Genomic DNA, 121,896 nt, shown 5'->3' on the forward strand with positions numbered 1-121,896 from the left:
GCCATCATTCTCAGCAGTAAATTCATAATACGGCACGGTGCTCAGATCCAGGCCTTGGGGTTTGGTAACTGCAGCAGAGTGAATGCAGAGCTCTGGGTTAAATGCAGTTGATCATTGGCAAGTTCTGGAATACATTTTTACAATGGAAGGACTCCTGGTGCATGCTTCCTGAGTCAGCACATCTGCGTTCCTCTCTGTGACTCTTCTGTTACCCTGTGCGCAGCACAGGCATAGAAGGGAAAGGTGTTCAAGGCTGTCTCACCGATGTGTTAGTAAGTGCTAGCATGTAAACCACACATTTTCAGAACAAACTCTACTACTTACTTCACAGAGCAGCATTGTATAAATTTGTCCTTATTTTCCTTAAAGACTTCTTTAAGTATATTAATTGTTAATGTGCATATGTGGACACATTGTACAAAATATTCTTACTTTCATCTTTCTGGTCAGCATCACAGCAAAACCAAGTGATGTTTCCCTTTGCAGCTCTAGTTATGATTCACAACTCAGCAGAGTCCTCACAGATCCCTCGGCAGGTTTGTTGGTAACCCCCCAAGGCAGTACCTGAGCAGAGGGCCAAACCAGGGAAAGAAGTAACTAAGAAAATTGGTATTTTTTAACTTCTGCTGGAAGTACTTCAGAAATGTCTTTGTAAACATGTGTGGAATCTGGAATTACATGCTCTGCAAAAATAATCTGAAGCTTTATTTTCTTTTTTGTTTTTGTTTTGTTTTGGGGTTTTTTTTTGTTTGTTTGTTCTTTAAGACAGTGATTAAATTGGCCAGATAAAAGCAAAGGATGAGAGACAGCTGACATTGTTTGGCCAGTTGTTCCAGAAGACTCATTTGATGAGTCAGAACATGTTGCCTTTAAAGCAAAGTACCATAGAGGTATGAGCACCTCAACATTAGATAATTCCTTTCTCCATGATCAAAACAGATATTCACAAAATCATGGCTAATGTGTGGAGGAGTCAACTCTCTGCTCCCTGTACTTCTCTCCTGTGTTACCCTCCAATGCTTATATCTGCTTTCCTTGGAGAGAGGTCACCTTGGAGAGAAAAGATGCTTGTACTCTCACTAAGCCTCTTGACTTTCCAAAAGCTTTTATTGCAAATGCATTTCTTTCTGCAGGCACCTTTGTTACAGCCAGTCTACAGTTTTCTTTCTTCAGCATGATTTCCTTATTCTTATCCAAAGGAGCACAATTCCTTGTCTTCTTGGACTCCCAGAATAATGGTGTGTTCTCTCCCCTTATTTTCTGTGCTTTTTCATAAATCCCAGCCTCTTGCTGCTGTTCAGATTTTTTCAGGACACTTGGAACTCCTTATAATCAATGTGCAACAAGGTCTGTCAAACGTTGGTATTGATCTCAGTCAATGAATAGCTGTAAATTGAGCATACTGTCTTTCTTAGCTGAGCTATCTGTATCCCTAACACTGTGGAATCACAATAGCTCTTTGGGTATCATATAGACTTCTGGTCTGGGCTACTGGAAATTTGAAATTAATAGATTTTATAGTGTCTTCTAGAGACTTTGCAGTGGAAAGCATTGACAGCAATTTCACGCATTACTGCAATAGGCAAACATAGAGAAATGTAAGATGAGATAAGATTAATCATCCCCATAACTCCTTCATGCCCGCTGCGTCTGGGCTCTCAGGGTTCATCATCTATCAATATTTTTTGAAAACACTGTGGGTACCCTCACACTCTAGGACCCTAAATCACCAGTTTTGCTTTCTAATGGTTTCTAAAGAGCCTTAGTAGTAAAGCTATATTTTCCAAAGGAAAACTAAACCTATTCTTACTCTCAGCTTGCTGTCTTTGTTACTCAAGATTTCTAAAGGTACACTATGATCAGAAGTGGAGTGTCTTCAGACCTTAAAAGGAAAAAAACCTGGAGCAATTGCTCTTTGAAGCCCTGCTACAAGTTCTGCTGAGGCAGGTACTGGAATATTCATGATGCAAAAAGTTGCTTGACTCCTCATTGCTAAAAATCAAACAGAATTTTGCTATTCACAAACAGCTCATCCTGTGAAGATAATGGCAAAAAAAATCTAGTTTGGAGCATGAGGAAGCGACATTTTCTGACATTTCCTGAATTCTTTTAAGAGGGTTACTGCTGCTTTGTCAGAAAGGAAAATATTGTATAGCTGCTGCTCTCCAGCATGATTCTCTCTGGATTTCAAAGGCAAGATTTCTTTGTTTATTAAGAATTTGTTTTGATTGGCATACAAGAGTCTCAGAGCATCCAAGGTCTCTGCTAGCTGTGAAAAAACAAGAGAAGCCAAGTGAATCGGCCTATAAACTTAAGCAGCTGTGGGATAGCCTCTGAATGAACAGGGGTATCTCTCTCCCTTTTTTTTTTTTTTTTTTGGGGTGTGTGTGTGTGAGGAGGGGGGTGTGTGTCTCTGATTCATTGGAATAACTTTCCAAGCACTGCAATAATAATCTGTGTGGGTTGGGATTTTTGGCTTCTGATAGTTACATGTTATAAAAGGGCCCAGAGGTATTACGCAAAGAGCCAGAATGATAGAATATTCTCCTTGCAAGGTTTGTGTGTGTGCACCAAAAAGAAAACAACCCTTGATTTAGATTCCAGATGGGTTGGTTTGTTTTCTGTTGTTTCCCCTTATTTTTCAAAAATTCCAGAAGAGTCATTGTCTGCCTATCTTGCAGATACTTATGTGACCCTTGTGACTTTGCAGCTAACACGCAGATTGCTTAGATTCATCACCATAGGAGAGCAAGAAAAATGTAGCACAGCTGTGTGGCATAGTGGGTAGCGTATACTGCTCAGGAGCAAGGCAAGGTCAGATTCAAATTTCTGAGCTGCGGCTGAGGCTTTGATTTGGAATTTAAAGCTAGTGACTCTTTAATGAAAACACAGGAATGTTTTTGTGAACAGGAGGGTGAAAGACATTCTTGCTGAGATATTTACTGCAGGTGCTTCATAAAGCGATTTCTGTGAATTTTATCTTTGACACAGTAGTATGTATAAATAAATGATGATATTTGTGTTTACTGTGCTAGGAAAATTATTATATATTAATGTATCCATTTCAAGTAGTATATTATAATGTAAGATTTGGTATGTGATAAACCGATTATTCACAAAGTGGTGAGTGAAAGTTGAACAAGCTACTTCAATTTTGACACCTGTGGCTTCTTGAGTGCCTCAGTATTCAGCACCAGCATTGTCTTAATGTGATATTTTAGTTACACAAAGGAATCAGGCTATGAAGTCACAAACAAAACTAAAGGGTTCTACAGCAGAACTGATGTCCATTTAATATTCCTAGACTTACAAAGTGTAGGGGTTTTTGTGTGTGTGATCAGAACTATGGCTTTCCATTTCATTTCAAAGAGGTTATTTCAGGTGCTGCCTCCAGGGCAACTCATTAAGATTTTACTCTAGAAATCATGATGTGTCAGGTCATCAATATTATTTTCCGTATTACCGCAGTTTTCTGAGAGAGCTGTCCTAATCACATAAATGATCAGGCCAAACCCTAATAGAGTGTGATTCTAGTGGAGCTGTAGTACTCACAGATATGCTAGAATATTTTGGAAAAGTAGGACAAGTTTTATTAGTCTCAAGAAGGCACTATTATTAAATGTAGCTTTAGCAAAATGCAAATAATGATCATATCATCCACTTTTCTTCTCTGTCACATCCTTCTTATCCTTGATCTATTTGTTTTCTATTCTCAATCTCCTCAAATAATAATAATTACAAAAAAAGACTAAATTTATGCATGTGTTTGAACAGCTTTTCATACATTGTACTATGGACAAATAGAAGCCAGAATAAGAGCATTTATGATGTTTTAAAATTTGCCCTTTAAAACACATTCATCCTCTAAGATGTATCAAATTTAAGTCAGTATTTTGGGGGGACAGAATGAGGAATTCAGGCCTCACTGAATTTTGGTCCAAGGTGTTATGTTTTCCTCAGCTTGTCAAGACAAGGAGATATGGGTCACAGCTGAATGGCACTGGTTTCTGTCAAAGAAAATCTGAAGTCAAATGTCATTGTCATCCTATATAAATATTCAGCATGTGTGCAGTTCTCCTGGGCAAGTTTTCTCTCTGCTTCAGAGCAATGGCTTGAGTTAAATATCTCAACAGGAAAACAAAAATTAAAAAAAAAAAAAAAAAGTAGAAATTATATCATTGCCTCCAAAAATGGACATTCCCACACTTTCCCAGCTGAAGACTTAACAGGGTTCACATAGCAGTTATGCACTGAGGACAGGTTAAATTCATAATACTTCTGCTGTCACATGACAAGATTTGCCTGAAATTCTAAAGATGGTAGTTTAATGTAGGAACTTTCACTGCATTTTAAGAAAAAAATCAGACATGAAGGAACAGAACCCAACACCAACACTAAAAAAAAAAAAACAACAATAGTGAAACCACAGCCCACCATGTGTAAGGATGCTTCCCCACTGGCAGCTGCCACGACTCCCGTGATCTGCTCTTGTTGGAATTCCAGCTTCTTATCTCCAAGAGCACTGACACCACAGCTGTACCAGGGTTAAGCCCACGTTCTGTTAGCCACACATTCACATACATGCCCCTAGGCTGCCTTCACACTAAGGAAAGCAACCTCACCTGTGCTATATATCTTGCAGTTTGAAAACCAATAAGTTTCTATTAGATTAGTAACAATTCCCTTTGTTTTGTCTCAGTATCCCTCCAGGACTGTTTCAGGAACTAGTTATTATGGTCATAACTCCAGTGTAATGACAGTCCAATTATAAAAATCCATGTCATTCCCATAGAAATTTGCAGGGTCTATCCACAGATTTTCTCTCCAATATGGACTCATTTTATAGCATTTAGCGCTCCTTGGTGCCCTGCTGTTTTGGACAGTAAAATCTTCTGGACCTTTGAGCATCTAACAGCCCCCGTCCTACCTGCTGGATACCCCAAGTTCCAGGACAAAGTGCTGCTTCCCATATGTGTGGAGATGCTTTGTGCATGGTGAGGAAGTCCAGCACTGAAGTAGCCTGTACTTCTTCCTTTTAGTCTTGTTTGTAATGGCCAGTTTGTATCTAACAATGATATAACTGTTGGTCTGAGTTTGCTGCTTAAGATAAGTTGGTGAGGACGTTGGTATATTGACCATGTCATGCTTGTTCAGTGGGTTCTATTTCCATGCTAAGGGAGCTAAGAAAGTTGGAAGAGAAAATGAAAGCAAGTCAGTGAGTAAAGAATGTAAGAGCATTTCTCTCTTCCTTTCCCTTGTACTCTTCTCTATTCACTTGTCATCACAAACAGAGTCTTCAGCTTTGGCATATATATTAATCCAGTTGTTGTTAAGCACTTAAAGAAAGGCTAGAGATTAATAATTATTCATACACCCACACCCAGCTGCATCCTTAAGCACTCGATGTACTTGCTTTACCTAGCCGAGAAACAGCCATTTTTGTACTTCCACAGGCTGCATTTGCAGTTTGTATTTCCACCATGAGATGGCATTCTGAGTTCCCATTTGTTCCGCTGTCCCCCTGCGGTCGGGAGCCAACGCTGTAGCTGCACTTCCAGTGGAAAAGTCAGCGGCGTGTCAGCGCTGACCCCACCGGGGCGGGAGCAGCTGCCAGCATCACTACAGAAGGAAGTACAGTGTAACCATGGAAAGAGACAATTTTTGTAAACCTTCTCCAAGCAAGTGTCAGGAATAAAAATATGTTCTTTAGCGATAAATGTAAAGGTCAAAAGAAAAATCTCTGTTCCCAGAGAGACTGATCCTCTGAAAATGATACCAAGGGTGATCTTAGTTTAAAGTGCTTAAGAATATGTGAAAAACAAAGTGAGAATCTGACATTTTAAAAAGGGCACTGGCAAGGTATTTTTCACGTTGCTCGAAATGATGCCTTGATCCTCAGTTAGAGCTGAGAAATGGTTGGGGCAGCTGAGAGATGGTTGTTGATGTTTGCGGTAGCCTGTTCTGAGTTGGCTATTCCAAAACCAGATTAGAACAACCATGTTCACTTCTTAAATGGGCCGTTCTGAGGCACAGACCATTGTGACAACCCAAACTCATGATGTATTTCCCAGCTGTGTCACCTGCTCTCTCTGCCAGTTGCAAGAGGGTGGTTGGGCATAAGGACCTAGACTACCAAAGAACTCCTAAACTCATCTCTTGATCTGGAGTGCGAATTACTTACAGGAAAAGGTTCTAAGCATAAACTTATCATCCTTCCTGTTTATTAAAAGAACACTTTGTTTTCAGATCAATCAATGGCCGTAGAATAAAGGAACAGGAATTATATGTCCTGGCTATTGTGCAGACTACTGGAATTTTAATGCTCAAGTCTCTGTACCCTGTGCTGTCTGCCCTGACTTGTCAAGTATGTTCACATCTGTGCCATCTTGCATTATTCAAAAGCACTGTTTTGAATGTCTGTAAAATGTTGAGAGTCTCTATTAACAGATTGCTATTATTTTTCATTTTTCTTCTTTTATTTTCATGTCTGTAGCTTAATCATGAATTTCTTCAGTTATGTTGGGCTCTCTGTAGTATCACCTTCTGTTTTTCAGTAAGGATATTTATTCTCGTATGTTTTGTGGCAATACCACAGGCCAGCTTATTGATCCCAATGGGAACATTCACATGATTAAGGTCATTCATTTGCTCAAGTTTGGCTGAATTGATGTTTCTCAGCATTACGTTCATCTTGAACATTTGCATAAAGTTGAGCACACTGTCCTGGTTTTATTAGTTTGACCAACAAGCTGATCAGTGTGTTTTCTGTGTTGTGTGATGTATAAGGGGTAGAAACCTTTGGTAGGAGAGAGGGAACAAACAGCTCAGAGTCTCCTAGCATGGCACTGCCCCAACAGCGACATTTTCTATTTGGTTAGCTACTGCTGCTTCCTTCCTGCCCACCTACATTTTGCTCTTCTCCTCTCCAAAGCCACTACTTGCCTTCTCCATAGAAGGTCCTCCTCCTCATTTATACAAGTACCAATTAATTGCTGTACACAAAGTAACAGGGGTAAAGAAGGCAATGGGGTATGGGGACTTCTTAAAATGGTTACAAGGAGAGTAAGGCATTTGGCACTCATGAAAAATGAACAGTATAATCTAAAATAGTGTCGTTGCAGATAAAAAGACAAATGTGTGCACATCTTTGGTGTTTGTGAAATGTAATCAGCATGTTGATGTATTTCTTACCAATCAAAGATTTTATTATTGATTTTGACAATCACTTGTACCTTTGGAAGCCAATAAAAAGTTTCAGTATAATGGTACCTCACGTGCTCAGATAGAATATCTTTTTAGCCTACTGTTATTTCAGATAACACAGCACTACCTAATACCTACTTTCCTGTGATAAATCTTCAGTTACCAGAGGGAGCTCTGGGATGCAATTTCAGTGTTTTATGCAAGAATTTTAGGTCTGAAAGTAATTTATTATAATACCGGAATATAGTACAGTGAGTTTCAGAGTGGATCTTTCTAGCTACTTTTCCTTCTGTTACATCATCTCTGATGAGTGTGGTGCAGATTTCTCATTCAGGATGTCATCTATAAGTCAAACCCTACAGATGATAGGTGCACACTAAAAGAATTAATCTGTTATTGTTTTTGTCAAATTTGGATGGATCAATCTAGGAGCATATCAGTTAAAAGCATTTTTCCCCCTTAATTATATGTTTATGTTCATTAGACTTCATTGCACGTTACAAAATGCAACTACAAGCTTATTCTAGCTTTTCTGAGTCCAATTTATTTTTGAAGAGACAGAAAAATTTTCTACTTCAAGATTTTTTCTCCTGTGATAGCATAATAGACCAGCTGTGTATGATATTCTGCATCCCACCACCCCCCCCCGCCCCCCCCCCCCCCCCCCCCCAGTTTTCTGAAGAGATACTATAGATACTATTACCTTGGGAAAATAATTCAATTATTCTGTATCTGAACTATTTTATCCACAGAATGGGATATTTCATACTATAGAGAAGTGCTCAGAAGATGCAGTGTTTAAACATTTTTATGGTGGCAGCATGAGAATCAAGATCTAGGCAGACCATTCTTCCTTCAATTTTTATTTTAGTGGCCTGACAGGAGAGTTCAAGAATACAATTGATCGGCAAATCTTCAGCAGCATTTTGTTGAAATCTTTATTGGATATAAAATGTTTCAAATAAAACATTTTGACTAATGTCTTTAGCATGGAAACACACTCTGATTCCTAGCAGGCTGCTGAGATCCTGTTGCACACAAACCATATGCACTGGGACTCAGCTTCCAAATTCCCATCAAAGATATGACACTTGAAGCCTGAAGGAGTGTTGGAAGAATGTTCCAGGGTCTGCAGCTCCGGGGCATACAAGCCGGTTGGAGGCAGAAATATTCCAAGATACCCAATTTATGAGCAATCAACAAAATCCAAAGTGCAGAGTTAAAAAGATATGGGGTCCGATTCCAACTAAGTCCTGGGTGAAAATCCTTCCAACAGGCAAGCAATGGCCTGAGAGTTGGTTGGCTTAGAGCTATAGAGGCTGGGGGGCTCCAGCCATCATTTTACCCATGTGGATGAGAAAAAAAGGACATCTTAAGTTGGAAACACTCTATTTCAGCATTTTTTTAAATGCATCCACCTTCCAAGCCCCTGTTTCTGTTGTAAGACATACAGAATATTAATTTAAGTTTAATTTATTAAAAGAAACAGGAATAAGAATGCAGTTTTTTAGTAAAACTTTAATCCAAATTGGGTACCAAATCTGTAATTTATGTCTAATATTTTAAGGTTCTTTAAAATGGATATTATTTTTAACTGTTGATGTCTTGTAATTTATAATCTTTGTGATCCAAGGTGAATTTCTGTTTATGAGTTCATAAAGGTACAACCATCTCAATTGCTCATGTGATCTTCAGTGAGTATTCCGGCACTGCTTTCTGATAGCGCATCAGAGGATTGCCATAGCTTTATCCAACAAGCAGCCCTGTCACTCAAATGTGTTATTAGCATTGTATTATGTTTTTATGACTGTTTTCCTTACAGTGCAAGGGTTAGATTGACCTGCTTCTCTTAAGTCAATCACAGAGACAGAGAAGGACGAGTAGGGCAGAACCTCTTAGGACCATTAGTTGTTTCTTTAGCACTGACGTTCAGTCTTCATCTGCAGAAATTGACTGGTACTACAGCAAAACTCCTGTAATAGTGTTTATATGCATTGCTCCTTGGCTGAGGTCAGAGAAAATGGCACTCAGGGTCAAGTTGTTCATTTTGTGTTTATCCATATATAATCACTTGTGCTGTTATAGCCTGTCCTTGTGCTGTTTTCAGTGAACACCCAAAGCAGGGTCAAAGAAAACATGGGCAGAACAGTTTTTAGCGTGAACCATGTTCTTAGCTTGTACTGAACTAAAGGGCTTTTCTTTTGAGCTAGAACAAGACAGAGAAATGTGGCATTTCATGTGGAATATCTAAGATATTTTCCAGTTCTTGCACAGTTTAAGATATTTAATCCTAAATTTAACTACTGCTGTTTCTTTTACAATGGTTTGGTAACTTCAGTCACTCTTTCCCCAAACACCCCGTGTGTAACCTTTGTATGCTAGCACAGGCTGGTTACAAACACTATGTATACCACTTCGTATCACTGTCATTGTGAGTTGATGTATCTTGTGCAGAGAGCTCAGCCATGAGAGCGCTGTGAACATTTTAGCATGGTGATCTTAAGCATCAACTATCAATATATAAATGTAACTCAGCTTTATCTAAATTAGTATTTACAAGGAAAAGGAGAGAACTAGATAAATATCTCTTCAAAGAGCCTTTCACTTTCTTACAAGACCTAGGAAATTAAAAGAATCACTGAGGCACTTTACTACCCACCCTCTCCCTGTCCCATCCTTGTTACTCACAGAATTATTCAGTAGGATTCCCACCCACATTTCCATAGCTGTATTGGCTTTATTATTTCCATAATTTAACTGTATAAAGTACTCAATCATAGATAAAGCACTATATAACACAAGAGCTATCCAGTAGAGTGAGAGACACCACAAATTTAAATCAAATACTATACAGCAAACATACAAATAATTCTAATTTGAAGCTTGAACTTTGCTTACTGCTCCCACCTTACACTCAGAACCTGTAGACAGGCTTTTTATTTCTGCTTGCCTGGATTCAACAAGATCTCTCAGCTTCTGAGCCAACTTATAAAAGTCTCTCCACACCAGAACGTCTCAAACCGTTTATCACTTTAGCCAAAACTCAAGGGGAAAGAGGAGCCTAACCATAACTTCCCTGACAAAACCAAGCCCATTCTACCCCTTTTTAGATAGGGGAAGGTACTTGACACTCAGCAGGGCCCAGAGGTATAGCAGTACTGGCTTCCCCAGTGCCGGCTCATGCCTCCTCACAGCTAGGAATGGGGACTACCCAATAACTTCCATCCCAGAACAACACCACTGTCAATCACAACACCAGCAAGACGAGTGCTCTTGAGCTTTTTCATGTTCACATGTTGGACTGACCCTATTACATGCAGATGTAAAACAAGAAAAGAATTTAAGAGTTACATACTTGCCTCAAGTTTACATACCTCTCCAGGAGGCATCTGTCAATAGCCCACTAACCGATATCCCCTTGGGGTAACCTAATCCTAAACCATTCGTTTGGTTTTTGTCCTGTTTATGCTAATAAGAGATAATGAAAGCAATTGTTTCTGTTTACCTGGCAGTGTCAAAAGCTAAGAGAAGACTTCTTTCATATGTTTATTTGTTTTTTCAGTTATTTACCTAAGAAACTCTTGCCTTAACTGGTTAAATATAGAAAAGTATATTCATTATTATTACGAAGCCCAGAAGTTTTTAATGTTTTTTTTTTTTTTTTAAATCTAGTTCATGGCATCCCAGAACTAAGAAATCTATATTTCCTATAGCTTAATACCCTGTGGTGAATTAAGTTTGATCTCTAAGAGGTTGTGAGCAGTCACTACTGGGGCTGTTAATGAAGCTTCTCTCCTACATGGATTGCCTGGTGTTTAACAAGAGGTCACTTTGCAGCTCTTCTGTCAGCCAGAGCACTAAAGCTTTCATGACATTTTTAGGATCCTAATCACATTTTTGCCATCTAATCTTCTTTTGAATTTGGTTGAAATCAGCCAGGTGGTTCCAAAGTCATTGGAAGAAGGCCCCTCACAGGTGGATCATATAAGCTTTGTTTACAAGGGGAAAAAAAAAAAAAAAAGACTAAAAACCTAATCTGTGGCTATATGCTGCTATCTGGGGGTGCAGCATGTTGCCTCATCAGCCTGTCAGTGAGGTATTTACAACTGAAAAGGAGTACCTCATGGTGACACACTGGACTGCAAATCTAAGCAGTCTCAGCCCCCAGGGCTGAGACCAGTCAGAGCCCAGTTGTTCTGAAGCCTAGGTCCAGCTCAGTGCGGTTGAACAGTATTGTGCGGTGGTCAGCTATACAGAGGTTAAAAGTGCAAAGTGGGCCAGCAGGTGTTGCCTGACTCTCCTAGCAACAGCCAAGGGGGCAGGTGATGCTGCAGCAGTAGAGATGGGCACATGTGTAGTGTACTACCTAATCAGCTTTGGCCACAAAGAAGAAACAGGTTTTGCTCTGAGCTTCTAGGGCGTTTACAGAAGTAAACTTTTCAGTTTAGAGCAGGAAAGAATATTGCTAAGGTCTTTTTTTTTTTTTTGGTTGATTATACACCACACACACCCTTTTTTGAGCAGCAGATGAAGAAAGCCTATGTGAGCCAGTTCTGGAGCCTAAAACTGTGAGTCATTTCTTCATTATCTTCTTTTGCTCACCTAGTATGACTGAGCAGTAATCCAATTTAGCATATGCAGCCTGTGGATAATTCAGAGTGGGTTTGTACTGAGACTTGCTTGTTGCCTCTCGTGTTGTCCTGGCAATGGCTCTGAAATAGTATAGATTCAATCAGAAAACTGTTTCATAAAATGTTGTCCAACTGGATTGTTATAACATCTCCAACCAGATGTTATAAATTGTAGCATATTCAAAACACACCACGATTGCCTCAATACAGGATATACCTGGTGGTTGCACTGTATATGAAATGATTAGACATTAGCTAAAAATGTCCACATTTTTCCTCTGAAAAAAGGTGTGTGTGGCTAGTCTAATGGGAGTCTAAATGTGCTTGTATTGCAGTAATACCTAAAAGCTTCAATAAAATTTATTCCACTAATCACTGATCAGCTCTAAAATAAGGAATGTACCCTCCCTGAAAGAATTGTGGTCTGTGATAAGAGAATGAATGGTTTTAAATAAAAAAGAAAGTGGGGTGAGGGCAAGAATTTGCTCAGGTATGCAAGGTACAAATACAAATTATTAGCTCTCTTTCGAAAAACAAAACTATGCCTGCAACCATCTCCACCTAAGATGATGACTTTTTATATATACATATCTATTAATCAGTTAAATTATATAAATTTATGTGTTACTCCAAGACCACAGTTGTCCACCAAAGACTGTATTTTTCATTTTGCTGTTTTTATGTATTTGTTTTTAAATTATTCTATATTGGGGTAGATAAAGTCCCCAGTGAGTAGTGGTGATGACCCGGTTACTCGAGGTCTTCTGAGCAGAAGCTGTTTTGAGGTCAACAGCAAAAGACTGTGATTCCACAGGAAGGTGAATGTACAGATAAAGTTGAAAAGCAATTTATCTAAGGAGGAACCTCATTGAAAGATTTAGTATGGTGGTGGCTTTCCTGGCAGTTATTTTTGACACCTTGTTGTGGACCCTTCCCCCAAGTCTGTTCCAGGCCTAGGAAAGTCTAGTAGAGGCAACAGTAGGAACAGTTTTTAAAATGATCAGTGTTTGTGCTTAGAACTTCTGAACTATATTTAGAAGTGGATAGAAAGGATGAAGTAGTGAGCAATATATGATGCTCTCCAATTTTCAAAAGATCAAGGAAATATCCTCTTATGTACTGTAAATTATTTTCTTTGCACAGTGCTTTTTATGTGACAGATATGGGATTTATCCTGTCCTATTTCTGGAATTGTTTAAGGTCAGTTTGTACATCTTGGGTGGGTGGTTGTTAAGAAATTAGGCTGGAACACTATATGGCCATATATCAGTCTGTGAACTCTACTCGTGGTTGTGAATGCTGATTTGATTTATATATGACGCTGTATCCTGGATTCTGTCTGGGTATTTATTCCTGCTGAATTGTATGATGCTAGCTTGAAATGCAGAGTCTGCTTTCCTGTTCTTGACCAGCAGGATAGCTGCAGCCTACAGAGAACAGTAAGGAATTTAGGTGGGCTGCAGCCAAACAAAAATACTGACTGACTTGTGCTGGGGGTGGCAGAAAAGGTCACTAAGTGGGGCTGAAACTTTACAGAGGGGCCACTTCGGTAACAGGCATTTAAGAGAAATGAAGAGGCTTGCACAGGAAAATGAGGGAGGATTTAAAGGAATGAAAGGACTGACTAAATTGAACATGTTGAAAGGCAGTTATGTCTGGCTGTTTATTTTGGTAGCTCTGATCATATTGTGTGTGGTGTCCATGTGTGAAGCATAATTTATTTTAAGGAGTCCCACAGAAAATATTCTCCCAGTCTCGCTTCAGCTGTTACATCAGTTTTAATCGGTGAGAATCCAGAATTTGGGGGAGTGTGCAGTTGCTCTTGAAGAGGGTCTGGAAAATTGCAATATTAGGTGGTCATGGGCTGTCAGACTGTAGTCCTCGTTTTCAGGAAAGAGCAAAAGTGAGACCATCTGAACCCCAAAGAGCACGATTAGAAGTGCTAATTGTGAAATACCATTGGAATCTGGTTTACTTCTTGCAGTTTATGAACACGAGATATCCAGAGAATGGAGATTCTTGCTGAAGTCTGGGAAGCATTCCAGTAGGGTGCCCACCAGGGCTGTAGAAATAGTGCTCCTGAGTTTTGTTTGTGCAATGCTGCCTTCTAGTTTTGACCTCCATAAAGCAAAGATTTTGTTCTTCCTGATAATAAGAAAATGTCCTGTCTGCGTGGGTGCACAGAATGTTTTTTTTGCATTTCTGCTAATAGGCAGATGCTTTAAAAGTAGCTTTCTGTGGCATATTTAATATATATATATATATATATAAAGGAATGGATTATAAAATATGTCTTGAGAAGTCCACAGTTATAGATCCTGAGATATACTGTGCGTTTTCTAATCTCAGCAGAGATTTCCACTTTGTAGAAAAGGGGTGCTGATAGCAGCCTGCTGCTGCAGCTCTTGTGCAAAGTGACTGGCAGGAATCACAGGAGCATTTAAGAGATCTCAAGTGATACTGAGGCATTGTTTTTCTGTGGTTTGTTACAGTTATTATCGAACAGCCCCTAGTTACACTTCATTTAGTAACTAACGTTATTAAAAATTATGGTCTTATGCTTTCTTTTTCCTACTATTTTTGTCAGCTGTAAGTAAAAGGATAAAAGAGATGAAAAGCCAAAGCATAAGGCTAAGTTTCTAGAATTTCCAAGTTCTCCCTCTCCTTCTGGGTCTTGCAAATAATTTACAACAAACCCCTCAAAAATATACAATATTTTGGGTTTAGTTTTTTAAAAATTATTATTTTAAATATATTTCTGGTTTGCCAAGTTCTCTGAACTTAGACAGTTCTTACTTTCAGGTATATTTGAAGTTCTTTTTACAGAGGATTGGCATTTTGTATACAGAATGTGAAGACCACATTTGTTTGTGAACCTGATTGCCTATTACAACATAAGCAGAAGATTAACTGCTTATGTTATACGCTGTGTATGAAACATGTAAAAATTTGATACTGTTTTGATGAAAGGCACACTGGAGGGAAGAGATTGAGCTTGTACTTTTGTTTCTGTGCCTCTGCTTGATTACTTGGGAAGGCTTTCTCTAAATCTCTGACATTGATGACAGCCATTTGAGAAGTTCCCCTTAGCCAGGCCAAGTCTGGGCTCACAAGCACAATTCCATTATTTCAGCTGGATTTTATTACTGCAAGCAGCTTACCCAGCTGCATAGCAGGAATGTTTAACCAGGAACAAGACAAACTTCCATAAGCTGCTTAATTCTGACTTGGGACTGTTCCTTCAAATCAATTGATACTGAAATAATTGCTTCTCAGAATCTGTAGAGGAAAAGGGTGTAAAAATAAAATTAAAATCTAATTAAATGGAGGTATAAAGCAGTGTCTGAGTAGACAAATCTTAAGCCTTAGCAAATTTTCAAAGGTTATGTTATCCTTTTTGTCCCTGGAAATCTTTCTTTTTACTTTTCTCCTTTCCTCTTGTACTTCTGTAGTTAAGTAACAGGAAAATATTTTTTTAAAGTGGTTTTATATATTCATATATATATAATATTTACACATATACATTCTTTTTTTATATGTATAGAAAAAATGTGAACCAACACAATTGACTGAGCTCCCCGGCATTGTCAATGTCTTAAACAGGAGAAGAACGTTATTGCTGTTTTCCCAAGAGCAAGGGTCTTTATTTGTAGTAGTTGCAGCCAAATTTCAGCTTAGGCAATTGTTCTGCTTCTAATTCCTTCTTTATAAACTGTGTAGTTGTTCTCCTCTTCACTATTAAACTGCCGGGCTGCATTATAAATTAAATGTGGTGCATGAAGTAATTTGTGTATAGTATGGACTAAGCTTTCTTTTCCATTTCATTGATTTTATACTAGTTTAACTACTCACCTCGATGCAATTATAGTGTTGGAGAGCAGAACTCCTGATACTTCAGGGGTGGGGGGAAGGCAGAGAAGAAAAAAGCCCCCATTGAGAGTGCATACTTGTAATATAAAGGTGATAATACTTACAAAAATAGTTTTGCTTTGTCTTGGGGATGGGGAGCTATATTTAATGTAGGGCTGGTGTTCATCTTAAAGGAAATGACACTGAAAGTATGGAAACTCTTTTGGTTTCAGTGGAAGTCTAGATTGAAAGTACAGATACTGAAGTGCATGGGGTAGAAAATTAGGCTTTAACTTCTCCTGGGGGAGGTAGCACAAGACAGGGGGAGAGGAGGGGTTTATTTTGGTGTCAGGGTGTTTAAAGGTTTTCTGAAGTGAAACAGTTAATCCCTAAATCAACGAAAATTAACCATGCTCATAAACAAATACATAAGGAAGAGTAAAAATGGGGCAAGTATGTATAAGGTTGAACATACATGTGTGCATTCTCTCCAAATCTCCTCCTTTTTTCAGTTCAGGGGATTTTCCAGTTCTGTTGTGGTTTGTCTGTCTGGTAAAGCCCAATGAATCTCACCTCAAAGTATCTGTCCCTTCTTTCTTTGGGCCCATGTAAATGTTTTTGCATTCAAAACTTCCTTCAGCAAGGTATTCCAGGATCGTGCTGCCCTGGGGCCTCCTGGTTATTTTGAGCATGGCTCCCTCTAGTTTAATTTGCCAGACTTCCTTGAGAAGACTGTCTATCCCTCTCCAGTCTTTCCGTGTCATTCATTATTTTGTACACCTGTCATAACACACTTTAATCCCTGCCAATGTTTTTTCTACCTTTTGCCCTCATACAGAAGCTGTTTCATGCTTTTGACTATCCCTGTTGCCCTCTTCTGAATGTTTCTGGTTTTCTAATAATGGATGATTTTCAAGCCAAGGTGTTCAGCAATGCACACAATGTCTATACATATATATATATATATATAATGTTCAGTAAGGTGAACTGTAGATTTAAACAGTGGCATGGTGACCTCTTCTGTTCTTCATTCTTTTCCTAATTCTAAATGTTTCCTTAGTATTTACACTGCTATTGAATACTGGCTTGTTTGTTGTTTTTTTTTTTTTTTTTTTGTACAACCGAGTACTGTGACCTCCAATTCTTGCTCCGGTAATGACCAGCTCAGAGACATCATTTAAAGTATAAAGCTAGGATTCTTTTTCCTTCTATGCATCACTTTACACTTATTCTTATTGGGTTTCACCTGCTGCTTTATTGAATGGTCTTGTTAGGTCCTTCAGGTTTCACAGCCCGATCTCATCCTTACTCCTTTGAATGTACTTGTATCACTGGCATGTTTCCTTGCCTTACCACTCACACCGTTTTCAAGGTTATGAATAAATAAAATGAACAGCACAGACCTAGTAATTTTCACTAATTGCTTCCCTCTACTGTACTTGGTGGTACTCACCAATTATCTGTATCCCACCTCCTCTGCCTTCTGTCTTAGCCAATTGCTTACTCATTCCTGGACATGCCCACTTACTCTACTTCTGCTTAGTTTTCTTAAAAGCCTGTGGTGAGTTTGTAAAAAAATCCAAACCTTTTGGTTATATCAACTGTTTTTCTGTGCTTGGTGATTTCTTCAAAAACTTCAAGTAATTTGAAAGACAAGATTTCCCTCTACAGAGCCTGTGCTTGTATCCATGTCTGGTACAGAGGTCTAAAGGAGGTTGTATTTTTGTAGGTGCCCACCCTTTCCACCTAGTGGAAACTGCTTTCTTCTTCTGATCTGATTTTCATCCTCTGATCTATCATTTAGATAAGGTAAAGAATGTTCATATTTGCATACTAAGAAACGCTATTTCAAAGTATGTGGAGTTTCGCACTTGCTTAGCTTCTTCTCACTCATCAGAGTTCACTCGCAGTCTCTGTTTAAAGTACTAGCAGCTTGGTCCCATTACAATTCCGACGGAGTCCATCCCTCTCGTGTAAGCTTTTTCCCGATGTGTGCCTAGGTATTTTTATAAATTGATGAAAACAGCCTTTCTGAGTTTCGTGCTCCAGATAAATTTGTACTGGCTTCACACTCCATCTATATCAAATAGATATGTCCTAGGAAAAAGACACATTTTAATCACAAAAGATTGACTTCTGCTCTAACATTAGGAAGAGACAAGTTTTCACAGTTGAAAACATTTGCAGTTGGGTTTTTTGTGTAATGTTTTGCTAAAGAGTCTCACAGAGCAAAAATATTCTGAATTCTATGTTGATTTATCTGTGGAAATGTGTGTTGTTCCACCCCCCCCCCCCACCCCTCACCCCCCCCCCCCAAAAAAAAAAAAAAAAACCAAACCAAACTGGTGGATCAACAGATTTATCCAACTTCTGCTTCTGAATATTCAAAATATTAATGAATATATTGAGCTGATGATGGGGGTTAGTGATGCATTGTTGAAATGTTAAAACTTTCATGAAGTCCTACTCTGTTCACATAGCTATAATGAAGAAGGCTGTATTATGGATAATTTAGATAATCTGTAGGGGACCTAAAGCAGTGACTGTGAAGGAGAATGTGGCACGTCATTCCCCTAGGCCATGGAGCACTCCATTTGCTGGAATAGCTCCTAACTGCTATTTAGTGGGCAGCTAGTGGAAAATAAAATTGCTTCAGGCAATTGAGAATCTTATTAATATTTGCAGTCTGGGTAAAGAGTAGGGTAAACTAACCCCATTTTTACTAAGGGGAGAAAACTTGAGACAAAAGAGGGGGAAGGATGAGTATCTTCTTTTAACAAGGTTTCTTTTGGAGGTGGGGGATTGTTTGTGTTGAGCTGGGTTTTTGTTGAGAGAGTGGTATTGGTGGTGGGTAGAAGTAGTAGCCAGGACACCTATTACTGCTTCTGGTGACTTCTGTCTAATGCTCACCCACAAAGTTCTTGTTAATAAAGATGATAATCCCTGGTTTGCAGGAACTCAGATGTTTTTTGGAAAAACTGAAGGTGACAGGAAACCATTTTGTAAGAGGACATTTCACACCCTGGAAGCGGGCTGTGCTGAAATCCTCTGGGGAAATGAGAACATAGATTGTGTATGCTAGCAAGTGATGGGATTAACAGGGTAGGTTTCCACTAAGGAAATCTGAAAGCTTGCAAATTCTCTGGTGTTTTGGGGTTTTTTTGGTGGTTGTTGTTGGCTTATTATATTTTTTTAATTAAGCTAAAATAAAGCCAGCTTTACAGTGCTGAGATGATGAAATGTTATTGATCTATATAAATTGGATACAGAGGAATTTGTTGATCTGGGAATCGATGTGTACATTTATGCCTAAACCTTTTGCAGGCACATGTACTGTTGTTAAATATGATAGGGAAAGGAAAAACATAATAGTGGTGTATAAAAGATACTGGAGTCTAGAGGGGCTGTGGAAGGAGCCCAGCAGGAAACCTTTTCTTCCAAAGTCCCCACATACTTGTGCTGAAGGAGTCTTTCATCTCTAATAAAGATTTCCCCAAACGGTGTCATCTGTGAAGTGGCTGCCCTTAGGATACAGAGGAAAATGCTCTCGAGACTATACACGGTTTTCAGCAGGATGGTATGATGATCTTTCCTCAGGCAAGTTTTTCTTTTCCTTCCCACTCAAACTCACCCTCAGCTCTTTTTTCAGCGTGTCACTTGCTCTCCTTCAGACTGGATACTACACATCTGCAGTGCATGTGGTGTATCTCTTCTTGGAAATATCTTCTAAATAGTGCATGGCTTTCCCTCCTGATGCCTCCTTGTTCTTGACCAGATTAAGTAAAAGTCTGCGCGACTTCATCAAGAAAACAGCGTGTTTTAGAATGTGTGAATGAGACTGAGTGCACTGGTCAGTCCTCCAGTCTAACAAGTGGATACCCTTATCCAGTGTTTATGTTTCTTTCCCAGTGAAAGCACTGGGCTGGGGTGGGCGTGGTGTCTGTTTGCTTGTAAAAAAGCACATCTCTTGCAGGGCAGACATGCTGCCCTAGACAGCCCTCAAAGTTTTGCAGAATCAATACAAATCTTTGGAGATCTTGTTGATCACTGTGTCTGGAATGAATCCATAATTACCAACTTAGTGTTTAATTCTAAATTCTATGTGATTAATTTATTTTTTTTTTAATAAAGCTGATTGAGTGGGCATGTGCAAATGTCAAAATTCCTATTAGTAGATGAGAGCTGGAAAACATACCAAATAAAGGTTAGTAGTAAATTAAAGCCAGAAGTATGTATGTTGGGATTGCTGAGAAGCAACAAGCAGCAGACTGCAACTTCTGTTAGCATCCGGAGTGGTTTAGGATTTGTCTGTGAGAATGTGGAAGGGGGGAAGATGAGAACCTTACATCCAAAGGCTATCAAGAAAAAATAATAGGGTGACAAGTGAGATAACAACTACATGATCATGATGAATGCTTTTCCTTGGTTTCTAACTGGTTCAGTTTTGAAGCATCATGTGTCCATAGGCAACGGATATCAAACAAATGTCCAACTATGAAGCAAACAACTGGCACGATTTTCTCGCTTGAAACCCTTGTCACAGAAGACATAAGGCTGTACTGTCTAATTATTGCTTTGCCACATTGTTTTCTATTTGAGCAATTTCCTTTGGTACATTGTGCTATTCTACAATGCCTGATCTGTTGTTAAGTTTGAATGTATTATCTACGTTATTGGAGTGGGAAGGGCTAACTTGACAATATAATTCCATTCATCCCTGATTTTCAGTACTCCCTTCTACCTTCACGCCTTTGATATTAGTAATGTGGTGGTGGTGGGTGTTGCGGGGTTTTTTTTGCCTTTTTTTTTTTTTTTTTCCCCCTACTTCTCATCATGAAGCTTTGATTTTTCTGTTTGGAGAGGACTGTTTCTGAACTTATTGTAGGATTCATTCCTGAAGCCTGCACTGATTCCTCCCCCCTCCCCTCTTCAAGTTACATGGCTTTACTTTTAGAGTGTACTTTGGGGTTTTTTTGAGGACATAAATGTCTTTAGTAGAATTCTGCAGCATAATTCCACTTTCTAGCCAGTGTTGCCTTTGAAGGCTGATCTTAGCCTTTGGAGAGGCCCCACAAAACCAGCTTTTCTCCCCTCCATCTCCTAAACACTGGCCCATGGTGTGCTGTGTGACCAGTTGGATAAAGGCCAGCTGAGAATTCTCAGGACTGTAACAAAAGGAGCAGACACAGCTAATAGTGATTCAATAAGAAATTAATCCACTGTCTGCTGATAAGGTTTACCTCATCCTTTTTCTTCAGGGAAAAATTGATCCCTGATGTTCTTGATGCCACTATATTGCAAAGTATCAGATTGCTGTGAATGCATAGTATTCAATGCTAATGAACACAGCGGTTGTACATACATTGACTGTTCCATGTCTCTAATTTGCTACGAGAGCAAGGAGGGCATTGCTGCTTCTTGGTAAATGCAGGAGCTGTTTCAAAGATTAATGCTGAACTTCGTGTTGGGAATAGGTCTCCATGTCTCTTGAGGTAGGCTATGCAGCCTGTAACATAGCTGAAATCATAGCTAAAAGCCAGCTGCAGAAGCAAGACTTACTCAGTTGATATTGATGGAGGAAAGTCAGTTGATCCTCTCCTTCTAGCAACAAATCTATTTGGGGCCCTCCTGACAAGAGAGGCTTCTGCCTGTCCCCAGAAGCAGCCTTGGGAACCTGCAATAGGCATTAACTACAATGAGGTGAAGAACGGGAAACCAACCTGGCTATTGGCTTTCCTTAATTTCCATTTTATAGGTTAAGGTTACAAAGAACTGCTGGGTTTGTGGGGTTGTTTGTTTTTTGGTTCATTTTAAATTGAAAGCTGAGGTTTTCCTTTAAACTTCTAAATCCCCAATTCAGTGTTAATGGGCATATCTCTGATGGCCAAAGACCAGATTTTCTCACCTTGGGTATTCATTAACCATTCTCTCTTTTCACAGAATAGTTGAGGTTTGAACAAAGCTCTTAATACTGTCTACTCCAACCTCCCACTCGAGCAGAATCAGCTGGAGCAGGTTGCCCAGGACAGTGTGCAGTCAGGTCATAAATATCTCCAAGGATGGAGACTTTACAACCTCTCTGGGCAATCTGCTTCAGTGTTTGACCACCTCTGCAGTAAAGAAATTGTTCTGTGTTCACGTGGAATCACCTGTGCTTCAGTTTTGGTGCCCATTGCCTCCTGTCTTCTCACATGGCATCGCTGAGACAAGTCCAGCTCTATCTTTTTTAAGCCCTCCCATTAGGCATTTATAGACTTCCCCCTCCTGCCCCAAACCTTCTCAAAGCTGAAGAGTCCCAGCTCTCTCAGCTTTTCCTTGTATGAGCTGCCCCAGTCCCTTTAACATCTTCGTTGCCCCTTTGCTGGACCTTGCCCAAGAAGTCCATGTCTTGTGTTGGAGCACTCGGAACTAGAGGCAGCACTCCTCCTGATAAGGCTTCACCTGTACTGAGCAGAGAGGGGACCACCTTCCTTAACCCCCTGGCAATGTTCTTCCTAATGTAGCCCAGGATACTGTCTTCTTACTCTGTGGCAGCTGAACAAATTTAATTTCTAATCTCATAAAAAGGGAATACTTGAATGTTAAATATAAAAGATTTTCAACACTGAATAGCACTTCCTCTTATGAATTAAGGGGAGAATATTTAAGCTGCTGTGTAATCACTCTGTCAGTAATGCCTAACAAGACATGACTTTTGTAATGTTTTATGTCCTATTCTGTGCTGAAATCATTGGGTAAAGAAAAATTTTGACAGAGGAAGCTAAAATGCTATTTCTCTCACCTTGCTGCCCCCCTCCTTTTTTTTTTTTTAAGCCAAAGTGAAAAAATAATAATTTGTGGGAGGAAGCCTTAGGGATTTACACCTAAAAATACTTGATTTCAGTAAAACCAGAACTTTGATTTCATCAGAATATTCCTCTTCAGATTGATAGGGAAAACACTAGGTGAGATCTTCAGTATTCATTATTTAGAAACCAAGAGCCAGATTTATCAGCATCAAGACCTGGCTCACTAGCTGAGGAGATACGCACTTGCTACGTCCTTTTAAAATTTGGTGTGACAATGGCCTGATTTTTGGGTGCTCTGTGAAAATGCGTAGTAGTTGAGCATTGTTGTGTTAGAACTGGAGGTGTGGATCTGGGGGGAGGGCAGGGGGCAATATGCAGTTCTGAGACAATTGTCTGGCCCAGAACTGAGCTTATACTGGGCGTTCATAACCTCGGATAGACAGTACTTCTCAGGATCTCACAAAGGGAGCTCAGGTGAGACAGGACTGTTTTTGTCAGTCAGAATTTAAAAATCTTTTCTAGAGAAGCTGGTAAATTTGGCAGTCTACAAGGTTTTTGTTATCTCAGAAGTACAAATCCTCCTTGGATTCCCTGTGAGATACTGCAAAATGAATGTTACCCCAACTTCCCTTGATTGTAGCCTACATTAAGATTTATGCTGAGGACAGGAGCGTTGTTGGGCTAGTACTACCCTATTGTTTGCTAGTCATAGCAAAGATTCAGGAGGTAGATACTGATGTACAAAATGCAAGTACAGAGAAGCAAGGGATATAGCCTTTTTATTGAAATGTGGTACTTAAGGTCTAAGTGCATGCTTTTTTTGTTGTTGTTTAAATAATATCTAAGAACCATTGTCCTGAGGTATAGCTTCCTTCCTTGGTAGGGTTACCAACTCTTTTACTCTGTCTGCAGTATGGGATGTGCAGTCCCATTGTTAGCGAGAGCAGTGCTGTCATTACGGGATGATCATACAGGAAAATTATGCAGGAACAGTTCCAAGCAGGCAGTGTCCTGGTATAGTGCGGCGCTACTACTGAAGTCTCTTAAGCTCTTACATACAAAATATTATCGCTGTATCAACAAAACATCAGAGAAAAATTCTTTAAAATGTTATCCTCCAGAAGAGCCTTGCTGAGGGCAGGCAATAGCCAAGAGACTTTGGCTAGATGATCTGTTACTTTTAGGCAGCATGCAGGGACTAATCCGCTGGGGTTTGTGGGTCTATTTAAATTAGATATATGCCGGCAGTGCATTATTTATAACCAAAAGCATGAATAATTTAATATGCCCACTCTAGCAGGTATCCAGCTTGTGCCAGAAGCCTGCATTAGATGCTGGCTTTCAGAACGATGAAGAGACTATCAAATAACAGTCTGTTTTGCATGTATGCTCCACTTTGCGCTTTCTTTTGTATCTTTCTAGTTTGGCTCTGTCTTTTGTCTGGGGAAGAAGAACAGATGATGTATTCTTTACATGATTCCCTTCATATGGAGATGACATACTATGTCTAAAACAAATTACATAAACCAATTTAGGATCAATGCATTAATTTCATTTCTGTTTCATTGTGATGGAGACAGAGGCATGTTCAAGACAAGGGACTTACAGGCAGCGTGGCAAAGGGACAGTACATCGCTCTTGGCCTAACCAATCTAGTCTGCTGTGCTCCACTGCACAGCCTGGGCTCAGCTGTGTCTTGAGGTTAGTTTATGGCCACCCAGCCTCGTTGGAAAGTGTGTGCCACAGCACCCTTATGCTCAAATACTCAGTCTGTGTGGCTTAGCCTAAACATACTCATTAGGGATGGTAGACTTGGACACCTGATGCAGAAACAGGCTGTGTGAGCAATGGATGCAGACTACAGTCTGAATGCTGCTGACAAAAAAATGGGGCATTCAGACCACTGCATTGCATAGTCACACAAGAGAGATCTCAAACACTGTCAGCTCAAAGTCAGATGCAGCGGGATACTGAAACACAGGTACTTTCAACACAAGTTATTTCCCTGCCAAACTTCTATTTTCTTTCTTTTGGTTCCACCTCAGTGATATCTAATATCCAAAGGTGGGAGAAAACTCAGCCAGCCTACTCTCTGGCTCTCTCATCTCTTTATAATCAGTGACCTGAGTTAGGGCCTTCTAGCAGGAGGTTTGCTGTTGCTTGTTGTTCTTTGAAATTTGGACGTCAAGTCCAGTGCAAACAATACAGTATGCTAAATTTACCTGCCCATTCTGTTTCTAAACTTCTCTGAGTGAGCTTACAATACTATTGCTTGTTTCTGCCCAGTCTCAAGAGTAATTGCAGGTATATTTGCAAACACTAGGCAACTTGGACAATTTTGGAAAGAAGTAACAATTCTTCAGAACACTTGATGTGCTGCTTTGTTTCACACAGAAATAAATGCAACACCAGGTTCCCTGCAGTTGAAACAGAATGCAAGTGTTTTAGTTGTCAACATTGTTATAAAATCTTTACTTGACTGTTACTGAATCACTGAAGAATTTTGAGGTGCTTTGCTGGAAACTAAAAATGTTGATTCAAGCTCCCTGTCTGTGTGGCTACAGGTAATTAATTATTTTCTGTATGTTGGGGCCCAATCTGTATGCCTGCATAATAATAGCTCCTTAATCGAAACAGTAATATGAAGGGGAAAATGCACCAAAGGTAGAGAGGCATCTGAGTATGACAGTTTGGAAGGCAGGTAGTTAGCTAAATATGATAAATACAGTACTTCTCCTGCAAGAGCTCCAGAGAGATCACTTCTGTAGCCACTGAAATACAGCAGTTAGAGAGTACAGCCAATTTATAATAGTCTATAGAAACATTATACAAGTTTAGGTACAAATCAGGATTAAAACATCCTGCAAAGATGCTGCACAGAATTGCTAAACCAGGTGATTATAACGCCTCTGTGTGGAAAACTGCAAGTGTTCAAGATCATGAGGTGTACCACATGTGTCTTTAACAATGTAAGTTCTTTAAGTGTTGTTGCTCCAGGACTACGGAAAAGAGAAAACATGCTGTGATCAGTCATTGCTATGTACCTAGTCTCCTGACCATCACCCCCAAGACCTCTTATCAAGGCACTGCCCTTAGCTGATGCGGCTTAACAGAAAAAAAAAAAGTAACAGAATTATAGAAATGGTAGAAAGTCCACACAGGAATACAAGGTATTCTGTGGCAGTATGGTGGTAACCTTATCTGGGAATAAGCAACAAGATCTATTTAAAATCCTATGTGAAAATATCCAGATAAACTAGTGTGAATTCTTCATGATGCATTTTTCCTGTTTTAGCATCTTAATGACTGCTTATAATTCCCCTGTGCATGTGCAGTCAGTCAATTACAGAATCATTTCATAACCTCCCATTGTTTTTCTTCGTCAGAAAAGACAGGTTTTGTGCTCCAACATGAGATTAAGCTCATTGTGGCAAAAAACCCCCAGGAAGATAAAAGCCTCACAAAATTGCAGTACGATCTGCAGGTAAAGTTTCGGCCCTTCTTGATGGTGGAATTGGGCTGAGAAGGGAAAAATCCTCCCAGGTACAGCAAATAATCAAAGAACTAAGTTCACTTCATAGTGTGTGATCTGAGCTTGAGGTGGGACATGGGCATAAAAGGTTTATAATAGGATGAGAAGTACATGGTTTAACATGTAACTTTGGTCACTGTGTAACTTCAGTGGTTCTACTGTTGGTTCTGCTGCAAGATCTTCTTCTGTCCTACAAGGTGAACCAACAAGGGGGAGAAATTTAGTCCAATGATGGCCTGCATGTGAAATTTATGATCTGAAAAGCAGAATCTGAAAGTCTTTTCAGGGAAGGAGGGCATGAGCTTTCATTAAACCTTGTTACCAGTTCAGGATGTCCGGTCATAGTTGAAACATTGGTGTGAGATTCTCTGCCTGTATAGAGCTGTGCTGACTGATGAGCTCAGGAAATCAGAGCTCGGGTAACTTCCAAAATGAATTTCCATCCACTGCTTGTTTTCTTTTAAGGCACTTCTAGAAAACAGAAAATACAAGTCATGCAAGTGATGAAGGAATCTGGGACCTAAAAGCTACTTTGTTGCTCTTCACAAACTTTGCTCTCCACATCATAGCCAGTGCCTGTCACTTACCTGCTTGCAGAGGGAGAGAGTGTGAACTTCTATCAAAGCTGTATTGGCAAGATATTTACTGCTCAAACTCCTACTTCTTATAGGTGCTTGGACCTTGGTAGCATGCCATGATGGATTGGTATGTCAATGTTGCCATCATAAATCCAGAATAAACTTTTGTAAAGAAGTGACAAGGAAAAAAATAGGAAGTTAGATGTATGTGTGCATTGGTTTGGTTTAGGCTATGTACATTTAGCATTCTCTGAATGCTAAAGAATCAAAATAGTTTTTAAGTAATGTGATATTTATTCCCATAAAACCCTATCTGTAAAAGTGAGATAGTGCTCCTCTGCTTATCTGGGGACCCAAGGCACAGCAAGATTAAAGCTGAATTTCTTTGGATGAAGTCTGGTTTTAGCATGTCTTTCCAGGGTAGGCTTCTCGAAACACAAAGTATCTACAAGGCATTGCAGGGAGAGATCTCTACAAGGCCTGGTAACAGTCAGGCCCGATTTCTGCAATTTCTGCCATGTATGACAGGTCAGGTTACACATGGAAGCTAACAAGTTGGAAGCTATGTATGCAAATGAAAAAGGAAGTGTATCTAGATGACTAAGAACTTTAAATGAATAAATGTTTCATGATGAAAATGCTGCCAATGTGAGAGAGACTGGCTCAAACTGAGGAGTGGAAAACAGAAGAAAACTCTCAAAAGGGTTTAGATGTGAGTAGCACCCAGTGCAGCATTAATTGTTCATCCAGAAACCATGCGTATCTTTCACAAGCAGAGGGGACATGCACAAACCTATTCTGTCTGTGCCCATTAGTGACCCTTGTCTTGCCACAGGGTCTGTAAGAGCTTTGCTGGTCTCATTGCATACAACGTCATGCCCGCATGTTTCTACCTCAAAACAAAAAGGGCATCTAACATAATTTCTTCAGTACTGGTGAGTATGGGTGTCACCAAGAACTCCCTTGAGGGCTCAGAAAATAGAGCAAGAAGACAGAGGAAGGATTTCTGTTCATTGAATGTGATATGTCTGATGATCTGCGCTTTGCATATTCCCTTACCAGTTTGCATCTGGATTGACTAGCACTTAATTAAGCTTATTCCTGTCTAATGGGTCTCTGGAGGATTTGCTAAAATAATTCTGTTCAGTTTCTAGTGGAGAAGAATCTCCATGAAAACAAAAAGCAGGCTCGCTAGGCATTTGATGACAGATGCTTCAGACAGAGACCTTGGTCTGGAATTTCTTCTTCAGCCCTGGATATCCTCCATCGAGATGACCAAAGCAATGTAGGAAGTCTGCGATTACACCTTCTCTGGCATATCTTCTGGGATAACTAAAGGCTTCATTTCTCAGGGCTGTCAGTTTGGCTGCCTTTTACCCAGCACTAAATTTACTGAAGGTTGAAGGAAATTGCTAAGAATAGTATTTGGATTTATGGATGCTTTCTTGTGAGATGTGCTCCTTTTGAATATTGTTCAGACTAGGAAATACGTTAAATGAAGATGTTGTAATCCTGCGTCATGTCAAGCATGATCCTGTGGTGTAAGGTCTTCCTTTCTCAAACAGCACATGGACAGGAGCAGCTCTTACTTCGGGCAATGACACAGAGCTTCAGCTTAAACTTTCTTTCACGTGCTCCTCTCACCTACCCTTACTCCAATATATAATTGCTTCTTTTGATCCTTTCACCTACCACTACTTTTCAATCCTTATGACACTTTAAGCCTCAACTTTCAAGTTGTCTCTGTTGAAGCAGGGTAACAATGGTGTTGGAACCTCTCTTACACTTGCTGTGCTCTCGCTTCGGTGTGAATGTGAGAGCCTGGATCCTTCCACAGAGCACAAGTGATTCAGCAAAGTTTCTGCATCTGATTTCTTTGCTGACAAGCAGAACTGGGTTGGATATTACAGGTTGAGAAAGCCAGGGATTTGAGATATTACTGTATTAGATATTCCTGTATCAAACTTTAGACCCATTTGAATTTTTTGAATAAAAATGTTGATAAGCAAAGTATCAGCTGAAGGCAAATATTTTATTTAGACTTTAACTGCTTCAATTTTAAAGCAATCACTCTGAACCAAAGCAAGACAATTCTTCATTTTTAAAAAATGTCAAAACAAAGTGTTTAGATGACTTTGAAATGCTTTCAAGACGTAAATTTTAAAAATGTTGAAACTCAGCCTTCCTCACCAAAAAAACCCTCTGCAAATCAGTGAATTCCCATGAAGTGTATTATAGAAACACTTTCTGACGGGTGTTATCAGATCTTAACCATCCTCACTTTCTCCTGTGATGCCGGTCCTGGACCAGTATAACCATCTGAGCTTCACTTACGCCTGGTTAATTCCATTATGCATCAAACTTTGTGACTGAAGCATGTTAGGTATAGCACAGTGAGGGGTCAAGCAGAGCTACCTGTGCTGGTACCAGCAGCATAGCTGTGCTAGTGCTGTGCTGTGCTCTGCCTGCTAAGCAGAGTACAATGGTCTGTGTAGAGTGCTGAGCTAACAGATGTAAGCTGCTTCTGATACCCCAGCTGGGTTATTTAAGACCAGGTGATGTGCAGATATTGAATACTCAGTTGTTCTGTGTCAGTAAATCCTTTCTTCGCACAGTGGGATACAGCTGAATTGCAGCATTGTGCAGCTGCAGGTATGAGGAAAAGCTGAACTGAAATCAAGTACAGCTCTGTCTTCCCTTGTTTCAACAGGTATTCTGTTTAGCACACTTTGAGTTTTTTGATATATGCCAGACAGGACAGACAATTCTTTTCCCCTAGTCTGCAAAGTATTATGTATGCTCACAGTACAGTAACAACCACACTTAAAAAAACTGAGACAAACATAATTTAAAATGAGGAATTACTGTCTTATGCTTTGAGAGAAGTGCTGGAGAGCCACCACCTAGTGAGACAGCAGGGACCGAGGAGAACAGCACAGACTAATTTTGCTATTTAGCAAAAGACTAACTTCCCACTAGCTACAGAACAAAAGCCACGCAGGTGTGAACTGGAGTACACCAGGAGGACAGTGGCCTGTTCTAGGAGGGTCTGTGGTACCAGAATGAACTGCAGTAGACTGCAGTGAAATACGTTTTTGCTGTGAGTTGAATTCAGACTGGACTCCTAAAACATAGTGTTCTTTTCCTGTGTTTACCCAAGACAGGCTGTAGCTTACTTCTCAAATTGCCTTCTTGTCTGCTGGCAGCATCTATTGAGAACTAAAATGGCCAAAGACAGAGATGATGAGTAAAAATTGTTCAGTTGCCCCATTGCTCAGTGGATCAGCAGCCTCCTTGCTCATGTCTCGCCAAATGACCAAAAATGAAGAAGGCAGGAGACCAAAGATGCTGCTGGGGGCAAAGTGTTGCACAATGGGGACCATGCTTGTTGCAAGCCACAAAGGCATTACTCAAAGCTAGTAATAATATGTATTTCTTTGCAGTAAGAGCGCTTCTCTACTCCAGTCACCTTAGTTGACTGCTGTTTGTTGGGCTGCAGGGATTTTTTTATTTATTGGTGTGGCTGTGCACAGTGAGCTGTCAGGCAGAACCTCTGTGTTCTGGTGTTGTATGTTTCTCTGTGTGAAGTAAGGTGGGACAATAAGGGTAGAGGAAAAAGGAATAAACTTAAAACCATTTCAGAGTCAATGTTAAAAAAAAATAAATTAGGTCGTGTTTTGGTAAGTTTTCCATCTCTTCCTTCCATTTCTCTATGTTCTGTCCTACTAGTGGAGGCACATTGGCATAAACCCAAACTGGGTCAAACTGATACAAACTGCCTATTTGTCTACAAAGCTGCTTTACTTTAAAGGGAGATTTTGGCACAAGGAGGCTGACTGTTGCTCATAGAGCCCTTAAGGTAACCTGAATACCTGCAGCACATTGATATCTCCCATTGCTCTGAAGTCACACTGAAGTGAACTTCCTTTTATGTTAGACCTGATACAACAGCTTGTGCTCAATGGGATACCCATAGGATGTTGTACCAGGTTCTCAGTGTCTAGTAAGTTAGTATTAGACACTGGATTGAAATGGTGGGATAGGGTTATTAATCCAGAAATATATGTTTCTTTCTCTGTTACCATAGCTCTACTTGGACCAAGATATGTACAGAAGTAGGTGGTGGAGGGGGTGGGAAGAAGGCAAGCAGGCATGAAAATGGTGAAAATGACTGGGTTTCTTTTTTTGTTTCCTGGTATCCATTTCCCAGGCTTTATTCCTGCTGCCAGCCCTGTGCTGGGAGAAGACACAGAGCCCCATATAAAGGTTTATGTAACAAATGCAATTTCTTTTTAAAGCTTCCTTGAGTCATTTTAACCCACGGCTCTCAGAGAGTCAAAGTGACGCCTCACTGCTATGACCTGGCAATTTTCTTATGGCTTTATGTACTGATGCTGCATGCTGTTTAGATCAGCGGTAGGCTTGTCCTTAAGCTTAAGCCCTGGCAACAGTGATGATGGAAATGCCAGTGCTTGCCTCAATATGTCACTTCATATTGGTCTCCTGAGACAAGAAGTCCACTTGTTTCCAGAAAGGCACAATAATTTGTGTCAGCTCGTTAAGCTGGCATACTGCTGATTCAGGCACTGAACTCTAATGGAGCACTTTGTCCCAGCTCTGTAATGGCCTGTCCCTTGTATTCCCTAGGAGATAACTAGGATAAGTTCCTGGAGGGGAAAGGTCAAAGAACTCAGGAAAGATTGTTATTGTCAATCCGAATTAAAACTGAAGCTGGAAATACAAGATTTGAATACAGCTTTGAATAACTGGAAGGGGAAAAAAGAATTTATCTCAGGGGGTATATGTAAGTTTTAAGCTCAGGATGGACTAGTTTCTGCTTGTATCCAAGTCCCCTAGAAGAAGAGAAGGAAGGATTTAATAGATTAGGAATGAAACTCGGTCACAACTTTATTAATTCATTTTCAAGACAGAGAGGAAATCCTTATCAAAAATACCATAAGGACAAAATGCTAAGTGACCGGTTCAAAAGCTTAGGTCAAATAATTTAGCAAGAGGCAGCAGATAATATGAGAGGAACTGATTCAAGGAGGTCAAGCAGAACAAGTTTTTGAGTGATTTCTCTGTGGCTTTGGATGACGGGTAGTACTAAGTGGCTTCTGAAAAAATATGTAGGGCAGGTGTTTGGGATGGTGGATCCTGGCATGTACTACTTTGTAGGATGAAGGAGGAGTGGGTGCCATGTTTTGTTTGCACTTTGTATCTGTTCATTTAATCTAGTTGCTTTTCAGAAGTTTGAATAGCTGAGACTAGGAGAGTGTCAGAAGGGAGAGAGCAAACTCATTCCTTCTGAGCTGAAATGACAGCTAAGAAAATTGTACAAGACTGCTCAGTTTTGCAGAGAAATAGTCATGTTTTGGGGTGGTGGTGGGGAGAGTTACTTCACAATAACATTCTTTTTGATCTCTTGATATTAAACAAACTTTTGCAGGTAAAACCTGCAACACCAGTTTATATGCTTAATTGGACAAAGGACTTTAATACAGCTGTAACTTTTATAACCTCTCTCCCATGCATTCTTCACCTGCTTTTCCTTTCTAAATAGTTGCAAATATTGCTAGACAAGCTGAAAATGGTCTCACCAGCTGCTCTTCCTATTAATTGACAACTTAAAAAACCCTTCAGCTGAGTGCTGTATTTTGCTGCTTTCTTCAGTTTTGTAGTTTTAAAGCATCTATATAAAATCCTCTTATTAATTCTATAGGATATAACTATTGAGTCACACTTTTATTTTTCTGTATCAAACAAAAAGCTGAGGCAGTTGAGCAACATCTGTTTGTGGGCTTAGACACCTCTTCCTTTGGTAATCATGAACCAGTTAGAAAAACAGGCTATTCTTGGGAAATTAAATTTATATTGCAGAATCTTGCAAAAGTTAAAGTTAAAACTGAGTAACCACTGAAGACATACAATGCTGTTTAAACCTCTCTTTGATCCCTGCCACAGTCTCTTTCTCTTCCCACCTCTCAGCATAAGAATCAACTCGGAGGACTCCCATGCATTTTGTCTTTAAAAGCTGTCGGTGACATTTCTTTTGCAGTGTTTAATTTAGATGACATTTTATACAGAAACTTCTGACTTGACAAAAGGAAAATGATTCTTCTGCAACAGTGAACATTCAGTGAGAGTAAAGTCAGATTGGGGTGTCTGCTAACATACTCTCTAGGCATTTGCATTACTTAGCTGCTTTAATAGGTACTTTTTCAGCACTTCATTTCTGAATGAATTGAATTTGTCTCTCTTCTACACTTCATTTAACTATTCTTGATTTTTTAACAGTGTACATCTATGAAAGCCCTTGACTAGCATTCAATTGTATCAGTTTAAGGAGAGCTTCTGGTAAGTGTGGAGTAGCTTTTAGTCTTTGAATTCAGGCATGAAGTGGCCTTAATGAGCAAATTCTGGAAATGGATCTATGCCTGGTAAACACTGGCTACCCTTACCAAAGTGATAAAGGCAGCCTCCCTATGCTCTGGATTATACCTAAAAGATGACAGTGTGGTCTTGAGCACATCTAGAAAGGAGTATGTTAAACTTGCCAAAAGCTGTTGGAAGCAGTGCTGCCACATGCCTCATCTCATAATCCAAAAAATGCCTTCAGGAGGGTGTTGTGTGCCATACAGCAGAAGTATACACTAAGCATAGTTTTCTTCCTGGTAATTGCAGTGACTGGAGAAACCAGGAGAAGGTTACAACTGAAGTAGGTTTGCTGGTAGGTCCTCTGGTTCTTATAGTGTTCTAGTTTTTATATGTGTATATTCTTAAATTTATAGACTTCTTTCTTTCTTTCTCCCCCTCATTTTCATTTCAGATAACCATGATTTATGTACTTACGGGCAAAAAACATTTTCAAACACCTTTTTAACTCTACATTTATTTCATGCTGTGAGCTAATTGTCTGGTGATCCCACATAACACATTTTGATCTGTCTATAAATTGGTGTACATTAGCATGTTCTAAAGGTTGAGCAGGATTTTGCTGGGGCAGAAGCATCTGCTCCCTACTCCACAGAACTGTAATTACACATTCAGGTTTAGATTAACAGAGTCTAATAGATGTAATCCTGCAGAAGAATACAAAGACTTTTGACTAAGGGTCATTATCTAAATGTTTCTCTAGCTGGGGTTGAAATATGTAGTAATGAGACGAAAAACATTCAGGAAACCTTGTTACATGAAACTATGTTCAGACACTGGATATAAAAGAACATTAATCATATTACAATGGACAGCGTGATGCAAATATGGAGCATTACTCTCTGCTAAAATGTAGTAAGTGTCTTACAAAATTTCTTTTCTGGCTCATTTTGAGAAGTTTTCCCTGTAAGGGTGATGATTATGGAAGTCTACCAGTGGCAGGTGCTATGTGCAGCTCATTACTGTCATCTATGGATTTGTTAAAGTGGTTAAGGTATCAACAGGCTGTTTGTAGCTATGAAATTAGGCTACAGATCCAGATCATAACCCAGGCCAATGTGTTTGGGCAGGGGACTTTGGATCCTCGATCTAAAACTATATTTGAGTATGGTTAAATATTCCAGCAAAAGGCTGGAATTATCATTAGCAAGAACATATGCCACTGACACTAATACTGTGTGTAAAATGGACTTTCTAAATCATGTGTGCCTGTGTAAAATAAATATGCTCATGTCCCACTACCACATTCCTCATTTTTCTAGTGTGAAATCAGAGGGATTAAGACTTTTAATTAAGACACCAGAGAAAGGAATGGTTGACTTTACTAGTGCAAATTAGTTTGAAAACAAAGAGCTTCTGCTATTCTATTTGCTTCTTAGGATAGACAGTTTTGATTTAATAATTTCTTTGAGACAGAGAACTAATACTGCTTTTAAGGGGGGAGGGGGACACAGAGTGTGTATTAGCTGCATATCCAAGAGATAACAAAAATCTCCTGTTTGAGAGGGAAGGATCCTGATTAAAGCAGGTGTGTTTGTAGAAGCTGAAGAAAATGATGTACCATGTATGACAGCAGAATTGATGAGTTTGTGTCTCCATGGGCTAAACAAGACCCAGTCATTTAGAATTCCTCAGAGCTGTTAGTAAATTTGGGAAGCTATGAGTATTTTGTGTGAAATATTGCTCTTCTCGTGCCCTCAGCTTTGTCAGATTTGAGATGGAAAAATCAGTGCAGTTTAAATGCAAATAAATCTTGATGTATGTTTCTCACTTTAAGCCTCGATATCTCAAAACAGTGCTCGGAAGTAGAGGAATTAAAGCAAAAAAAGGTTGGGTTCCCCTCCTTGTCCTTTTATAGATCATCATTGTTCAAATGTTTGTGGAATTATGCAGTCCCTTAGTGAATTTAAAAGAAGCAAAAAAACCTTTGGGTTCATCCTCCATCTATATTCTAAGATTAAACTGGATTTTAAATGTAATGAGACATCCTGTATCTCATGGGGTCTTAACTGACACTTGTAGCAATGCAGCCTTCATGATAGAAGGTGGGGAGGGGTGAAGCCCAGAAAAAAAGCACAAAAGTCAGTAGTCTCAGAGGGCACAAATGCACAATTACTGCAGAGGGGCTATGCTGCCTTACACTTGGTGAGGATTTTGTGCTTTAAAAAAAATTGTCTTTAAAACAAATATTCTCCATCAGATATCAGGTTCAGTTCTTTTTCAGGTCAAATAAGAATTGCAAAACTAACTTCTTCCCATGTTCTTTGGCTGCTGAGCTTGTCCAGCACCTTTGAATAACAAAAGCAACCAAGCTTGAACCAAATGAAATAGCAAGAAATCATGCTCTGCACTGTGGAAAAACAAAATCAGGATTTTGATTGTTTTTTTTCTTTCTTTCTTTACCTATGGTTTGCATTGGTAAATGCAAATGTTGGGAAACTGTTTGCACAGCTCTGTCTTTAGAATTATACTTAGTGACCTATATGTCATATACAGTGATTGTGGGATCTTAATTTTTTTTTAATATAAGCCTATTGAAAGCTCAGGGTAACTTTCAGGCTATCATATAGAAAGGCAGAATACTGATGGAATTCACACAAATCAGAAAATTCACCAGGAATCTTTCTAAGCATGGTTTCTTGAACTATTCTTTCCAGACCAAGCATCTAACTTCAGGGTTCAGGGAAATATCCCGTTCAGCTTCATAGCTTTGACCTGTCTTCTAAAGGAAAGATGGGCACCAGTGCCTCACACTTAACAGCTAATACTTAAAACACACATATGGTTGGTGAGACACCAAAATAAATATATTTTTTTTCCTTCTGCTTAACTTCATACAAAGTTAGTTGTACTGCTCAGGAGACAGTATCCTGCCCCAAAAAGTTTTGTAGTCACTGGCTAAATCTCTGCCTCTCTAGTTTGATTTCACAAGATGCAGCAAGTCAAGACTATTACGCTCTAGAGTGGTTGTTGGAAGACTTGTTTGGAAGACCCCGTTGTTTGTCAGTCCCCATTTCAGTATTTTATGGCAAGTGAAAGAACTTCTACAGGAGATGCTGAGATTCCAATGAATATCCTGAAACTTGGGGTACATTGAAAGAAGAACTGGATTCACATCTTTACTTGCGATTGGGCAGGTTTGAACTTGTGTTCCTATACGGAGAAAGAAAATTTCTATTTCAATACTAAGTTTCAGGTGGGACATCTTATTTTCTATGCTGCCTGTGAGGGAAAGATATGTTCTGAGAATGTCAAACATTGTGGAGAAGTGTGACACAATGTGTGCTCCTGCCAGAACTGTAGCAGCAAGATGACAGGTTTCAGTTTGTGTCATGCTGTGTGGTCACTAGCAAAAAGGATGAAAATGGAGGACACAGGGACGTATAGTATCAGAGAAAAGGAAAATTGTAGCGGTACCTAATGTAACAGCTTGCCCCATTTGCAACCATAATCCTTTGTGCCTTTCCTTTGTTCTCTTCTTTTTCTAAGTGTATTTAAAAAGGGACGTTTGTGTGTTTTAAATGACAGACCCCATTTGTACTGCAAACTGTTGCTAGCATGGTGTTTTGTTGGTTAAAAACTGGCAAAATAGTATGTACCCAAGAGCTGTGTCAGCAACAAAACCCTAATGCTGCTGGTTTTTAATGGGGAGGGCGGGGGGGGAGGGGGGGGAAGGTGCAGAAGGAAAAAAAAAAAAACAAAAAACCACAAATTCCTATGACTTGTACTTCATTTGAAATGTGGTAACAATCCCAAGGCTGTAACCAAAGGCTGTATTTGGGAAGGAACTTGATTTATATATGCTGTATTTTCATGAGAATATTTGTGGCTATAACATACTGGCAGATACTTCAATATTACACTTGAGCCGAGCCAATGGAATGAAAATAAGCTTATTTCAAAGTGATTGTCTATAGTGGGGTCCAGTATGTACTAAATGCAAAGCTCTGGAAATTCAGTTTGGTGCTTTCCTGAGTTTCCCCACACAGAAATTGCCTCAGCTATGCTGTCTTAAAGTGCTCAGCAAAAAGGGGTGCCCTGATTCTGGTCAGCTCTGACACAGCTACTATAATAAATAAAATTAACGATAATAAAAGAGCAGACAGAGTTCTGGATTCCTGAGACTGCTGGACTAGTCAGAAGTTCATACTTGTTTCCCAGTTACATCAATGCTTCATGGGTGACTCAGCAAGATATGAATGTTGTAAGTGGAAAACAAACGTGTCCGTGATCAGTGTATGCTATGGTATTGATTTCCCAATTTTCCTGGAAATACTCTTGCTCACAGCTGCTGTGGCATGGAGCAAATTTACTTGGCTATGTCAGGTGTGTGTGTTGTGTGTATGGGAGCAGGAACACAGTTGTGGGCATGTAACCTGATCTGAGATTTCATCTAGTTACGATTCCATTGTGCCACTTAATTGCTGCGTTCTCAGGTCTTCAGTAATAAATGTGGTTTCTTAACCTACAGTCTATAAGTTGCCAGACTAAGAATTCTGTTATAATTGAAAAGCTGTTTGGGAATGCTCCAGTCTTTTTTTTTTAAAGTGAAAACTGCAGAACAGCATACTGAGAAAGCAATTTATTCAAAGTCAGAGGGCAGGTCACTGTTTCAGAGTCAGTGCGGTTTCAGTGGGTTTGGGTCTTTTTGATTAGGATTGGGGTGGGAGGGGAGTTGATCAGAGGGTTTTTTAATGAACTCCAGGTTTTGAAATATCTCATTGGAAATACTCAGCTGTTCACATAGCAGTCAATTTGAAGCATGTAAGGTACATGACAGCCTTTCATACAGAATCCACATAATCTAAACATTAAGGTAATTCGGGAAGTGTTGTGCATTGTGATCTGCTGTTTTCTGCCTCTTCTGAAAATCAACAAAACACTGAAACATAGTTTGCTTGCCCTCGGGAGATGATTTCGCTACTCTTGTCTAAAAACATCAATTTGGTAGTTTTAGGAAAGGCACTCTAGCACGTAAATGTGTTTTCTTTTCGGCTCTTATACTTCTAAGCAAGAATATATAAAATTAAGTACCATTATGGAAGTTGAAATTGAAAGGCATCCCTTTATTAAACAATGAAATCCATGTAAGTACAATTTAACCTGTAAAACTGATTCCTATAGTAATTATGAGGAAAAAGAATCCCTATCTGGGGAAATTCCAAATGTTGATTTATTTAATAGGTTGTGTCAAATGCATTACAGCTACAGTATGTCTGATGAGACATATTAAATAGAATATAACAATGTCCGTATTTCATGAGAATAGGGACAAACAGCAGTTTTGCCAGGCTTGCTTAGTGATTTGCATCCTAACAGGTAATGGTCAGATCTACGTTCCTTGATCTATCTGGACGCTGTCACTCCTTTTGCAGGTGGCTAGGAACTGGGGGTTGTTATGACACAATGTTTTGTGGCTTTTAGTCTTCTACAACAGTGTTCAGGAGTGTTTTGCAGCTGGCAAATTGAAGTCAGTAAGGTTTGAAGTAGATATTTTACAGATGGCCTTCATGTGACTGAGGAGCAGAAGACTCACCTTTTCCCATCCAGTGTCTCTGTCCTGTCGAAAGCTGTTCTGTGTATAAAACAAGTAAATCGGCTATGGTGTTGAAAGACCATGGCACAGAAGAGATGTAGGGCACAGCTGCAAAACCCAGTCCTTGCTGACACCCCACTTTAGGTACTGTCCCAGGTGCCTCCAGAGCAAGGATTGACCTTGCACACTGGCACAGGGCTGTGTGCCTTGAGGAGGGGCTAGTAAGGGAGAGGTTATGAACAGAAATTGTCTTAAGAATGGGACACAGGTGAAACATGCTGACTTTCATAGCTGCTGGGCCACAGAGGGAGAAAAGCTGCAGGCTAATGATTAGTACCTTCTCTTGTAAGAAAGGTGGCCAGTTCTGTTCACCAAATCATGCAGATGAGCGAGTACCTCAGTGATGGAGATACTGGAGAAAAGGTGAACATTCCAGACAGCACGTATTTCCTGGGAAGTCAAAGGCAGCTGGAGTACTTGAACCACAAACGTATCATTGGATCATTTCTCAAGTTAGGAAGAGAAATGCCTAGGGTGGAAAATGACCAGGCACCTTTATCTTCACCAGGACTCGGGCTGTGCTGTACTGTGCCTGTCTAGTGGAAAACACAAAGTGCCACACAAGTTCAGTTCTCTCCAGGGTGGAGGCTGAGCAGGGGTGTTGAGGACCTAAATTGTGGGTTTATGTGTTTGAAGGGGTATTTAAATAGTTGGGTCCCTGTGTGAATCCACGTGATAATGAAGTAGAAACTTGGTTTACATTACAGCCTTGAGACCTCAGCATTTGACATAGGATGAAAAACTAACTAGTTTTTTATTTTAAAAAAGTCAGTCATCACACATTCCTTAAGTGACGACTCTTGTATCCCTTTATAAAAAGTGAACAAAAGCTTAGTGTAACTTGCTTTTGTAAGTTATGATAATCACTATGTGATTTTTACATTCAGTTTGCCTAGTTTTACTATTTCTACAGTGAAAAGACAGATTAAGTTGGCACTAGAACTTCAAACTAGTCTCTGGAAATACAGCTGGCCCTGACTCATTTCTACAAATAAAAATGCTACAATCTAAACTCTAATGAGCTGTGAGCCCACGGCATGTAAGACAGAGGAGGCTGTACATCTTGCACTCTTTTTGTACCCGCAACCTACAGGCTGCCTATGCAGACAAACAAATTTTCTTTTCTGGCAGCAATAGAGTTAAACTGTCTAGATAAAGGGATGCAGTCATGTAAAACTGGAGACACTTTCTAGAGTAATCCTGGGTCTGCATATTCGACAGTTCTGAGAATTCTAAATTCAGCTATAAAATAATCAGAATATTTAATACCTGGAATGATGTGAGAAGTTTGAAGGTTTAAAAAAATATGTCTTTTTCAGAATTTGCTGATGAGTATCATTAAAATGATGATTTATATTAAATTTGTGGTTGTTGTAGGCTTTTGAAATGGTAATCTAATGCCATAAATGCGGCAGCTTTTGTTATATAAGAAATGGGAATGAACTACAGGCTTTCTGTTTAGTGGGGTTTGTGACTTTTAAAGAATAAATTTTCTTAAATTTTCAAACAAAGGAGGAATTTAGGTTTCCTATAAAGTGAAATTCATGTAGGAAAGCTGAGGTTTTGGGTGACAAAATTATTTTGGTTTCAAGTGAAAATATGTCACCCTAATTTGACCCCTTATGAATTTTCTAGAAGTTTTAAAATTAGTTTTAGACATGTTATTTTGGACCAAAATCAAACTGTTCTACTCTCAACAATGTCAAACAGGATGCTTTTAATGTTTCTCCTGTGGTTCCAAAATGAAACTTCTTTGAAATAGCTTAAATAAAAAGATTCACGAAAATGTTTTCCATATGAAAAACAAAGTTGGCAAATCTTTAAGCCAGTTTCTCTAGAAATAAGGTTTTAGTCTTACACTGCTGTTCAGCATGTTTTTTAAGGTCGTATCTAATCCCACAGGGAACAAAAACGTAATGTGGAGGTGGGGGATTTGGACTCAGTAAAACAGTTCTGCAGTACAACTAAAATGTATGGTGCACTTTGAAGAGTGTTTCATAATTTCTGAGTGTGCATTTTCCAGGCTTTTCATCATGTAGGCAGAAAAATAATTTTGCCTCTTTGCATATGAGCCCATCTACAGGCTAGCAAAATTTAGTTTGGTATTGATGGCAGGGTGATTTCCAGGAATGGAAGGTAAGTATCTCTAGATTTTCCACCTTGCCTACTCTACTCCTTGTAACCCACGTAACTTCACTGACCATGATCTCCACTGAGGCATGGAGATAAAATTCTTTGTCAATAAAGCAACAACTCTTCTTAAGAGGCACTTTTCTTATTGAGGAATTTATTTTCTTGTCTAGGGCAACTATATTTAAAAAGAAGCAGACTTAATGCAATGTTTCTCTTAGTCCCATTAAAATATTTCTTACAAAGTCAATATTTCTTGGAAGTTAAAAAAAAAAAAACAGCACGCACACACCTCCAAAAATCACCCCATTTACCAAAAAAATTCACATAATCTGAATGTACAGTCAAGATGGTACTTTGACTGACATCAGTGCATGCAGAGGCAATGATCTGACACTGAATCTTCACTCAGACCGAGCCACTAATTATCGCAGACAGCTCAAATACCAAGTTTGACATAAAATTTGTGTCCATGCACTTTTGAAGGAATTTAAAGCCAAGTATTTTCCTTTTTTTAAAAAAAAAAAAAATCAGAACAGAGATGAAATCAATTTGCAATGTTTGGCTCTACAATTAAACTCCTGCCTGTATTTCCGCCTCATTTCCCTAGAAGCCAAAGCCTGGCTTGAACCAAACTGATTCTCAGATATATTCTTAGAAATGCAAACAGTTTGAAATAAAAATGGATCCATGTCTAAATATTTCCTAAAGGTTGTTCTGCAGATGACTGTAGTATAGAATCCAAATCCAGTCTGATTGTTTTCAGTGTTGGTGGAATTTTGAGATCAGAGTTACCATTGAAGGGTGATTAGAAATATGTTGCTTAGGCCACTGACACATAGAAGCAACTTGTGTGAGATTTTGGTCTGAATTACAGTTTCCAGGTTATCAATTCAGGTTTGGTTTTTTTCCCAGCATCTAAGACTAAATTTGTGGTTTACTCCCAGCAGTACCGAGATCAGCTCACAGACTTGCACCAAAACATCATAAAACTATAAGGTTTATTGTGAAGAGATCTTCTTAAATCCAAATCGTATGTTTTTTCAGCTGAGTTTTGCTTTCAGATTTATTTGGAACTAAAAATAGAATGAGAAATTCAGGCCGAATAGATTTGAGAAAACTGCTCCTAGTGTGAGGATAGTAGCTCAAAAACAAAGGAAAAACTGTACAAGAGAGGAAATGCTTTATACAGACTCTAATTGTGACGTTTATCCTGTAGAAAAAGAAAAAAACACTGACTAAATTTAGTAAGTCATATGCAGAATATGTTTCAAATTGTATTTGCTAAATTATAGTAATATAATTATATATAAATATAGATTTATATCTATAAATATATATATAAATATAGATATATAGAGATAGATATATAAATATAGATTTATATCTATAAATATATATATAAATATAGATATATAGAGATAGATATATAAATATAGATTTATATCTATAAATATATATATAAATATAGATATATAGAGATAGATATATAAATATAGATTTATATCTATAAATATATATATAAATATAGATATATAGAGATAGATATATAAATATAGATTTATATCTATAAATATATATATAAATATAGATATATAGAGATAGATATATAGAGATAGATTTATATCTATAAATATATATATAAATATAGATATATAGAGATAGATATATAGAGATAGATTTATATCTATAAATATATATATAAATATAGATATATAGAGATAGATATATAGAGATAGATTTATATCTATAAATATATATATAAATATAGATATATAGAGATAGATATATAGAGATAGATTTATATCTATAAATATATATATAAATATAGATATATAGAGATAGATATATAGAGATAGATATATAAATATAGATATATAAATATAGATTATGTTATGACTATTTGCTGTAATCTACAGAAATTTGCCACAAAGAAGGAAGCCCCAAAATCTAGCAGAATGGCATCAGTAAATAATTAAGTGCAATTTTGGTGTATTTCCAGCTGAAAATTAATTTGAGGAGTACTGAAATTAAGTAGGGGTGTGTGTGTCATGTTTCTGTGGAAGAATCAGCCCGTGAGATGGTACACTACTAAGACAAAGTGAAAGGCGATTTTCTGTGGCTGACAGGTGACAGCACCAGAACAGTTTGCAGCTGCCAGAATAAGCCTATATCCTTGCATGTGAGGCTTGTAATATTGATCCTCACGCAGTGCTTTGTGCTGACTGCATTTTTACGTAGGAAATCACCATGGCTGCTGCAGAAGACTAATTAAGTTGTGGGTTTATTTCCTGTCTTTTTCACTGGCTCTGGTTTCTGTTTTTGTTTTTGTTTCCCCGGTATAGCTCTGCTAGCTTCATTTGACCTGTTCCTGATGTGGGAACACAAGGAAGGTTTTTATTCTGATCTAGGGATATCGATACAGTCATTGAAAACTCTATTAAAGGAACACCTTAATCCTACTAAAACTTATCCTGATTTAGTCACTGTGCTGTTATGACAATCAAGTTGACAATTTAAACTTGTGGATCACTAATAATTAACAATAAAGTTATCATTAATAAAATTATTTTCTTCAAGTTGTCAAGGTCCTATCAGTCATCAACTATTAAGAATAGTTTGGGAACAGCAGAACTTGGGCCAGATTTAGACCAATTGTCATGAGCCTTTTAATTTTATGACTTTGACAAAGCTACAAGAACCAAAAGGAGCAGACTCCCTGCAGGCAGGGTGCACACAGAACCTGTCAAAGTCATCAATTGTGGATTTCCAGCACCAATCAGAAGAAACTGCATGTCTTTATCAACCCTCAGCATTTAGTTTTACTTTAAGACTTCCCAGACTCTTGTATTTTCACTCCAAGTAGCAGCTCATATGACTGTGTATTTTAGGAGACACCTATAATCCAGCCAGGGAATCAGACACAGATGGATTGCTCCTAATCACCCTAGCTAAAACGTTCACTTGTAAGTGTGGGCAATTCACCAAAAGCTCATGCCTAGGACTGGAAGAGTTTGGCCAATCTGATGATTCAGAATTTTTAACCAGATTAGCATATGTTCCCCAATGAACCTACAGGCAATGTGGTTCTCTAGAAAAAAAAAACACAAAAAACAAAACAAAACAAAAAAAAAAACCACACAAAAAACCAAAAAGGCAATGATAATGATAAATAAAAGATGTGAAGATAGACTGAAATTACCTTAAGTGAGATTGGACAGAAACAGAAGTAATGTAGGATATTGAATAAATGGCGGATCAGGAGCATGGCCACACTTCATGAGGGCAGTTCTCCAATGATGTTGCATACACAACCATCTCCAGGCAAAGTGTTTCTGACTTCAGTCACCTCTTCTTCCCACGTAGTGACTCCTGCTTGGCTTTTTGTTTCTGGGTTGGTTTGTGTTTTGTTTTTTCTCCCAGTGACTAAGCATCTAATTTGAATCAACTGTGGGAGAAGACAGGATTGAAGGTAAAGTAGTGCTTTTTATTATTCAGGTTGTCATTAATTGCTGTTTTCAGTTCACAACATTTAAATGAAATATTCACGCAATTGGGCCAGTTGTAATTCAATCACAAACCCATCCAACTACCCTGAGGAATCTCATCAGGGCTCCTTAGGCAGCAAGAAAGAATTTTAATTAGAAATTTGAAGTAAGCTTTCCTCCAGTTTTGCCAGGAACAAAATGGGCTGGTGCTTAGTGCCTCCATATGGGGAATTAAAGCCTTTGTAAAATTAGCATTTAAAGAAACAACTAGAACTTAAGACTGTGATAGATTAATCTATATTTGCACTTTCTGGTAAGTCCCAGTGAAGACTCTGAATGTCTAGGTAGAAAGTATACTACCACTTCTGTATTTTTAAAGGTTCTATTGTATACTAAAAATTGATGAATTATTTAGTTGCATACAAAGCTATCTTTGAAGATGCAGCTAGTAAATAGGAGGTGGAGAGCATTTTGAATTAAAAATTGCTATTTAGGCATTTTAAATGGGTCACATGGGATTAGCCCTAAGAGGCATTTTGAACTGTTAGAAGAATTCCAGTAAGATGCTTGCTCCAAACCCAGGGCAAGAGGTGCAGCAATAGGGTCAGTTCCCATCATTCAGAAATCATGATTCTTAAACTGTTCTAATTTTGAGGTATGATTCAACTGCAATAAACTGGGGGAGGATGGCAGGAGGAAGTTACTTGAAACTGTATTAAGTTGCTAGAATAAGTAGATCAGGCTTTCTAGTCTTCAGTAACTTTGACAGCTGGAAAATTGCTGAACAAAACCAGTTCTGACACCTGTGCAGCATTTGGTATCTATTGTACGTGTGAGTACAGTGCAAGGGTTGTCTCTATTACAGTAGCATCTAGCACCCCACTCCTAAGCCAAAGCAACACAGTCACTAGGTGGTAGATAAGGTGTGGGGTTTGGGGTTTTTTTGGGGGGTGGGGGGTTGTGGGTTTGGGTTTTTTTTGCTTGTTTGGTGGGTTTGTGTTTAGGTTTTGGGGTTTTTTTTTCTGCTTGGGAATTCTAGGTTTGTTTGGTGGTGGGTTTTTTTTGGTCTTGCTTAACTGTTTAAACAGAGCTTGGAGGGAAATGAAGTAGCCAATTCACCTTAGACTGCTTTTGCTTCCTGACCTTTATGTCAATAACTTGTTTTCTTCTGCTATCTCTTCCTTAAAAAAACTCCTTTCAAAGAATACAGAGCAGAACACAGAAATATTTCCCTCACCTTAAAATATAATGGATTGATGTTGCCACTTGCAGAATGCAGCCCAGCTCATTTTGCCATGTTTTTCCTAGTTTTGCTGCCTTGGAAACCTCGTGCTTTGTGTCCATTCGCATTTAATTAGAGTGACAAGCACAGTACTTCCCATTTTGGAGGCTTCTCCAGGCTGCTTGCTCAAGGCTGTTCAGTTTGTCAGCAAGATACGGGACTTGCACCTCCCTGTTCTAATTTCCAAAGCAGGTAATTGCTCCAGATCCTCCAGAAGGGCAGGGGGGAAAGAAAAATACAGAATTGTAGGCAGGATTCTTAACTTACCTGAATTGCCAGTGGCTCCGTTGACTAGACTTACACCACCAGCTGATGACGTATGCTATTTGAATACCGTCCTAGTAAGAAATACCCTGCTGTCCTAGGCTTACCCCTAAGACAAGTGTCTTTCTGCATGCTCTGAAATTAAGTATATGAAACCAAGCTTCCACTCTGAACATTTTTCTTCCACTTAGAGTCTCTAGAGCTCAACTAGGGATGAGTCTGATTATATCCAGGGTGAGTCTGAACACACAGCTAAAACAAAAAAGGCAATTCTGTAATTTGGTTCAGCATAAGGGCTTGATCATAGGTTTTTCTGGTACAATTTTGGTGTGATTTTTCCCCCAACCTCCCTTTGCCATGGATTATAAGACTTGCTGGCACACATGCATTAAACGGGAGCAAGATTTTGTGTTAAAGCACAAGTTACAGTATTTAAGGCATTCACCTTCTTTTCATGTTTAGAAAGAGGACTTTCTAGTATAGCTAGATAATTAGTTGAGCTGTGTGTTACATAAAACATGTTTTTTCTGACTAGAAATATTTCACAAGGATTACGCAGCTTTGTTTTGCATGGAAACAATATTAGCTAGAAAACTGTTGATTTCTTGAAAGAGGAAATTAACATATTTGTATGGCAACTGCATTTTTTTACAGAATAAATTTTCCTTCAGTGCTACCTCACTGATTTTACAACCAGTTTCACATTTGATTCAAGTTCTTTGGAGCATATCTCAGTTATTTCATGGAAATGACTAAAATGTTTAGCAAGTTGTGCTTACAAATCAGCATGTTTAGTTCTCCCCCTTTCAAAAGACTTAAGATCATGTTTAAACTGATCAACTATAACTTCTTTATAGCACTCTGAACTAGAGCAGGTGTCCCAGTTCAGTATGCAGAGCAGAAGATCAGGTTGTAATCACTATTATACTCCAAAGGTTGGTTTTAATTAACATGAGCAAAGCGGTTTTAATGAAAAGTGGAAATTTTAGTTAAACAAAAGCTCTTAATCTAAAAAGAGTTCAGACATTGTAATCCTAAGGGAGTTTGCCTTAAAAATTATTAAGGAGCTAATGAAGAGAAGAACAAAAGGTTGAGGGTTTAAGAAAATCTTCCACTGAAATTTAGCACTCAGTAGAAGAAAAGAAGTGACCGTCATGGAACTGGAAGTTCTGTACCTGTTCTCCCTTGGCCAAGGACCTTTCTTGCTGTTTTGTCTACTAAGCATCTCTGTGTTTCCTGCAAGGCCTCTCCAGACTTCATAGAATGGGAATTTAATTATCACAGTTTGCCATCATAACAGTAGTCCCTGACGATTATGCTGGTGATTTCAGGAATAAAATAATCCTTACAAAGGATCTATGACTGAGGGAATTAGCTAGAACAATGACAACTCATATCTAAGTATTTAACTAAAACTAGTGGTTTAATATTACTTTTCCCCCTTAACCATAGCATTGTATTGTATTACCATTCCATACTATAGATAAAAAGGTTAAAAACACTAACTTCCATGGGTATTGGATCAATTTGCTCTCCAATTCTCAGCTATCAATGGCTTTTCATTCCTACAAAAGGGATAGATTCAATTTTTAGTCTGTATATGAAGCTACAGGGCATAACTATGAAAAAGGTAAACATATCGCCACATTTGGATCAGTGCTTATCTTCAGATAATATGATGGGACAAATACTTTCTTTATATGCAGAGAAAATGCCATTTAAAATCTCTATCAACATACTAATTCTGGACTGGACAGCAGTTGCAGTAGCAAAACCACTTTTTAGGCTGAATAGGAAACTTTTGTCTGCTTACAAAATCTTAACCAAGGAGTAAGTTGTCAGTTCATACTTTCCTCAATATATGTAAAGTAATAATAGCAATATACCTAGAGATTATCATAAAAAGTTTTCTTTGACAGCTGGGAGCAGCTGCACTACAAGCAAGGTGCAGAAGCAAGGCTGTCTAGCTAGACCAATGCACACTGTGTGTTCCCTGGGGAAACTAATATCTTCTGCTAGTTTCCATTGCTCAGGTTACCCAGCATGTCTCAAGCCACATCTAATTACCATTTCTACCTCTCACTCAGTCCGAAGAGGCACTATTACATCAGACAAAACATGCATCCTATTTCTGTTTTCGGCGTGTATTACTTCTTCCCTTCCCCTTCCATCTAATCTTTTACCAAATCTGTTCCTTCAGCTGTACCTCACTTGACTCACAGTTTTGCATGTGAATGCACATTTCCATTTCACTGAAGTGACTTCTGGTGCTTCCTAGTGCTTTCTTAAAACTCATAGGATACTCTTACTATTTAAATCATCTTGCACAACTTCATCTTTTTAATCTAGATGTGGCGTCTATGCCATATCCTTTAGCCTTGCTTGAATTCATGAAAACAGGCAGATACCTCCAGGGCTAAGATACTTGTTTCAGGAAGGTTATTGATTAATTCTGTATAGTCTTAGAATACACTGTACTTTTGCTAAGTGGCATACCTAGACCACACTCCAAGAATGCTAGATGGTTACCTGTATTAAGTTGGTATCAAAGACTAGCACTGTTAAATACAGAAATATACCAACACCACCACCCAAAAATAATGAACAAAACATAGATATTGTTACTGATTTCTGGCAAATTCTTACTACGGTCTGATTAGTACACAGTGTTCCTGGAGTGTTGGAATGTTTTGATCCAAGGAAAGTGAAGACTGCGTGCCAGTTTCTTATGTATAACAGCTTTAGTCCAGTAGGTATTCACAGCTTTTTTTTTTTTTTTAAATCCTAACAAGTTCCTGTACTCTTTGATAGGCGTAAAGAGTGATGTCTAAGTTTTCATTCTGTGGATTGCACTTTGGTTCTTTCCATCCTGTTTGGATGCGGTCTTTCTTTAAAATACTCAGAGACAGTCAATCTATCTTGCCAGGCATGGAAGAGTGTGAAATGTTCACTGACTTGTGAAATTTTAGAAAATAATGTAAACATGCATATTTTTTGCTTACCTTAATAGTTCAAGGAGCACCTTGAAGTGATCTAGTTGATAAGAATGAAACTGATGATGGATACTTGATCTCCAGAGATGGTTGCTCTTTAAACCACAGCTGATTTTCAACAACGATGGTATGAGCTGATGTCTTGAATAACCCCTTGAAAGGAAAGGAAATCATACAGACAGGGAAGGGTAAGTAGACTTTTCCTAGATGGATACATATCCCCATCCAGGCCCAAAGTGGTGAAATATAGCATGAGCACAAAAGATAATAAAGACAAGAATGGGGAGGCCTACGCTTTTTCTGGCATGGATAAAGATAATTATCTTTAAGAGGGGGATAGAGATACAAAAGTACATATCTGCCTTCTAAACTCTGAAGAACAATCTGTTCTTTCCTCAAGGCAAAGGGCCACTCTTTCTGCTGTCATAAGTTAAGGTTTTAAAAAACAAAACAGAGAGAACTAAGGCAAGGTAAGGAGTCCAGTGCTTAGTGGGTGCCACAGGACTACACTGTCCTTTTCCCTACACACATGCATTCTTGGTGCCATTCCCCTTGTGCACCATGAGCTCTCTGTGGCTGTAGAGGAGTGAGTTCCTAAAAACTTTTAACTGGGGGTTGGGTTTATTAATTTTTGTCATACAGACTACTCAGTTCCTATTGATAAATATTATTTGCAATATTATATAGCAAAATGTTATATTAAAAATATAGCAATATTGATAAATAGTTCGTAATGATAAATAGTACCAGTTTTGTTCTTGAATTCTGAATAGAATATACAGACACACAGATTTTGTGATTCAAACACCCAAGTAAAGACCTAGTCTTGGCCCTCTGCACTCTGGTGTCCTAAACATTTTCATTACAAGTGACAAAAGACATGGCCAGCAGAAAATGTTTATGGACTACAAGACAGCACAATATCTAAAGCAAATACAGTGTATTAGCGGTTTGATCCCCTAAACCCAGGCATGAATAGGACATGAAAAGTTACAACATTTTTTTTCCTGCTAGCATACTTTCTTCTCTGTCCTGTAAAACTGTAGGTAGGCCTGTTTGATTATAGTTTGACAAGAATTAACTATCTTGATTTTTTTAAGTTTGTGGCTACCAGGTATGTAAAAGTAGGTCATTTCTAGGAATCCAGTTATTCTAATTGCCGACATTATCTTATTAACTGATACTTTGATTTATTTAAACATTACTTCCAGACTATTTCAGCTGGAAGTAAAGTCTATGTATTTTTGTGGTTCCAGTTACTGACTGTCAGTGTTGTTGATCACCAAGTAAGGTAAGGGCATTCATGAGTAGGTCCACAAATCACTTTGTCCTGTGTCAGTCAATAAACACAGTGGTATGCAGGGAAAGCTGGGAAAGGTAGTGCTGAAACAGAAATCTCTTCAAGAAAAAAAATATAGAGAGGTATTGTGATATAGAAAAGCTACAGAAACATGTATGATATAGAAACCTTACTTTGGATGAGAATACACAAGCATTTTCAGTGTACTATCAGAGGCTAACCCAACTCCTTTCTTTAGGCCCCGTCTCAATTGATTAGCTGTCCTTAAAACAGAATGAACTTCGGTTTTGCTTCCATTAGCATGTGTCACTGAAATAAGCAAGTCTTGAACCAAACAGTTTCTTCAGCACAAATTTGAAGATAGTGTTCTAAGTCCTTACTGATGTTTATGTATTAAAAACAAAACAGCCACAACATCAAGATTTAGGGAAATTCATTCCTTTTCTATCTGAAACTGTTCAAACTACTTTTTTTCCAAAAGCTTGATTGTAAAATTGATAAAAGTAAATTTGCTAGGCATTTGATGATACTGTTTGGGTCTTCCACCATATTAAGAAGATGCGTCTGCTGCCATAGTTTCCTGTACTAGAAAGAGTCAATTACAGAAGGAAATTAGAAGCTAACATAAAGGTCAGACAGTAGGTGAACAAGGGAAGGGAAGTTCTGAAATTACAGAGCTACTGCAATTAAGATCTGATAGTTCTTCTTCTATGGGTCACAGATCTGTGGCAATTTTGATAAATGTTTAAACTTTGCTACCCTTGATGGACCTGTTATAAATGGCAGAGGAAAAAGTTCTTTTTACAAAATTACTTACAAGAAAAGAGTCAGAAAGTTCCTTCAGCTTCCTTAACCTCATTGATTCTGGCTAATTCAACTGCCACTCTCAGCCTCAAAGTTCTTAATCTAGAAGCACTTCTAATATTTGCCAAACTACTAGCTGAATCTATTTATATACTGTCACATTTGACAGAAGATTCAAAGTTTCAGATTTCAACATGACTAACTCTTGATTTAGGATGCAAAATCATGAAAGAATACATCACATTATATTTCATCTAGAACAGATTTAATGAAAATTGAACCCTATTAAAATTCTAGGCATACTTCATATTCAAAACCCCCATATCTCAATACTGTGCTGTATAAAAAACTACCTGTGTTCAAAAGAAAACTGGTTTTGCTCTATTTGTAAGCAGGTAAAGTGAATCAAAAAGTGAGTACCGCTGTGATGGTAAACAAGGTATGAGAATAACAGCACTCTTAGCAATAAAAAGGAGTTAAAAATAATAGCATTTTACATTCTTAGGTTGGTCTTAATAACCCTGTGCATGGTCTTAATTTGCATTCATATTACTACTGAAAGGAACTGGTTGCTGGATCATATAAGGAATTATGTTTTTCCATTACTACAAAGCTCCCAACTGAAACAGAACTCTGGAGTTCTTTCTGAATGACAAAAAGGAGCAACTGTAAATACAGTTACAAAAATTCTTTCTTTCCCTTGTAGATTAACAGAAGAATTTGTGCATTTTTATAATAGCTGTACTTATTTTTCAGGATTGGTGTGTGGAAGATCAACTCCTTAAAGCATTAGACAAAACCAACGCAGCAAAATCTAGGTCTGGATTACATATTGATTTCCCAATAAAAAGGTAAAAAAGGAAAGCCTGCCAAGCCCAGATAAAGCATGGAGTGTATTGCAAGATGAACAACTAAGGAAAAGATCCTGACTAAAGTGACAGAGAAGGCACACAGAGTGGTTGCATAGTAGATTTGGAGTCTACAGAGGAACTCTGGTTTTTTTAAGCATCAGAAAGCAGTCAGAGGAAAAATGTCACAAAAAGATACCTAAAAGCCTTTAGAAAACACCAAGGATGAAAGGTAATGGCTGCTTCAAATAAATAGTTAGGATTCCTGAACATGAAAACAAGGAACAACCACTCCATTCCCCAGGAAAACATCACTGAACAGGAGAAACTGGCTCCGTAAGACCTATGGTCTTGGAGGAGGAAAACAACTGAGAAGCCTTACTGTCTCCAAGAAAAACTGGTTTAGGCAGGTAAGAATTTGGGACAAGAGCAGAGCCAATCATCTGACTGTACAAGTCAAGTCCGTTTTCTATACATCTCTTGTAGCTGACACCAGACCAAATTCAAGAAGCATGACTGACTCGGTAAGTAACGTACAGCTTTAGGAATATCACCACCATTCTTAACCTACATTTTTCACACAGTTCACTGATACATTTAAGCACATACTGTAATAAGAAATAGTAAAGAATTAATCCTATGGCATTATAAGACTATCACCCCAAGCGATTACTGGTAAAAGTAAATCTGGATTATTTTTTATTATAAAAAAATATTTAATATTTGAGTTGGTCATTATTTCCTTCCCCTTTTTAGCATGGCTTCACAAGTTATGACACAAGGATATAAGCAGAATGCTTAATTTGTACTCATATCCAATATATTATTTTTTCTTACATCTGTATCTGTCTTAGATGTATAGAGAGCAATACATAAGAAAAATCTTTCCTTTGAACTTGTGAGCCTTAAGATCCACAATTAATGCATAACACAATCTCTCTTAAAATTTAGTCATTATTTTAAATTATTATTTATTCATTATTACTTATTTTACTTAAAAGCACACTGTGTGTTTTACTTAAACCAAAACCCATTCATTTGAGGAAGATGCATCTATGCACAGCAACTCTCAAATGAGATTTGTCTGTATTGTGGTGTTAATCATTGCTCATGCCTTCACAGTTAGATTCTGTGACTAAATGGGACTGGAATAATGTCAATGCCTTACCATTTGGATACTGTATTACCTTCCCTTTTTTTTTTTTTTTTTTTCATGTTCTGATAACCTCTCCCCTGACACTGTCTTTTGACTTGCCCCCCCTCTGTACCCATGCCGAGATGCTCACAGGGGAACACCATGCAACATTTCACACTAGAACCTAATGGACTTGTCACCATCTACCAGAACAATCTAGATGCACTGACTTTTTCAAAGAGCCTTGAGATGATCACTTAAATCCTGGAATCTGTTTCAAATCTATATGATCCTCCATTGAAGAGTGGTTGAGATATTTTTTTTGTCTAATTGCTTATAAAGAGCATTATCCTTTGAAGGACAGCCTCCGAGAAGATTAATTCATTTCCTGAAGCAAAGCCTAAGAACTGCATTTTCCTCATACCTTCCATAGTGTTCTGGATGAACACTAGAAGTCACCAGAAGGCAGAGAAGGCTCATCTTCAGAAGCATTTGCTATCTTAAATGCCAACACATAGAAGAGCTAAAAAGCACTTTACAGCTCATTCAGAAGTTCAACTGTCAAGTCTGTGGAGACTCTTCCTGCTTATTCTAACTTTGGTGTTTTTCTTCTCAGACAGGTAGCACACAGAGCATCTAAAAGCCTTCTCTCCCTCCACCATCAGTCTAGCACGTCTCTCCCTAGAGCGCTTTCTCCGCAGGAAGATGGCAACAGCTTGCTAAAGCCCTCAGACCACATTGGGAGGGTGGGCTGGGGGGCAGGTTAAATATACCTGGTGCATGATAAAGCCGAGGGCTTTAAAGGAGGGCACCTTACGTCAATGTAGCCTGTGGAGTGTCCTAATAAGAATTCAAACAGGGGAGTAACACAAGAAACAAACCTTTTCATTTCACTGAGACTTACAGATATTAACAGCTGCAAATAGCTCAGAGCAGGAAGCACAGCAGAGGTGGTATTTGCTGTAAAAGTTAAATTGAGCATTAGTCCAAAAGGCATTCTTGACCCACAACATTAGCTAAAAACAAAAAAACAGGGCGGAATAATTCCTCAAAGGACTGCTCCCTCTGACACGCACACACACAAGTACACCTGCAGAGAGAACTGAATTACGCAACAAAAAAATAGATGGAAGTTTCAGAACCAGATTAGCAGGGTCATATCCCACACTCCTGCTGTAGACAGATGGATGTACTCACTGTAATGGGAATCTGGATGCATGAGAGAAAGTGTTACACAGGCGCAACTGAAATTACATCAGTTAAATAGGTCAGAATTCTAATGTGGGTCATTCAGATCTTTTCCTTCGGTGTTGGAGTAAGACAGCTTAATTCCTGCACAGAGTCCTAATCCTTCATTTTACAACTTACCTTGGCCATGGCACCTCAGCCACCAAGCTTGACAACAAAAAAATTAAACATAGCATCATTTCTATACCAGAAGATTACAGTATTTCACTAGATAACAAGTATTTTCTGCAGTTCCCTGGCATCTACTTGAAAATCATTCAACCTATGATTAAATACAAAGATCCTCATTTTAGATAGACCATTCTCCAAAAGTTAATTCTGAAAATAAGTTCTTAAGTAACATGCAGTCAGAGGAAATAAGCATTTAAATAAAAAGTGCCTTGCCTGCTACTGGGTTAGCATTCCGAGCCACACACTGATCGTACATAGCCCTGAGCAGTGGACTTTTCCTGTCGCTCCCACATCTCCCTCACTTGTATTTAACTTTGAGGTGTGACAATCTTATTTCAAACCCTAAAGCACTGATCCTCTGTGGTCAGAAATGGTTAAACAGTGTGGATTCCTTTGCTGGCCCAGGGCCAGGGAGTCACTTCTTATCCCAGCGGACTACAGACTAGCACATTTTTTCAGCTCTGTAATTTCAATTAAGATTTATAGATATTAGTGACAATAGGAATAGGATGGAGGAGGGGGGAAGTACTCAAACTACTGTGGGAGCCCCTTAATGAAGCTCCAAATATACCCAGGCTCACATAAAAGCATTTAATTTACTGAGTAAATGAATCCTTGCATGTGGTTCTAAATTCTAATTCAAGAAAAGCTGCTCTAGGGTCCGGAGTGGCAACGCTGGAAGTGCTTTATTCTCTCCATGTTCTGCAGAGGTGGGAAGCCTGCTGAGGTCTGTCTGCCCAAAGCACTTAGCTTTACCGGGAATCAAGCTTCTTTGTTCTCCAATATATTGGCTGTTCTCCAATCTCAGATGGGAGCAGTACATATTTTTCTCAAAAACTTGAAATGTTAATCAATAGAAAACATAGGCTTGATCATGACTATGGTGCAGTAGCAATAAAATTTTCCATGAGTAATACAAGAGAAGAATTCTGTTTCTACATTGAATGAACAAAGTTAAAAAAGAAAAAGCAATGTGAAGCAACAATATTTTGTGCTCTGGTTAAAAGTAAGATCATTGTACATCCAAGTGTTCATAATGGGGGGAAGTGGCAGGACAGACAGGTGCAGATGAGACAACCATAATAATTTATGAATACTACAATTCCAAATGAAGGAAACAATAAAAAAGAATAAATTGGCATCAGTGGATCAGGAGCCAGGAAACATAACGTACAACCACAGTTTTATGTATACTGGCAAAACCCCATAATTTGTACATTTCTAACTATTCATGGATGAGACAAATCTGTGATGTGGTCTACCCACACTAAATGTTACAAAGCCCATTCTGCATTTAAAAAAACCCAAACCCAAAACATCCAGCTGAACAGAAGGAGCATAATGAGACTGATAAATGTTCTTGGGATTACCATCCAGTGTGTCATGAAAAGCATGTAAGCAGGCCAGTGCACTGTGGTCAATGAATAAGCTTTACAAAAAGAAAAAGGAGGAAAAATCCTGTGGATGAAAGTGCAAGAAATGTGAACACTACTACAGCAACCACATTCTGCAGTAGAAGGGGAATGAAACAGGGAGGGTGTTACAGGTCTAACTGCGCCTCGTACGCTTTCAGTCTGTCTCAAGCATGTCTCAGGTAACAGCCACAGCTTCTGCATCTCCCTTGCCTGACAACAACATGGTCCTGCTGCATTTGTCAACCATGTTAAGACCTGGCCAGGGCGGTAATAATGCACCACTTTTTAGACCACTTTCTATGGGGACCCATAACGTTAACTAGGCCAAAATTCTGCCTTCATTCAAAGACAATTTATTCAATAATCAAAAGGATTCTTAAATTCTGGATACTAGCATAACACAAAGGACATTTAAACAAAATTTCTCACAAAAGCTCAGTCTCTAATGAATAATTTGGGTAAGATCAGCTGACTCCCATCTTTGGGCTGAGTCCATCAGACAGGCACTTACTGTTCTGTATTTCTTTCTCAGCTTCAATTTGCTCACAACTTGTTTGCTCACCTTCTTGCTTCAGTCAGGATTTTCAGTCACTAGGATCCTGCCAACCTGAGGTTTGGCACAGAAACAATGCAGAGAAAGGCTGTTCCTAATCAATACTTCTCCTGTTGTTTTCTAGAGCTTTGTTATGCATTTCCTTGTGATTTCCTACCTTAACTCCTGCCAGCCCAGCAGATAACCCAAAGGGAATGAGATACACAAACATGATTCTTTTTAAGTGCATGAAACTCACTTTTTCCCTGTAGAGGTCAAGAAGTACAGTTACATACAGGCAGTAGGGCAGAGTGTAGGTTTCTGCATACTAAGAGGAAAATGTGCATTTAAACTAGCTACTGTTAAACATATAAATTCTCTTCCCAATGATGTTGTTAAAACAGATCTACCAAGTTGCGTTTGGTTGGGGAGTGAGATGTTACTTTGTCAAGCTTAACAAAACTCAGCGTTTTCTCAGCTGGGGGCCTTAAAAGGAAACACTAAATGGATTTTGGCATGTACAGTTTTATGAACAGTGGCTCTCCTTTGCAGTCCTGTTTAGCAGACAGCAGTTGTTATGAATGCCACTGGGGTTATAGTGACTTCCAGAGGTGTTTCACTAGAAACTGCATCAGGTACCTGAACGACTGTAGCAGAGCATTTGCAGGAAAACTTCCATTACTGAAGGAAACACACACACACAAATTCTCCACAAAAAAATGTAGAAAGAAATATCAGAATCTAGAAACATTTCCAAGCAAATAAATACCAGAGAAAATACCATTCACTGTGGCATTTGCTGACCCCTGCAAGTTACACGGGCAAAACCAAAGTCACCCCCACTCCCTTAGCAAGTCATGGTCAGCTGTTAGCCCTCTTCAGATACTGCATCTGTAAACAGACACAGCATTCGATATTCAAAGAAAGAGCAAATAACCTGTGCAAAATTTTCATTCATTCCTTGGTGAAAAAAATAGCTTTTGAGACAACTGACAAATTATAGCATTACAGCAGGAATAAGCAAGACTACAAAAAGGCTTCTGAAGAAATGAAACGGCAGCACAAATAGTTCAGTACTGAAATCTGAATGGCATAATCCAGATAAAATGCCAGTCTTTAAAACAGGATGTATCATAGACAAAAGTGGAATAGTGCAATCAGAGCAGCTGCTAGTATCTACATCACACTAAGTACAGAATTAAAATTACTAATCTCAGTGAAAATCTGTGCAAACTGGAAAAAGACCCGGTAGTAGTACCATTTAGGATAAACATTTAATCAGAAACTTATAGCTGAATAATAAAAAAAAAAGCAAACCATTGAGAATAACACAAACTCCCCACTCTGTTTAGAGGCTCTAAAGAACATGACATGGATGCTATTATATGGAGTAATGTGAAGCAGGGACCAGTACTGATCAAGCAAACGCATGTTACTGACTAGTTGTTATTTGCTGTACTCAATTCAAGCTTTTGGTTTATCTAGTTCAGCATTCTATAGCTGAAAGACAGCAACACCGAATGCTTAAGAAGGAAGATTAAAAAAAAAAAATAAATCTTAGTAACCAGATAGAAGATTATCTGTCACTGATGCAAGTCTCAGCCTACTCCCCAATATTTAAGAACAGGTTTACACTAGCTACCAGTTACAGCCTCTCATCGGTTAACAATTAGTAATGAGAGCAGTGGAAACTTAAGCATGAATCAAAGCCTACTGCCTTCTCCCTACTTCTCTCAAATACACCCTTTTTAATGACAACACATTATAGATACAGCAATAAAATGCCCAGCTCAATAAACTATAAAGGTGGGGTTTTTTTCCTGAACTGATAATTTTAGTCTCCTGTAAGAAATACTAATAGTAGGTCATAGATGAGAGTACCATCAAGGAAATGCAAAGCTCTAAAGAAAATGATTTATAGCACTTTATTATTACAGTTGTCTAAGCGCTAGTTCTGCAAGAAACTGAAAATGTCATCAGCATCTTCCACATGAATTGCATATGGGCCATACCTGCAAACACTTATCCATTTTAATCACAATCTACACACAACAAACTGTAGTTTCTCTCTTCTTAACCGTAAAAATGCCCTGAGTAGCATCACAGCCTAGATATCATACTGGCTACTTCATTAACTCTTACAAGCACATTACAATAGAATATGTATATATGATTCACACCACACAAAGACAGGCAGCAGAGCATCAGTTAAGGTTATTTATGGAATCTGTTCCTTCTAGTCTCGCTTGATTCAATTTTAATTCAAATTAGATCTAAACATTAAACATCCACCTTTCGTAAGACTATTTCTAGATTTTAACTGAACAGACAATGACAACCTTAAATGAAACTTAACATTTTCTAATTTTTTCATGCATCCATGGTAAAGCAACCTTAATGGGGAAGCGAGGGGCTTTTTTTTTTTTTTTTTTTTTTTTTTTTTTTTTTTTTTTTGAGGTTTGTTTGTGGGCTTGGGTGAGGTTTGTTTATTTGTGGGCTTGGGTTTTTTTTTAGGATTAAAGTGGCTGTGAAAATGTAAGACATGTACTTCAATATTGGTTAGACTTTAATTTTGAGGATAAACTTCTATCAAGACATCCTTGCTGTCTGTCCTTTCTTATTGTTCTCTATCAAAACGACAGAAGCCTAACTTTTGTACATAGGTAGAAGTGATGGATATTCCTTCCTGTGAACTGTCAGAGAATTTTGCTGTAATACAGAATATGAACTTTTCTTGCTTTCCTCAACAGCTTAAGAGAGAAACTGCAATTCACCAAGGAGTTGGAACAATATTAGCTGATCAACAGACTTCTATCTGATGCTGTGAAATCGCAAAACCTCTTTTCAAAGGCTTGAATCAGCAAAGAGGGGAAAGAAGAATAAAAAAGCATTAAGACAGAGACAGTAATTACGAAAAAGAGAGTAATTAAAACAGATCTGAGACTGCTTGAAGCAAGCATGATTACATTGGTCAGAACAGGTCCATCAGGGCAGATTCATTCTAATAAGGGTTAACAAATGAGGGGAGAGGAGAGAGGGAGCTTGGGAGGAAAGCTCAGCACTGACATGAAAAATCTGCTATGGGAGAGAAGGGAATTGAAGGATTAAGTGTACAGTGAAACTTTGATTTATGAGCATGAAGACAATTGTGAATAAGTTCCAGCATCTTCTCTAACTATAACCAAGTCCTTAGTCCTAAAGAAGCACAACACATCCTAGGACCATTTAGTAACTGGCACTCACCTGACTCATAACAAAGAAGATAAAGACAAAATTATTAAATAAAACATGTACCACCCCCAAGTTATTTTAGGTGCTAGATTCCTCCACAGAGTGGGCAGCCAGGCTCTGTTCTGTTACACTGACCATCCACCATCTCTTAAGTATTCATATAGTTTTGTACGTAGCACCAATTCACCCTGGTGATCCATGTCAGGCTTTCCAAATATGTCATTTAGCTGTACAAGTTCTTGCCTCAAAAGGGAGGGAAGATTAAAATGTAATAGTGAAAAATGAATGAATAAATAAATAAAGTTCATGGGAAGTTAAAAGTTCCACATGATTTCTGAAAAGTACTTTTGCTGAAAGATTTCTCTTCCCTGTCTGCGTATTGCCCGTATGCTGCTCTCAAAACAGATTTTACTGGCAGCGTGCAGATATGCATACTGAGTGTATGCAGCCAGCACGTACCAAGATAGCGCCTTTTTTAGGCCTTGAATGTTAGAGATGCTATGGGAAGGTAAAAATAGAAATTGCAGAAGTTTTAGTTCAAATACTACCCATGCCACAGACAATGCACTACAACAGCTGTCTTGTACTGTTTATGCCTCACTTTCCTCATCAAGAAATTAAACCCAAAACCCAATAACCTTTTATCAACCTTGCAAAACAAGAAATAAATCCACCAATATTTCCAAGGTGAACAGATTCTATGAGGACACAGGCTTAGCTTCAGATGCATTTTCTTTATGTAGGGACTATTAGGCTTATTGATTTTAGTGCAGTGACTTTAGCCTCATTCATTTTAGGCTACCACTGGCTTTTTATTGTGATACCAATGCAGAGCCAATACAGCTAAGTGAGTTCTTTTTTGACCCTGAATCGATAGAGCTGGTTGCTTTCAGGCAATGGAGTGACATTGGTGTTGCTTTTACTAGGAAAAAAAAAAGAGTCTTTGCAGAAGTTTTATTTAGTTCCTCCTAAATCTCTAGTGCATTGATGGCAATACATACATACATATATATATATACATATATATATATATATATACATATATATATATATATATATATATAAATAAAATACAGAAGAACTATGAAAATTTGACACTGGACAATCTACGCATTTCTCTCAGCTAGCTAAATACACCTGAATTGCTAATCACTTTGTCTGCTTTTAAGATTTGAACACAAACACGTTAGATGAAACTAGGAAAAAACCATATCTGTTGAACAAATGCAGATACAGCTTTAGAAGGTCTAAATCTAGGGCAGTATGCCTTTGTAACAGGTGAAAGCCAGAGAAAAAGTTCAGCTTGAACATTCAAAGAAACAGCAGGACAAGGAACCTTCTTTTACTTCTAAACTGAACACCCGTTGTGGGTTTTTTTGAGAAATAATAGACACAGAAGCTTTAAAGCCCTTCTAGTTTCTTTTCAGAGCACAGCCAAACCTCAATTCTCATCCAGAGAACCTATACACAAAAAATACATATTGGGTTGGGGTGGCAAACCATCCTGCTTTGCCACTATGTGATTCTTCTGTGACTGTCACAGTGGGCCTCTTGCCAGCACAGTTCTGCTTTTGCTGAGGGATGTTTAAGGCAGCCCCACACAGCAACAGCAACTGTCACCTTCATTTGCAGCCCCATCCCAAACACAAACTCTGGGACCTTCACCTTGGCCCTGCCACTTCATCATGCAATCCCTCCTTGCAGAAGGCAGGAAACAGTGGGGGAGAAAAAAGTGGGGGAAAGAAGAGAGAGATGCCCCCCCTCCCCCACATACCTTCCCCAAACCCTGCTGGGAAGACTCCTAATCTTCCATACTAGCCATTATTAAACATTTTGACCTATCAACACTATTGCTAATCCTTGACATCCTGATGTAATCTGTAATCTCCTAGCTCTGCCCCCTGCACAGAGCTCTGGTGGTCATCCAGCTGTCCTTCCCTTGCCCAGGCCCTGCATCTACCTCGGATGCTGCCGAGCCCTCCTTGCCTCTCCTCCACCCTGCCTCAGCAGCCAACCCCCCAGGGACCCTTGGAACAGCAAGCCTGAGTGTTGCTGACCCTACTGAAAAGCTTTGTGCTGACTCTGACCTCACCCTCCCAGATTTCTTCTTTAAAAAATAAGTAACAATATGTATTTCTTTGGCTTTACGTCTCTTTGGGTCGAAGAACAGCTTTGGAAGGTAATGCATTTTTAATCAAGAGTAGAAAATTGACAAACCATTTTTAGATATAGCTGCAATATTTTTCTCTACCTTTCTAAGCTTTTTTCGTGGTTTTTTTTTCTGCACGGTAACTTTAACACAGAAGTTTTCACAGCTATATACACATTGATACACTAACTAGAAAGAATAATCCTCTGGAAGAAAAGAATATTAAAAACGAGATTCATAAAATTAGGACAGGTTTACAAATCTTTCTCTCCCCACTGTTTATACGAAAGGAAGAGATGATAAAGATACAGAGAAACCTGCATTTTGAACACGGAACAACAGAGGCTGTCCCTAGAACTGTACTTGTCCTGGGGCTATTCCTTTCCATTTCTGCGGATCAGTGTAACTTCACGGACTTCAGCAGAAATCACATCTGCTTGCATCAACTGAAGATCTAGTCCCTGACTTCTGTGCTCAGCCAGATTCCCTTCACAACTGTATCAGTATAACTCTGTTAACTTATTTGAAAACACATTTGTTCAACTGAGCATATAGTAGCCCTACTGTATTTATTCTTCCACCTGTTACGGAAATAAAAACATTTCTATTTTTCCCCCACTATGTTTTCTAAGCTATTTTGTTTTTAATGCTTTTTTCCCAGTTATCTAGCTAGAACATGAGGAACCTGGCTCCACTTCACAAGCGCGCAGCAAGTCTGTGGTTGTTTCCAAGGGTGCTGGAACAGAACTAAAGCCCTTTGTCCAGCTCTTAAACTTACCTGTCAGCAATCACCTGCTCACCTTTGACTGTGTTGGAAATACACGTTCAAAGGTAAAGATGCATCTTGCTTAAAATTCAGAAAGAAACACCACAAAAGAGGAGCACAGGTTACTAGGTTGCTTGCCTGTTCTCCTGGGCCAAGCAGAGCACGCTCCCATATACTTTGATCACAGATACACAAATGCAGGTAATGTCAAGTTGGTGCTTGAATCTAAAAGCTGATCATAAATAAATCTGCTGCACAACACAGCTCTACAGTTATCCTCCTGCTACATGGGAGCCCAGCCTAGTTACGAGCCAGTGCAGGACTTTGATGGAGACAGGGTATTGGGACTGTTGACACAGATTTCTTGCTTTCCTTACAGACTAAATCAGGCTTAGCAATTCATTCACATAGAAGGCAGATTTGGTATTCATCATAAACCAAATGCTTACAAAGAACAAAACATTTCCTTTTAACTTATCCCACCTCCTCCCAATGGGGCCCATCCGCTGGTATCTTGGCTGTGCAGAGCACATGCACTAACCGTGAGTGGTTATGTTCTTGCTGATTAACCAGATTGGTAATAGAGGAGGAGTCAAGATGAATGGCTGCTTTCCTGCCACCGTCTTTCAATCATCTGGAAATCTAATTTGTATCTCATCTGGCAGGCAAGCAGCCATCTGCTCCAAGGATATGCTGCAAGGGCAGCTGCCAAACACCGAGCAGGCTTTCTGCCATAGGAAAAACTAATTGCTTTTATTGGACTAATACAGGTTGGGAGCTAACAATATAGGATGTTTCGCTACTAAAGAAATACAAAGTATGGGGTTTTAAAAATATAGCTAAGAATTAGATTAACTTCTGTAAGAGCTAGGCCTTTCAAATGACTGACATTCACCCATGTGGGATTGTGACTCAGAGTTGTATGGGCCAGAGCAGCAAACCAGAAGGCTGTCAGCCCCACAGGACTATTTCTGCCCTATAAAAGGTAATGCTTGTGTGAAGATGCACCATGCCTAATCTGCAGCCACGATGCCAATGGAAATGGATTAGCTGCACACAGAACACAGGCAGCTTGAAAACATCACATCTCATGAGAGCACTATGTGGTCTACATCTTCTATCACCTTATTTTGGAATTTCCAGTCTTAACCAGATCAGAGAGGGAAATGTTCTTGGTATTGCAATGCCATTTTTTAAGATTCTTAAAATATTTCTATTCTGTACCAGAATGATACTAGATCTTTAAAGGGAGAGAAGGGGGCGAGGGTGGGGGGTGGGGGTGGAGTGGAATGCTCTCTAAAATAGTTATCACATAGTTAAGTTGGTCATATGCAACAAGCATGCAAAACTCAAGCAATTATTGCAGTCAATCCTCTCAAACCCTCCCCACAATTTTTCCTGCTTTTGAGAACATTCTTGGTAAGTTTGATCAGAACTGATACATTTCCAAAAATTTCTAGTTGTGATAAATGGAGTATTTTTCCAAGGAAACTGCAGGGGGTAGGAGAAAGTGGGGGAGGATGCAGGGGAAATAACCAGTTTTAATCACAACACAATCACCGGTCTAAAAATCCTGTTTAAGCGTAGGGGAGATATCCAAGAGGTCACCTGCCATAGCTTTTTCCACAAATACTGCTTCATTGCCACATGTCATCAGCCTTCCCCTCACTGCTTTTTCCAAACGCAGCAACCGCTGCCCTCATGACTGTGTAAGACACCTAACCCGTCTAACAAAGCAGGGTAACTGAAAAGCACTGCTCTGCATTTGTTCAGTGTTGTGGCTGATGCCACTTGGAATAAGCAGGAACCAGATTACAGACTAAACTGTTCACAAAACATCTTGCTCTCCGAATACTCCTCTCAAAATAATACTACCAAAAAATCTAGGCGAGCAGTTCTAGGACCTGCCATCTTTTACTTGTCATGGCAAGAGATTCAACATGGTTATTCACTGTACACTTGCAAAATCATGGGCAACTTGTAGGCAGAGAAAATGACACAAAGATATAAAGGACGCTTCATTTCACGTGTCCATTGAGTCTTAGCCTCACTTTTAAGAGAGCTGAGTGATGTCACCCATGACAAATATAATCCTAGCCATTTCTGTCCAAAAAGAACAAAGTACCATTTTCTTCCCTATGGGATCCCTAAAAGCAATACAGGCAGTTTTTCTGCATTGCTAACCTGAAGAAGGTTTGAAGCGGAGCTAACAAATAAAGTAATCTCTCCCTCTATCTTTCCCCTAATTTCCTCCATGATAGAAGGGCTACTAACCATCAGACCTGAAACTACAAGTTTTAGAAATATGAGTACATGTTCTGTTGGCATGATTTCATGCTAACACAAACACTCCATACTACTCTACCACCTTTCATCATTCATTCTGATATAATTCCTTTACTGAAAAAAGAAAAGGTGTGGAAAGAAGAGGGAAAGGGTAATGGGGACAAGAAGAGAAAACCCTGAAGAGTTTAAAATCCCCACAAAGCTATTTGCCAGGAGTAGGTTTGGGTGAAGGGGCAGAGGGGAAGGAGGAGGAGGATTGGTGAGAGTTAAATCAACAAATTGTGAAAAGTAACGCTAAAATTGATGTGACTTTCTATTATTCATGCTACACAGATATAATCTAAAAATTAAAACTTTAGATTCTCATTCCTGTATTTTCTTCTTGGAAATTTATTTCTACCACTCATCTTCACATGGCTCTTTATTCCAGTATTTCTAGATTTTAGCCTACCAATTAATTTGTGTTGTATGTGTTCTGTTTAAATGAAGGACTATAAAGATTCAGAGGTAACAATAAGAATTGCATACACACGCATTGCTGTTTTATCAGCTCAGATCCTCTGGCAGCTGCTGACGTGTGGGTGGTATTTGCTGTTCTTGTTTTCCCTTGCTGTACTATATTTACATAGACCCTAAAACCTTGGGGTACATCATTCACTTTGCTATGACTCTGCAAGACCCAGTGGATGGTTCTTGAAAAACTCAGTGTAGGATTAGGGATCAAATTATAAATCCTTGTGAGTAATAAACTGGAAGTGTCTGTAAAATGCCATACATCTCTGCAGCACTCTTGTGATAATAATAAAACCACTTCTCAGAGGAGAAAAGGAAAGTATGAACTATCTCTTTAAAGCAGCTGATCTGTCAGTCTCAAAAAAGGTTAGGGAAGGATACAGGTTAAAAAAACCACAAAATCAAGGGAAAACCCCCCACAAAACAAACAAAAAACCCGGAAAAAACCCAACAGTAAATGTCACAGCGATATTTCCTGGAAGAGACATGGAAATGTTATTTATCATGCCAAATACACTTCCAAAGCAGATGTCTTCCACAACCTATTTTACCCAGCCACATCAAAATAAAATAGCTGCAGTTTCAGCCTTCCAGGCAGTATTACCATTCACAGCACAGGTCTCTGTAAGGCCAGTTCATCCCAGCACAAGAAGAGCAATTTGGCTTTTTTCTCTACACTGCCCTTCAGCCTTCTCTCAGCTGTATCAGCTATACAGCACGCCTAGTTTATCACAAAGCACAGCTGTCTGAGGCACTAAGAACTAGCCCTTATACGGGACGTCCTGACCTCCACCTTTATGCACAGACCTCTCTAAAATGTTTGTTACCCTAGACTCTCCTACCAGAGGCACTCAGGCTTGCTCTGCCTTTTCCTTTGGTATTGCAAGCTTTGGAGAGTTTGGGGTTTGGGTTCAGGCCCAAAAGCTTTGGTACCAAGTGTAGAAGTTTGTCAAAATAACGTGAAACTTCAAATAAATGTGATATGTTTATCTGGCAAAGATGTGACAGACAACTAGCAGATTCATTTCACTGTGCTTCCTTTTACCCCCTACCCCTTATCTATTTATATACATAGACTGTATAGATCTTAGGACAGAGATATGCACAACTTGAACATTTTTACAGAGCCCTGAGAAGTAGTAGACTTGAGTGACAAAGAAGCACTCTTCAGCAAAAAAAGACTATTTCTTCAGGGAAATTTTCTGGAGGAAAATTTTGGAAGGTACACAGATCTACAGCTTTTGTTCAGTAAAGTCTAAACAAAAAAAAAAAAAACCAAAAAAAAAAAACACTGAGCCAAGCTGCTGCAAAACAAAACCACTGATTTTTTTTTTTTTGCAAGTAGAATCACCCATTCAGTTTTGGATGAGTTCAACATTAATCTACATTGTTTGAATGTGCTGCCTCAGTGACAGATGACCTTAGCTTAGGGTCCTGTTTCTCCTCTGCTGCCCAGACATCTTGCACAACATCTCCTACTCCTCTGCCCTCCTGAGCAAGTACAAGACAGAAGTGAGATGCCAATAGTTATGGGGCACTTCCCAGGAGCTGAGGCTAACTACTGAGTCCAGCCTTTAGACCTAAGGGAGTTCAATCAGCTGAATACAAACCCCCTTGATATTTCACATTTACATTTCAAGTTTGGCCAAGAGTTAAAAAATAAAAATAAAATCACAAAACTAGTCTCTCCCCAGAAGAGCAAGTCAATTTACAAATAGTTCTACTTAAGAACAATGATGAAGCTACAGGATCTCACTTGCCAGAACATGTTACTGCCATATATACTATTAATACATTACAGCCTCTCAACTTCTAAAGTTTGTCTTCTTGACTGAAATCCAGTTGGTACATACATCTACAAGCAATTAACCCTTGAAATTAAAATCAGACAGCACCACCAATAACAGGAAGAAGTTCATTTGTCCACAGCTAAGAAGCTTCAAGATATGTTGCATTCTCAAGGTCTTGAGCTGAACTGTGCACTGCTTAATAATCCTTTAATTGGAATAAAGGTCTCATAGCCAGCATCAGCACACATCCAGGCACTGTTACAGCACCAGAGAGCACCACTGCCCGGGGAAACCGTGGGGTTTTTTTCTTTACCACGTCAACAGAACACTTGAATCTACAATTGAGAAACAGTGGAGAAGCTGTTACACCAGGTCTGTTGCCCTCTCTGTGGGTGACCTCTATCACATATTCTCAAAAAGCAGTCTGTTGCCTCTCCACTCCCCTGCTCCTCCACCCCCACCCGCCGCCTTTTTTTTTTTTTCTTTTAATACAATAACGACCCATACACAGTACAACAAAGTCCCAATACAGCAAGGGATGTATGCACTGGGTACAAAGTGTCTTTCAATCTGATTAGACTGTTTTTCATTCTCTCCTCTACAAATGCCTCCTCTCTATCTTAATATTATTCCCTTCAGCTTTGCTTGAGCCCGTTAGCTTACACTCCAATTTGGAAAACATAAAATATATCCTGAATTTAGCTCTAAGGAAAGATCAAAGGCTCCAGAGACTCAGCTCCTCTGTTTAGAGTCCAAACTACACAACTGCATAACACTCACACACAGGGCTTCTCACATGTGCATTGGTGCTGCTGTTGTAGAGGGCAAAAGGAGAGGAGAAGGGAACAAAAGTTTCTACAGGCAGTTCAGTCCTTTAGCACAAGGTGTTGGGCTTTAGATTTTCAGCTTTTAAGGGGGTTTTTGCAACACAGGCTCCAGTCCAGCCTTAGCTAGGCTCGAGTCATCCAACCATTTTACAGACACCATTGAGCTGCCATCACAAGGCAATATAGTTTATGTTTAAGACTGCAGGTATGCATTATGCTAAGAAATAGAGCACATTCATCGTTTTAAAACGTCAGAAACAACTCATTTCAGTTCAGTCAGAAGGGCACTGACTGCAGCACAGCATTGGTCATACTGTAATATCAAGGAACATTTCCAAGAAAAATGGTTAATTCCCTCTAGTTGTCTCTCCTTCTATTAATCAACAATTTCAATTTCTTCTGTGCTAAGTAGCCATATTTAGTTTCATCATCCCACACATAACATGCATGGTTACAAGCTGAACATGAGACTTTCAGATGACTGAGATGTGGCAACAGAATTTCTCCAAACGTCTTTTCTCTCTTGACCTCTAGCTTAGCTGCATGTTTCATGTCAAGAGCTATGCACACAAGGAAAGATTTGTCTCCAGGTGTCTCAGAGCTTATCCCTCAGAATTATTGATGTGGCATGTTGTAAGGGAGGACTTTGGGTTGCCCTTGCACTGTCACTCAGGTGGTCTGTCACCACAAACAAGCTAACTTAGAAGACCTGCTTGGGCATTCTGGAATGTGCACCCTGATGTTGTGCCCAGCCTGTGGCAAGTGAATACAGCCAAATATTTACATCAGTGATATGTACTGATGACTGTACTCCTCCTTCACGCAAAAGAAAATTTTGCATATATCTTTCAAGATACACTTGTTTTCCAGAGATGCAGAGGTATTTATCATCAATTAGGAGAGAGTAAAGTATCAAGAACAGTACATTTTTGAGTCTGCAACTACAACAAATAGAGGGCTGCAGAGCTAGCTTTGGGCAAGCTGAAATACGGCCTCGCCTTTTGGATACCAATCACAAGATGAAAGTGTTTGGATGAGGTCATAAAGCAGCCAGTGAAACCCTGTAGATCTACTGCCAGCTGGTTTCACAGAACTCAGATTTGAATAACTTTTCTAAGGCTGAGCAAATTACCCTCAGTATGTCACAGGCTAAGGTCAAGATCTGCAGTACTGGAAAGAGAAGTTGAATAGATATGGATATACAACCCTGCTCTGCTCCATTTTTTACGAGAAACCCCACTGAGGGAGGATTTCCTATTGCACAGGATCTCTCTCATCATTAATAGAATGGGCCAAAGGACTATCAGAACAGTCCAATTCACTCCAACTTTCAGAGAGTAGATCAAGTGAAAGCATTACATGCTTTTGTCAAATCAGTCCAGACACCACAGAAATGCTGATGCTCCTCACTACGCTGAACTGGACTGGCTGTGAATACTGCAGGGGATCCACATCTAAGCAGCTGTCCTCAGGAGTTTTCAGGCAGAGCCACGACCAGGGTATGTAGGCGACCAACTACAATCTGAGGTAGCAGTTTCCCAGGAAGAGGTAAGAGAGAAATGCCAGTATCTGTCATGAAGTGAAATCATCCTTCATCTAACCAAGTGCATGCTTGCGGTCTCCTTAAGACATGAGGGACTCCAAGGAGGTGAGTGAATAGAAAAGAAGAATAGGTAATAGCAATTCACTTACAAAAATAAGAGCTTTAGCATAACTTCAGTATAGCCCCAATACTGAGGGAAGGCATTTCAGAGCTTCACTGACTATTAACTAATTAGGGATCATTAAGAACCATGATAAATTGTTTCTGCTCTAGTCACATCAATGACAGCAACTAAAAATGCATGACAGATAATTAAATGAAGAATACAAACATTCCATATACATAGCAAGACTCAGGCTATGTTCTGTAAGAAGTGTTCTACCAAAGGTTTGCAAAACTTAGTACTATTGAACACAGATCTCATGTCCTGGAGAAGCAACTGGGAGTGTTTGTGTAAGTAGGGGATCTCCTCAGCCTTCCTCTTGAATTGCATCTAAGTCTATGACATTCATGTTTCTGGATATCAGAAGCATCACTGAGAAGTCTATCATATTTATTAGAGAAAATTTTAATCTTTGTAGTATTTGTATTCAGTCAAGTCTTGGTATCTGGGTCCGAGAAAGGTAATTGCTGCTCTGAATTGAGGCAGCAAGACACCTTTAAGACTATGTCCTTCATTTTTCCCTGCCACTGTTCTCAAAGCTCAAATCTCATTTCTCTTGACATTGACGATGACATAACATTAATGCAACAGTTTCTCTAGCAGCTTAGAGCAATCTTGTTAATGAGCCTGACAGTGACAAGACTCAACAATGCCCGAACACCATCACAAACTATCCGGAACCCTGAACTAATACACTGTTTCACTTGATGGAGTTTAATACAAATTAGACACCAGAATTTGTGGCTAACATTTTACATAAGTACATTTCTTATGCCAGCTTTGAGTAAATAATCACTCGGAAGCAGACAGCAAGTATTAAACAGCAGAAGGTTTTAACCACAGAATAAAGTATTACAAGAATTCTTGTAAATTCTTGACGAGGGGTTGAGAACCACAGTGCACTCTCCTGCATGGCCTGTCAACACAAAGCCAGAAACCTGTTGGAGATGGCTGACAGTTGCATCGCCTTTTGTTTGAAACATTCATTAGAACTACTGAGCGTCCGAGTCAAACGTTGGCCTTCTTGAATAGTCAAATGCTTTTCAGAGTATGGGAAGCAGATACTGGATATGATATTTGATGTGCTTATACCAACCAATCAGTACTAAAGATTTATTTTCTAGTAAAATAAATATATTCATATATGAAAGAGGTACACAACTTCACTATGTTGAAAGCAGCTGTAACATGATAGACTACATCTTTATCAGCATTGAATCCAATGTGAGGAGTTTTTAGTCAGCTTACATGGGAGATCACAAAATGCTAAAACCAAAACACATACACACCCCTATGGTGCAAGACACGAGGACGGCAATTCACTATGCAAACTGTTTTTCTTTGAACACTAAAGGAGTTTCCCATGGAAGTTACTGGCTGGTGAAGTTTATGTTTTTGTGCTCACTTTCTGACCATCTTCATTCAATAAACACATTTAAGGTTTCTCTGAGAAGGTAAGGAAATTCTGCCTGAAGGCCTGTAAAGATGCTTAGACTACACAGAGCTTTATTACAGGTAGAGTTGAGACAAGCTGATTTCAAGATGACCTGAGCCTTTCTGGTGTCTATAATCACCAGACTCCAACTACTTGGCTTGAAGCATTTTTGTTCCCCTTGAGCTGAATTATTTTGGAAATTTTCAGTCCCATTGTTTCACCCATTTCTGAAAACAGTACCAGTGGAACAGCTGTTTGGTGTCTATTAAAATCCAAGATGAGATAGGAGTACAAATTCCTGCTTTCCTGTATCACGCTGAAAAGAGCCTTCAAGACACATGTGGTTACCTTTCTATTGCACTGAGCACTGATAAAGTCTCATTAGAAATATTTCTACCCATTTGAGGGAAGAATGATAAAATCGAGCCAAAGAACATCCAGATAGAGAGAAAGGAAAATGATAGAAAGCTAAAATATGCTACCTATAAGAAGTAGGTTAGACAGCTAAGCACTGTACAGCCTTAAAAGGCTGAGGGAAGCCAAAAATCTTCATCTATGTGAAACGGTGCTACGCGCCTGCCACCCCACCCCCCAAAAAACCCAACCCAATAATATGCTGTCAATGTCAGTTTATTTTTCTTGTCCTATCCATTATTGCCAGATGAATAATCGAGACAAAACACTTGGCAATTTTATTTTTATTTTGTTTTAAACGCTACGATAGCATGCTTAGGCTGCTTGGAAGATCTGCCATGAAGGATATTAAGAACAAGTTAGACAACCATGTCTAAGACTAGTAAAGGTATAGTTGATACCACCATATGATGCAAGACATCTCTCTTGTTTTCTTCTAACTACATAATTATTGATTATTTAACTGTCTACAGATCTAGATTCCAACTACATCTCCACATAGTCAGTTATTCTGCAAGTCAAACCCCTGGCTTCAGTATTTTCTAGGTGCCAAACACACAAAACTAGTAAATAATTATCAGACTTGATTAAAGGGGCCTTTAAAGGTCATTTAGTCCACCCCACCCCTGCAATGAGCAGGGACATCTTCTACTACATCAAATTGCTCAGAGCCCCGTCCAGCCTGACCTTAAATGTTTCCAGGGATGGAGCAGCTGTCATCTCTCTGGGCAACCTGTGCCAGTGTTTCACCACCCTCATAATAAAAAAATTTCTTCCTTATATCTAGTCCAAATCTACCCTCTTTTAGTTTAAGGCCACGACGCCTTGTCCTGTTGGTAACAGGCCCTGCTAAAAAGTGTCCCCATCTTTCACACAAGCCCCCTCTAAGTCTGGAAAGGCTGCAATAAGGTCTCCCTGGAGCATTCTCTTCTCCAGGGTGAACAACCCCAGCTCTCTCAGCCTGTCCTCATAGGAGAGGTGTTCCATCCCTTCCATATTTTTGTGGCCCTCCTCCAGACCCGCTCCAACACGTCCGTGTCTTTCCTGAATTGAGGGCTCCAGAGCTGGACACAGTCCTGTATGGGAGAGGAGGATGGAGACCGTCTGATTGTTACCAATGGGAAGTAAGAAAACAGCTGGGTCTTATGAAGGAAAGAAAGAAAGAAAAAAATGTTTATCTGGCCAAAAGATGTTTGTGCGTTTATAACCATATATACCTATGCAACTGCATGAACAGCTTCCGCCCTGAACCTGGTGGAACATACAGCTGGAATTTGTTTCCATGCTTAGAGATATAACTTCTTTACACAATAAAGTGTCTCTGGTTACACCACAACCCGAGTCCGTGCCTTCATACAGCACAGTCTGGCAGGTGTGGTCTCACCAGAGCAGAGGGGCAGAAGCACCTCCCCTGACCGGCTGCGCAGGCTGCTTGGGATGCAGCCCAGGATACAGTTGGCTTTCTGGACTGTGAGTCCACGTTGCCGGCTCACATCCAGCTTTTCATCCACCAGTACCCTCAGGTCTTTCTCAGCAGGGCTGCTCTCAATCCCTTCATTCTCCAGCCTGTATGGGTACCAGGGGATGCCCTAGCCCTAGTGCAGGACCTTGCACTGGGCCTTGTTGAACCTCATGAGGCTCACACAGACCCACTTCTCAAGCTGGTCCAGGTCCTTCTGGATGGCCTCCTGTCCCTCAAGCATGTCAACTGCACCGCTCAGCTTGGTGTCATCTGCAAACTTGCTGAGGGTGTACTTGATCCCACTATCTATGCTGCTGTTGAAGATATTAAACAGTACTGGTCCCAATACAGACCCTATATATACACACTTTGCCTGCTGCAGCAACGCTCCTTTACTATACCCCTAATTCATCCCTACATTAGATAGCTGCTGTGCACAGGCTGATGCAATACCGTACAGGGGGAACAATGTTATGATAAATGCAATTAAGGATTACACTGTGAAAGATACATGTTTACAGGTGAATTAAGATTGCACAGCCACACTTCATTCTGAAAATATTTGTGACAGTTCTGGCCATGTAACCTTAGCAGTATTATTTAACCAGGCTGTTGCTGCACATTTGAGGTACTGTTACCATGCAGCCAGTTTACAGTTCCTGTTCTTCTCTGGCTGACTTGAAAATTTCTCACTCTGGTGGAAAACAGAGAAAATCATCTGCTTCCCAGTTCCAGGATTATTTGCTTGAAGGGTAATTTGGCCTCTCTCATGGCCTGTTCTTTATTGAGATGATACCCAGAGAATTGTCTTGGTAGTGCCCAGTTGTTTATAGGAAATTGCAAGATTATATCCAGTTATTTCCTCCCCGTCCCCGTAAAGTTCTTGATTTCTCTTCCTTCCCCTTCTCCACAGAAGGATTTAAGAGGACTGTTTCTGAAAGGGTTAAGGCTAAACGTCTCCATTTTTGTGAAGACAGTTTGCTTAAGACAGAGAGATGAAACATGTGCATCAGAAACCAGATTCAAATGAAAATAACAGTATTTACACCCCTGACACACACAAAAAGGAAGAGCTGGGACTACAGTTTTTTCTGATAAGGAAGTGATCTAACCCAGCATTCAGTTATGGAGGATTCTTTGCAAAGCCCAGCAAAGATAAGTGGCAAGGGAGAGAAACAGAATGGAAGAAGGATCAAGGAGAGCACTGTTGTGCATGAACGGAGGATATCAAGGGTCAGCTACAGTGGGGAGCCCTAGCAGGAGTTGGGTAGAGCTGAAAATAGGCTGAGGGTTAAATGCTGAAGCCAGTTGTCAGCAATACCTGCACAGAAGCACTGACATCCACAGCAATAACAAGCTCATGACATGCTGTTGCCCCAGAGGCAGCCTTACAGAGGCACTCCTACCTACACCATCACAGTTGCCAGAAATGGGCTCTACTAGAAATGTCCATAGTTTCCTGTTAGAAGCGCACACTACAGTAGTTAAACAGGGAGCGACACATTTAGTTCTCTATTGCACTGCTCCCTCCAGACAAAGCAAGCTTTAAATGCAAGTGGTCAAGCCTTTATCGCTGTAGGAATTGGGCGGAGGTGGGGATTACAGGCAATAACACCAAACAGCAGCACATTCATGTTTTTAATCAAGTATTTGAATTGTTATTTGCAAATCATTAAGAGCAAGAATCAATAGCTTTTAATGGCCAGAGCAGCCACTGTGCTCTTTTCCCAACTTGTGGTATGCAGACTGTCACCATACACAGGGCAGTAATACCCTCTGGTTATAACACAACAGAGAGGAGGTGCTGACAGCTAGGGAGGCACTGCACAATTTCAAAAGCACCTATGAATGTAAACTACTGAGTTTAGGGGTAACCATCACCAAATTTTACAGAATGCCTGGGGTTGTAAGGGACCTCTGGAGATCATCTAGTCCTGCTAAAGCAGGTTCTCCTAGAGCAGGTTGCAGAGTTGTGTCCTGGCAGGTTTTGAACATCTCCAGGAAGGAGACTCCACAACCTCTCTGGGCAGCCTGTTCTAGCCATCACCTAAGGGTGATCCTACATGACTTCTTGTTCCAAGTATTTCACTGGCTCCAACCACCACGGCAATCTAAGGTTTTCCAACATGTAGGAGAGGAAGACAGAGAATGTCTGAAGAGAGATATATGAGAAGAAGATGGAGAATGTCTGACCGGGCAGGAGATGAGAGAACAGCTAGGTATTGTGAAGAAAAGTAAGAAAGATAAACATGGATATTGAGTAGCAAAAAGGTGTCTGCATGCTTGTAGTGATATATAGCTATGTAACTGCATGAATGGTTTCTGCCCTGAGCCTGGTGGTGCATACAGCTGGAATTTGTATCCAGGCTCAGAGATATAAATATGAGCTTCTCTGTACAATAAAGTGTCTCTGGCTGCACCACAACCTGAGTCTGTGCCTTCACATGCCACACCAACACACAGCACCAGTGTTAATGTTATAATCAAACAGACCTCCAGCCAGTAGAGAGCACAGTAAGCAGGCACACAGCAGCCATGCACACTTTATACTTTCTAGATCAAAATAAGCACAAACTTTAAGTGAAACTCAAACACCCATTAAAGGAAGAGCAAAACCAAGCACAGCTTTTTCAAATCCAACTGTGGCAACACACAGGTTTGCATTTGCTTTATTCCAGCAGAATGCAAAAGCTACATGAGGAAGAGCATTTGAGAAGACAATTAGGTCTGAATAAAGGGAAAGGTAAAGAGTATTCAGATTCTTGTCACCTAAATGACATTTTTAATAGCATTAAATAGAACTTTTTGCAGGTTTCGTCCAGCTGTTACAATAACATATAATACAACTAAAGATTCTGTGCATGCCTTTAAAAAAAAAATAAATCTAATAACGTCACAGCAGTTCACACATCACTTTGATGATGCATAATTCCTATCTCTGCTCAGACTGCATGCACTCATTTTTTCCACTAAGTTTACAGCTAACTGTTTGGAAAGGTGATCTGAATTGACAGTGATTCCACTGCACAAATTGGCAATGCGGTACTTCAATGTGTAACATATACACCTCTGAAAAGCATATGCAGAAGAAATACACAGAGGTTCCTTCAGTTCAACGCTCAATAAATAGTGATACAAATGTAAAGTAGCGATTTTGTTCTATTTACTGGACAAACACACAGAAACATTGGGATGTTTTGTGGATGTGGTAAAGGAACTGCTGGTTTTGCAGATCATGTGGCTCTGTTTAGCCATAAAGGTGGTAGTGAAGGACCAATTTGAGCTCTTGAGCATTACTAGATTATCCATATGGCATTTCACAAGTCTCGACTTAGGCAGAAAGATCTGGATGGTCACATTAATAGCAATAATAACCATATTACTCTTTGGCACGCCTCTCTTCAATACATAACTTTATACTGAAATACAGTCATTTTGTTACACTGCCTTTGCTTTTGTCTGAAATATTCAATCATCCAGACACCAGTAAAAAAAAAAAGTCAGTGTCTTTTAATCTCCGTGCACTTTTAACGGTAACAATGGTTCATGTTAGGTCCCACTATGGCAGTTTATATTTGACAGCATATCAACTATAAAAAAAAACTAAAAAGAATCAGAATCTACAGAGCGCAGTTAAGTTTACAGTTATTTTACTGTACTGTTTAAATATGGCACTGATTCTACACTGATTTTTTACATCAATGATTGCTATTAATTTATAATAGAAGAATATTAATAGGAATGAAAGTAAGTAAACAAGACTGCAATATGAACATTAGAAAAAAAAAACCCACATTCCAAGAGTAGAAATATCTCCCAAGGGACACAGTGAAATCTTCCATCTCTTGATTCCTTTAACAGTAGGTTGGAAAAGCCCTGAGAAGCCATTACGGGAAAGACAGGGGAATCCTGCAATAGACTGTGGGAATGGTTTAACATGATCTGTCTACACCAATCTTTTCTGTCTTTAATTGAAGTAATTCTGTGGTGATCCTGTAGGCAAGATTATGGATGTAAGCATATTGTTGCTACAGCAATTAACACATAAATACTCAGCTCTGACATTTCTTATCAGCTAAGTATAAATTTCTGCCAGGCTGCTTCCCTGCAACATTTGGCAAATGAACCCAATTTGTTCAGAAGGTAATTTATTGCACACTGGAGTTCAGTGGGTGTGATCACTGAAAAGGACAGACGAACAATCGACAGTTTGTGGAAATAATAGAAACAGCAACACATTTATACACACAGATGAAGATGACATCTCTAATGCAAACACTAGTAAGCAGGGCTTTTTTTATAACTACACAAATCACAAGGACTGATAAACCCAGGGGCCAGCACTCTCCACAGCAGGACCACAGATAGACAGCCTCCTCATCCCACAGCCAGATCGTTACCCCAGTAAACTGCATTTTTAAAATCATGAGTAAGCATTCTTCTGCTGAGAGATGTTTAGGCTGTCTACAATGCAACTCAATGCAGGTTTAAACTAACTCATTTGGGCAGTGGTAGCTAAGGAGTTGTAACAACATGGACTGCACAAATAACATAAGAAACAGAATAAATCCTTAGGGAACCAGCACAGGGTGACTGCAGCTAACTTGACACCAACTTTGAAGGAAGCATATGCATATTTGTATAAGCCTAGTGTCTGAGATGCATTTATAAGCTAAGAATCTTAGCCTAGGCTGATTTTCAGGGTGTCACATCAACTAGAGCAAGCTGCCAGTGGGCAGGCTCGTAACTTTGAAAAAGGGTGTCAACAAATTAAAAGTCCTGGTTATGCCAGTGATTTGTTACGCCACCTGCGAGCCGTTTGGGTTTTTCTTATACTTGAGGTTCTTCTGGATAAAATATATTCCCACTTCTAACACAACTGCTTTTGGAGGCTAATTTTGCCCAGCGGGCACTCTGCGTGTGAAGTGTTGTGTTGCTGGTAAGTGCACAGCTGAAGTTGATTCAACTTGCTGTGAGAAAAAAAACAAACTTGCATAAATGTTGTTACAGAACTTTTCAGTTCACAAACACACAGAAGCTTTGAAGAAAAAAATCACTTATAAAACTACCCAGAAGACAGCAGACTGTTCAAGGAACAGTCTTCATATAATGCAACCACCTGGTGCTGTGGCCTCATAAATTTACCAGGAGACAAATGCATTTCCTATTGTCCCTTGATAAATCTTTAAAAAAAAACATCTGGGTAATCTTTGCCAACCATCTTCAGAGCAACTCATTCCTTTTACTATTGCACCAACTGAAATGAGTATAACCAAAGGCAAAACGTGTTCAACAAGGCCAGAGGAATAACAGCGCACAAGATAGACAAGCCTGGAGCACGGCCCAGAAGCGATTAGCCTACAGGTTTGGCATGAGCAACCTTAGTTTATATGAACAGCCTAGAATTTAATAAAAGTAAGGCAAGCAGCAACATTTTTATTAACATTTCAGCTTTTTAAATACCTAAACAAAAAGTAGGCTTCAAAGACCACTTAATAGGGGCAAATGGGGAAAATGCTTTAAGCTAAGAAAGAAAACCAAACAGTAAAACAATTGAGACGCATTAAGCTACTAGGACATGGAACCACCAAAAATGTCTTTAGACACTGAAGAATCCTGCAGAGAGGACTCCCACTAGCATTAACTTATTTGATGGGAGTCTAAATCAAGACACAGGTCTCTAACAAGCTGTAACCCAGATCCAACAAGCATTCAAGTCAAAAGAGGAAGGGCCTTTCCTTAATTCCAGTAAAACTAGCCTTGACTGTTACTGCAGAACAGCCTGTAAGTAGAACTGACTTAAGTATTTTTAGCAATATTAAGTACCACTGGAGGAGGAGAAGACAGGGACAGGTTACTTTTGCTACCACAGCAGGTAGGACAAAACTGGGATGAAAAGCAGCATTAAACATTTGAGAAAAACTTTTTTTCTGTTACCTTTTTTCCCCTCGGTCAACTGTTGCTATCACCCTCCCGACACCAACGCCTCTCTCAGCAGCAGCCACTGCCACTTTCACCAAGTCTAATGTGAGCATAAAGCCAAGTAGGCAGCCACCTTCCATTTTGCCTATGCCTAAAATTAGGGTTAGGTATAAGAAGAAGAAAAATACAGGCAGAACTGCTATATTAAGGAAATAATTTGAAGAAAGGAGGCAGGAGGAGGAATAAAGAAGGACAGCAAAGAGAAAATGAACTTGAAGCCCTAAGCTTTGCCTTTTGGAGTAATTAGGCAGCAAGTCTCAGGTTCATTTTCAGGCCCCACTGAAGGCAATATTCAACTTCCAGCTGGGCCAGGATTTCTGGTTTCCTCACAATTTCTTACATATAACTTTTTCATCCAAAAAATGAACTTCCCCTTGACCAGGCTAGAAATGGTTGTCTTTGAAGACAAATCCACGAATGCAAGGCCAGAACAATACAACTTGACACAGGAAACACCCGTTCACCAGGACTGACACACTAGGTCTGCCAGAAGAGAAATTCAATGGCCATGTGCCCTCTAATGCAGAGCAGCGGCAAAATAGTCATTTAAAACAGGATTAAGCATCACAGAAGATGTGCAAAACCAGCCACAACACATTAGCAAATTCTTAGCTTCTAGAAGAGAGTAAAAAATTCAGAGACAGTGCTTCTTACACTTCAGTAACATCACCATACAATTGCCTGTCCCAGGAGACAAGAGGACCTCAAGGCACTCACAGGATCAAGAGAAAGGAAATTTTGATTAAAAGAATATACTGAAACACACAGTAGCTATCTGCAAAACATAAAAATAGTAAAGAAAGACCATACCTCAAATACTGCCCACTTGCTATGTGACCAAGTTGAAACAGATTAGTAGTCTTTTCAGCACTTGACCTCAGCATGCTAACAGAGCTCAGGATTATCCAGCTTTCAAACTGAAAGAGGCAGAGAAATGCAAATCAGCTAAGCATGAGAAGCAGGTGTAGGTAATATGAAGTCACTATTAGACAGGGCTAGAGCAGACAGGTTCTCATTGGGTTATGGAAAGCTGGTCACCTGTCGGGAGAGGAGGAAGCTTTATTCTTTGCACCTGAGGGCTGAATATAACCCTCCTTGCCCCCCACCCCAGCCACATCGTGTCCCTTAGATCTGTGTTCTCCCTGTATCTGCAAGAGACGTGCTATGTTATTTGCTTGGGGTTTTTTTGCTTTTCCTGATATTGATCCGAGAGTGTTTGTGCATTTGTCTTTCCCGGCCCTCTAGAGGGTATTTTCTTGCAATTTAAGTATATATTGCTTTTGCTTTTAATGACTTTTTTTGTGAGAAATGTGTTTTCTTCTGCAGCCTCCCTCTGTATTATACTGCTCTACTTTCTAACAAATATTTCTCAATAGGGTGTGAGATGATTTTTACTTTCCTTATACAAATTGCACATTCCAACTTGAGCTGAAGACCTCACTTGCCAAGGAAAGCAGTGCATGAGGTCAACGTTCTCACAGAGCACTGTAAAGACAAACAAAACAGAAAAAACAAGGAACTCATGGCTGTTCCCAGGAAGAGAACTTAATAAGCTGACCGCAACAGAATCAAACTAGAATCACATAGTCAGGACTTGGTTTAGGTCCTCAAGTAAAAAATCATACAAATATTTCTGAGGCCTCATTAAGTGTTAGCTACTTCAATAAAAGCTGTGAAACAGAGTCAAGACATATTTTATGAATCAAACCTCCATAGGTTTACATTGTTTTCAAGGAGAAAGTCCCCACACCTGTAAGCAGTTAAGTCACAGTTTCAGTTCAGGTGAATATTAGACAAGGCCAGTGTGTTCAAGGGATGGTATGCAGCACCTCTGCACAGTGACTGACTTGCTCCTTTTCTGGACGAAGCTACAGAATAACTGAGATTGAGATATACATTCAGATTCACCATGATTTTACACTCTGGATAAACATTTACATCTCTGCAAATAAGCTACAAAAATTTACTGGAGCACGTTTTACACAAACTCAGTGGAGAGGCAGTTGATTATCTGTGGCAACTGGGCTGTTGCACACCTCAGCCAGGCATTTGTCGCTGCCCTGTGGGTAAGCCAGGTTTTTTTGCACCAGAGAGCACTAGCATGAGCAGTTCCCAGGTTGCTCACCCGGAGAACTGTGTAAGACACCACTTCAAGGCAGGAGCAAAACCAGCCAGCTGCCTCTTCCCCTGCACCTCCGGACAGCACCAAGGTAGAGCAGCATACAGTATCACCTCCTTGGTTTTGAAAGGGTCCCATTGCCTATTCAGAGCAGAAAATCTCCATTTACAACACTTGCAGAAACTCAGCAGGCACCACCGTGGTGCTGGAGAGCATTACATACCCCACCAAATCCCAAACAGCTGCCTGTCACAGGTGTGAGAAATCACTAAGCCTGTAATACAGCAGCTGCTGCTGGTTTAGACCACACAATTTCTCTTCCCCGGTGCACCAGGACCTACAAGCCTCGCCCGAGTCCTGAACTCACCATCAGGTGGAAATCCTTGCCTTGTATCATACTTTGTTTGTGTGAGCAGCAGCTGCTCTTATAGCCCAACTTGCCTGAGTCCAGACTCGCTAAGGTTACCCACTTGCCTGTCTGAGGGGAAGGCTGTGGTCTCCCTCAGACGGCTGACCTCTGTGGACTGCAGCTCTGCAGGTGAGGCTCTGCTGAGCTGGGAATCATTTTCCATCTTCTCAGCACAACTCTCAGGTTTCTAAAAAGTGCAGCCCATTGCTCATCTTTTCTCCTGTATGTCTAAAAGCATAATTCACTTCTGCATCTCTCTGCCAAGATTTATGAATAAAACAGCGTTATGAATGTATGACTTGGTTTCACCTATGACTCATGTCAAAAGCCTCTCAAGTAGAGTGGCCCAATTAGCAGGTACCTGTGCAGTTTCCTATTGCTCACACTTAAAGACATCTTTTAGATACTTTTGAAAAGTACAGCCTTGTTGCAATATTATCCAAGCAGCATCTTACTGTAAGGTTGAAGCACAGCAGGTTTTCTTTCAAGACAGTTTTTCTGTCATTCTCGAAACACGGTATCTTCTGCCTCCTCTAAGCAGTGTCACGCATTGCTCCTTAACGTGAATTTTGTCTTACTGGTTAGTCTAACAGCTCTGAGAAACTCACGCAACTTCATGAAAAAGCTAGAACAACCAGTTGTGTTGGAAAGACCCAGAGTTTAAATATGAGCTTTCATCCAGTGTCCCCTCAGAATCAGTGGGCAAAGCAGACAGGCTAACCCTGATGCACAATGTACAACACCTCTGTCGCACTACTTCTGTCCCCAGGGCAGAAGGTTCTCAAGGACATTGTGGTGTGTACACAATATCCACACAAAGCAAAAAAATCCTTTCAAATCCTTTCATTGGTCATTAAAATTCTCAACATTTAGGTGTTTTTCTTCATATGTAGTTCATTTACTAAATCCTAGGGATATTCATTCCTAGGGATTTAAGTCTTAAATTCAGGATTTGATTATTCTCTTCTTGCAAAAAAGCTGAGAAATCCCACTTTGACCAGGTCCAGTGGGCAGCACTGGAGAAGAAAATTGTACTTCCAAAACAGCAAGTAGGCTACAATGCTGCTGTTTGTCTGTCCAAACTCCTGGTTTTGCACATTCACAAGGACTGCACTAGAGATGGCATTCACTGCTCAGGTGAACTAGCTGCTAAAATCCACCCCAAAAACTGTCTCCAAAAAAAAGTCCTGTCTTAGGAACTGCAGCGCCTACACTCTCACTTGCTGCTTGAACCATTAAAACAAATCCAGAAATCTCCACCCAGTCATCAATCTGTAACTGCACATCTAGAGCTGAGTATACTGTGGTTCACTGAAAACCCCTGGACTAGTTATTGTAGCACGTCACTTCTCAAACATTTGAAATCTAACACCTCTTCAAGATGGCTAAAAAAATTTGCACATTTTTAGTACCATGATACATTGTTAAGATAACCTCATTTAATATCAGATACTTTTTTTATTATTATTATGAATAGCTTCTGAATCCCTCAATTTGCTTTGATGTGAAAAGCCAGGGCTTTGGCCATAAATTATGCTAAAGCCACTACTTGTAACAAATGCTCAGATTTATCAGCTGTCATAACCTTCATCAGCCTCACCCTCTACACTTTGTGAATCAGGGTATGTCCAGAACAGATGGGAGCCTGCAAGGTGAAGCTTTATGTTAGCTGGTTTAGGTGCATAGGGCAGGCTTTAAATGCTCCTAAGAAGTAAAGCAATCCCATGCAGAACTGCTTGCAGCCACAGTCAGCTTTCTTGGTTCTCTCTGTGGCACAATATTTTGCAGTGCAGATGTACTAGCAGTTTCAGGCAAAAATGCTTCCATGTGCTGGGCCCAGGCTTTGCCCATGTTCCATTAGCTGTTGACCCCTTTATGCATGCTCTTTTTCCCCCATAAAAACTGGCACTGCTCCGGCTCAATGCTCCTCAGAACTTAGGTCAGCTCCTGCCTCTTCATCTGTTACTTCTCTGCACGCTGCAGAGAGCTGTCATTACAGTATGTCTCTCTCTTTGCAGGTGGCATCGCTATGGAAGGTTGGTTACACATAGAAAGTTGTATCTCCACGTTAATCTCTCCATCCTTAGCACCTTAATTCAGATAAGATTTTTGTTCTCCAATATAATGAATAGGAAGAGGCATGAGCTAGAATCTGTAACATAAACCTGATCAAGAGTTTCATAATGTGCTGCTGCCAGTCCTTTGCCATGTGGACCAGAGAAATATTTAGTAATCTGCCATGCTTTTCTGATTACTGTTTCATAGACTACCACAACTCAACTCCTCCTAATTTTGAATGTTGACACAAAGCTCTGCGGCATTTCGAGACATACAATTATAAATACAGTCACCTCATCCTGACCTGAGCAAAACTCCTCAAAGGGCAAGCACTGGGCAGAAGCAGTCACTCCCATCAGTCACCCCCCCCCCACACACACACACACACACACACCCCGTTACAGCAGAGGTGTGCAGGACAGGCTCTTTTGCACTGGTCTTCTGTACCCCGGCTGAACATCACCATTGCTAGCACTTATTTGTAGGGAAAAGTCACAGGTGTAATGGGTCCTGCCCATGGATGAGAAGACTTGGGCAAGTAGATGACCTGTTGTGGTCTTCAATAGCCCTGTTTTTACTAGCTACTCCGAGCTCTGAATTACTTACATACAACCTAAAAACGTGCAGTTAAGAATAAACTGCTTTAATCACTTTGGGAGAGTAAAAAAAAAAAATAAAAATCACATAAATGGGTTAGTTTTTTTTTCATGAATCAATATACTCAGCACAGTTAAACTGTTAAAGCCAGGTATGAACCTTTTGAAAAATATTATTCTTAAAGGATTATATTCTGTATCTGTAGAGGAATGAAGCTGGGTTAACTAACACTGATAATATACAGCTGTGGGCTGGTGGGTTGGCTGATGCGGATAAGGTGCAGGTGTGGCTGGTTATGTTAAGTGGTTGAGAGCCAATGAAGAGAGAGCAGCTGAGGAAGAAGCAGAGAGAGAGGAAGAAGAGAGAGAACACATGCCCTGGATGAGGTGAGATGTGAAGAAGGCAGCAGAGGGACTGTATGAAGAGTATGCTGGTATGAGATGGTAAAAGACCTTGTTGTAGCTTGATTGTTTGTTTATACTGCAACATGTATCTATATTTATCAACCATGAAAAATAAGACATCAATATGAGTTTATTTCCTGTCTACCCACAAAATTTCACATTTTAGAAAAATTGTTAATTCATCTTTGTTCAAGACATCCCTCCCCTTTCCAGTTATCCCCAGAACTCCCCAAGAGGGAAATAACACTTCAGTTCTGTCTTTTTAACTTGCCTGATTTACATAACTCTAATGATATTTAAGTGCCTTTGGCTGCACTTTCCTTTCTCTGTTTCTTTACTCCCAAACTCTCAAGGCAGATGAAGTAACAGTTGGCAGCATCTTGCTCATTACAGCATTGCCTGTGCTGTTCTCAAGTCACGCCACTGTGGTTGCAGCTGGCTAAGCTGGTCCCCAGCCCTCACATGAATTCCAGTTTTCCTTTGGGAAGCCACTTTGAAGAGTCTTCCTCAAATGGGGAAAAGAACTCCTTTTTGGAGTCGCATTGTTCTCCCAGGAGCAAGGGCTGGAGGAAAGCAGAGAGGTGCTGCAGATCAAGCCAGCCTTTCACCTGCACCAACCATGCCAGGTACAAGAAAACACAGACATCACCCTGCCCAAAAGGCCAGGAAAGAGGAAAAATTTCAACAAACCCTTATAAAGAAACAACAAACAAACAAAAACCCCAACAAAACCAAAAAAAAACCACACCAAAAAAACCAACAGACCGAAGAGATGCAGAAAAGGACAGATTTCGATTTGGGCATTGAATTTATAGGTTAAGGAAAGGCAGATGTGGAGCTGAAGAGTTTGTGCAGAGGGAATGAAAGGAATATCAGTAACTACGCATGATCTTCAGCTATGCTAATCTCTCTCACTTACTAAGGGTAAAGTGTGGGGTGGCCACCTCGAATCATGTCTTTTAGGGATGGACATATATTTCAAGATGCACAGTCATCAGCTGATATTTGACCACCTTTGCTATTCAGCTTTGTTTCTGTTCCTCTTTTGCACACTCTCTCCACTTTCTCTCAGTACATGAAGGGAACTGAAGTATGGGAAACAGCAGTAACTGGTTTTCTTCAACTGCTACCCTGATAGTCCATGTGGGGAAGGAAAAATCAGAAACTGGTTCTCCCCATCACTCCTAGTGTTGTGCCAGCAGTCACATATCTGGACAATTTCTGCTATCATTCTAAAAAGGGGCTGGAGTCCCCACCACATACCCAGGCAGAAGATGTGGATAATGACCGCTGCCTCATGAGCTCTTGTGATTGACTACAAAGTGATGGTTTCCAAATGACTATGTGGACCACTACTGACTTTTAAACTGTTTAAAGTGTCATGCATAACACCCTCAAAAGTGCCTAAACCCTATTTTAATCCATGCTGTCTTCTTTTGCTTTCAGCCACATGCCACCTTCTGTGCCTGGCACAGTGTTAATAGCTTCTGCTGTCACCATGCTAAAGCACAATTCTCTTCCCATGATGAAAATCCAAGCAAACTGCATCCAGGTATGCTAGAACTATTGGACTTTTTTATTCACACAGAATAGGTGTAAAAAGACAAGCTCGTGGCAGTCCTTATTCAGGATTTTCTTGAACAACAATACCATTAAAACAGAAAAGCAGTCAGAAACACGTTGCTATGATGATCCCCTATCACCAGTCACAGTGTATACTCCATCTGTTGCTCTTACTAGCCTCCCTTTTTCTTCCTATCCTGGATTCACCAAAAAACATTTAGCATTGTGCAAACAGCATACAATGTCATTTGTGTTCAACCAAAAGTAAAAATTCACTGTTTCATTGTTTTCAAACAACTCATAAAAAAGCTACCTTCTAATAGAAAGTGAAAGTCTTTAATGTGAAAATTAATAAAGACTAATATATTCCTTTTATGGGTTGCAATATAATCTTCTAAAAATTTGTGAGGACTGGACTATTTCATGTGATTACCTTTAACCAATAAAAACATTTGAAAGGAACATCCATCTCTCCCAGAAGTTTAACTGGAACAAGAGCCTGCAGGGTATTCACTATATTACCTTTTTGGCCATCATGAATTTACTATTTGGTTAAGAATAGAACACTGTGGATATACAACAGATTTTTTTCTCTTTTTCCATTTTAGAAGAAAGAAGTCTGACATCAATGTTCAGTTTGTACTAATTAAGGCAGAATAATAATGTAATCAATCCCATATATTAGAGTGTGACCTCAAAACCATGACAAAGGCACAGCCAAAACCCTCAGAGTCACACTGCAAGTGGGAGTGCTCCTTGGCACACAGAAAACAGGTTCCAAAGGATGTATCTACATCACCTGACTTGTGTATGGGGACTGTAACCTCCCAATATGCCCACCAGCACAGCATGATCTGCTGATTGTATCTTCCAATAGTGAAAAGATGCAACACTTTGGTTTAATGACCTTTGTACCACTGTATATTTCCCTAAGTCAAGGCGAATCAGGAATCAAGCCCTGCATTATGAAAAATAATGCTTTGTATTGGTTTGTTTGTTTTAAAACATGGTACTCTTAACAGACAGCAACTACATGTACTTCCTTGGTTGTTTCTGGATCACCCACACTGTAATCTCCACAGCTCTTATTTTAGAGTAATTAGAAGCATTTTCTCCATTCCTGCCTCCCAAATGAACCCACTCATGTTAACAGCAGGTGACAAGATGCTGCCTGCTTACAACCTCTACAAATCCCTGTAAATACATGAGCAATTTTAATGTCCAAAAGCATAACTAGGTCTAGGCAGAGCTTCCAATAGTACCTTGAATATAATTATCAAATTTTCTCCCACCTCAGACTTCCTCATGCCTTCTATTGAGAAAGCTTCATGGCTTTCAATCAATCCTAAAGCCTCCAGCACCCCATTTGGCTTTCAAAATCATTGCATAGCTTCCTTAGTGCAGCATGCTCCTAGCACTATCTTGTCTGATCCTACACTGATCTCCTTTTCTATCATGGCTATCTTGGATCAGAGAGAATGGCTTCTGGCCTCAGGAATGTTTAAGCATCTATGGATCATATCAGTAGAAAGGCAGTAAAAGAGGCTGGATTTCTGTTGACCGTACAGTTCTGTCCCAAATGTACTTTCACCTCCTCAAACAAAAAAGACAAATACTCTGAAATTGTACAGATCCATCAGCATATGCCTTTCAGTATAGTATATCACTTCTCCCCAAAGCAGTTATTATTCCAGGAACTGGCTAAATTCCATCACATTCTACTACGATACCCCTGTATTTTCATTTAAAGAGCTGTTTCTCCTTGATCTCTAGTCTCCATTTTTTAAGCAGCTGCATTGGAACATGTGAAAAAATGTGTAGATGCAGTGCTTAGCAACATGGTTTAGTGATGGACTTGGCAGTCCTGGGTTAATGGTTGGACTTGATGATCTCAAAGGCCTTTTCCAACCTAAATGAGTCTACAATTCTATAGCAGAAATGGATGCCCATCCTTAATGAAGGGGAAAGAAGTGAGTTTAGTGAGAAAAATCTTTAAACCCCTGTGGATTGAATGTTACCGTAGAATTGGAAGACAAAGATATTTTTAAGAATTCCTGCTTTGTAGTTAGGGAGAAAGATTTTTTTTTTATTTTCCTTTATTTCATTTTCAGAGCAGTATTGTAATAAAAATCTTCCCGATGCTTTTGTTCCTGAACTGCAGCATCACACGAGCCCAGCAGGACAAACTGTTCTTGTGAAAAAATGATTTATTCTCACAACGCTGACAATCTAAGATGGGAGGATTAAGTGGTGATCCTCTGATCTTCCTTTTCCCTTGGCTCCACGCATACCCTTCGCTCTTGCTAGCTTGCTGACCAGTCTTCAAAGATATTGCCTGAATGGCCCCATTCCATTAGGGAACTGACATCTCTCGCTTTAGAGTGTTATTAATATCAGTCCTTGAAAGCATTTAACCAATGACAATCTAACATTAGCTCACAATGGGATTTAAAGACATTATGGTTCATTAATCTATGGTTTAATGCTGGCTTCTTCCAATCTGTTGTCCTTTCTCATTACAAATGGGAGGGAAAAAAAAAAAAAAAAAAAAAAAAAAAGCTGTAAAGTCCACAGTATCCTGCGTAAAATGCTGCATAAGGGCTTTATTTATTTATTTATTTATTGGTATAATTTAAACAAACAAATCCCATCCCTGTTTTGCAAGTCAGTTGTCAATAACTGCTGGACTTCTGGCAGATACTATTTTTGCTTTACTTTTCCTCCTCTTACCATTTTTCTTCCTGCACAGGCAATTTACATATTATATTTTCCTCTCCCATAAAATCTCAGTAAAATATGAGAAACGTAACACACACTTCAATCAAGCTGAATTGAATAAATAGAAAAATATTATTTAAACCTTTTGAGAGGATATTTCTGAGAAGGAAGATAGGTTAGCAGTTACAACTGATTTAAGAAATGCAGACAGAATGATGTTCTGTTCTGTCATAATCCTAGTTCTTTGCAAAATTAGATCCATGTAATTAAGTTTTAATTGCTCAAAGAAAATAGAAGGAACAAAAGTATGTCAAAATGCTTTGTTTGGAAATTGGAATAAAATATTTTGACAGCTTCATTCTATGATCTGAACTTTACAGCATGCTTCCTGGCAAGCAGGGAAGCAGCTGTGCTGAAAAGGTTCTGGGCGCCTCAGTGGACACTAAGCTTCACAGTGTGCTCTGCCAGCAAAGAATGCCAACAGCATCATGGGCTGGGCTAACAGCAGCGCAGACGGTAGATCGAGGGAAGTGATCATCTGTCTCTGCTGTGCCCATGTTGGATCACATCTACAGTACTGCATCCAGTTTTATTTTTTTATTTGCCAGGAAAGATGAGCAAGTTCAGCAGAGGGCCACCAAGATGACTGGGGACTGCTTCTTCTGTGAGAAGAGGCTGAGTGTGCTGGGCTTGTTCAGTTGGAGAAGAGGTGGCCTCAGGGGACCTCGTAGCAGCCTGCTGCACCTATAGGAGCTTATGCAAGACAGCTAGGCTCTTCACCATGCTGCGTGCCGGGCTGACAATGGGCATAAGCTGGAACAAGAGAAGTTCAGACTGGATATAAGGAAAAACCTTTCTCCACGAGGGCAGTCAAGCAGCAGAACAGGCTGCCCAGGGAGGCTGTGCTGCCTCCATCTTTTCAGGTTTTCAAGACTCAACTGAGCATCCCAGTCCAACCCCATAGCTGACACTGACCTGAGAAGGACAATGGGCTAGAGGCTTCCTGTGCTCCCTTCTAATCTGAATTCACCTGTCATGCTATAAACATAACTGACTTCTGTTCCCAAATCCTATTACATACATTCCACTGATAAGACTCTAAGGAAGCAAGGTTTGGCACTAAGAGTAAACTTCTCTTGTAAATCAGTAAGATACGATGGTGTCCCAAGATCAGAAAAAGGGTGGCTCTATCACTGACTACAAAGCGTCCTTTTTTCTCTTAACTTCTTCATTAAGTTTAATGTATAATTGCTGTATTAAAGCTTCAGGGATCAAACTCTACTTTTTCCAATTTTGCACTGTTTGAATTCTGGTGTTAATGTTCTTATATTAGAAAAGGTAACAAGGAATGCCATAGATTATTCTATGGCCTGACTTTAACCCATGCTAGCTAAGATATTAGTATGCTAATATAAGCATTAGCACTGACAGCCATAGGCTCAGAGACAGAACACAATCCCTGAATTAGGATGCTTACTTAAATATAACCAAGGTTTTTTACCTTGATATTAAAGCATAAAACAAACAAAAAATCAATGTTACTTATAAATACATTTAAAATGTATTTTGTATATAAATAAGCCCCTAAAATGATATAAATCACTCCTGCCAAAACTAAATATAGATAACATTTTGATTAGAGGAAAGTTATTCAGCACGATAGAGATGTGAAAAAAATATGAATGGTGATGTGGAACTTTCGTGTAACCGCACCATTCATAAAGTGTCAGCTCTGCTCAAACCTTAAGTTGCTCCACAAGAGATCAATAACATACACTGCTTAATGGAAATGCTTTTTCCTCATAAAAAGAAGCAGAACATGTTTGTGGGCAACCTGGGGCAATCTCTTAGGTCTGCCAGTACCTTGGCAAGAATGGACTCTAATAGAGGTTTCATTGCCTTTACTACTGTTTTTTGTGCTGTTTATTGTCTCCTGTCCCGATTGAAATATACAGGTGTAATAAATAATTTACAGCATTACCCATTTACTCTTCCAGAAAATGCAAATCATAACTATGTCTATATCAGTGATAAAATGGGTAAGCAGATGCAATAAAGAGAGATATATAGCAAATGCTTACAGAGCTTCACCAAAATTACCATCCTTCCATCCTTCATAACTGCCCTGTACTGCTCATCACAGACCACTAATGTTTTAAGAGCCACAGAGCTCTTCAGATCCATCACTGTAGGTACCGTGACCAAGCCAATCTCCTTTGAAGTCTATGAACATAGCAAAGGTGAGACTGTAAAAGGGGATTTTTTTTTTATTTTTTATATTTTTTTTTAGCAAAGGCCTGCCTTTTCAGAGAAGCCTGAGAAGAGACTACAGCTAAGGTAGTAAGTAACAGGCTGCCTTCCTTTTCCCCTTAACAGCCATACAATATATGAATTTGTTTCTTTGTGGACGACTCTGAAGGCAATTTTCTATGAGAAAGACATGACCACAGAAGAACAAGAAGAAGAAAAAAAAAAGTCCTGTATTTTCAAGAATATATAGATTGCCCAAAGGCAGAGGCATGAAAAACATGGAGAAGCAGTGTCAGGTCTCTAGTGATCCACCACTGCTAGGCTTCCCAAGGGCTTGATTAGACAACCAATAGGCACTGTACTCTACAGAAACAGGACAGCACATTACCATATATCGTTATTTTACTAAGTGCTGTCCCTTCTATCTGTCTAGGAACCATTTGAATCAACCCTTTTCAATCGCTCCTGGGTTTGTAATGTTCTCAAGTATTTGGTGCAAGCCAGGGTCCAAACACATTTTTTACAATGCTCTTCCATGAGCTTCATGGAAGAGCTGCCTCCCTTATGTGTTAGAATGAGGCTGAAAGTCCTGGACAATCTGAAAGCTCCATAAACCTTTTTAGTATCCAGGAATTAAGTTCATTTTTTATGTCGAAGTTAGGTTAAGGTGGGCTAGGACCGGTCACTTACCATAATGCAAGTCATGATGACAGACCAGCATTTGCACGCAGTGGTCCCTTGCAGCAATGAAACTGTACTTGACTCTTCTGGCTTCCACAAATTTCCTTTCTGTCTCCTAGCCTCCTTAAACCAAATTCCTTCAAATTCCAAAAAAATCTGGATACCATGCACAGCCCAAGTCTGTCAAAACAGTCACTGATCCAGTTACTAGCATTAAACTTTTATGAATATACAACCTCAGTATTCATCTCCCATGAGAACTAGAAGTCTAATGTGTTTTTTTAGACAAGTATTTTTTTAACTTGAAAGTAATTACTGATTAAAAGTAGATAGGAAAATGCTCCTATAAACTGATGATTTTTAACCAGATGCAGGATACGGATTATTCAAGCTTAGTTGATGTTTATATTGAAAGTAAAATGCAAGGTTTGTTACATGTCTAGAGTCAAAAAGGTTCATCACTGAAAAAACATTGTTACTAGCAATATTAGCAGGGCTTCTTCAATGAATATTCCATTAATTGCTTCCTGTAAAAGCCACTCCAGAGTACTAGAAATAGGAAATTAAAGCTTGCTTACTTTATCTTGCTGACTCAGATCTGATCAGTTTGGTACTGATTCAGCCATTACTACCAATCTAATTTTGTGCACATAAAAATTCAACAAAAAAGAAAAATTAACGTTATCATTCATTTTTTAAAATGTCGAAGAATTAATACTTTCCATTTTTATAGTACCTCCTATTTGAGAAGTACTTAGTGTTGGCAAAGGCAAATATATTAAATCTCCTATTTTCTCTGTGGGTTAGGTATCACACAAAAAGGAATACTGAAGAAAGCTCATGGGCTTCTTAAAGGTTATGTAAGGCGTTTGTAGCAGAAAAAGGAACAGCACTTGCACATTCTGATTCCCTACCCTGTGCTTTTCCTACCAGATCAGCCTGACTGAAATGTTATCTCCGCTTCTGTGCAATCTGGGAAACATTCAATGTAGAAATTCTCCGCTTCACAGAAAAATAGACACTGGAATGTAGGAAAGTCAACATGGCCTAGCCAACTGCCTCCATCCTCCCAACTGCTATAAGAAAGAGCAGCAAGGTCTACAACCTTTCTGCTGGCTTCCCACAAAGAGAAGTTCAGACAGCCCCTGCTCTCAAGTGCAGTGAATTACTGACCACATATTCCCTAATGTCCCATGCATTACTTGAATGAATGATTTAATGAGAAAAACACATTTAATGATGTTAAGTGACTGGAGAATCAAAAGTTTAAAAAAAAAAAATCAGAGGAGAAAGAAAACAGTGAATAAAAGGAGTACGAAGAGGATTTAGTAGTTCAGTTTTCTTCTGGGATTCCTACACAAGTAACATTGACTCAAATGCCCTTAGATCTGTTTTTGTAAACAAATCTACGTGCAATATGCAATGCAGTTAAAGATAATAATTATTTTCCAACCTTGGGATCATGCTAATAGTGTCTTGCTATTCACACGGCAGTCCATGGTTTCTTCACATACACCCCCCACACTCCCCTGGGGGTGGAACATTAGCCTTGAAATGCCCAGTACCACTTTCAGGACTATGATACTTCTGAAGCCATTTTTACAAGAGGAAATGTGAACGGTCTGCCACCCAGGTACCACAGCACAACCCAGAACTTCACGGTCAGGTGCAGATTAAAATCTTGAAGCAGATGCTTCCTTAAAGTAAACCGCAAAAACTGCTAAAAAGATACTGCATTCATGCAACAAATAAAGCAAGAAAATCTTCAACCTCTTCTGCTTCACAGAAAAATGTTCACACAAAGCATACAAAGGAGAAAAAGATACAGAAAATAAAAAAGACGATGGGGAAACACACTGAGAAAAAGGGTGTTAAAAGAGGAAAAAAGTAGAAGTATTTTGAGAAAAGAGCCTCAAAGAAGAGTAATAGTAACTTTTGGAATGAACCTTATCCACAGATAATTAGTCTCAGAGGAAACTGCTGTGAAGCAGCTCAGTGAGGATGCTCAATGAATGCCTGGGAGCTAGTCTAGTGTTAGGGAGCAGGGGGGAAATAGGAGCAAGGAGAATCAAACTTTTTGATCCTCAAGGGCAGGTCTGAGTCAAGATTTTAACCACCTTTTGAGTTCCAAAGAAAACATATCCAAACTTTCTGCAAGAAAGTACTAATCTGTAGAGCTCCCAAGACTTTTTAATTTAAAATTAAGCTACAGCAATTACCATTCCATTTCCCTCCTATGAGTTAGAATAACAATTGTGAATCACCAGGTTGAATATGGTTTACTCAACCGCTATTATCAATGAGGATATTAATTTCATAACCTCATAGGAAACACAACACTACTTTCAAAAACCAATTACCAATTCATATGTTAAAAAAATGAATTAAAATATGAAAGAAAAATGCAAAGATTAATTATTTACTATTTCTGGAACATTGGATGATTGTTTGCCTTTTTGTTGTGGTGTAGAAAGATTCTAGATGTTAGGCTGTCCCTTCTGACTGCTCACTTTTTTATTAATTATTTTTGTATAAATTATAATTATGAAATTCCCATCATCTGTTTGGTAATGAAATCTGATGACTGCACCATAGGGCTGCAAGAGATCTTCTAGACTATCAGCTCATGTAGTACCTCGTACAAATGCAGATATGCAGTCTGCCTCTCTCCCTTACATGTTCCTAAACACAGAAGAAGGGTTTGCTTACTCCCTTCAATAGATTTAATAGATCATCACACTAATATTAGCAAGAAACTTTGACACAAAGTAATGGTCTGATAAGGGCAAAAAGAGAAAAAATGAAGTATCCATGAGGTATGCTCTCTGAAATATTTGGGAATCAGTCCATAAATCCTGCTTAGTGTATCCTTGTATACTACTTACAAGAAAAACAGTCATAGATAGGTTCAATAACTTGTCTGTGCTTCCATGAACACTCATCTTCAAAGTGGGTCTGCCCGGCTCCGTGCCCCCAGGTGTATCAGCTGTGAAGCTTCTCATCTCTGGTACCATTTTAACTATCAAAATATAATTAATGCTGAAACACTTTAACAAAATCTGATTTTTTTAAGGAAACAATGCCAGTGAGGAAAACTGAGTATCTTCAAGCTGATTCAAACATTCTGTGTATGCCGGTCCTTGGTTGACCTGTACACAGTGACAGCAATTTAATACATGACACATATACATACTTAATTTCAAAAATACAGTCTTTCTGGAATCCTTGATATAGCAAATGCATCTAATTAAGTTAGTTCACGTGATAATTTCTAAAAGCCGCCAATGCAATGTTATTATCAAACATGCAAATAGAATCATCACCAAGGGTGGAAGCCAAGGTAAGTTTCATCTCTGGTAGTGAATAGTTTCTGCACAGCTTTGAATTTTTTCATTTATTCATTCATTATCAAATATTATCCTCTGATAAACTAGCAATATACAGTTAAGTCAGAGACAGTTAATTCACACATGTGGATAGCATCCTTATTTATGTCGCTTACCTGATAGAAGTAGGCAATGAAAATAAAAGAATTCAAAATGATTGCACATAAAAGACTTTTTTTCACTCATTTTCCACTTCTGTCATACAATATTATATAACATGTTATTAATAAAAATACTAATGGTTAACACTAATCTCATTCTACATTCACTGTTCTCAAAGCCTTTTATGTATGTGACCATTTGTTAATTTATAAGCAGCAAACACATTTAGTTGACCTGCTCAATGGAATAAAGAGCAAACTGACCAGGTCACAACAGTAGAGACGACTATGCGATAAAATACGTAGGATATTAGAAATACTCATTTAATAGATGTGGGTGCTGTGGGGGTGCCTGCATGGCCCACCTTGGCAAATGGCTTGGATAACAACACTTGTTAAAATATAAATGTAGATAGAGCATGCGTGTGTATGTACCAAACACACAAAACTATCTGGAGGCCATGTGCCCAAGAGTGGTCATGCTAAAGAAGATGAGGGCCATCAAATATGGTCATGTTAAAGAGGAAGACAAGCATCAACCAGAAAAATAACTAAGGAATTACAAAGAGACTTTTGAAACAAAGGAGGAAGTATAATAGAAGCAGGAACACTTGTAGCATATGAAACATACGCTGGAGTGAATACAGCAGCAGTCAAACCTTGTCTGTCGCTGCCAGAAACTGCCCTCCTGGCACCACCGGCCCCTTCCAGAGCTGCCTCCCGGACACCACGGGCAGCCGGCATGCAGCTCACGGGCCGTCAGTATGGGCTGCAACAAGGAGGGACCCATACATGGGGTGTGCACACATGAACTCATGAGGTGTTTTCTCACCAGCATGTGCACCAGTGGATTCTAGCAAGTGGCACAGGTCCACATAGAGGACCACAGCTCCCACAGGAGGGGTGAGTACGTAGGGGAACCCTCCGTGCCCCAATGAGCAACATGTGCCGGTAACCCAGACAGCCCACATGCACCCAGCCATTCTAGTGGATGGGTAGGATGCATTAGAACTTTTAGGATTAGCTACAGAAGAGTATTTTGGCATTTGCAGATGTTCATTAACATTTTTTAAGTGCCTGATATTGTGTTGCATTGCTGAGACAGCTCCTGAGTGTGTAGTTCAATAATTGCTTTTTAACTACATGTCATTAATAAATCAACAAACCAGTTCCATCCTAGTTGGTTTAAACTATTTGAAATGAGCAGTTCTTCCCTTTAACAAACACATATAATATCATACAACACTGTGTCCCTTCAAATCTCATTTTATGCTGAAGACAGGAACAGCTTTTTTACTGAATGTTCTGTTTCACTAGAATGTTTCTAGTAATTTTTTTAATAATGTATGAAATAAAACAATGGAAAGCTGAACCATGCATGCGGAACTTTATGACATAATAACCTGATTAAAAGGTAAATTAAAACAAAAGCTTGATGACAACATTTTGGCATAAGTGTAATTCTTATCTAAAAAAACTTATTAAAAGGGGAAAAACTTGAAAAAGATTTCATTTGCCAGTGTGCGCTTTGCTTGAAATACTTCACTCTTTGACTTCAGTGAATAAAATCACAGTAACTTCATTTGGCTGCTGGTGGGTTTATGATATGACTGAGGCAATCAAATTTAGGATTACTGCTAAGAGGAACCGTGTCTCCTTCACTCTCAGTCATGTCCTCCTTTCACTCCCACTTGCCAGCACTGATCATCCAATCCACTGTTTGTAAAAAAGATATATTCTGAAAAGGAAATCTGAACTCTTTGATTTGTTCCTAATGAGTTTAACTCCCTGAAGCAGCTCATTGTGGGATACTGAGAGACTTAGTAATGAGCCTGAATGTTCCTCAAGAGGCTTGTAGGAACTAATGTAGTTCTACATCCAATTCTTAGTTCTCTCTCTTAAAGTTTCAGAAACTTACTCAGTCCATTCCTACCTCAAATGTAGCAGCTGAAATGGTATTTTCCTTGTTTCAACAAATGTGGGCAGACTGCAGAGACTTGCTAAGCGATGATTTTGTTAAGGCTGAGTTTCAGATTAAACTTAATGGCAATTTTACATATAAAGACTTTAACTTTAATGAATTAGCATAAAAGGAATTAAAATTTGTTAGTGTAATTTAAACAGTAAATTCCAACTTACAATCATTGGATTGAAACTTGCAAATATTTAAGGGAGAATATATTTGTTTAAATTAATGCTGCTTCCAACGATAACTCCTAAATTAAACCTTTGTCCCTGAGTTTTCATTTTCTTGCTCCTTTCCATTTCAGAAAATTACAAACTTATTCCACAGATACATCTGACTCACTGTCTCTCCTAGCTCCACATGACAGCCATGTTCAAAGTCTCTGTTCCTACCTGTAAGGTGCTCAGGGACCATGCTAGATGTTGCCATGTACCAGAGAAAGTCCAGGGCCAACAGCCCACACACACAAATGCTCACTACCAAACAGAAATTTTCAGCCGTGGAGAAGTCAGAGGCTTTTTAGCAGTCATCATGAGATTGTGCAACCACCTCCCAAAGAACGTAAGACTTATTACAGAACTACCATTTTCTGCTCAAATTGCCAGGCATAGATCTGTAGAATTCCTCCTCTCAGGAAAACATGTTAGGGGATGTACATTTAAAGAAACAGGCCATCTTTCCTCCTGTGTGCCCTGTGAGAACAGAAACAAATCACTCGTGTGATTTCCAGCTCCCCCAGAAAGGAGGTAAGCATTTGTGCACGACAGTCCTGTTACCTAGCTTAGTGCAAAGGAATATTAGCTCTGACTGGGGTTAACATCATGTCTAAAGCAGAACAGGTTCCACCCCGTGAACTTTAACTCTGGTCAAGGAAACACGCATGGAATGATTCCCTGTGCTTTCAGGAAGCCACTGTGCTGCAAAAAGTAAATCTCAACAGAGTTAAGTAAGTCTCACGCACACTGGACATTCAGGACTCAGTTTCACCCTCCTGAACAATTTTCACTCATCTGATTAAAGGAATACCTGGTTTTAGCTGCACTTAAAAAGCATTTTATGTTTAGTCAGCTACTTGATAACATAGAGGATTTTTCTCAGTTAAGGGTCCTATTCATAAAAAATCTGCTACATAACAAAGCCTGACCTAATTTGTCTTTATGGAAGGCTATACCTTTAAATTCAACCTTTAATCAGAGAATATAAAAATGTCTTACAAGAGTAGCTGAGAATTATTATCCACCGCCAACATTTGAAGAAGGTAAAGTGTGGAGTCTGTAATGATTTTTTCAGTGTCATGTTTCAAGTCAGTAGAAAAGCAGAGACCAAACGACAGTGTCCTGAAATTCAGGAGCCTTTTATCAGCTATTGTGTTCATCACTTCTCTGTTCTCTGTGTGGTCTGCACCTTAGAGCAGAGTAAGGAATAATGTATACAGTCACCTTGCTGTGGTCTAACAGGTCACCACAACTCAACTGAACCACACTGTGAGTAATTACCTTTATTTTGATCTCAATATGCGGAAGTCTGATTCGGTTTAGGATTCCTTCATTGCTGACTAAACTAAATCAAATTTGCTTTATGATTGCCATGGGCTAAGAGTGAACTCATAAACAATAGTACAAGTCAGGATCTGTGTGGCAATTTGGTAAATCATAAACAATACTGCAAGTCAGGCATTATGCAGTAACTTGGTAAACCACAATAACTTGGTTACTAGGATAAACCCTTATATTTCGATTAGATAAATCTCACTTTGCCCAAGACCTAAAAAACCTTACCAAAGCACGACCATATATATATATGCACACACACACATAATATGTAAAATATTTTTTTTTACTGATTACTGACTTATCCATCCACGATGCACCCATCACCACATCATTGAAAACAGCAGTCTCAGATTATTTTATGCCTCTACATCTTGCAGCCTTAGAGAACAAGGAAACGTTCCAGCAGATGGTAAATATCAAGGGGGGCATACAACACAAAGATTTAAATCTTCAAAATATTTATGTAGCAGACAAGGCCCAAAAGCAGATTTTAGCTCTGTCCCTCCTGCCTCCTGAATTTATCCAGTTTTGCCTTCTGGAACCTGTTTTACTTTTCATACTAAAAGATATCAAAAGCTATTGTCTAGCTGGTCCATTTTCATCTGTAATAAAAAATGCCTATTACCCACAGTATCAGATTGTAGAGGACTCTCCACAGGGCAACAGTAGAACTCCTGTTTCCTGAGCTACAATGTGGACCAGGAACTACAGAACACATTACAGTGGCTAACAGACCGAATAGGGTGGAGGCCTCTCTGTCCCTGGATTTATGACAGGACAAGTTGGATTATTTCAGTTACATGATGCTTTCTATGAGCAAACATAAACACAAACAGATGTCAAAAGAAAACACATTTCTGTTTGTGCAGTAACAGCAGATGGAGGATCATCATAGAGCCTGCAAGGTAGGGCATTCATTTAATACTGGCTCATACTTCCTGATCATGCTCACGCTTACTTCCTATCACCTCATCCGGTGTTTCTCTTACCCTAATTTTTTTGCTTGGAATCATAGAGAGTGAATATTTTAATGTGCTAATCTTCTAGAGACAAGCCGCAGATGGAATAGTTTCCCATCACTTTAATTAATGGATACCACGCTGTCTGGAGTTCCCAACAGTCACAGTTTCTATTTATTGGGAAACTTTTAACTCTCAGTGAGAAGGATCATTATCTGATACTCTACAAGTGAAGTGTCTGATGAGAAGAGCATGATTAATCAGAAAGTATCCCGAACAGCTAGGCTTTTGGTGACAGGCCCATAATCGAAGAGGCAATTAAAAAAAAAAAATGCACTAAAGCAATTTTGTGATTAACACATACTTGATACTGGCCACTGCTGCATGCAAAGCAAAGTGTTGAGAACAAGCAGACAAAGTGAACAAAATTTCTTATTTCCATAATTTTTCAAATGAAACCTGAACTGAGCAGGAATAAAGCTGCAATCACCTTCTGCCTTCAGCCTATGAGAGCACTAGGTGCACAACCTAGTAAGTAATAAATTTCCTTTTCCTAATTCCAAAACTACTGACACTCCTTATTCATTACCTCATAGCCTAGAATATGTCATATAGTAAGATTTCAAAAGACGTTTTCTCTTTAGTTGCAAGAAAAGCTGGGCTAGGCATGGTGAACAGGCATTGATCAGTACCAACCTGCCAAAAGGGGTCTGCAAAGATCTTCTTGCCATATGACAAAAAACACATCTTCATACTGTGCTAACTTGATGATTTTGTTACCTGTTCTCTGTGTTCGTTTTCATCAATTAATTAAGATGGCAGTATGTCTTGCTGTCTTCCAGGCAGCCTAACCAAGAATCAGGACAGAGTAGTGATTCTATTCACCTGTCAGGGACACCTGGAAGAACTCCAAAAGGAAACATTACTGGTATGCTCACATCCAAAAGCTTCTCTCACAAAGAGAAGAAAGCAGGTAAAGGACCAAACCCCAAAAGTTTTGACTTCCTTTGGGTCACTGATCTCCTGTGTTCCTTACCACCCCTAAAACACTTGCTACGATATTGCAGCAAGAGACATAAAAATATGTGATCATTAAGCTTATCAAAATATTTGAAGGTATGAAATAGTTATTGCAAAGTTAAGCTAGGGTATTAATTTTTACATTTGCATAGTAAATAAAATACACTTTGATCCTCTTTCACTAGCAGATTCTTCACAGCTATATTAGGATCTAAGAACAAGCAGCTTGCTGTGAAGTAGTGTCCCGCCAAGTTTGTACCTTAACTAACACCACAGTAACTTTTTTTGTGTGCCATATTCTAAGAAGGGGAACTGTGGATCTATTATCAGTGCTTTCACTCCTGAATTAGTAGGTCTATGCCTATAGGCAAAAGTATCTTGAAAATTACTTCAGACAGATTCTCCAGCACTGTAATGCTTGTACAGCTCTTCACACTGGCACAGAGTAGGTATAAAATACTGCAGCACTTTTCAGCCACTTTGTCTTCATTTTGCACAGATGTAAATGACTGCAAAGGTGCAGAGCAATGGAGAATGTGGCACTTTATAAATATTAATTAGCAAAGAATTACACTGCCCCTTTGTGGTACTAAGCATTATCATTTCCACTTTACAAATGGTGCTGCAGTCACGGAGCAAGGTTAATTCTACTAGTTTACAACAGCACGAGACTATGACAGAGGTAGGAACAGAATACAGGCACCTCACAGCTACTTGTTAATCCTGTGAGCCCCACAGTTCCACTTTTTGCGTTTGCCTTTCTTACTTGCATCTGTTCCCCAAAACAGCTAAAATGACATCATATTGCTGTCTCTTTACCTGGGGAAAATATGTGAAGATTCCCTGCAGCAAAAGGCTGTCAGTGTCACAGCACAACGCAACCAGCCCAGGATGTTTTCTCCTGGGAAAAGAGGCATGACAGCCGACAAGCAAAATGAGCAGCTCTTAGGGGGTTTGTGTTGACAAAAGGCTGGTTTAAAAATAAGTATTGTCATCTTAATTGTGATATTTCCATTGACACCCCGCACAATCTAATGACTGAGATATATTATAAATTTTAGACAAAACTCAAAAGATTCAAAGGGTTTATGGTGCCCTCAGAAACCTTGATATTTTAATGAATCCTGGATTTTTGTGATTGGCCATGCAAAGCAAGCTCTTCTGCGCTCTGGCCAGAAATACTGGGGGTGGGAGGAAATAAATAAAAATAAAAGCAACTTCTCAGAAAAAAAAAAAAAAAAAGGTGTTCTCTCAGTATTTGACAATACCTGTCACAAAAGCATTTCATCTGTAAAAGGGACACTGAAAATGAAATGTTTAGGAACAAAATAAAAGTACACAGCTATTCCCTTATCTCCTCCAAAGACCAAATCACGTTCCTATTTTAGAGATGGTTTGTGTAATTTTTTATTCATGTGAGTAGACTAAAAATTACGCTACTAGAATTCAATCATCAACATTCTCTGTTAATTTGAAAGCACAGATACAGGATGTTGGTGGTTCTAGATTTTGTTCAGCAAAGCTCATAGTAACACTTTAGTATTACAAGTTAGTTCACACTATGTAATTTCATCTTGATGCAGAAAGCTGAATATTCAGATGAAATCCACCAACAAGTACAGGAGTTAGTCCAATACTTCTGGAATAAGCAAGAGGACACTATTCTGAACACAACTTATTGCTGAAGAGAACTGTCTTCTCATAATTTCTAAATTTCAAAATTCAATGTTTGGGGACATCTTAAAATGCCCAGTTATCCATACCTAGCATGAACTGCTAGAGAACGAAGAACAGAATGAGTAGCAGAAGCTTACCTTCTCATCTCTGCAGGCTGTAGTGAAAGTATCAGCATGGGTGTCTATAAGTACTTCCCATATTCCTTCAGCAAACAAAAAAGGTAACTAAATTTAACACTACTTAGTAGCAAAGTAGTCAGGTGAAGAAAGAAAATTAAATATAAAGCAATACTATTTTAAAACCTACCAGAAGTTATCTAAAAGAAAACTCTTACAGGAATTTGCACAAAAAGATGAAGTGACAGATCTGAACATTCATTTATATTACCCAACCACTAAAAGACTAAAATTTAATATATTAAGACCAAAATGTTTCTCTTGATATATCATTGTTTCTGCTCCTCTTATATTTGAGTAATAAACCATACTCAGTATGAAGAAAATCAGAAGCAAACTGAGGTGAATTGAAAACTGCCTGAATGGCAGGGCCCAGAGAGCAGTGATCAGTGGCACAAAGTTGAGTTCAAGGCCAGTAACTAGTGGTGCAGCCCAAGGGTCAATACTGGGTCCAAAACACTTCGACATCTTCATTAATGGTCTGGATGATGGGGCAGAGTGCACCCTCAGCAAGTTCACTGATGGCACAAAACTGGGATGAGTGGCTGATAAGCCAGAGGATTGCGCTGCTATTCAGAGGGACCTTGATCAGCTGGAGAAATGAGCTGACAGGAACCTCATGAAGTTCAACAAGGAGAATTACCATGTCCTGCACCTAGGGAGGAACAATCCTAGGCACCAGTCCGTGCTGGGAGCCACCCAGCTGGAAAAGAATTTTGCAGAAAAGGACCTGGGTGTCGTGGTGGACACCAAGTTGAACATGAGCCAGCAATGTGCCCTTGCAGCAAAGGTGGCTAATGGTACCTTGGACTGCATTAGATAAAGTATTGCCATCAGGTTGAGGTAGGTGATCACTTCTACTTGACACTGGTGAGGTCACACCTGGAGTACTGTGTCCAGTTCGGTGTTCTGCAGTACAAGAAGGACAGGAACATACTGCAGAGAGTCCAACAAAGGGCCACAAAGATGATTAAGGAACTGGAACATCTCTCCTACCAGATCAAACTGAGACATCTAGGACTGTTTAGCTTAGAGAAGACAAGGCTCAAGGGGGTGTCATCAATCTATATAAATACCTCAAGTGAGGGTGCAAAGCAGATGAACTCAGGCTCTTTTCAATGGTGCCCACTGAACAGGAAGCAATGTGCACAAACTGTAACACAGGAGGTTATGTCTGAACATCATGAAACACTTTTTTACTGTGGAGGTGACCAAGCTCTGGCACAGGTTACCAAGAGAGGTTGTGGAGTCACCATCCTTGGAGATATTCAAAAGTCTTCTAGACTTGTTCCCAAGCAACTGCCTTTAGGTGGCCCTGCTTGAGTAGGGGGATTGGATCAGGTGATATCCAGAGGTCTCCTTCCAACCTCAACCATTCTGTGAAATAGAAAAATGTTACTATCATTAATACTACTACTATCATTACTACTACTGCTATCAGAAGTTCTTGTCAGCCATATGGTCACAAGGTGATACACATAGCATAAAAAGACAGCGAAGTGTGAAAAGCCATCATCTGACTTCTCAGAGACATCAAGTAAGAATATACAACAGAGGCTTAATTTTCCCATCATCTACAGTCCTGTGTTTGAGAGGAGTACAGTGCAATGTAGAGATGTTACAAGTACTGATGACTTGTACTGCTCTCTCTGATGGTACTCCACCTCCTGGGGACAGGTGGGACTTGGCAGAAAAACAAGAACCCAACTTTTATACAAGGAGCCCCAACTGCTCTAGCTTAACTTGGGAACAGCCCTGCTTTCCAGCCAGTCACAAAACTGAGATGTACTGGTCACATTCATCTTAAACGGAATTTCTGTTGGCACAAAAGGCATAATGTAGTTCTGTCTGATACCACTGAAAACCTTTCTCTTTCACCCCAGCTAGCAATGACAGGTACTAAATTTCTGAAAATGACATCTAGAAAGCAGTAAAATAGTCAGATTTGGTGGAATATTGGTTCTACAGTGATGCATATTGTTTAAACTACTCAGTTTTATCTGTCTAAACAAATAAGCAAACAGACTACACAGAATAATGTATTTCATCCCTGACATTATTTATCTGGGATTCCCAGACAAGTCATTAGAAGAAATGTTTGGCTGTTTCATGAAATCATTCAAAAGCTAAATGTCAGCTGAAATATTAAAATTCTTTGTTGATCATTTAAGCAGTTTTAGAACATGATAGAAAATAATGAATAATCCCCAACAATGTTTTTACCTGTAAAATTGCTGTAACAAGCCAATAAACATTCATCTGAAAAGGAGTAGGGGACACATTAAAACCTCAATTAGACAGTTCTTAAAACAAACAGAAACTGCAGTAGGAAAGATTAGGTTAAAACTAGCAGTGCAACTCTCATCAGTCAAAAGAAAATGGACTTCCCCAGTTTTTGTCCCAGGCATCCAGTGTTTGTTTAATCCAAGTAATTGAACACTAGATCTGCTATTTACTTTATTCAGCTTTCACCTCAAGCAACCTCTGTGTTATATCTCCTGGTTGTCCATTTGTTTCTTAGACCTGACAGTGTAAAAATACAACAATGTTACTCTGTGAAAGATCCTTCATGCAAAATGCATCTCGAAGCAGTGCTCAGACTTATATTAAACATTCCACTACAACAGAAAAGAAAGAAGAATTTATGCTGCTGATCTAATGTGGAAAGCAGTAAGAAAAACTGTATGAGGGACCTGCATGCTTACTGTGTCTCACTACCTATATTAAAAGTGCTCAGTTTACCAATAAAGTGTACATTATTACTTGATAAGCCTAGTCCTGCTAAATGCATGTGAAAAATAGCTTGAACAATGCACTGAACTACCTTTTCATATACATGAAACACACCTGTGCTTCCAAATGAAAAAACAGAAGTAATGGGGATCTGCTATGGCTCTTTACACATCTACTAGCTAGGATCCTCTGTTAAAAAAAAAAAAAAAAAGGCAAAAGCTGTTTTGATTAAAAATAAAGATCATAGTTTGAGTCCTATTAGCTGCCAGAACTGTGCTGTACAGTGATAAGGTGGAGTCAGAAAAGCAAAGCAGCACACTTCGTGGATCCTAGTTACAGAGCACATCAGTAGTGTCAGTCCTCTACCCAACACAGCCTATAGAGGTAACAAATTGACCTTTCTCTGTGCTCCCAAATGGAGGTACAAAAGCCATGGTGTGCATTGGTACTTTGGACATTCTCCTTTTACTAAGAACTTGTGGCCATATTCCATGGTACCTGAAAATTACTCCCCACCTATCTTAACCCTAGTATCAGCCATAACTCTGTTAATGACTCTTACTTGTAACTAGATGGAGCCTCCTTTTCTGGAGATGTTCAAAACCTGCCTGGATGCGATAATGTGCAGCCTGCTCTAGGAGAACCTGCTTTAGCAGGGGGTTGAACTAGATGATCTCCAGAGGTCCCTTCCAACCATTCTGTGATTCTGCAATCATTTATTCATCATTAAAAGATTAACAACTACTTAATGATGCCAACTATTTTTTATACTTCCTTTCACATTTCCTCTAATATTTGAGGGGTTTTTTTAAATGTTTGCAAAATCTTCTCTTAATTTTTTTTCTTTTTTATGCCATAGAAATCTTAACTTGAATTTAGCTACTAATTCTTATGTAGCCTACTACATTATTTTCATCTCCTGAACCTCCTTCCCTTCAACACCCATCCTTTTTCTTAGACTTAGAATGGCCCTTGTAATAGGGAACATGTTTCTGTTCCCAGTTTATCCTCTTCAGTAATATGATGGCAAACATCAAAAAGAAAATGAGAAATTGCAGATTCTGTAGGAAGCAAATGTTTCAAACTTCTCAAATATTTTTAATACAATAAAACCTCAGCAGTTGGTTTAAAAAAACCAAAACACAGTTAAACTTATAAAATTAATATAACAATTTCTTATTGGATGGTTAAGTAACATAATTGCTACAAGTACACTGCAACAACGAAACAGTATATAGTTTGTTTAATCATATTGGTTTGTGCTACAAGGTACAATTTTGCTAATTTCTTCCTGGAAAAAGTAGCAGGACTGTCCAGCATTTCATTTTGCAAGCTTCCTGTTAATACCTATTTCATGATGGTTTGGTCCTGGATTTAGTTGAAGGCTAATGATGCTTTAAGTGGAGACTGCATGTCTCTCCAAGATGATGACAGTCACTGACATTTTGACTTAGACAAACTCATTCTCAATTGCTTTGCATCTTTTATAGTTAGTGTTCCTGCACAAACAAGATGCAACATTAGAAAATAAAAATGGTTATGTTTTAAACGTCTGCAAGGAGAGTGCTAATGGCCATACAGAGAAGACTCAGATACACTGTATCAGAAAGCAGCATTATGCTTTGTGTTGTAGAAGGTACTACATGAAGTGCCAGTGACTAATATTTTGAAGGCAATGCTTTTCTGCATAAAACCACATCAGCACATTCACAGAGCTGTACAGAGGAAGAGTTTGGGCTGTCACCTTTACAAAGGCTACGAACTCCCACTATTGGTTTCAGGATTGCAGTCTGACAACCTTTCCTGTGTCACTAACGGGCACAAAGCCTCTAGGGTAACTATTCCTTTGATGCAGGTTCTTTCTCTTCCTTTAATAAAGATATTAAAAACCCAAATGTTGGCTACAGATCCACCTTGTGAAAAAAGATAGTCCTTGCTTTCACCCAGAAACAGAAACAAGCAGATGGTGACCTCAGTATTAATGGCTCATAGCAGGTAAAATTCCTATTGCCACAGAGGGGTTTGTGACATTGTAAAGATCAAATGGCATTTCATAGACCAGTACTGAGCACCACAATAGTGTCCTTTCCACAGTGCTTAGGGGAAATTCATCAGCCTAGGGCAGCGGTCAAGATGTAACACCCTTGTGTTTCCCAGTTCATGATCCCACTTCTCTTTCTTGCTTCAGTGTGTGAATGCAGACACGTCTCCTTTTCTGCATGCAAATAACATGAAATTAGAGCCTCAATGAATGCCAAGCAGTGAGAACATTCTAAAGCTGTGGCTGAACAGATCTACTTTATGCTAGTATTTGACCCAAAAGCAAACTGAGAACTGTGGATTTGACACTACAGGCTAAGACTATGTTCAAACTGAGAAATGGAGCACTGAGAATTAAATACTACACAAACAATGCACATAATCATAAGCAATGCACTTTTGGAAATGTAACATTGCTTCTCCTCAGAAATGAACTTCATAAACTGTAACTGCTGTTAATAAGAGCAGCCACCTCTCAACAGAATATATATTTTTAATATTGAATTAATAGTGACAGAACCTGCTTACCCACCTACTGACATATCAAGGAAAGGAATAATAATGCTGTTTTCCTGCTTCTCATTCTTAAGCTTTGAATTATACTTACTCAATATTCAAATATTTTGAGCTGTTTCTCCTGCCTCCTCTAAATGTCATAAGATCACTAATATGATGTAAAAATGGTTACATGTTACTGCATTTAACTTACGGTGCTGATGTTGCACAAGTGTGGTGATTAAACTCAGTGACAGACCATAAAAAGAAGGAAGGGGAATTTTATTTCACGCAAAAATAATTTCATTTACAGTCCTCTCGTGAATTTAACTCATTCATTCTTTTATGATCATTCTTTCATATTGATATATTCACAAGTACTAAGTCATCTGGCCATGATGGACAAGGATAGTAGTCAAGTCCTCAGAATGTCTTCCAGGTCCTTCTCACATTGGAAATTATGGTCTAATGTTTGGATGTGCCTTTTATACCCCTGGCTTACGTTTTTTCAACCCTAAGACTGACAATGACTGTAAAACACAGTCTCTTGCTATTGTCCTGCCTGTCTGAATCAACAAGCAACACTGATGATTTACTCACTGTCTTTTGTCTCCTTATCTGGGTATTTTATAGCTCTACTTCTTTATCTTCCTGCCATATTTCCTTTTGATGAAAAAAGCCCAGTAAGAATATACTTAAATATGAGGCAGAGCCTTTTTTGAAAGGTTCTATGAAGGCAGCTTTGCAGAGAACAAACACCGTCTGGCTAATTACACATTGCTACAGCTCAGGAGTAGCACATAACTCAAAAGTAAGTCAGGACTGGAAGGATCCTCCTGCTGCACTTTCTGATTTGCTAGTAATTAGAAATGGCAGTCCTTATGCTGATGCGGTCCCCAAGCACTAGGGCCAGATGTGTTGAACACTTGTAGTTCTGAGACCACCTGCCAGTGAAAGAATAGAAGTATCATTTGCTGAACATGGCAAGGGCACCTGCTGATAAGATGCACTTCTGCATAACAAGTGACTAAATCACATTCCCTAAAAAGTCCTAAATAATGTCGTGGTCTAAAAAACTACTATTAGTTTTTCATGCAGATTGTCTCACTTGTGTGTGATTGTGCAAGTCTGTGAACGCTACGAGTGGGTATGAAAAAAACCCCAGAGCTTAGCAGAAAGAATCGGAATGAGCTGGGAAAAATAATAATAAAAAAAAAAATCAATCTTAGTCCTAAGTGACAATATAAATACTTCTTGAGTCCCACACATGGTTGAGAAATCTACCCCCAAGACATTGGACTCCATTTCCTCTCACAATCCACGCATCCTAGCAGATTTTGTGAAGCACAGGAAGAACCCCGCTGCCCACAATCAAGTCAAAGTCAACTATATTGCTTAGGTCTCTTCCTACTTGCACCATGAAGAACCTCATATTTCAAATAAACTGAGTCATCAAATGCTTTAGAGACTTAAGCACATAAGCAGAAGAGTAGCTAAGAAAAATACAGAGGCCAGAAGAAGAAAAAAATATGCATTTTCTGTAACTCATTGAAACCAGACATGGTATTGGTGTAGAAGGAAGCACTAAGATAGCAGGAGCTGCAGAGCAAAGGTTTCACTTTCAGGAAGTTATTCTTAGTTCCACCATCCTGCCAAAACCAACAGAAAGACATACCAAAGCTCAGCTGAGGGTGTCCTTTACAGGACAGGAACTATACAAATAAGAAACACCCAGAAATGATTGATTTGTAGGAAGCTAGTACTGGTTAGAGATTTGATCTGGATCTGCCATCTGTAACATAAGATGATCTGCAACATAAGAAGACAAAAGACTTTTAAACTGAAGAAGGGACAGGTTATATAGAAAAACATTAGTAATCCAGCTTTTAAAGTGCAAAGAATTCAAAGTGACCACATTAAACAAAATGAAACCGGAACAGTTTCATAAACTCTCCCCTCTGCTCCTTGTGTCCTTTGAGACAGCTCCATGCTTGCAGGCACAGCTTTGGATAGCTCAGTAGCTTTCTGAACTGCATCAAACTTTGCCAGTCTCCTCTGATCCCAAGGAAGTTCATTCCATTATCTCTGGGTCCTGATGACTGCTCCTCTGAGTGGCCTCTGTCCCTGTAGGCTGCAGCCTCCCAGGCTGCACAGTGACTCTCCTGCCAGCCCTGGAACATTCTCCCCCAAACAGGCTCCATAGCTCCCCAAAGCTGCACCCACCCCCTGCTGTTCTTTCCAAGGGCTCCCCTTTTGCATCTAATTCTTGAAGGGACACAGCATGCAACTGAGAACACGCATGCAAAACAAATACCATCTGTCACATTTGGGAATTTTAATTTGTGTATGCATTGACCTGAGACAAGCTCTGTAGGCAAGAACTGAACTACATGCAATTTCTCTGGCTGAGCTGAGAGGAACAGTAATAAATTTGCTCCCTGTAAGCCACATTCTTCAGATCTCCTAGTAAATACGGGAAGAAAACAGTTTCTGCTGACCTTATATTCTACAACAAGGTGAATTATTTTTGGAGCAAGCAAGCCACAAAGGCTTTGACAGAAGCACCTGGGGCCAGATCTCCTCATCCATCCCCTCTTACACAGGTGAAGTTACACCACAATTATGCTAAAAATATCAGTGTATCAAATAATGAAGAATATGCTATGTTGATCATGTAACAGGAACATATCAGTGTTCCTACATCACAGCTTGACAACCAGTCTTCTCACATAGCCAAATCTACACCTATCACCTGAACTGCAGTTGTAGGATGGCTGTCATATCACCTGTCAGTTGTGTGATGGGGACGGGAGGATCTCAGAGAGCAAGGTTTCTGAGGAACAGGGTGACAAGCAATACACTACCAGCACAATGCCTGTAGCCCATTGACTCTTGTTCTCTGAGGGGCTTCTGAGAAGAAGACTGGTGGGAGCAAGCCAGATTAATTGTTCTGGTATGATGGATTTGGTCTGCATGACGGAAGCTTCTTACCCTGCTCTGTGGTGAGAATGAATGTGCTATAATTCAGTATGAATTCCCTACAGTGTATTCAATCAGAATGGCTTCCCAGCAAGTGATGAATTCAATAGAGGTAGCAAAGTGAGGAAAAAGCCCCGTTGCACCAAATCACAGACAATCCTGAAAAGAAAGTTAAAAAAAAAAATCTTCAAATTCAGGTTTCCTGGGATGAAACCTATTATACATCTCCTACACCTAAAGAATGAAAGATGCCAGCTTTTCTGGAAAGTTGAGATAAGGAAGCCAGTTCTTTTTTGGAAGTTGTAGATGGGGGTACACCTAAATAGTCCTTAAATTAGAAGACAAAATCTTTGGCACACTTTATTCCAGATTGTGGGCAGTGATGACCTACTTGAGTTTAAATGCTTTCATTTTTTTTCATTTTTCTAAAGTTCTGTACCTAAGGTTGCATGAGTTTGAATCTTTTTCCAGATAGAATTTCCCCCTTTTGTAGGGAGTCATACCCTGATTTCACACTGTACTACTGAATTACAAAGGGATGGCAACTTCTATTATCTGCCTGATTTCTGGCCACTGAGATGTCTTTAGTAAACAATTTGAGTATTTTCACCCCAATCAAACCTTTTTCAACAACTGTGATCAATAGGATCTTCTACTCTTTGAAAAAACAAAGGTAGCAGTAGTAAAAGAAAAGGTAGATGACAAGTATCATGCAGGAAAACTCCACAGAGAGGATCACACATAAATGGAACTCCAGTAGAAAAACAAGACCATTCAAAATTGTTGGTGAAGTAATGGTTCCAGGAAATGATCTGCAAGCCTGGCATATGAGTAAACTACTGACAGCACTGACTTTGTGCTTTAAAATAAAGATATGGAAATGGAAATACGCCAATAATGTAGATGCACAGAAGAACTGCAGCTTGAATTGAGAAGGTATCTTAGTTTTTCGTTTCCTCCTAGAGTCTCTACTGAGACAGCTGTCTACGACAGCACTTTGTGCCAATTACAGGTTTTTTTCAATATGATGATTTGTGTAGTAGGACATAGGTTATAAGTCTCCTCAGATCATTCTATACAGGATATTCAGCAAGCCATCACAACTGTAAAACTGAGGAAATGAGGAGTAGACCTCTAACCAGCGTATTTAAAGGTAAATTTCTTGTATTTGTCATTCTCAGTACTTTAAACTGCCATAAAATACTCTAAGGAGTCTCATTAACTATGCAGCAGAAAGGTTTCATCAGCTGTCTGTCCCCAAATATTTCTATTTAAAAGTCTGTTCATCTCTATCACCTTATAACCACTACATGAATTAGACTGAGACCCGGATAGCTACTGCCATTCCTGATAGAGTAACAACCCTATAAACGCTCAGTAGTAGTAGACAGACATTAGCCGCTAGTTTGTCAAAACATTTCCAAGACCAGCTACCACAGATAAAGCTTCTGTCTCAGCCAAACCTTTTACCATGCCAGCCAGATGATGATACTGAGACAGCCTGCAGACTGCAGCAGGACTGAAGATGGCTGATTTTAATAACCTGACAAGCAGCACGAGAGGTATCTTTCTTTACTATGGATTGTGACCAGTTAGCATTAGTCAATAATTAGGAGAGATGCAAAAGGACCCTTCCATCAACAACTGAACATGAAGAGCTGAGTAAATGCAAAACAGGAACACAGTGCTTCTCTAGGAGGGAAATTAACATTTTAATCGCATTTTAGCAGAGACAACTCTGAAAAGTTGAGAAATAAGAATCACTGAAACCTGCAAGACGTTTAGACTTTTTTTTTTCTTTGAAACGGAATATATTATGATACAACAAGCCACAGCAAAGGAAGTGTTTTACTAGTGTACCAGCGTAGCTTTATTAATTATTTAAGAGCTCAGAAAACTAGTGAGAGATATCAGTTTTGATCATGATATGCTATGTATCAATTTTGTAATTAATTGCTATTTTCTATAATAATCTTTCTGACTCTAGCTAAGCAGCTGTGAATATGGAACCATAATACTCTACAGCACACCAAGTGCCTCACCCTTGAGATACACATAATTACCATGTCAGGTGACAATGTGACATCTACACTGATATTACAGCCAGAAGTGGTACAAGTGTCCCTGCAGCGAAGTCTGCTTTTCTCTTGTTACCCTTTATATTGAACAGGAAGTCAATGAAAGTCTTAAGAGTCTGTACTTCTGGCAATGAAAAATTACAGACTCATTCAGCAATTTCTTAAAACCCCAGCAAATTGTCAGTACAGAAATCAGGCAGGTGGCTTGGCTATCCAGTTCTCATTAATCTGCCCTCTGGCATGTGTCAGTGCTCTGAAAAAATTTTGTATTATGCTTTGATAAAGCCTTTCAAAACGTGTTGAATGTCTAAGTAATTTTTCACTGAAGTATGTTTGCATAGCAGTCCCTAGACATGGGCTAATTATTTTTTCCTTGAATATTTTTTAAAGGATATCTGCCTTCAACAATGCGAGCGTAGTATTTTGTCATCACTCAGACTCGTGTTATTAGATTTTTTTGATCTTTAGAGGGCAGTAAACAACACATACAATCCCATTTAGAAATTTAAATGAACCAACTCCTCTAAGTTATTATGCCTATGTTCATTCATCTACAAATTCCAAAGTTTTAATGAATAAGAAACAGGATTGAGTTAGACAGAAAAAGCAGCTAGGTCACTCAATTGAAACTCCAAAGTATATATTCAGGGTAATATTTTTTTTATTTCCACAGCTGCTTCTTTATTAAATTTATATCAGTGTCTCAAAACAGTAAAATATTGCTGAAAGGGAGGAGATGGCAAGAGGACTATGTCCCCAGTATCCCAATGCAAATGCGTATGCTATTTTTAGGCCAGCTTTGGACTTTTCTAAGTCTAACATAACATCTATTTTTGTCCTTTTTCCATATCATTAACTGGCTCCTGTTAGAAGAACCCTAATGGTATTGTTTAGAAGTGTTCCACTCCCATGATTTACCTTATTACAACCATTGCCCTCTACAGAACTATTGGCGTGATTCTAATTAGCTTGCAATGGCTTCAACTAGAGATACCACAGTTGCCCCAGTTATAAAAAATCCTGGATCTCATCACTTTAAAGATTAATAAAGCCCCAGTATTAATTCTTACTGTCTGCTAATTTCCAACAAATTATATTTTATGCGGAGAAACAGAAGTGTGAAGTCACAAAACCTGCCAATTCAAATGTCTGCAGCACACACAAATTAAGTGCCAGTTAAATAGCTTGATAAATTCCAGTGTTTCAGAAAGGTCACCTATTTTGTTTCTGCTAGTGCATGGACACCTTGCCTGGCTTATGTAGTAGAGAAAAAGCAGGTCACATTTTACAGTGCGAGAACCATCTGACAAAAGGAATGACCATTTAGCACATCTGCCAAGAAGAAACACCAGAAGGAAACATTTCCGTGATCTATTTCATATACTTCTCTGCAATTATATTTTCTTTAACAGATACACTGCAGGACCAAAGTGTTCTGCCAATTCACTGTAGATTAAAATCAATAAATCAAGTACATCACAAATTCTCTTCTGCTTGCTTTGTAGATTTTAAGGAACTATATCACAATATCTCAGTCTTTCCTGCGCCTCTCTCAAACATGTTTTGTTATTCTTCATAAATGAAATTGTGAACAAATTTTGTGCTTACTCAACAGAGGCGTATCAGGTTAGACCAAGATTGTCAGAAAGTTTATTGTGCAGAACTGTGTCCTTTTAACTTCACAGCGGTTAAACGAAACACAACACACCCTACCCATCCTGATGGCTGGCCCTTCAGGACCTTGGGCAGAGGTATCCCAGAAACTGTGACAATGGATATCACTTCTGTCTGTCTCCTCCATATTCCTTATCATTAAATCCTTGAAAAACTAATTTCTAAATTAGTTCCTAGATTTCTCCTCTTATTCCTCTACTAGAGATTTACGGGAGGGTGGGGTAATTTTTTTTTTTTATTATTATTTATTATACAATCTGAAGACTGAATCAGACAAAAACTTGTCTGTCTGGCTTCCATTCCTTTATACAGTAAAAAGAAGTTTCAAAAGAGACACTCACTTTCCAATTCCTAATTTACTATTACTGTCAGCAAGCACTGCATCCTATCCAGTCTTGTGAAGTTGATACTCCTGGCTGATAATTTTGAGCAAGCAGCACTTATCTATACCTGGAACAATTTCTTTATCAATGAGACATTCAAACTGAGTAACATTCAGTCAGCCACTCAGGAGAAATTTGTTTCAGAAATGAGGGCGGGGGGAGGGGGGAACCACAGAAAAAACTCAGTAGTTATTCAGACAGTACTTACTCCCTTTCAGAGTACTTCAGTACTTCAGTACAGTATTTCAGACAGTACTTACTTACTAGCTTCACAAAGCACACAATTTGACATGTTGATGGACCTCCTTGAAGTTCATCGTGTGCTGTCTTGCTTTCCATTGTTCAAACTGTATTGTCAGGTACAGGTTCCTCCCCACTCACATCTCATATTACATACAGCACATCTGTCTCAGCTCCATCATTTTAGCTTTTCTCCTTGGTACACGGGGTATTTATCCTATCTGAAATTTCTTGAGAAAACCATGGCCAAGTGTTAGCTTTTATGTACAGCCTGACAATGTGCCCTGAAACTCCCCAGAAAAAAAGCTCTGAAAAAATATACACATTCCCCTGCTTTTAGATGACTTTAAAAATTCTCATCTACCTATCTTCTAATTGTTGATTTGACATAAATTGTAACTTCAGGTGTATACATGACTTATAAATATTAAAGTTCTCATACACTCACACAGAGAGCACTAAAAGCCCCAAAGAATAGCTCCTTTCAGTATGACTCTAGTAACAGCAGCCAGAAGATATACGTGATCTCTGCCTTGCTAACTGATGTCCTATGTGACATGTATTCATTAAGCAGCCCTGTGAACCACACAGAGGTCTGAAATTACAACAGAATTGGAATAAAGGGGTCTGAAGAGTTTCTGGTGGACTAGGGTAAGGGGAGGGGAATCTTTCAACTTTAGATGTTTTCTTTGAACAATAAACTGCACATCTTGCCTTCTTAATGGGGTTGGTATGTACATTGTAAACAAGGTGTTCAGCTGGACCTTGTTTACAAAGAAGGGCATGTGAAGGTTGAAGGCTGGCTGGCCTGCAGTGACCATAAGAGGAAGAAGCATGGCAAAAAGCACGATCACAACCCTGGATTTCAAGAGAACAGGCTTTGGCCTCTTCAGGTATCTGCTTCACAGAGTCCCATGGGATAAAGCCCTTGAGGAAAGAGTGGTCCACGAAAAGTGGTTGATATTCAAGGAACACCTCCTCCAAGGCCAAGAGCAGGAAGCCAGACAAAAAGTTTCATAAGGTCTGCACATGAGATGAACAAGGAGTTCCTGGCAAAACTCAGACAAAAAGAAAGACAAATACAGAAGGTGGAAACAGGGATGGGTAACTGTCTGAGACTGTCCTGAGCATGCAGAGGCACAGTTAGGAAAGCCAAAGCTCACGTGATGTTGGACATGGTGAAGTCTTTTAGAAGTGCCTAAGTAGCTAAAGGAAGACTAGGACATGTGTGGACCCACTGCTGAATGGAGCAGGGGCCCTGGTGACACAGGTCATAGAAAAGTCTGAGGTACTGAATGCTGTCTTCATCTCAGTCTTTGACTGTCTTGGGCTGAGTTAAATCTAGTTTTCCATACTGTCCCCTATTTTCAGATATTCCTGTTTACCACAGCCTTAGTTACTGCCTTACTCCCTGAAAAAAAACTTCCCCGGGTAGAACAGTCCAGTAAGATTTTTAAGAAGAGAGGTAACAGAAATACTCAGAAGAGAGATCAACCAGAAGAAAAGTAACCAGCTATTACCTAATCATTACCTTAGTTCATATCAAGGTCCTTTCTAGATTATCACATTGTACAATCTCAGATTTTTTAAACTAAGTAACTCCAAGAACATTTACATTATGAACACTGGAAGGGGAAAGATTTAGTAACAAAAACAGAATACCAGTGAATTTCAAGACAATTAACTTGAAAAGGTCAGAAATATTTTGGCACTACTGCACTATTGTGGGTACTCACCAGAGCCTTTGTCTAAAATCCAGGCTGTTGGAATCAACATTGCTACTTTCTGACTTTTCTTCAACTCACTCACTGAAAATTTCTAGCTTACTTCAGAAAGAACCTGAACAGTTTTGTAACAAGAACACAGAAGATGCATCAGGTATAGGTAAGTAATGACATTTATAGTACTGCTGTTCTGTCCATACTTCATTAAATTTTCATATTTGTAGCATCTCGGATGGAAAAGGATCAATTCAGATATGGACAAAACAAACTGGTTTCTGTTTTACAGATACTTTACATCCTCTAAATATTGAAAACAAAGCTGTTGCAGTCTAAATAACTTAAACGAAAGTGACACTTCCTCAGAGGACAGCTATTTGTTTTGTTATGGGTACAAAAATCAGGGGGGTTGAAAGGCTAAAGGTTAATATCGTAATGCTTGATCTTAAAAACAGCACATTAACAGGTATTCAAGAAAAACTAAAATCAGAAGATTAAAAAAGCTGTCTGCTCCTCCCAATCTGATGCACAAAGCATTCCCATTCTCAAAATTGTGGACAGAATATGGGATTTTCAGGTATTAATTATAAATCCCACACAAATTAACTCATCTATTTTCATTTAATATCTGTAGGTCTCTGATATCTTCGAGTGGAGACAGAAAGAAACACAGACCATATTACTGTTTACACAATGTATATATTTGTTGATTATATATCAATTGTGCATGATATTGTTATGATATATGCTAATTAATCAATTGGATTAAATTTTAATCCAGTGAGGATAAACAAGGACCAGAAAATTAAGTGGATCCTATTAAAAATGTTTTCTCTTCAAAATCTGTGGATTACATTAGAATTGCTAGGAGTTCTTCTATTTATCATTTATTCCTTCCAGAGAAAACAAGTCTGGACATTCTCACTGTATCACTAGTACCCTGCTGTGACAATTACGCTGACTTGATGGGTCTGAACAGTAGAAAAAGAAGTTATCCTAAACTGGGTTTAATTTGAAATACACAAGTCATTGCAGTATCAGCAGCAGTTTATAAAACTAATGTCAGGGAGGCTACCTAACATTTGTTTATTTTTAAACAATCTCCCATACTCAAGTATTATGCCCTCTAAGGCCAGTGCTCATGTCAAGCATTTCTGCATAGAAATAGGAAAGGTATGTAGATCTGTACCTTTGATTTAATTTAGAAAGTAAGTACGTTTTAAATTAGCGGTGTGTGTGGTTTAGTTTTTTTACATGAACAGTACCAACTGATTACTTTTCTGACAAGAACAGACTTAGAAAATGTAATTATGTGCTAGTGCTATCTAGAATCATTTACAGGCAGAACCTCTGCAACTATTGTAGTATGTAAATACATGCTGAGCTTCTGAGCTACTATAGTCCATGTTTTTATTCCTCTCAAAGTTCAAATCACAACTCTGTGAAGCCCTGGTAATGCATATACTTGTGTTCTGACTTAAATTTATCGATCATCTTCACAGAGATTCTGCAAATGAACCACAAGAATGACATATATATCCTCCTCTCTTCCAGTTGAAAACTATACATGCAGCTTTGCACCATGGCACACTAATATCCAAGTCCTAGGACTACTGCAGAATGTGTAAATCAGTTATAACAAATGACATGATGATCCTGAGAGACAGACAATTAATCATCAACAGCTCTATATTAATACCAGGGTATTAGTAAACTGTAATAAAGACAAAAACTCCAAAACAATAGGCCCTTGCTATTTGCCGAGTATAAAACAAATTCCAATACAGAATGCATGGCTAAAACCCCACTTAAGGAACTGTGAAAATACTTAGGCCAATGGTATACACTGCATTCTTTGATTCTGCAGCTCCTCTCTTACCCACTTTCTTTCCTATATACCTTAGTGTTGGCTCATCTACTCCTGGCCAAGCTGCAGAGACAGCATAGTAGACATAGCTAGAATAAGCATAGCTGCATATCAGCATATGCAAGTACTAACTGCATGTCTGATAGACCACCCAGACACATTCCTTGCTTTAAATTACTAACTGTACATTGTGGTTTAATCACAGCTAGCAAGTAAGTACCATGCAGCTGCTCGCTCATTCCCCACTCCTCCGCCTCACCTAGGTGGGATGGGAAGAAGATTCAGAAAAAGATAAAATATGTGGGTTGATATAAGAACAATTTAATAACTGAAATAAAGTACAGAATAATTATATTAACAATAACAACAACAACTATAATAATAGTAATGAAGAAGAGAGGGAAAGAGAAATAAAACCCAAGGGAAAAAAAACAAGTGATGAACAACACAAGTGCTCACCACCTGCTGACTGGTGCCCAGCCAGTCCCTGAGCAGTGATCGGCCCCTCCCAGCCAGCCCCCCCCCCCCCCCCCCCCCCCCCAGTTTATACACTGAGCATGACGTTCTGTGGTATGGAACACCCCTTTGGTTAGTTCAGCTCAGCTGTCCTGGCTGTGCTCCCTCCCAGCTTCTGCACCTCCTCACTGGCAGAGCATGGGAAACTAAAAAGTGCTTGACTTAGGGTGAGCACTATTAGCAATGACTAAAACATCAGTGTGCTATCAACATTGTTCTCATATTAAATTCAAAACACAGCACTGTACCAGCTACTAACAAGAAAATTAATACCATCCCAGCCAAACCCAGGACATTATATCAGGAAGTGTTTTCATTCCATTTACCTGAAAATTTGGCCTCTATCATGTCAAAAACGTACAGTACCCAGGAAAAAAGTGTGCATCATAGGTATTTATGCAGTTCGTGATTTTGTTTCTCAAAGTGCATGGCAAATGATAACCTAATCAGCATCAAGACAGTATACATTCTTTACAACTTACTACTATTTACATTATACATGACTAACAAAATAAGGGAAAAACCCTACATTTGTCCTCTCAAACATTATCCATTTTTAGGGCCCTATTTCTGCATAATAGAAAGACGTAAAATGTCTGCATAAATTATTCAACCTTCACAGCATCTGTGTCAAATTTAGAGATAAATATAAAATTGCTTGAATTAGTGCAAACAGTATATCACACCAAGCCTCTCTATATGTATGTTTTCTCTGCTTAGATTCCATCAGGCATTTCACATATAAGTGTCATTACTAGTAGGTCTAATATGATCAAGTAAGTAAATATGGGAATCCTGACTTTATCCACTGCTTTGCTTGCATTCTGTTTCATAAACACTAATACCAATAACTGAAGATTAAAGTGCCAGACACCACCACACATTAGTCTTACCCAGTAACCACACCTACCTTCTGAGGATTCTCCAGCCTTACCAGTCATGGTCTTAAGTCTTCCATGATTTGTAGCTGTGGGTTATTAGGGGAAAAAAAAAAAAAAAAAGTATTTGACTATAGTCCTGCAAGTATTTCACTAAACATATTTTTAAGTAAATAGCATAAAAGTGTTACAATATACATGACTGTGTTTAATTTTTCTGTAAATTTCTATGATTTCTACCTACCTGAATTAGCTATATATTATTTATAATCATTAAAAATTTAAGATCCTGATATGTATTTAATCTAATGGCTGATTACCTGCAAATGTTTATAACAGTAATTTACCCTATTATCACATTGCTTTTTCTTTAAATGCTCATAGACTGCTGTTTCTTTTATCTTAATTCTTGATATTTCCTTTCCTTGCCTCTAACTCCTTCTAGAAACTCAACAGGTTTCCCTTAGCATGCCTACCTCTCCCTACATTTTCAAACTACTTTGTGAAATTATTTTGCACAGTTCTAAAACTGAAAAAGTAGCAAATAAGTATGCAGAATGATATCCCTACCAGCTCAGGTGACCACACATCTCTAGACTATTTTCCTTTTGGAAAGGAGCAAACCTTCCAACTGAACAGTGAAGTTTCTTTCTTAGAAAAATACGGTTGTTACTTTCCTCATGCTGACTCTTCCTTTAGAATTGGTATTTTAAAAAAAGCAATATTCCAAATATGCCATTATTGCTCCTTCTTTACATTAAATATTGTATGAAAAATAATACCTTACAGAAAAAGTTCCTAATCAAGCTTTAATCTTTTGCCTTATGTAAAATTCTCATGTATTAAATGATGCACAACTCTTACATAACAATGATGTCATGCAATTCATAACTATTAGAATACAGAGATTCAAAGGAAAAGCATAAAATTCACATGAGCAACTAGGAAAGTAGTATAATGTCTGAGAACATGACCTTAGAATCAAAATAATGTTCGCTTTTGAACAAAGGTTTTCACACTAGATGGGGAGATGGGATAGTGTGTCATGTGCTCGGTGTGCCAGGACAGAGGAAATACATGGAACTTTTTCTCCCCTCCTCTTTCACCCCTTAAGAAGACTCAGGAAAAATGGATGCATTGTTGGGTCAGATGATCAATCATGAATCAATCACACTTTACTTTCAGCACCATTCCTTTCTGGTGCTCTGGCAGGTCCTGAATGTTTCCAATACACATTGTTCTATCACAGCAGCACCATGGACTTGTAGTCTTCATATCCAGTCGCTTTTGGCAGCCTACAAAAACCTCGTTCAGAAATGCAAATGAAATAAGGGAAATAACAATTTGTAACATTTTATGATTCCATGACCTGTCTCCCTCCCTTTGATCCTGACAAACTTCAAAGGTTGGTGAAAAAAAAAAAAAGGTATTAAAGCTTTGAGGAAAAATCCCCAATGTATTACAGAAGTCTTACATAATGGAAGATGTTAGGCAATCTTAAGAGAGGGTTCACTATTTGCTCTCCTAATAATGATTCCACATGTCTTATTTTGTTTCTTTTATAACTACATTAGGAGTTCAGTGTTCATTTTTACTCTTTAGCTAATGAGGTCCATTCTTCCCTAGCAGTTAAAAGAATTGGAAGTCTTTTAAAGGCCGTACCAGAATAAGTAAGTTTTCAACTCCCAGCACTCATACTTGCTTACAGTGCAGATAGAAAGAACTCAGGCTTTTCGATCTGACAATTAAACATGCATCTGGTGTAATAAGTATGCTTTTGGTCATTATAACTATCCACCAAAATTATCTCTATTCTGAAACTGTTACTTTATACTTATCAATGGAGTTTATATGAGGTTTCTTGATATATTT

The 121,896-nt window shown here is 39.1% G+C and overlaps 1 long non-coding RNA gene across 2 annotated transcripts; it reads right to left on the reverse strand.

Annotated features, from left to right (window-relative positions):
• Nucleotides 1–18,023: 18,023 nt before the first annotated feature.
• LOC308067626 lies at nucleotides 18,024–115,008 on the reverse strand. Of its 2 annotated transcripts, XR_013929679.1 has the most exons (5): nucleotides 100,328–115,008; nucleotides 79,594–97,727; nucleotides 48,779–48,922; nucleotides 43,945–44,190; nucleotides 18,024–26,743 (listed from the first exon to the last, which is right to left on the reverse strand). It is a non-coding gene; the product is annotated as an uncharacterized lncRNA (long non-coding RNA). The 2 variants fall into 2 exon arrangements; XR_013929680.1 differs by having other exon boundaries at nucleotides 79,594–115,008.
• Nucleotides 115,009–121,896: the final 6,888 nt, after the last annotated feature.

Source organism: Falco punctatus (genome assembly GCF_963210335.1).
Source record: "Falco punctatus genome assembly, chromosome: 7".
In the NCBI taxonomy this organism is placed as follows: Eukaryota; Metazoa; Chordata; class Aves; order Falconiformes; family Falconidae; genus Falco; species Falco punctatus.